This window comes from Tachypleus tridentatus, chromosome 8 (genome assembly GCF_004210375.1).
Source record: "Tachypleus tridentatus isolate NWPU-2018 chromosome 8, ASM421037v1, whole genome shotgun sequence".
Classification (NCBI taxonomy): domain Eukaryota; kingdom Metazoa; phylum Arthropoda; class Merostomata; order Xiphosura; family Limulidae; genus Tachypleus; species Tachypleus tridentatus.
Window position 1 is genome coordinate 89,648,317 of NC_134832.1, and position 144,179 is coordinate 89,792,495.

Here is a 144,179-nt window from a genome sequence, read left to right on the forward strand (position 1 = left end):
GTTTAGAATCATATGTTAGCCCTAAACATTTTGCAGATGTAGCAGTCTGGAGAAACTCTTCGTTCATGTAAAATTGGGGTTGTACTTTTTGATTTCGTTGATTTTGAAAATATCACTAATTGTGTCTTCGCTGTGTTTATTTTAATTCTATATTTTTAGCAGTATTCACTTAATCTGTTTGATTGTGGTTGTAGGTTAATGGCTGCTATTTCTTGTGTAGGGGCACTTTTCCGAATGGCTACATCATCAGCGAACTGTGACGAGTATCCATGATTTGTCTTTAAGTGGCATATAATTTACATACGTGATGAAGAGAATAGGACTAACCACCCCTCCTTGAGGGACGCCAGCTTCTGGAGTGAAGAACTCCGAGCAAGTTCCCTCTACGTTTATTGTACATTTTCTATTTTCCAAAAAGTTATATAACCAGCAAATAATTCCACGCGGTAGTCCCATTTCATACATACGAAACCGAAGACCATTGTGCCACACAGTGTCGAATACTTTCTCGATATCGAGGAAGCAAGCGACAGTGCATTCTTTTTTTTTATTAAAACTATTTATTATCGTTTTAGTTAATTAAATTAAATGATCTGTTGTTTGTCTATATTTTTTAAATCCGTTTTGTTTCTCTGGTAATTTAGAAGTAATCTCCAAAAATGTGGAGAGTCTATTACTTATTAGTCTTTCAAGAATTTTGCCTACACAACTGCTCAGGCTGGTCGGTCGATAACTATTTGGCTTATTAGCTGGTTTTCCTTGTTTGTGGAACATTAATATACTAGTTTGCTTCCAAAAAACTGGGATGTATCCAGAGTATAGAGATAAATTAAATATAGCTAATAGGTGGTCAAATAATTTTGGAGTGCCTTTTTTTTTAGAAGAATTGTTTGCATTCCATCATTTCCCGATGCTTTGTTTTTTGAATTTTTGACTGCTTGTTTCAGTTCAGTTAGTGTGATTTTTTTGGTGAGTAGTAGGGTATTGTAGTCATATGTGTTATTAGTGTTGCTGTTAATAATATTGACTGGAAAATGTGGCTTGTATACTTCTGTGTTATTTGTTACATGATTGTTTACTTTGTTGTAGTAATAGTTGTTCATGTCCAGGTCATTATGTGTTTAAATGTATTTTGTAATTGATGTCTGAAGGCATCTGCTTTTTCTTTGTTGGTTTGTGCTAAGGTGTTGTTATGTTCCAGTGTTGGGTATTTTCTTGTCGTGGGTTCATTTGTGAATCTTTTTAGGTGTAGCCAGAACTTTCTAGGATCGTGTATACATATAGTTGGGAGCAAAAGTTGTCCAATTTTTCTTCTTTTAGCTGTTTAATTTCTGCTCTAATTTTATTTCTAATGTTGTTAATTTGTGTTTTTATTTCTTGTTCTCTTGTTGATATGAATAGTCTTCTTAATTGTCTTCGTTGTTTTATCATTGTTAATAGTTGTTTGGTTGGTTTCCATGCGTTGCTTGTGGTTGTATGTTGTTGTTTTGGTAGAGTGTCCGTAGCTGCTCTGAGAAGGCACTTCGTGATTATGTTGACATCGCTGTGTTTCCCTCGAAAAGTTGAATTACCAGCAGCGCCCTAGGGTGCCGGGGCGCACAGTCTGGAAACCTCTGGTTTAGCGCAATGTTTCAAAATTGGTTATATGTGCTATTTCGCCAAGCATATTAAAATTCGATGTTTTTAGTATATGATTCTTTCAAACTAACCACTCAGCCTCCAGTGTCACGATGTGAACGCCTTTTGTCAAAATGGCAAAGCATGGCATAATTAACTTACTTGTTATCGTATATTACTATTTGGCATATTATATCTTTTAATGCACTTTATTGTTGAGTGAAAGCGTCGTATGCAATAGATATGTCAAAATTAAAGTGGTTTGAATATTATTGTTATACATTATTATAACTGTTGAAAGTTTTCATAGGACTAGATATAGAATATAGTATTATAAATGTAATAGGTTTAATATTTATTTTTGACAGCAAGTACATTAATATTAATCACGCTTTGCCAGCTTGATGCGTAAGTTAATTCTCTCGTCTTTTATGATCGACGTTTATAATCAACAAGAATTTGAATAAATTATCGTTACACGTAAACCATCACATACATTGAGATTAATACAATTTTAACTTCTTGATATTTTCACTGTTGATTATTTTGTACGTTATTATGTGTACGTTTCTCTTATTGGGTTTGTTTTTTAATTTTGCGCAAAACTACACGAAGACTATCTGCGTTAGCCGTTCCTAATTTAGTAGTGTAAGACTAGAGAGAAGACAGCTAGTCATCACCACCCGCCGCCAACTCTTGGGCTACTCTTTTACCAACGAATAGTGGGGTTGACCGCACACTTTAACGCCCAACGGCTGAAAGGGCGAGCATATTTGATGCGACGGAGATTCGAACCCGTGACCCTCGGATTACGAGTCGAGTTTTTTTTTTCTCTTTATTCATCCCACCTCAAATAGAGGGTATAAACAAAAATACATGAAATAAAACACTAGTTAAATAATTAGCATATGGAGAGAAAACATTGCAAGATACCACCTTGTTAAAAAATTACAACAAAAGGTATAAAATGAATTAGAAAATATAAAATAAGTAATGGTTAGCGGTAAGTATCTAAATCAAATTACACGAAAAACGTTAATAAAACAAAGAAAACAATGGAACACTTGTGATAAAAAAGAAAACTTGTAGAAAAGAATACACTTCATCTTAACAAAGCACATAACAGTTATCTTTGTTACCAACCTACCATTTTAGTGATACAATAAATGAAACACTAGTTAAGTAATTAGCATATGGAAAAAAACAAAAAAAAAAACGAAAAACATTGCAAGATACCTTGCTAAAAAATTACAACAGGTGTAAAATGTGTTAAAAATATAAAAGAAGTGATAATTAACTGTAATTTTTAAATCAAAATACACCAAAGCCTTGACACGCTTGGCCATGCCGGGTCGCCCAGATAAAAGAAAATGATGATTAAAAAAAAGTGACCAAAGGGTAGCCTAGTTATGACGCAGACCACACATTAGTGCATTAGTCCCAGATAAAAGAAAATGATGATTAAAAAAAGTGACCAAAGGGTAGCCTAGTTATGACAATTTCCTCCATCCGATCCTTATGGAAAAAAGACGGCCAAAGTCCATCTTGTTTTATCTGAAAATCTTCTTATCATGTTGCTCACTCCAAGTCGACTGGAAACTGGAGCCGAGTCGAGCCTTTAATGAAGGGCTGTAGTCCATGTTTGAAATAGGAACGGCAATGACAGTACCAGAGCAGATAGACTTAGCTGCGATGTTATCGAGCTCGTTTCCGCGAATACCAACATGGCCTGGTATCCAGGACAACTAGAAAGAAGTAAATGATGAAGAAAAATGGGCTAGTCGCTTAATAAAGACAGTTTTCAATTGAGCGTTGCTTGACACAGTCTTGACGGTACGGGATTGTAGTGGGCGTTGCAGTTAGATGTTAGGTTATTAATTAGTATGGGTATAAAGTTGTTCCTTCATATTGGTTTAATTTTGGTTTTAGTTACTCTATAAGTAGGGATTCTTTGATTTTGCAATTGTTTTCCTACTTAATACCTGGGTGATTTCTATGGTTGTACTGTGTTAATTTGATTTGCAGTGTTCAAATACAGTAATGTGAAAAAGTTAGAACACTCTATGAAAACATGTGTATTTTTGTAACATTTTTGGATATATAGATATTTAATCTCAATTTTAGCAATACTGAGAGATTATAGGAATATAACTAAACAATTAAAACTGAAGAAAATACTTTTCAAGATCTTCTGCAAATGTAATTTTACAAAAATGCATATTCTAACTGAGGAAAAAGTTAGGACACCCTACCCCCTAATAGCTAGTGTTACCCCTTTGGCTGAAATAACTGCAGTAAGATGCTTCTTGTAGCCATCTACCAGTCTCTGACATCGGTCTGAAGAAAGTTTGCCCCACTCCTCAATGCAGAATTCTTTCAGCTGTGAGATGTTTGAGGTGTTTTTGCATGTACAGCCCGTTTCAAGTCACCCCACAGCATCTCAATGGGATTAAGATCTGGGCTTTGGCTCGGCCACTCAAGAACTCTCCATTTCTTAGTTTTCAGCCAGTCCTTGGTAGATTTACTGGTATGTTTTGGTAATTGTCGTGTTGTAGGGTCCAGTTACGCTTCAGCTTTAATTTTCGTACACCCTCTGATACACAGTAGAATTAATGGTGGATTCCATGATTGTGAGTTGTCCAGGTTCTGCTGCAGCAAAGCAGCCCCAAACCATAGCACTTCCACCTTCATGCTTCACAGTTGGTATGAGGTTCTTTTCCTGGAATGCTGTATTTGGTTTACGCCAAACATGTCCTCTGTTCTGGTGTCCAAATAATTCAATTTTGGACTCATCTGTCCAAATAACATCATTCCAGAAGTTCTGATCTTTGTTTATATTATCTCTGCCAAACTTCAGTCTGGCCTTGATGTTTCTCTTAGAGAACAAAGGTTTCCTCCTTGCACACCTCCCATGCAAGTTAAACTTGTGCAGTCTCTTTCTGACTGTAGAGGCATGCACTTTCACATCAACAGTAGCCAGAGCCTGCTGTAGGTCCCGTGATGACATGTTAGGGTGTTTGGAGACTTCTTTTGGTATCTTGAAGTCTGCTCTCGGGGTGAACTTGCTTGGACGACCAGACCTGGGCATGTTGGCAGTTGTTTTGAAAGTCGTCCACTTGTTGACTATTTTCCGGACAGTGGAATGGCTGATTTCAAAATCTTTTGGGATCTTTTTAAATCCATTACCAGACTCATAAGCTGCTACAATTTTCTTTCTGAAGACGTTAGACAGCTCTTTTGCTCTTACCATGGTGCTCACTCTCACTTTAACAGTCAGGAGCACACCAAACTAAATGTCTGAGGTTTAAATAAAGCAAGCCTCATTCAAAATGCTAAGTAACGATCTTGTAATCATGTGCACCTGGTGTGATACACCTGTGTGTGAGTTGAGCCATTTTAAGTGGGAATAAATGTGGGGGTGTCCTAACTTTTTCCTCAGTTGGAATATGCATTTTTGTAGAATTACGAGTACATTTACAGAAGATCTTGAAAAGTCTTTTCTTCAGTTTTAATTGTTTAGTTATATTCCTATAATCTCTTAGTATTGTTGAAATTGAGATTAAATATATTTCTATCCAAAAATGTTATAAAAATACACAGGCTTTCATGGGGTGTCCTAACTTTTTCACATGATTGTATGTGAGAAGGTACTTTTCATGTTTTTTGAATCTGGTTTCATTTTTTCTGCTTGTTTCTCCAATATGGAAGTCGTGGGAGTTGTTGCATTGTTTTTATAAATAATGTTGGTGTTGTGTTTGTCAGTGTAGTTTTTACATGGTATGGACTATAGCTTTGTACCTGGTTTTTGAATAAATTTGGTGTTTACTGAAATGTTGTGTTTTGTTGTAAATTTTTCCAAATGTTGGTTGTTTTTTCGCTGATGTTGGGAACGTGGTATGCAGCAGTGTAAGGTTTTGTAGGTTGTTGTATCTTGGGAGTCATTATTGTTTGTGTGTTGTTCATTGTGTTGTAGATCTGGGTGTGTGGGTAAAATTTTTTCAACTGATTTTGGAGAAATTTCGTTGATGTTGATGAAGTGTTGTTTTATTTTGTTGATTTCATCATTAATTTTATCTAGTGAGCAAAGTTTTGTGGCTGTGTTTGTTTGTTTGTTTTAATATGTTTAGTTTTTGTTTTATTTCTGTTTGGAATTGTGGATGGGATTTTGTGATTTTGAGGTTGAGAAATGCAATTTGGTTTGTGTTTTTCCTGTTCACAGGTGAACTTAATGTTGAAGTGTATAGAGTTCAAGTCGTTGAAAAACTAAGTGTGTATTCTGAAGATGTGAAACCAGCAATTATATCGTCAACATACATGTAACAGTAGATTGGTGGGTGTAAGGTTGAATTGATCGCTTGAGATTCAATCTGTGTGACATTATAACTTCCCCATGGCTGAAAGGGCGAGCATGTTTGGTGCGACGGGGATTCGAACCCGCGACCCTCAGATTACGAGTTGAGTGCCATAACCACCTGGCCGTGCTCGATCTAATATTAGAAGAAAATGATTAATTAGATGCAGACGATAACAAAAGAAGTTATGAAATAATACCAGGAACAATTAATCAACGACAAATAAAAAGAAAACTGATATTACAACAGTGTTATTCAAGTAAAAGATAACGTGAGCGGTGAAGTGTTAAGTGACACATCAAAGTACGTGTAAAATAACGAAGTGCGTGTTTTATTACAACGTCTTCAGTTCTTTACGAAAATCCCAGTGACTCGAGAACCGGTCGTGACCCGATATGCTGTTGACGAAAAGATAGTCGAAACTGTGGTAGAGAACACTGTAGGTTGAGTGAAATCACTTTTCCCATGACCAAGTGTTATGCTTAGAGGAAACTTGGAAACGGAAAAGCAAGACAGCTATCATAGAAATTAAAGGATTCCGAGTGGCCGAAACATTAATCATAAAGGAACTATCCATTGTACACTCATGCACTGGATGGATCGTCAATTATAGTTTCATGACGCTGTATCCACAGGAAAGGTTATCTGAAGAAGAAAAGCGACATGTAGAATGGTGCACGATGTATTTGCACGGATTAACATGGGAAGGGGAACAGTGTTAGTTTTCCTACTTAGTAAGGCTAATTCGAGATCTAAATCAAGAATACGAGTATGATAAGCGCTACTGTAAGGGTTTGAAAAAATCAAGCATGGTTAGCTGGATAACCGGGTTACCTTGTGTAAACCTGGAAAACTTTGGTTATCCTACCTATAAACATTTAACCAACAGTTGCGAATCTTTGTTTTGCGAATACAACGTGCAACCATTCGAGCACTGTGCGAAGTGGAAGGCCCGTGTGCGATACGAGTGGATCATCCATAGTGACGATAAGGTGTTTCGACATTTCTGGCATGAGCTTTAAGAGAAGACCGGGTGAGAATTAATAATGGGAAGTAAGAAGAACGAAGACATCACTTGATTAACACAAACAGCCTGCAGTTTGATGTATCAATTGAACTTAATATATACTATACCAGTATTAATCTCTTTTTTATTATGGAATCTCTTTTATTATGAAGTATTATATAGTTAATGTTCAAAAGTATAAGACTGTAATTACGTTGTTTGTAATTTAGTATTATTGAAAGTGTTGATTAACAAATACTATAACTATGAGCTAAATATAATGCATATATGGTGTATATATATATATATATTATTAAGAGAGAGTTATAAATGGTGATCGATGTACAAATGGAAGAATGGAAACAAAGAGTTTTGGCGATGGAATTTTTATTAGAGATAATTTTCTAAAGAGGAGGAGTTAGGAGGCATCGCTGGATATTTTAACGTCTAATATAATTATGTGTAATAAAGAGAAATGCAATACAGTGAAGTATAGGTGTATAGCAACGATGACTCAAGAGAAACATATTAAGAAACTTTCTGCTATATGTTTAGAATGTAACAAGCTGATGCTAGTAAGGTCAGTGAAAGGGTTATGCGAGCTATGAACGCTGCATTAACTAAATGGAACCAGGAAGAATCTTTGACAGCTTGACAATGCTGCAGTATGGGTTGAAGCTGCAAATGATTGATAATTATCGAGCTTAAAACTCCCATAAAAGGAAGTCAGTCGGCACTTTGATATAGTATTGATAACAAGAATGTGAGTATAGATACAAGAGAAGAGGGTTAAGATTCACCGATTCTATTTATGACCAATGAATAATCAGAGTTGTTTTTGTTATTGCACACATAATAAAGTTGACGAATTAAGTATGGGAATTACTTGCAGATAGTTGTGCATACTGTTTGGTAGATTGTGAGGATACTAAGGAAAATTCGATTAAAACCTCATGTAACAGCCAAAACGTTAGCTTCCCACATCAAAAGAAGTTGTTACCAAACTCCACAAGCTCTCCCGCAACAAAGGAAGTTGCCTCTATACTCCACATAAGTTATTTACACTACTCTAACATCTCCACAGCCATACTGTTTCTCTTCTGTATGTATTATTCGAAACTCCAATGGTTAAGGCAAACCAACCACTCGGCCTACCTAACGTTACAAAAACAACACTTTAACCAATCTGGTCATTATATTAATGGTGACTCTCAAGAACATTGAAATCGATTTAAAACCTAAAGCCGATAGAACAGAAGAGATACTTTTGGATTACAATTTTGACTAGCGTTCAACCTTAATGAACAAATTAGTGATTATTAGTTCGTTCTGTGTGAGAATAATAAAGTTTTGAAACCATATATTAATTTCAGTCTTTTCCCCTGATCTTTGTAATAATTATTTTATACTTATGATACTTTTCCGGATTCTTTTAGTCGGTCTTCATACCTCACATTTATTTACTTCATTAACATGCAGTTTATGTTGACCATTTTTCTTTTTTTAAGACAACACATTCTTGTTTCAGGTAGTACTACACTGGAAATGAAAAACATTTGCAACAATAAAGTGAAAGCTACTCTAAACACTTCCAGATTTCTATGGTAGAATGTTTGACATCATTTAGAATTCACTTTATCTCCCATTTTGTTTTTTACACGGCCATTTCTCAAACTGCAATTCTTCAAAACATTTATCTGTGACAGTAAAACGTATACAACACTTTACCCACATTGACGGTTTACTTCAAGTTTTTCACTGAACTGAATCATCGACTTCATCTGTTGCTTAAAACCCAAAGTATCATTTAATTGTATGACAAGATTCGAAGGTATAGTTGAACTTTTCTTTAACTTGAAAGCTACGATGAACTCGCCCTCCTTTGCCTACGATAGAACTCTATTCCACACGTCTCGTACAATTCTTTCAAGAGACAATTCAACCGCATCTATGTTTTAAGTGGTGTAGATCCATCACTCACTCATAAAGACATCCAAAAAACAACAAAACAGAAGCTAATCAGCAGACTATACGGAATGAACCTTATCCACTCAAGGAATACAATAAAGGAAACGAGGCTCATCAAAATAGTTACCACGTTGCAACAACCAGATTACCACATACTCGTACACAGATGCTCCTTTCAGATATTTCGCTATAAAGTGGAAAAGGCATACAGTAAATACCTCTCTCGTCCAGTTCTGTCTTTCCCTGCATCCAAAAACTATAGTCTCATCTCTACTATGCACTATGCCTCTAAATTTAATCTAGGCCCCCAATATCCAGAGACTAGCCCAACTGTATGAAAGTGTACCCAGAACAGAACCCCCGAAAATCATGGCATAGTTTACAACTGTAATCGCTCAAACCATCGTATCAAGCCATACAAGAGAAAATTCACCTAGACCCAACTGTCTCCTGAGCTTACCAACATTTCTACAGACAACATCCTCTGTATCTCACTTTTCAACCAGGGACAATAACTCTCACGCCTATAACTTCTTTCCTCATACCGCTTCAACAAAAGCTAGTTTATTTGGACGCTGGTCAGGTAGGTTACTTGAAGCCAGGCCCTGCATGGCCAAGTGAGTTAAGGCGTTCGAGTCGTAATCTGAGGGTTGCAGATCCGAATCCCAGTCGCACGAAACATGCTTGCTCTTTCAGCCATGGGGCGTTATAATTAACGGTCAATCCCACTATTCGTTGGTAAAAGAGTAGTCCAAGAGTTGGCGGTGATAACTAGCTGTCTTCCTTCTATTCTTACACTGCTAAATTAAGGACAGCTAGCGCAGATAGCCCTTGAGTAGCTTTGCGCGAAGTTAAAAACAAATAAACTTGAAGGCTGATCAGTGAAAGTGAGTTTCCTCAGGGATTTTTATATTCCTTCCTCTGTGAAAGACCGTGAATCCGAAAATGGCAGTTTACTGTAGGTAAAACGACCTCATGTATGACTTATAATTTTTCACGCACCACTTCTCACTTCCATCATGAGCGGGATGAAAACAAACAATGGCTTTTGAGCGCCGTCAGCTGATCTCACCTTGGCAGTAATTTTTTTAATCCTTCAGTCCTCTTCGAGTATCGCGAAAATAATATTTGTTCGTTAAGTTAATCTGGTAAATGCTTAAATTTGCAGTTGAGACGCTAAGTTATTTTATTAGACTTTACTTACAGAGTAGAAAGGTTGTTAGCACGCGGTCTTCTGATTGTTATCAGTTGCTTCCCACGGTTACCCTGGAATAACTTATATCGAAAATCTTGCCACGGAAAAGGAATTACCTAAGTAACATATTTTTCTTACAACATTTTCATCGGAGGTCTAAATGACAAACACAAAAACTTTGTTTGCAAAACGATGAACGGAAATGGAAGAAAACTAATAATTTTGTTTATAATATATTTATTTGTTTAGAATTTCACGCAAAGCTACTCGAGGGCTATCTGCGCTAGCCATCCCTCATTTAGCAGTGTAAGACTAGAGGGAAGGCAACTAGTCATCACCACCCACCGCCAACTCTTGGGCTACTCTTTTACCAACAAATAGTGGAATTGACCGTAACAATATAACGCCCCCACGGCTAAAAGGGGCGAGCATGTTTGTTGCGACCGGGATTCGAACCTGCGGCCTTCGGATTACGAGTCGAACGCCTTAACACGCTTGGCCATTGGCCTGTTTATAATATGAATATAGCCTAACCAAGCAAAGCAACATCAACAAATTAATCGTACGCAAATAATGGTAGCGATATACATGATCTCTGCATAAGATCATACAGAACAAGCCGTGAATTTGTACAGTTCAATGTGTGAAAGGTGTTGATAATGACCAAGGTCTTACCAATTTGGTTTGTCTTCAGTCCCCCACCCCCACCCATAAATATGTATCTAACCAACAGAAAAAAAATTCAGCTACAAAAGAACAAGTTGGAAAGAACGAAAAACATACTGAACAAATTGTTATCAAGCACCTTACATCAAACCGCTGCGAAACAATCTGAAATATATAAGTATTGTCAAACAATCACGGAGTGCCTTACAAAATCCGACAGACAAACAATACCGTTATAAAATACACAACAAAAAAACGCAAACAGGTCGCATCAAACACAACTACTAGATCTCATCAGAAATTGAAAACAATACGTGGAAAACAAACTACGCAACAAAAATGCAATTAAATTCGCTAAGAAATAAAATACGAACATCCAAACTTATAAAACAAGAAAAACAAAGAACTTCTGTTCTCAACTCAATGAAAACCTAGAACCAATACAATTCTGGTCACACTTAAATATATTAACAACTGGATAAAATACAACACGAAAATTCACACTATTTGAAAATAACAACACTATAACTGTCTATTTAAAATTAACCTACCAGTAAAGTAATTAACAAACGTACCAAATTAACAAATCACAAAAAGACTCGCGAAAACTTCACATGAAAGGAACACTTCTCCAGAGTGCTACATCTCTAAAATTCCTAGGATTCATATGCGAGTGAAAATTAACTTGGATCAACCATTTTAATAGCATTTGATATTGAACTATGCTAGGTGTCTAACAGATAAAAACTGTAGAACATCAGATAAAAGCATATTAAAAATATAGAAAACGTATTTATGATCTGTGATGGAATAAACAGCTCTGGCATGGATAAATGTAGCGCCCTAAAAATAGAAACAATATAGAACACATTATTTATAACCGCATACACAGTGCGTAAATCATTTTCCGTCTTCATGCACAAATACTAAGATTTCTGCATATCACGCTAAATTGTTTCTAGAGAAAGTAGAGACAAAATGAGTTTTTACTTGAACTTGATACACGAAGATGATGATATATAAGAAATAAAAATAGGCCACCTAATCACTAGAACTTTACATCGTTTTTAATTTATTACGACAAGATTAAAAGGGTGTGTATAATATATATATATATATATATAAATCGGTGATTTGGAATATATGTGGAATTCCAGAATACACCTTGAACTGTTCGCAAAATGTAGAACTATACACACGCCAATGAAGCAAAAAATGTGTTCCACAAGACAGCTGCTATGGGTAATACAAGTTTCATTAGAAAAAATACAAAACGTTGTTCCGTACCTTATTGTAATAAAAGTTTTATTACTCATACCAACCGTCTTGAGTTTGTTTGTTTGTTTGTTTTGGAATTTCGCACAAAGCTACTCGAGGGCTATCTGTGCTAGCCGTCCCTAATTTAGCAGTGTAAGACTAGAGGGAAGGCAGCTAGTCATCACCACCCACCGCCAACTCTTGGGCTACTCTTTTACCAACGAATAGTGGGATTGACCGTCACATTATACACCCCCACGGCTAGGAGGGCGAGCATATTTAGCGCGACGCGGGCGCGAACTCGCGACCCTCGGATTACGAGTCGCACGCCTTACGCGCTTGGCCATGCCAGGCCCCGTCTTGAGAATACATTTTTATTTCAAGTGGGTTTCTCGTCATCACGAAACGAATGGAATGTAGGCTAGTGTATTTTTTGCATCAATATTACGTAATTACCTTCATGGGCATGATCTTGAAAGAGTTTAGGTTAAGTGTGCAAAATTAGCTATAATAATATTAACATTACTCAATAATCCATAACATACATAGGAAGGAAGAAAGAGGTCAAACACACATGACCTTTCTTGGTCTTAAATGACCAAACCCCGATGCTGATAGAGAGAGGGAGGATAAAATAAAAACCCCTGGTGCGTGGGTTGAGAGAGAGAGAGAGAACCGTAATTCAGACTGTTCCAAAACCAGCACACAGACACTATGATGCAACTGCCAACAGCAAGACACAGAAAGCTATAATGTCCTAAGTACAAGGACTTCAAGATACTCATCTTAAACACATAAACTAATGTAAATCAGACAAACAAATCATACAGTACAGAAAGAGGAACACTCTAATTACCAACGTCATATCAAACAGAAAAGATCTAAACTTATACCTACGTACAAACAGCACGAACACAAGTATGCAATAACGGAATGCATAAACAAACAACGCAAGCAAAAACGAAGGTTACAATCGAATAAACAACCACAAAAACAAAACAGACATCGAACCCAATAACTGAAGCTGACAAAAAACAACAAAGGTTTCATGACTTTATTACACAATATCAAAACGCACGAGAAGACTAAAAGTGAAGATGAAGACGGTTTTATGTTTCATTAACCCCATCATGAATCCACACAAGATTTCATAACATTAATCATAAACATCACTAAACACTATTTCATACCTTTATTTCCGTACATAATACAACAGTTCAGAAGCTCTTACAATACATAACAGATCTAAGAAAATAAGTCAGCACAATAATCACAACAGATATTAGACAATATACATGGGCTTGGTCTTGAGAAGAGTTCAATTGCAATCTGAGCTTCCATGATCTTTGGGATTTTGGTCTTGAAGATCTTGGAAGGTCAGATTGCAGTTGAAGGAAGGTGGAAAAGGTCAAACACACCTCCCCTTTCCAAGTCTATAAGACCTAAACTCCGATACACACTGCAGACAGACAAAATAGTCAATCTCAGTTGGCCCATGAAGAAGAAATATTTCCCTTTGGAAAGTGCTCGGGTTATAAAGTATCATATTTTTGATTTAGTAAATATAAAGTGAGGTTCAGACAAGTTCAAACTAGACTAATGAGGGCATGTTGAGTTCGGGAATATACAGAATTCATTGTTCTCATCTAAATCAGTAAACATCTAAGTGACAAATGACAGCTTTTGACTTTTGAGAACTCAAGTAATCTACTTATCTGTAAAGTTTTACAAAAATATAAACTACTGGCAAAAATTATAATATGTAACATTTATTATCATAAGTTGGAAGCACATTACACCATATAAATTTTATGTACCAAGCCTTATTGAGGCTTTAAAACATTTTCTCAAGCAGTGGCCCAAAAGTAAATTTCAGGGTGCCAAAACTGATTGTATATTTATTTCATTTTTAAAATGTTGTAAGTTTTAACACTTCTCAAAGCACATGAATGGTTATGTAGCTCCAATTTTAAGTTAGATATTAAAAATCAAGTTTTATGAACAATAAACATTTGTAATGTATTTGATAACAAGACTTCAATTATGATTTCATTTTAAAATCTGTTAAAGAACTTTTTGTAACTTCTTAATACAACTCACTCAAATAATCAAGCATACCAGTTTTTAATAATCCTCATGATTGTATAAAATATTTATCAATAAAAATAATACCATATTACAATATTTCAAATTCTATATAAAAGTTCCTTCTTAGTTTTATTCCTAAAAAGCAAGCTATCAAATGACTAAACATTTAAATTAAAAATTTGTCTTATGGTTACAGGTTATTTTATTTATTGTATTGAAACTGTTTGAATTAAAATTAGGTAGTTTTAAATCTTCTAACAAAAGTAACAGTATAAATCTTATAACCTGAAATATTCAAGCATGAATTTTATTACACCAACTAAAGTATGTATAAGATGATACCAAGTAAATAGTGCTAATTTTATGTTACAACCTGTTCTCGTAATTTGCTGTTTATTTTGATAACAAATATCTTTGTTTTCCTTAGTCAATATTTGTTTGAATGATAAATTTTGCAAGATTTTTATAATACATCTTTTGTATTTTATCTATAAATTACTAACAATATGATGCAAAATGCCATAATTCATATCAGTCTTATATCTAATAATTGTAAATATAATCTTTGAAGTAGCAGTACAGTTTTGTAAGTCAATAGTTACTACACACAAGTTACTGTGGTTTAAAATTTTAGAATCTTTAAAACTACATAATTAAATTTTTGTTTAAAAATTGAACCTGTAAAACAATATTATTGATTATTAGATGAAGCTGTATGTAAGCTATGCCAAACAAATCACCACACACTGATGTCCAGGAAACTTAATGTAAGTAATGCTAAAATAAAATACAAAGTGACTATAACTAAAAGTTATATTTCACTCAATAGTCTCTCATTATTCCTGTTATTCATCGATACAAGACATTTAACAGATTGAGCTATTATTTTAAAAAACTGTTCTTGCATGAAGACCATTTTCAAAGTTTAATAATTTTTTCCAGCATAATTTTAAAGCAAATAACTGGATGATGATTTACTTGACAGCTAGAATTATTCTCTGTAAGACAAGAACTAGAATTTTAAACCTGAGCAGCACCGTATATGTAAATGTACTGAATAGCTATGTCAGAGCCCTCTAGTATTCAGATAAGACTTTTCTTAATTTTGATCCACTCAACATAGGTAAATCAGCTAGCAGCACTTGCTACCACAAGGGATTTATCTGGTTCTTGAAACCTAAAGATGGAATCAAAAGAGCAGAGAACAGTTACTTGAATCATGCATCAAACCCTAGACCCTTCAATCCACAACCAACATGCTAATCACTAAGCCATGTTAAACCCTGAAAAACAATAATCAAACAACTATTTTTTTCAAGTGTTCAAATTACAATGTTTTAGTGTGACAGAATGTTCTTGTCTTTTATTACAAAAACAGTTATGTACAATAATTCACAACAAATGAAATTAAAACATGGGTTACATATATACAAAAAATGGATTGTAAAGTAAAGCATTCTATAACAAATGCAGAATTAGGAAACTGGTTACTAATCAAAGCCTTTAAAACATACAGTCAATATGCATATCTCTACCAGAAGTACTATTAATTGAAGTTATGTTCAGTACACAACTATGTATTATATAAATTTTATTGTCTAAATAAGTTTTACATTACAAAAGTTGACCACAATTATCATAACAGTCATAATGAAAAAAACAACTTGAAAATTTGAAGCCCCATCATAAACTGCAAGATATTAACCCTTTTGCTAAACTGTGATAAATAATATATACCTTACACTACTCTTCTTTCCTAATATTCCCACCAAGATACATTTGTCTTGGCTATGCATATAATGTATACCATGGAAATCTAAAAGTTTATTTATGGTCGTTTATTTTATGATTACAACATATCTTTAGCAGAATAACATATTACCACAGAAGTTTCAGATAAATCTTGGAGTTTCTTCTACTTTTACTAACTTACTTCTACAGATTACACTTTTTAATCATAAAAATAAAAAAAAAAAAAACTAAAATTAACTATGCTTTCACTTTTACAAGAGGCTTCCCTCCATATTGTTTTATAGAAATAAAAGCATGATTTATCTCAAGTTTCATATACTGGATATAGTAGCAGAAACATTTGAATTATTGCTGGTGCAGACAGTGGTGTAAATGCAATGACAGTATGGAAATAATACTATAGAGTCTGGAGTGTGATGGTTTAATCTACTTAATGTAAGTAGACATTTTATTTTTTCTACTTCTGTCCTTTAAAGCAAGATAAAGAAATTTAAGGTGCACATATATCAATATGAAGAAATTATGTACTAAAAGCAATAGGTCTAAAAATGTCACACACGTGATTTTTGAGTGTTCCAAAAAGGTGAAGGAATATATGTCACAAAACAAAAGATTCTACTGTCACATCATAAACGTGATAACGGCTTTGAAACTATTTAGCCTAAATGTTAACATTAAAACAAAATAAAAATAGAGAAAATAAGTTCCATGTCAGGAATACATACTGCTGTTAGAGTGAAAGGATTAACCTAATCTAAATAATTTAGGCACTAAAGGTAGTGAAAGTACTGCCAGAGCTATGCACATATATTATAATATGATCAGTACATAATTTTAATATATTTGAAATCTACCTTGACCTCTATAAACAGATGTGTGTTTGATTTGCATTTTTCATGTTTTTCCTAAAAATACTTCAGTTCACATTATCCATAAGTTACAATGTGTAAGATGATCACTTTAGTATTAGATTTACTTGTGTGCATAAAATTTTAATGGTATTTAAGTTTACACATCATACAAATATTTGCTTTCATTAAAATGAACGTCTCCATAACTGTTGCGATATTCTTGAACACATAAATTTGACAATAGGTATTAAATATATTATACTCTTTGCTGATTTAAATATTTTTATTACTTGGTTTAAAATCTGAACAAAAACTAATATTCAACACTATTTCAGAAGACTTTTATTAAATGAAAAAATTTTGAAGTTTTTGGTAACAAGAATTTAGTAGTGTAATTTAAATAATAAAAAAAAATTAAGGACTATTTTTTTCAATCAAACTGTCAGGCAAACAACGAGAACACAGCAATAATTTTATTCATTTATAATAATTTAATCCAAAGGATTCTGTAGGTCATAATAGCTTTACTGTTCATTTGAATCTTAATATATACAGAAATGTTAAATATAAATCATTTTTACAGTAACTTTATGAAAGAAATGCATAATATAGTTCATCTTGTACAATGAATATACAATGACTACTAATTTTATACACTGGAATAAAGTATGGCTTCAGTATGATACAAAGAATACAGAAATACATACAAAACTTTTCTAAAAATAATGTTCATTATCCTAGAATTTGCCTATATTAAGTTTCTTTTGCTATTCTTACATGGTAATCCATGAAGACTTACGAAGATTTTTTACACAAGAGTACAATTTAGGCACAAGTTACAAAATCTAATGCCAAACAAACACCATGAACTACAGGGTGGGCCAAAAGAAAGTATCAGATGAACAGTTTCCATTACACTAATGATCATGGTAGGTGAACACCTGATAACAAGTTTCTTTTACCATAGGCTCCATTCATGGAAACTTTCACAGTCATGTAAAATCCGTGTGAAACTTTAAATGCATCTAGTTTTCATTACTTTATTTTGGCCTGAATTATGAGGAACTACATCACCTATATTATAGTCTCAGTACCACCTATAGAATTGGTGCGAGCTTGATACCAATGGGAATCTGTGCCTGAGGAAGATCCTCTTCTTATCCGGGAGTGAACATCAATGGGCTGGTTCCCACAAGACAAACATGAAACAAGTGTGGACGGCCATTTGGTTTGGGTTTCTTTATCCTGGTAATACACACATTGTTTTTTAAATTTACATGCCATACAAATAAACTGTTTCTTGGCATTTCTTTCCTTGGCCCTCTCTTCTAAAACTTTAGCCATTATTGCTGCTGATACATAATCTGGAGAGCTCTCCGAGATCCCCAATGTACTCTCCTTTTGCTTTACAGTCCCATTATCAGGAATTTTATTTACTGAATACACCATGGCTGTTGGTGGAAAAGTTGGAATAGGTACACGTATTGTCCTAATTTCTGGATTATTATTCTGCGTTTCTCTTTTTGTTCTGAGACTTAAATGAGATTTTACCCGTTCTTGTAGATCTAAAGGAATCTGTAAAGACCATGAATAAATATAAAAGCCAAAAGTTTATCCAGATATATGCAAACACACACGAGATTGACTGAAAATTGTCTCAAATTATTTGTTTCTAAGTAAAATTCAAAGTAAACATCAGTAATATATAATGGAACTAATTAATTGCTATATTCAAGGTACTTTTTGTTTACTTTTTTATGTGACTCATACATTACTAGGGGCTCTGTAACCAATACAGTTATAAATTCACAACTCATTTGCTAAATAACAATTTAAAGATATATGAACCTGACGATGACCGAAGGTCAAAATGTAGTTCACTCCTCTACGTAAAAAAAAAATATTCTCAACCCAAACGAGCCGTTTTTACATATATTTCTCTACAAGTGGGTTTTCTCGACATCACTGATTAAAGATATATGTTAAAAATAAAAGTTTCAATGGTAATTCTACAGTTACAGCTGGGAATTATCCATAGTAACATACTGTAATGTACTAAGCATAAAGATAACAACAATTAAATTTTAAATTTAATTTTTTCTTACACCTTCAACTAATTTTTTTTTTTTAACTGTGAGTAATCTTACTTCATGTTTTATGAGATGAGACTTCACATTTATGTATTGAAGTAACACATGAAAGGACTATTTGAAATAAAAATATGTAATGAAAAAAATAAATTTCTACATTGCATGTTCAAATAAACAGAAATAAAAATAAATGCTGTTCTTTGTGTGGATTAAATACACAATTAATTATTTACATTTAACAAATCAATATGTCAGTAAAAATATACATTAGAAAAATACTTACTACTTAGATCAGTGGTTGCCAACATTTTTATGCCCTGCACCCCTAAAAAAAATTTAATATGTTCTCGTGCCCCTTACAGTAATTATTTATTTAAGAATAAAGGTGAAGGTGGCCAACACAAATATTATCTTGCACCCCCTGGAAGGCTATCTTGCACTCCTGGTTGGGAACCACTGACTTACATGTTATGCTCTTAACATTTGTTTTATATATATACACTCATAAAAGAATAAAGTTTTGGCTAAAAAAAGTTAAACAAGTTTAATGAATCTATCCAGTGTTGCACAAAATGTTTAACCCATGATTTTACCAATTATTAAAAAAAAAGGTTTATAATTGAGATATAGCAAAAAACATCAGCCACTGAACAATTTAAAAATTTACTAACCCAATGGAATACTAAGAAATACTGCAACTATTCCATAGAAAAAGTCAAGTCTAGCTGTTGTAAGTAAAAGACCAGTCATATCCACTGGAATGTGTAATTTCAGTTTCACTAAGGAACTTAAAAAATAAACAGACTACAGTAATAGCTGTACTGAAGTTTTGACATGAAAGTACGAAATTATTTTTGAAATTTGAAATAAATGCAATTAATTGTAATAGGACATTATTACACACAAAGGTAGAGCATGTTACTGAAGAGAAAACACACACACATTACAACAACAACAAAAGAAAAGTTAGCAAGAGATTCAACTAGTGGTAACCAGTGTCAAAATACAATGGATGTCTAATACACAGATGTACATCCTTCTAGGCAGGAATATACATGGTGACAGTTTCCAGAAGAATCTGACAAACCTGATGAAAGGTCTATAAGAAAAATTCAGTAGGTATATAACACAAAAGCTATACAAACAAAGCAACAAAAGAATAACAAGGGAACAAATATATCAGGGGTAGATTAATATACCTGAACTTATTTTAAACTTTACCCTATAGTTACAACAACAAATTCACACATATACATATAAATACAGAATATTTAGGACAGCAAATGTTTGTAAACTCAGCATGGAAATCTCTATACAGTTGCATTACATCAAGCAAATAATTTTTAAAGACTGCTAATATGAGAATTTACCTTTGTGGAAAATCAAAATATTAATATAAAAGGAATGAATATATCTTACTGAGCTGTATTTGTGAGAAACAAAGTTTGAAGGTTTACACTGAAGGAGTTGCACAGCAGTGTTGCAGTCATTTCTATACTGGTCCTGAAAAATAAATGAAGACTATATAATGTTAAAAATAAAGTTTTTAAGTGCTACATATCACAAACAAAAATAAGTACTAATGTGAGCATTGTTTCTAATTCCTGGTTATTTGTAGTGGGAAGTCAGAATTATGTATATGCTATCACTTATTAATAATATTAGCATAAACAGTGTTTCCAGTTCCAAATACAAAACTTTGTAGATACAAATAGGTAGTGATCTGTATTACGCTAATAGTTCCAGTTTGTAATAGTGCAAGTACTAATAAATTATTAACCTCTAATTATTGTGTCCATTATATCTACCTACCTATTTACCTATTTTAACTAGTATATCTAAACATTCACATTCACAGATCAAATGTATGTATATTTTCTATTCAGAGCAAAGCTATCGAAGTTGGCTGCTGTTGTCCATCATTTTGAACTGTTGACCAAAGAGAAAGCAACAAGTCAGCAGCACCCTAACATCTACGCTAATGGATTGACAGTCATTCTTATAATGCACCCACAGTTTGAAGTATGGAGAATATTTTATGGTGTCCATGTATTTGAATTAGCCAAAATCCAGAATTCATCCACAGACCTAATCAACATCTGGTGTCAAGTAATATGTCTTTGATTAAAAGTTAGGATAGAGAATGCCTACTGCAAATGACTAAATAAACTTATTATACAAGGTTATTTTTACTTTTACAAAACTTTTCCGATGATACTAGAGGTCAAAGGAAAGAAATTAAAATTAGATTGTGCCATCAGTTACTAGTATGCATGTAATTTAAGTTTTTTAAACACCTTGACTGTAACACTCTTGTCTTCCATCAGCATTTGGCCTAACAAGTCACCAATTTTTTTTTATCTTTTTTTGTATCAATTGTGTTACAATACCTATGTTTTCCTCATAATTACCAAGATCTATACAGCCATTTTGCATGGTACTCATGAAATGCATTACTATTTCATTCATTTTATGCAGTAAAAAAATATCATGATTGTTTTTTAAATTTACAAAATAGCATTGTAAAAATATGCAACCAAGATTGTGTTGCACATTTCTAGGTTATAAATATCACAAAATTCCTCAAAGTATTACATTATATGCACTGCTGCAGTGTTTAATCATTTTACCATGGTACTTTCGGTTTTTCCTCATAAACAAGATTCTACTCGAAAATTAAAAGAAAAGAAAGATTTTTTTTTCCTCTTATGTTTCCTTAGAAAAATGAAATCCCACATCAAAAATAAAAAAGGATGGAAATGCAAATTGCATATATTTTGTTGGAAATCAAAATTTTGGATTTGGTGGGATCATAAGAGGAAAAATAAAGTACTCCTGGCCTTATGGTTATCATGTTTAAAAACAGTATGTTTAATGAACCTGATTTTTCATCTCGTATAATAAGCCTAAAGAATACTTTTTTATACTCACTGTTAGTTGTTGTTTTGAAATTTATCAAACAAAAACGTAAGTCCAACTTACATTTTCTTCTTCTAGCTCAGTTATGGTGAATCGAGCTTCAACTAGTTTTGTTGTCATGTCAGAAAGATCTCTTGTTAAAGCAGCTTTCTCTGTTTCATATTTGTCCACCTAAAAAAATGAAAGTGAATTGATCAGATACAGTTGAGATGGGAAGAGAAACTGAAACCAAAAGTTTGTTGTACTTTGTACAAACCTGCAGGAGGATTACCTAAAATCCTCATCCCTAATTTTGAAGTGAAAGACTAGAGGGCAACTTGTCATAGTCATTCAAGATAAACATATCTATTATACACACAAAAAGCAATTTTTTACACTGTCTATTAATCTGTTAAACATTTTAAAGAAAATGAATCCCACTATTGTCAGACTAACCAATGAACTTTACCATCACTCTTATGTGGCATACATATCTGTAAACTGGGGAGATTAATTTCTGTGTGTGTGAAATAATGAAATGGAAACCATAACAGCTATTTCTTCTAGCTGATAATAAAATCTTTTGAAAACTGTGACACATACATACATATTTAATGTGTAAGTATTCTCGAGAAGTTGTAGTTTGAAATTTGAACTTGTATTTGATATTTATGGCAAAACTACTAAATCTATGTGTCACTCTCCCTAATAATGAATTACTGACTAGAAGCAAGATAGCAGTCAGTAATGTACCCATAGTTTAAAGTGTGAGGACTATTTTATGGATCTCACAAATTCCAATCAGGTTAACCAGTTACAAATTCCAAAGCTTTACCACAGGGCCAACAAGCACCCAGTGTAGTTCAAATTGTCTATGTGAACTTTCATTAATGTTGTTCAAAAGCCTTCTAACTACAACTACTATTAATAACTAATGTCATTAATAGTTCAGAAAATACCATTGTCTACTTTTCTGATAATATGACTAACAGCCTTATAAAGTGCTTTAGTATCAAATTACTAGTAATATATCACATAATATCCTTCCAGTCTTGTTGCACATAATAGTACAATGTTTCATTATTGTTAATATGGAAAGAATGTTACAAATTTACATATTTGTAATCAATACAGTAAAATCTAGCCAGAGGTAGTAAGTCTATGACCAGTTTCTCCAGAAGCATTCTAAAATACAGGGGTTGATACAACCACATTCCCTGACATCTCCCTATGGATTTATGTTTCACAAGATCAGTCATGGACAAAGAAAAAGTGAACTTATGCTATTTAACAAAAAAAACTTTATGAAGTCTTTTTTTTTCTAAGTTAAATGTATTTTAGCATGCATATACAACAATTGTTGAGGTAGGTAGTAGATATATTTCACCAGAACATTTTCCCATACTATTTGCTTGAAGTATGTTTACAAGAAAAAAAAGGTAGCCACTTCAACAAGATATAACAGAATATTTGTGTTTTTTCAAATCCTATGTTGCTGTACAGTGATGAGTTCCATTGTTTTCCTCATTCAATCCTTTCATCAAGAAACATGCTGAATAAGTTTTAATGAATCTATATAAGTACAGGGTGTTCAGAAAGTCACTGTGCACTTATTTTTTTATTAACAGACATGTTTCAATATAGAATACAGGAGGTAAATATGAATGACAATTATAAACAATGTTGAAAATGATCCCCGTTGGCATCAATACAGGCCTGGATCCTTCTTATTTTGTTTCTAAACACCGCTATCAGTTGCTGGCTTGAAATAGACTGAATAAAATGTGATTACAAAACTGCACAGTGACTTTCCGAACACCCTGTAGAAGACAATTTAAATCCTTTCAAAGGAAAGCAGGAACTGATAATAAAGGAATGTTTACTTATTGACAGACATAAACCTGCATTCAATGAGTAAAACAGTACAGTTTGTTTAAATCTTATTAAACAAATCTTTAAATCTGTAAATGTCAGAGTTGTTGTAACATTATAAAACTGTAATTTATACTCACAATTTTTAAAAGTTTGTCTTCAAGTCCTTGGTTTACTTTCTGAAGTTTCTTATGGCTTTCATGTAACCTGTATCAGAATAAAATTCTACCATATAATTCTGTCAAGGAAAGGAAAATTAAACATACATCTGACATATATTAACACTATCTTACACTGAAAAGGTATTTCTCATAGGTACTTACCTCCTCTTACCCAAAGCTATCTCAATCTTAGTCTATTCTATAAGCATTGCTCAAAACCTTTTTTGTTAACAGTGCACACAATCTTTTATACTCCATCAATTTCACACCAATTCAGAACATCAGTATGTCAGTGGGTAGGAAGGGTGGGAAGTGGGTGAATAGAGGTAAGCCCTTATCATAAATACCTTTTTAGAATAAGGAAATGTTCACTTCTGAGATAATCTCACCCAAAGGTAGAATCCCACACTGCAGAGATGGAGGGGTCAGTGAAGGTTCATCAATATCCAATCACATGGAAAGTGACTACAATGAAAGAATGGGTGTGCAAGAATATGAAAAGAAAGCATGCATGTGGGATATAGCACTAGTACTGGAATAGGTATGCTCTTCATCCAGTAATCAATAGAGTAACACAAAGAGGGTGAAACTGAATTTGCAGGCTCCACTACATTCAAGTAGAAAGGTATATGACACCAAATCAATGGAAAAGTGCTGTATAACTATGACATGAAACACCAATGTATTGACAAACACAGAAATTTTAGTGTATAAGTGACAACGTGAATCAGAATATGTCGACTGTGATCTATCCGGGCAAAACATCCAGTAGAAATGCTTTGTATAAGATATTGTGATTATAGGGTTTTTATAATCAGCCTGTTGTCAACATACATCACACTTTATCCACATGTGTAGCAAGACGTAGTACTGAACATAATGGAAGCACCTTGGGTTACGAGGGATTATGCCAAATGCAGTTCATCCAGGCAAAAAACACCCAATGGAAGCACTCTGCATAATAAAGTTTTGAACAACTGTAGTCTTTCCTGGGAAAAACATCCAAAGCTAGCATCATGAATATTATGTTATTGTATAAATACTGTTAGGTATACCTATGAATACAACATTGATGGCCTTCTCACTGAGTGGGTACACAACATCAATAAAGTTCCATTTTGTTTGTTATATAAAACTCACTCAGGAGGAAATTTGTCTGGAAGAATGATATACTGGAGATAGTACATATGTGATCCCATATCTTTAAAAACAGCAAAATCTCAGTTGTAGAAGTGAGTCAGTAGGGATGGGTAAAAATCCTATCTGCTTTACTACCTTCATATATGAAACAATCAAAATTGATAAAAAAATAAAATTATATATATACACACACACACACACATACCACTAAACAAGATGCTGGTGATCTTAAAGAAACACCCCATCTCAACAGTGAACATTAAAGAGGTATTCATAATTAGTGCTAATATAATATTAAGCACTCCTGACCAGGCAACAGCTGCCCCAAGGTGGAATCCTGAAATATGATGTATTCAACAATAATACATAAAAAGAATGGTATATCAACTTACTCCACTCAGAGGCAAACAGATGTGTGTGTAGAATCTCCACAGGAGGAAGATTATATCCACCCAAGGAAGACACAGCTAGGTCATGCAAATAATGTGAGACAAATGTACTGGAAATTGTCCACATACCAGCCTCAATGATTAACTCAAATGAGGGTAATAGGTGACATATTATGAGAAACAGAGGGATATCATGGAACAAATAGATGGAAAAGAGAATCACAAAAGGAGGCAGTACTAACTACATAACATGACAGGAAATGAACTTGACAAAGAAGCAGATTTGGTGAGAAATATAAGGTACGGAAATAAGAGAAATGGCCAAACAACCTTCCTTGGTAGCCAAACACAGTTTACTTAAGTGTAAATATTGGTTGCATAATACCGACTACAACTATTTTGAAGAGGTGTTACACCCTTTGTCTTTCCTTAGCTGTAGGCATAATTACTAAGCTGAATATACATTTTCTAACTAGCAGAAATTTAATAATTTCACTATCCAATCAGCATTAACATTTTAGTCGGACATTTTGACCTATGGCTACTAAGCCATACTCATTTTTCCTGCTTAACAGTCAATAGATATTTAAATCCTTTAACCTCAAGCTATAAAATAAAGTAATATTGATGTACTAGCCCCATCTGATGATCTTACTCATTACTTAATGACCTTAAATCCTAATCTTAAAACAATAAAAGCAACTTGAATCAGCCATCACAATATTTGTAAGAAACACATTTCTGTAAAACATCTAACTGAAAATGACAAGCTTAAAATGTTTCAATAAAACTTCCAATAAAATCCTTAGATACATACAGTACTTTGAGTTGTTAGAAAAATGCTTAAATTGCAATATTCAGTGAATTAACACTTTAACCACAGTAAATAGAGCACCCATTTGGTGAGCAAGAGGTTTTGGTTTATTTTAAACCAAGAAAATGTGAAAGTTAACATTTTTCTTACCTGTAAATACATTTAAGATAACTACTCACCAATCTGCACAACAAGCTATCAGTTTGTGCCACTGCCTCAAAGATTTTTGCACATATCACAAGCTTGAACAAAACTTCTATGTCTTCACATATTAACATGGACTACACCTGCCTTCAATGAAATTATCATTACAATATCCACCAGTAGGAGGATGATACATCCTACAAATGCATGTATTAATCCCCAGGAGCACTAGCACTTGAACAAAGGCTCATTCTTAATAAGACAAAAGAAATACACTAGAAGTTGGAAGAAAGGGTGGGAGATTCTACAAAGAGATTAATAATTACCTGAAATAAATGTTCAAGTAAGAAAAATGTTAATTTCAGAAATGTTTACTTATTACTCTACAGTCAAGGAAAGTATTCATTTGTTCTTATGCTAGTGGGATTACACTAACCTGAAGAACTCTCCATATTGACCTACAGCAAGGCTTCTGGGGCAGAAGTGAGAGTTCTCCTTATTTCACAGAAGAAAATTAGAGGGTGAAGTTGTATAGTGAAAAAAGAAAGAAGAGGTACTTAGGTTAAACAGAAATCATCATATCTGCACTGAGTGATAGGACAAGCACACATATTTGGTGTTGTCATTTTCTTTTGCTGAAGTAGAGTTTATTTTTTTTTAATTTTTTGCAAAGCTACATGAGGGACAACTAGTGTAGATGTCACTGCAGCTAAAATGGTGAGCATATTTGTTGTGATGAGGATTCAAACTCACGACTCTCAGATTGTGAGTTGAGTGCCCTAACCATCTGACCATGCAGTCATATTGAAGTAGGGCCTGGGAAGTAAAGTATTATATACTGCCAAAGTAATTTTATGAGAAACCTGATCTCAAAAGCAGGCATTGATCAGGACTGGATGAGCTTAACATTTAGTTGTTCTCCATTTGATGAAAATTTCTGGAGAAGGAAGTATTCTTTATAAGGCAACACCAGTCATATGATTAGTTTCATTGTCCCTGTAATATACATATATTGAGAAATAATAAGGTGATTGTGACACTTCCAAGATAATGAAGGAAATAAACAGCAATTCATCTACTTGAGCCCCTATAAGAATTTGAGAGTGGTGAATGAAGGGAAATGAAAACCAATGTAGATGAAACTGCAACATGGTATACATAATGGGATGTAATGATGTCAAGGGTTAGCAACATCTTCACTTGCAAGATCTCATCCAGGGGAAGACGACAGATAAAGGCAAGAGAAGATGCAAGATGGCAATCTTGAATGAAAGGGATATGAACATGATGAAAACTGTCATCACTCATAAATGAACAAATTAGCTGAATGAAGTTTATAACATATATCACATAAAGCAGACAACTGTATTGGAGCAATGAGACAGGAGAGTGGTAATGCATGGTTAATAATAATTTTTTCTGTAAAAAATTATTAATAATTTAATTCTTCAATAAATAAATGATTAGGTGATTAAAAATAAAATATTTTTGAAAAGATAAAAGTAGTTTATTGTTTTACTTACATCATACCATCAGTAAAAATACAACTTGTAAATCATTTTTCATGGATGTGCAAGATTTTCTATCCAGACAAAGGGACTAAAACACCACTATGACCTCTGTTTCTATATAATTTGGAGGTATAAACATCACACTCAAATTCTATGAGGAATATGGACATTCTCTGCACAGTAGACACTCCTCTAATTATTCTTTATTTTGCATAAAATAAGGCCACAGAAAACATATAGTATCATCATTTAAAGATGCATAATTGTGTAGAGTCCAAATGCACTAAAACTTCACATTTCCTCTACACTAGTCAGAAGAACAGTCATCTCAGCATTAAATATTTTTTTAACATATCTGCATGTTCTTGGTGCTCTCCAATACAAACATTTCTCTCTTTATAGATTATTCCTTTGGTGGTTTTGATTCAGTCTCATTGACAGTTTGAGTTTGTTGTTTTGTTTGTCCTCTCCAAACTCATTTATAGTATGGTTTTGGAATAGACAAACATAAATGTCTTTGGCTATTTTGACATTTTCACTCACAGATGGGTGTGAGATAAATGAATCATCTTTCAGGATTAAAAGTATGTATCTGGTTACCTCAAGTGGTATAATAAGTCAGTGATAGTCATCTTTCATCTTTCCATAATCCTATGGTCTACAGCCAGATACAATTTGTTCCATATCATGCTTTTTTGTTCTTTCCACTTCTTCAACATAAACTTAAAGATTTCTCCCTTTAACCTAATGTCAAAGTAGTCACCACTTCCACAACTTCTGAGGCCTCAACAATTTCTGAAATAAGCTTTATTTCACTGGTAGTGGGTAACAAAGGCATTCAGAGCATTTGCAACGTTTTCAATTCCAAGAATCTGTTTAACATTATAAGCATAGAGCATCTGGTATGAATGTCTGTGAGTAAAGTAGTTCTTGTTCCATTTAGAGTCTTGCATAGTTTCAGGAAAGTTAAAAATATATTTTTAATAATGCTTAGCACTGCCATTTCTCTATATCCAGAGTTTTCACTCTTTGCCTGATGCAAATTCTGATTTTGCAAATTTCTTCCCCCAACTACAATGAGCCCTCTATCCAGGTACTGCATATAAGAACCTCATTCCAATAATGTAATCACTTTTTGAGACATAAACCAACTTTTAGTGGGATGGGAGAATGTCAGTGGAAGTAAGTATTTATTGGAACAGTGCTCTGGAAATTGTGCAAAAGGTGAACCAAGCTCCCTACATTTTCAACTGCAAACAGATCCATATTTATTCAACCTGAAGAGCAGTTGGGACAGGCAGAATTCTCTTTAGCTTTATTCATGACTTTCCATTAGTGCAATGTCTATCATAAGGTTATACCATCTGGTAAGCACCTAAATGGTCTTTTAGAGCACCACATTTTAATGAAGCATGTTGCAAGCTGTAGTAATTACAGTGAAAGTGGTTGCTAATGTGGAAGTGAGGAGAGAAAGCATACCTGCCTGAGCAACACTCACCACAGAGTGAGATCCAGTGAAAAATAAAGGGATCCTGAAAATAAAAGAGTATATAATTGAGAAATACACTCACGTATGGTTTAAGTCCAATTAAACCCTTAGTTATGACAATATAACTTTCAAGCATGAAGACTGAGTTTCTGAACATTTAGGTGGAGAATGTCTGATTGAGGTTGTCTGAACAGAGACTGCCTACATAAAAGAGATAGCGATGGACATTTCTGCACGTACTGAAGAAACAGAAACAATGCCTGAGCTGGCCAATGATGTGCAACTAAGAAAACTTGACAGTAAGTAGAACAAACCACATTCAGAATCTAAAGCAACAGCAAAATTGGGGGAAATGTATACAAATGTAAACCTGTTCAGATGAGATGGAACACATCTACTGCCAACGCTCGAGGATGATGTATCGGAGACCATAACAACTGCAGTTGAGAATTCCAATAAGCCACAAAGGCATCAGTAATTAGAGACCTGAACTGAGAGCAAATCCACTGAAAAACCTCATGATGTAAAACTCATTTCATCTGAAGAATCTGCTTGAGTCAAGAAAAGTGATATGTAATTCAATTAATTGCTCTTGGAACATGACATGCTAAAAGACTGGTACAATGGGAATGAGCCCAGTAGAGAAGATTCAAAATATGAATTCAAAACAAGAAATCTGGAATTGTCAAAATGTATCATAAATGTTTTTTCCCTCAAAAAGATGAACCTTGAACCATTGCCCGATGCACTGCAAGAAGTTTAAGAACATTGATATGGAGAGCATACTCATCTTCTGTCCAAGTATCCTGATACTCCTGACATTGGAGATAAGCTCTCCATTCCTGAAGAGATGCTTCTGTGAACAGATGGATCTTAGAACAAGGTGGTGGAATGGGTACCCCAATACTTGTATTGTGCCAATCCAACCATCATTTGAATTGATAACACTGCTCCCGAGTAAGGAGACAGGTTGATCTAAAAATTAGAAAGCAGAATGCATGATCCATTGGTCACACAGTGACCACTAAAGAGACCTCATAAATGCTCATGCCAAAGAAAAGAGAGGCTCAAGAGATGCGCACACCTGCAGAAGAGAGAAAGCCATCTGTGCAGTATGAGAATGAGGCAAAAGTAAAAGCCTGATAGATCTTTCCATGGTTTAAGTCTGATAGGGGTTGGTTGAGTGCAACTTAAGTGAGTACCAAAAAATGCACCCAACTGGACAAGATATTGTATTATTGACAAAATACATTTCTCCAATCTGATAGAGAAGTACATTTTTGTGGCTTCTGAAAGGAGAATCTGCAAGTGATATTCTGCTAAATGATGAGCCACTTTTCTATATAATGATGTGTGCACAGCTCCAATGAATGCAGATGATGAGAAAAAGCTCAAACAACTCTGCAGAAGACACAAGATGCAAGACTAAAAGTTAGAGCCCAGAAATGTAGCATCTGTTTCTTGTGCCAAAACCTCAGAAACATCCAGGGATTCTGCTATGGAAATATGAAGATAATCATTGATTAGCTCATACTTTGTTGTCCTGAGATCTGGTGCAAAGTGTCATTGTATGTTGAGAAAAGATACCATTGTGAAGCAATGAGATCTAAAAATTGGTTGAATCAAGATAAATCAATGATTGGACACCAATCTTCTATTTTCTTGAATACCACAAAGAAATGGGAATAAAATTCTGGAAGAATGGAATCAATCCTCTCTATTGCTTTTATGAACTATTAACTCTCTGATGGCCTGAGAACCCACTGTGAATCTATTGCGGTGAAAAGGCAACAGGCTGAACAGATAATGGTAGAGGTGAAGTAAACTGAAGGACCAAGCCTAAAGCCAGAAAATGAAGTATCTTGGATCACTGGTGAAAGAACTCCAGATGCCCAGAAAGTGATGTTATCATGCTTACACTGCTCCCAAGCCCACAGCTGTCGTTGGTCCACCTGAGCCAAAGATCCTCAAGAATACAGGTAGACTATTAAAGGAACTGAAGGAGGAGGATGGGAAATACTACATACTGATATTTCCAAATTAGAGTCAGAAAGGCAAGAAACTAACAAGGGTAAAGAAAAATGTAAATAGGCTGTATCAATTCAGGATTACAATGTTTCTGGAACTCCAGTAAATGAGATGGGATGGAGAAAAGAAAGTTCCTGTAACTCCCTGATGGAAGAAGATGCTAAACAAACCCTTTCTAACACAATGTTTCTGCCTAATAAATCCTAACAACCATCCAACCAGAAAACAATCTGACTGAGATAGACATCAGCAAAATCTCCAACTTTTGATGAAATGAAACTGGATTCTTTATACATATGCTGAATATCTACAATGTTTACAGAACACTAAAGAAAGCCTTAATAGTAATTAATGAAATACAAAAAAAACAAACAAAAAACATTCTAACCACAATACTGATCAGCAAAATATAACACAGAAAATGATAATTGAAAAACAAACTGAAAGAATGTAATCATGTATCTGATACTTAATAAGTGGAAAATTATTATTCATAGATGGAAAAATTAAACATTTTAATTACAGGAATATCAATCCTCCAAATTAGTACTTTTCTACTAATAAGAAAGGTGAATTTTAAAATGTAAATTAAGTAAATTTAGTAAATTAAGCGTTTCGTTATTAATAGCTATAGTTTTAGTAAATTAAGGGTTTTGTTATTAATAGCTATAGTTCTAGTAAATTAAGTGTTTCGTTATTAATTAATTTTAAAATGTTTAAAACACAAGTTTGACTAATTCAGTTTAAACAAACAGACAACTTGATAAAAAGTTTTAGGGTCACAATGGATTATCAAAATATTTATCAAAAAAAAGCATCACAGGGTTTTCATATTTCAGATTGACTAAATATTTTTTGTGTGCCCTTACAAAGAAATACATTATACTGCATATAAAGCTAACATAGGATACTGAAACAAAAATAATACACCATGATGTAAAGAAACCCACTTGAAGTAAAATGTATTCTAAAAATTGCTGGAATGGTATTAGAATTTTAGTTAAAATAAAGTAGAAAACAATGTTTCAACCTTTTTAGGTAATCTTCAGGTTAACCTGAATAATATAACATTAATGTGATTATGTAATTCAAATGACATGAATGGTAATAGGTCTACCACAAACTTAAGCTATTATTGTATGTCATTATATTTGATTAAGTCCCAAGCATCACTGATGGTCGACTTTCTGCCTGTAATATTATGTTAATATTTAAGTATCTTATGAAGATCGTACAATATCTTTACTTACCCAGTTTAGCCTAGTGAACTATTAATTTACACAACAATTAGGAATAACATGCTCACTGAGCCAACTCCTCACCATGTGAAACACACAATGAGAATAATTACCTGGTCAAGTGACTTGGGTTTCGTTTTTGTAACAAGAGGGATGCTAGGCTTCTTGGTGCCATATAACCTCATTTCACACTATGAAAAACAAAGTTAATTTACAAAGTATACCTGCTTAAGTTTTAATCATTTTTTCAAAATTTGTTTTTATTGATTAATGATTAAATTCTAAACACTGATTAACCAATACCATGGACCAGAGGGTAGGTTGATTTAAAAAGATATCCAACTGCCCTCCATTGGGTATCACAAATTACACAACAAAGTATCTAAAGAATTAAACTCATGTTAATAATATGCATTCTCTTTTTCAGATATCGGGCACAGGACAGGCAAATATTTTGGCACCTGTCCTGTGAAAGTGGGTTTTCTCAGGGCACTCCCGTTTCCCCCCCACAGCAAAAACTTAGGCATTGGATCTTTAGATCCCAGCACAGGCAACTTTATTGCCAGACCCTGAGTCGGGTCATTTGAATTCATGTTTGTATTTACTTTGACTTCTGCCATTTGGGACGGGACCTGGCCGTTTTCTCCGGTGCTGCCTTTGCCTCGGTCTAGGATAACATTAAGAATGACCTCCTTCACCCAAAAAAAAAAAAAAGAGTCAAAATTATTTAATAAATAAATAAATAAAACTAAAACTAATAACCTTTCACGAAAGGGGACAAAGAGGAACCACAACATTCCTGAACACCCCAGTTGGAGAGAGAATTTTTACGATTTCTCTCTCTCTAAACTAAACCCCTGCCACGTTAGTTTGCGTTTGCATTTCCATTGGGTTGCTCATGAGAGTGAGGGTGATTGGATGGATTGTACCTGTAGTAAATTGCAAGAAGCATGCAAGGCACAATTATCAGACAGATGACTCCCCAGTAAAAAGATGGTACATGAATCATGTGACCAAACATTCAAATAGGAGTCTCATGACAATTCTAAGAACTAAACAGAGGTTCAAATCTAGAAAAGAAACTGGAAGAGAATGACTGATAAAAAGGTTCAGAAGAGATCTCAAAAATTACAGAAAAAAGATTGGATAATGGCCAGGAAAGAGATGGAAGGCTGTATATAAAACTGTCCAGTAACTGACAAGATATATAAGAAGGATTAAAAAAGGAGAAAAGATTTTGAAAAAGTTACTGAACCAATCCAGGCTCAGAGCATCATGCCAGAGCTGAAGACCAAAAAGTGAAAACTAGATGTTAAAAAGAATTGAAAAGGCAGTAATGAAAGGACTTCTAAAGTGGAAGCAAACTCACTGAAAATGTCAGAAGGTTAACAGACAACTGTGTGGAAAGAATTTGGTACAGGGAAGACAGGCAATTCAGCATCAAAACAAAGCTCTCAAAATATGACAGAATGACAACTGAATGTAGAGGTTATAGGTTCCAAATAGAATGTCTTGTGTAAGGAAAGCAAATGAAATCCAGACAGCAAGAACCTCCTTGTAAGTGGTTGGAAAAAATGACAAAAGAAGGTGGCAGAATGGAACAGAAGATGATGGAAGGATCATTGAGCTGCCAAAACCTCAAGGACTTTAACAAAGAAACTGCTCATCTGGAAATTAGACTCATGAAATGGAGCAGGTGTTCAGAATTGCACTCCAACTAAACACTGAATGAGTTTTTTTTTTTTTTTTTACTTCTGCAATGCACTGCTGATCCACTCATGGCCTCAAAATAGATGTAAGTTCATGCAAGATGAAGAAGAATGCCTACTAGATGGTGTGTGTACAAGAGATCCACTACAATGGCAGAAGATGAAAAGGAGAAGGTAAAAATCTAAGCAAAAAAAGCAGATATTTGAATATAAAGCATTGATCAACCACAGCCTACTGAAGGGTAACACATGAATACTTTTCTGAGAGGAACAAGAAACTTAAGAAAAGAGAACATTTCCAAAAAGAAATATCCTTTTGCAGAGAAAGATAATGAGACAATGGTTTTTGAAATCATAAGCTCCATGTATTAACAAAATAAAGGAGAAGGCTGAGGGTCACCTTATATATGAGTGGAGATAGTCTCCCAAGATAATAAGTTACTGGGTGAAGGTTAAGATAGAACTGAAGAGTCAAACCAGTCACCATTACAGTAGTGGATCATTTGTGGAAAAACCTCAGGAGATAAAAGAAAACATTGAAACAAACTCATAATCCAGATGATACATAAAAATGTCTTACATACATTTTTTTACATCTAAAAGTTGCCTTACTATGTTGATCATACATAGGCCTAAGTCACTGACATAATAACACTAAAGAATACTTAAGGAAACTTATGACAGACAATGAAACACATATTCTAAAATTACAAATTTAATTAAAAGGAAAAATCAAATTGCAAATAATTTGAATCAAAATTCTAATGAAATTTTTAGAATGCGGTATTTCTTTCTTTCTCATAATTAAGAAAACTACAATAAAGACAACACACTAACAACAGTGACAAAAGTTTAAAGAAGTAGCAAGAAAATTCTATTAATTCTTGAGAAAAAAGATCTGAATAAACAAGAACTGAGGAAAAGAATGAGATTTTGTTCAAATGGTAGCATCATGGGAATTACTATGCAAAGAGGATTTGTCACTATCCTATTGATAATAATTGGATTATAGCCTATACAGTCCATGTTAATAAATGTAGGTACTTGTAACATGTGCAAAAATATTCTTTTTAATAGTGTGAAGTGATAGCTCTTTGTTGAACAGAAAGAGATGAGTAAACACTTCTGAAATGGTATTACTTCACATTAAAAAAAACTGGCTCTTACTCTAAAACTCAAGGTTTGAATTTTAAGGAAAAGTGACTCTGAAATTTGGCAATGAATATAAAGGTATACTAGATGACTCTTCAAAGAAATGCAAAATTGAGTTTGCTTTATGTCTTTCATATGAGACTATGTTCCATAACCTTTACACTTTAAATATATATATATGTATGTATGTATGTATGTATGTATGTATGAAGAACACGGGAAAAAGCAATTTGTAAATTAATTTTAGAACCTTTTTTCACAACGTTTATTTCTTCAATTTTATCTTCCCATTTTCTGTATTAAAGACAAATCATATACCTTTTACCATAACCTTAGTTTTTTCACAAGCTGTAGTATCAAGAAAATTATTAAACATAACAATATATTATTTATTCAAAATAATATTTATTTATAATAATATTTATTGAAGGTATTAATATCTTAAATTAAACAGTTGTACTTGACTGCTATCTATAGCACAAACAATAAAATATTTATATTCAATTCTATAAGTTATTCTAAGCATAAAAGAAAACAATCCTAACTGTTGACTTGATTCTTGACTTTTGTTACCTTTGGTATTTTTCTTGCCACAAAAGAAGTTCTTGCCGAAGGGCTTCCCACTCTCCATTAGGAAATTGCTGAGCATGGTTGATAACACTAGTGTCCATTTGAACAATGTGGTACTCTCTCTCAAGAAGCTGGCGTTTCAACTGTTCTATTTCTTGATGCAGGTGTAGACTGGAATGAAAGATAATTAAAGATTGAGATTTATTTATAGAAAACATTTTCAGCCAACAAGTCTTACTAAAAGAGCCTTAAGAGCAGTAGCCAAAATGAAGTTCAATAATAATAATCTGAAGAAAACAGAAATGAAGAAAAAAAAAACTTACTAGAAGGTATATTGTCTCTACCCACCAGCAAGTATTTTGTCTTTTCAAATATATTGATATCAGTCAAAAAGTAAATTAATTAATGTATCTAACAAAACAATAGTTATCAAACTTGAATATTCTATTACAAGATTCAAAAAAAAAAAAAAAAAAATTACACACTCATCTCTAAATCAATCTATTCAGAATGGTACTTAAAGGTTGAGAAGCAAATTTATCAGTCCTTTTGCAATAATACCCCACTAGGACAGTGATAAGTCTATGGATTTATAACACTAAAATCAGGTGTCCAATTCCCCTCAATAGACACAGAAGACAGCCTGATGTGGCTTTGCTATAAGAAAACATGCATGCCCTTTTGCAATATTCAACAAGAAGCTGAATCTTAGGTGCATATCACTTGAGGTACACAAAAATATATACACATATATAAATATTTACTGAAATAACAGTAATGCAAATCCACAGCCCACTAAGTAAAAACTTACTTGCAGGTAAGTTATTCATTTTATTTATTGTTGAGTGAAATGTCATAATATATTAACTATGGATGATTGAGAACCATAACTTCTAATTTTGAAAACTAATGCTGCAACTTATAACTCAGAGATATTCATGAACAAGAAAAACAGGACAAAAATATAAATATATTACACTCAAGGTATTTGTAGATGTAAAGTCTTAACTTGGAATAACTAATAATGCACTTGTTACAATAACAGATTTATGCAAATTCTTCATCAATATTTCAAAAAAATTTTAATTACTTCCTTCTTGAAATCCATACAAATCAAATTTCCATTTTTCATAGTTATTTTTGCTGTTCCTTAAGTAATATGTACATGAAAAAAATAAGTCATTAATCAACTATTTATATTCAGATGGAAGACTGACATACCAGGACCTACTGACTATTGATTTTTTAAGAGCCAACTAGCACATACAGATTTTATATATATCCAGAAAATTCATATAAAATAAAAAATTCTCAATTAGATAATTATATTAATAATTAGTGAAAATAATTTTTTATACTTTCCATTTTCTAGAAGTTTTTAAAATTTCTTGCACTTTGCATTTAATTGCTAAGTTTGTTTGTTTTTGAATTTCGAGCAAAAACTGCACAAGGGCTATCTGCACTCGGCATCCCTAATTTAGCAAGTGTAAGGCTAGAGGGAAAGCAGCTAGTCATCACTACCAACCACCAACTTTTGGGCTACTCTTTTACCAATGAATAGTGGGACAGACCATCACATTATAATGACCCCATGGCTAAAAGGGCAAACATGTTAATTGCGACAGGGATTCAAACCCATGACCCTTAGATTAAGAGTCAAGTGCCCTAACTACCTGGCCATGCCTTGCCTAATGTTTAAGAGTTATACACATACAACTAAGGTTGTGACTTTTATTTATTTATTGTTAAAATGCCTCTGTCAGTCATGGATAAAGTCCACCAGATTGCCAATTAATTCAAAGTTTTTTAATGAATTAAAAACAGGCTGAAAAATGCTTCAAATGTTTGTTGGTCAAACTATCTGAAACCTCCTATTATTAAAATAAGAAAAAATAGAGAATAAAATATTAACATTCTTACCTGTTGTTATTTACACAACTGTCACAAATACAGCCACACTCCTGAAAGGAAGGAGGGAAAAAAATTACTTGAAATCATAATCACTTTATTAAATACAATAATCTAATTGGTCAATGTTGAATTTAGATCCCAAAAATGTTTGAGAACTACAGGCACAAAATTTATAAGACAATTTTCATAGCTACATAGCAGTAGAACCAAAACTATATAAATGCTTTACTATCTATTCAATATTTAACCACTGATCCCAATTTTAAACATCAGTAATAAACAAACTTAAACTTATGATTCATTAGTACTATAAACATCCCAATGAGCATTGCATTAACATAAAAACAGTAGAAAAATGGATTTAGGAATAAAATACATATTTCATGCAAGCAAATATAATAGTTTTAAAAAACAAATCAGGTATGCAGAATAAACAACACAAAATGAAAAGAAATAGAGAACACACCAAGGCTAAATAGAAAGGTATGTGGATTATGATGATGAATCCCATTGAATAACTTGTGTCTTGCCTCCTGAGATATCTGATATACGAAATACCACAATTACACTGAAGTCAAATGATAAAAGCATGCTCAAATTCATTCACTCTTAATAAAATGAGATTACACTGAATAATCATACAAGATGAAAAAAATTTATATATTTTTAACATGCTTCTTTCTTTCTATCTGTATATATTTCAAAATGAAAACCATTAATTTAGAATTACAGGTTATCCTAAGAATATTAACTTCCAATCAGAGCAAGCTAACTACTTACAGAAAAACTAAAAATCCATTTAGTAATGAGAATAGCTAATTAAATACATTAAAATATGTTATTTCATCAACTGGGTATGTTGCACATATGCTTAGTCAAATAAAAATGATATAAAGAAAATAAATCATGTGAAATATCTTCAGAGTCAAATTTACTGGGTATGAATAATTAAACTTCAAAAAACAATTTTTTAGCTGCTTTTTTCCAAGTTGTACTACATTAATCTTTAAAACACTCTGAAATAAACCAAAGCACTTACTTACCATATAAATATGAAATTCTTAGTTTCATGAATTGGAAAATAGTTGGATATAATAACTTTCACAATTTTAAGTCACTTTAGATCCTTTTTTTGTGTGTTTGAAATGATATTTTTGAATGAATAAATGTAATTTTATTGGATTTTTGGAGTTGAGTATTACTTTTATACAACTTTTTGCCTATTTCTTATCTATAATACACAAGTTTTATCAACAATGTAAGAATATATATGAAGAAAACATGATTGTTTTGTCACTATATTCCCCAGAATATTAAAATGTAACCCTGAATTTAGAAAACTGTTATAATTTGGACATTAGAACAGGTAATCTCAGCATAAAAACTGATATGTTGTTCAAAAGAAGTTTATTTCTCTCATATACATAGTGATAATTAATATTCAAAATATTGTGTGTAGTACTTTGTATGTAGGTATATTATTTTTTTAAAGTTTACTAATATCCTAAAATATTAAATGTATATACAAGGAAAACAATAAAAGTATACTCTATCCTAACCCCAACAGATACTGAATGAGTTATGAAATAATTTTTCTCTGTTTTTTTCATTTATAATTGACCAAATGTACAAAGAAAACAAACTTGTAAAAGTTACTACAGGAATTATAATGATTATTTTATTTTATGAGAAATGAAAGCACAAAATTCTGTTTCAGTTATTCTAAGATTACCTAGGTTAGTTGTTGCACTTTCAGAGTCTCACATGCCTCAACAAAAATAACAGAATACCATGTTCTGTCATGATGACAACTAGGTCTTTTTAAATGCTTACTGGTTTTTTCATATTACATTCAAGTAGAAAATTCTGACAACCAATATAATTCATTTTATATCATAATGATTTGGTGAAATATATGATATGCAATTTAAAGTAATTCATACAAAAATATTTTCAGACCAAGTCCAGAAACCATTGGCACATTTTAGGATTGACCAATACAATGTACCTAACTTAAAACACTATGTATAAATACATGGCTATCAAATTATCATTAACCAACTAAAGAATAAATTTCATATGCTCAGTAATTTTTATTCAATGAATGATTACATTACAAAAGAAAACTAAGTTAATTTAGGAAAATAATGCAACAAAATGCACATAAACACAACATTCTCAGACATTATTTACTTTGGTCACAAATTAGTAATTATGAATACATTTAAATCAAGTTCACCAATACATAGAACCATCAATTAAATTACAATAAAATTTAAGGTAATACAAATTCAAACAATAAAATGACAGATAGGGTGATAGTAGGGGCTTCTGGTTTCTAAAACCATCGATCAACACCTAACTATTTTAAAGTAAAAACTTCTTTGTAAAATCATTAAGCACATATATATTTTTACTATTTTTTTACTTTAATTAATTATTATGGTAACAACCTGTTTTAAATGCATACTTATAACAATAGTTGTTCTCATATATTTGTAGGCATAAATTAGTGAAGTAATATATTAGCATGTGCTTCTTAAGCTTGTGTTTTCATACTTTTTGTTTTTAGTTTTAATACATCTAATATCACATTACATGCAACACACTGCTGGTAAAAGTGAGACAGTTTAAAAATACAGTTGAAAGAAATCAAGCAATCAAATCAAATTACTTTCACAAAGACATTAAGTAGAGTGACATCACTGAAACTTAGTAGTAGTTAGCTGTCAAAAAGTCAGTAGATAATACACACATGATTAGGAACATTCATACTAATTTAAAACAATGATCAAAATTGTGAAACAAAAGCTGGCAGCAACAGTTGCCAATAAAAACACTTAAATAACCAACGACAACCCTTTTGTTGTAGCTCTTGTACAGATCATTCTTATGCATCATTCGATGTAATTATCCAATTTTAAAATAACAAAGACAATGAATTTAAGCATTCTATTTTTTAAATTTTAAATTAGAAAGTTTAATTGTCTTAAATATAGCTGTAAAATGTTGCTGTAGTATATCAAACATTGTGGCACTTCCTAGAAATTCCCACCAGATAACTAGTTTCATTCTCTAAACGCATGCATCTTGTGCATTATTTGTTTCACCAATGCAGCTGACCAAACAATTATTTATAAACCCTACGTCACACCAACAGAAACAGAACTTAATGTAATCCCTACTATAGTTTATATATGTATATGGCACTTAACGTACTGAAGGGAATAACAGTTTGGAATTTACTAGTGTGCATGACAAGTAAAACAGATTATGTTCAATACGTTTATAACTATGATACTATTTATAATAAACAAATTACTATCCTAACACCCAGAAATTCTTATCGGTAATTACAGTAATAAGAAGTTCATTTTACTGTAGATAGATGCTGTTACTTAGTGCAAGCATATAAATTATAGTTTAACTACCACAGCATAAACACAAAGCACATGTCATAGCCAGGTAAAAAGAAATATTTGCGCCTATGCACCACTGCGTAGTACTCCCAATTTTTAATATGAAGAATGAAACTAATTCTTTTCTAATAATTATTACAGAATGAGCTCCAGTTATATTTCCACGTAACACACAACAGATGGAAAACGTACCTCGTTTAAAATTTCTTCACACCATATCAACTGTTTTCAATTTTATACAACAACCTGGCATTAATTTATAAAAAATGTTATCCATCATTTATGTTCGCACACTTTCACAAGATACGTCACGTTACATGTAAAAAGTGATCACTATTTACAAATCTTATTTTACGTTGTTCGACAACGAAATCAAGAATGCACAAACCTTAAAGATAATCTAACTCCAAGTCGTATTCCCCGTGCAATGAAATGTTTGACTAACAAATACTTTTGGCTTTCTTCGCAGCAGCTGCAACTAAAATTTTTTTTAAAAGCAAAAAACAAACTTATTTTCATTTAATTTCTATTGTAAAGTATTTATATTTACTGGATTTAAATTAAATGGGTCGTGTAAACTCATTTATTATGTCTATTTTTAACATGCGTTATACCAGTAGGCAGCTCTACTGCTAATTACTTCTTCAATCTGGGTTATTTCTTACACTTACCTGCCACTGTTTGCACCGTGACTGAGACAGAGGTAGCACAGTCATCACGCTAATATTGCTTCTTCTGTCCATATTCTAAGAAAGTTTATCAGTGACAGAGAGGTAATTCTAGCAAGTAAATGCTCGGTATGTGACGGGTCTAATATATCACGTGAAAAGGGAAGCTCGTTGTCCATTGATTATTGGAAAAATCCGTATTTCTTTTGTGTATTCTAACTATTCGTTGTTGAGTGAAATGTTAAGCGTTAACAAATAAAACTACTTATTCAGATCTGAAAAATCACACTTGAAGTTTGTACATATACGTGTTTATGTAGTCTATGTAACGCAATGTTTGCATATAGATACGTTTACATCGGTCTTCGCCGTTGAACAAAGAAGTCACATATGTATACACTCACAAATGACTGGTTTTGCCATACCAACAGCTACGATCAATAATTTGTTCTGCCAGGATTCACACAGGGCGGGGCGATCAGTCAGAGCACCGGGGTAAGGTAACTTTTCTGTAACACATCGATTGATGGGTGACATAACTACTATTCTAACACATTGTATAGTGTAAACAATGTTAAGCAAAATCTTCAGTAAACAGTGAGGTAATGTGTAAGACCGTATATAAACATGTGTGTGATATAAGGGAAAACATCGCCTCATCATTTATGAATATCGCTGTTAAAAATAGATTTACGTTACCCATTATTATTTATAGCAGTTAATAAGCACTTTTATACTAGAATATTACATACACAAACTCGTATGAAAAGTTTTGAAAATAGTTACTTTTTATTTTTAAATATTTACCTTCATTGACTGACAGTTTGAAAACAGTAATGTCTGACACAGTAACTGTCAACAGTATTAGGGATGAACGTGATTAATATAATATTGGTTTGCATCATGAGAAAGTGTTTCGCAGTAGACGTTTTTGACATAACAGTATTCAGTACTATGTTTATTAGAGTCAGTTTAAAATAATAATTAGTATTCCCTTAGTTACTAGTGTTCAGGGTTACTTTGATTTTTAATCAGTTTGTAAACACAGTAACAAGTATTAACCTTAGAATTTAATATATGGCCTAGTATCCTGTTTTACTTAGGTTGATTGTCAATGAATTTATTATGTAGAAAAACAAAGTTTAGTAATAAAGATAACAGTTGATAAGACAAAAACATTTTTATGTACAAAAGCTTGTGTTTCCCATATTCATGAGTAGAATGCCAATTTTACTTATAGAAGGAAGTTGTTTCCTGTGAGTGTATACTAAGATACTGTAGTGACAGCACAAATACTAACTCTCGCAGGTTAGGCTTCTAGTTAAAGTCTAAGCTCTTCTAAAGTTTATCAGTGATTATTTATTTTATGATATCTGAAATAAAAAATAAATCTAGTTTTATTACTCCTAAATGAAAATACTGTTGCTTCTGAAAAGCAGCTTTAGAAAGTAAGCCCTAGAAGATTACCAAATCAATTAATGCAGGAGTCAAAGGCAATATCTTATAAACTACTAGAGTATTTGAAAATGTGTAATGGTAACATATTTATATAAATAAATGTGTGTGGTCTGCTACATGTATATGAACATAAAGTCATTGATAAGTGTTATGTGGCATGACTGAATTAATCATGTAAAGAATACATTAGTAAACAACAAGGGCATGGAAACAAAGGACTTAACCTCAACATTAAAAACTGATGAGCACAAAGCTTACTGTGATAATTGACCTACAAGATATTAGTGGAAAAATACAGTGCACCTGTTTTACCTTACTAACAGTAAAAAAAATATTTCAATTTGAAATAGAAATATTTTACAGGTAGTGGATTTTCATGGAAGAGGCAAATTTAACAAACTACACATTACATATGAGAGAGGACACATTTCTACCTTGGATTTTTCACTAAGAGCAGTGCAAATGATATTTTAGAGCAAGTTGAAATATTCAGAAGTAAAAGAAATTACCATAGCAGTAAATGAAATACACAGACATAAACTTGGTATACCTAGTGTTTTATTTGATTGTGATATATTTCTTTGTCATGTAAATTGAAATATTTTTAATATGAAGTTTTATAAAAAAAACAATTTCTTAACATTATTTAACAACAAGATGAAGTACTAAATCATGAAAATGTACATTTTGTACTGCACGAAGAGGAGGTAAAATGTAACATCCATCTGGTGGTAGCTTAGTAAATTAAACCAACAAACTAATACTAAACTCATAAATAAAAGAAACATTATTGGTCAAAGGAAATAGTAGGCATTATCTAACCAAAATCAGTTTGAGTATGTAGAAATCTATGTTATACTGCATGCATTAGAGGCTAAGCTAGCTGACATACAGAGAGCACACGCTATGCTAGGGAAAACTTAAATCCCATGATAAAAACACTGGAGAATTTGCTAGCTTTGCCTAAGTGTATACTGTGTACACATCTTGTTACCTTAATTCAAACTGTATATTTTGTTTTTAATTTTGTGCAAAGCTACATAAGGGCTACCTTTGCTAGTTGTTTCTAATTTTGCAGTATAAGACTAAAGGGTTTATTTGCTTTGAATTTTGCACAAAGCTACATGAGGGCCATCTGTGCTAGCCATCCCTAATTTAGCAGCGTAACACTAGAGGGAAGGTAGCTAGTCATCACCACCCCCCACCAACTCTTTGGTTATTCTTTTACCAACAAATAGTAGAATTGACTATCACATTATAATACCCCCATGACTGAAAGGACAAGTATGTTTGGTGTGATAGGGATTCGAACCTGCAACCCTCAGATTACAAGCTGAGGGCTCAAACCACCTGGCCATGCCAGGCAAATTAGATTTATTTTTTAAGGTTCATCCTGAATTGGTTTTGTATATTCATTCCTTTTTTTTTTTCTCCCTTGATATGTCTATATGTATTTTCCATTGAAATATTTAAGTTAACTCTGACTGATCCTCTTATTTTATTACTTAAAACGAATTTTATATTGCATGCTAAATTATTGTTATAAGGTTTTATTTTTTGTACGTCATTGCTTTTTTTATCAAGTAAAACAATTTCATTTTGTTCTGTGAAATTTTGTTGTCAGTTTTTAGTTATTTTTAAATGCTTGCATTTTCATCTTTTTCGATCTATTTTTACATATCATGCTCCTTTTCATAGGAGGCAGATGATTTTTGTTTAAGGATTTATGTTTTGTTATGAAAACTAATAACAATCAGTAAACAGTCAAATATTCCACCTCACATGAAATGAAATGCCACCTATGGACATAATTTAGTACTATGTTTGTCAACCATCAGCATAGGATCAAATTTTGTTATTACCTAGGTTGGTAGCTAATTTGAAAAGTGTTGTTTCTATTATTTTCAATGACCATCAATATCAAATGGTCAATCTAAATCTGTTTTCAACATTTTTTTTACTACAGTACTTGTTCAGCAAATGAGTGCTCATGCCACTCTAATAAATGTTCAGACCATTAAAATATTTTACTAAAATGGAAATAGTAAAACAATAATAGTCAATTTGTGTAGTTTACTTTTAACAAATATAACATGAAACTCAAAACTCTTATGTCTCTTTAAAGTTTGTCTCCCTGAATTTTTTAAATACACATTAGGGGGGTTGGTGTTGCCCAGGTTGTGAAACAATAATTTAAATTATCATTGTAAACAGTCAGTACAAATTCATAGTTTCCAATGTTATGTCAGCTAGAGATCAAGAAGAGACTCGGATAAAAATCATGTTAGATGATGAAGTCTGGTATTATCTTAGCCATAAATCAACTTGAAATCCTTGCATTCATTATCATCTCCACACATACTGATATGCTGGTTGTGAACTAAATCCAAGATCCCTTCTGGCTTTGACATCTTACCAACTGAGCACGTATACGGACTCACTGCAAAGAGGTGGGATTTGAGAGTGTGGGATATCAATGGAAAGTATCCCAGGCCTGTTTTTGAGCTTTCCGTGCCATATGGCAGGCAGGATTCTACCATAGACGAGGATATAGTAGAAAAGTGTCAAGACTTTAGGAATGCACTGAGCAGCTGCTTGTATTAGGTTGAGGAATAATTCATGAGCGTTTTTAAATAATTTCATTCAAGCATTACATGCAAGACTATACAATACTTCAATGCATGAACACATTACACCCAAAACATTTATTATGATACTTGTGATCAGAGAGCATATGCTCTACAGATCGACCTGTCCTATCAATATCAGCACTTCCCCAGCAGGAATGATGTCCATTAAAGTCCCCCAGGATGAAAAAAGACAGTGTGGGCACATGTTGATCAACCAACAGTGTCACCCCTCCATGCACTCATCCATCACACAGCCTGTCATTTCAATGCAAAGAAAACTGCCAAAATGTGACTGTATCAGCAGGTTTCAGAAATGTTTCCTCTAAGGAAAGACATACAGGATGGTAGGAAGCAATCAGTGTTTTGATGTCATCCAGATTAGAATGTAACCCTCAACAGTTCCATTGCATCAAGGTGGAAATTTTTATTTATGTGTAGGCAAATTAGGTGGAGAACCCTTCTGTATATAACCACATCTTGTTTTTCTTTTCCTTACTGTCCTTATTTATTTAAGGGAGGTCTATTGCCTTCTTGGATCCTGCCCTGGGTCGAGTGGGCAGGTCTTTGCTCTTGGTAGGGGATTCCAGTGACTGAGGACATCAATGTATGATTGTTTTGCATCTTCAAGTGGGAGAAGAAGATGTATCTGAGGAAATGCCTGTATCTGGAACCAAAGATGTGAATATTGGGATTTATTGGAATGTACATAAGGGACAGTGGTGGGTGTTGAAGTTGATTCATCAACTTTTTAAACCATGGAGGTCAAAAGGCTTTTCATTTGTTTGGAGAATGATTCTTTTGGAGGCATAGAGAGATCTGTCTGCACTCCCACTGTAGTTGTGGAACAAAGTGCAGCAGCATATGTCAGAGATGAGGTGGTGGACAGCAACTTTTGAGCCTCAGGATAAGTAATGTTATGAATCGTTTTCAAACGCTGCACTTCTTTTTTCTTCTAACCATTTAGGGCAAGAATGAAAGTAGGATGGGTGATAGCCATTGCAATTGATGCAATGAGGGTTCGTTTCACATTCGTAGGCATCATGATCCTTGCCACTGCAACAAACCATGGCATGATGTCTTCGAGTGACCGATCCATTGATACTGGAAACATCGGAGAGGGTTTGAAACGTATGGCCGTACTCTACAATTAAGATAACCCGATTTGATGGTGGTAGGCAGACATGGTGATGTAAATGTGAGAATGAGGGCATTGGTTGGCATCATAATTCTATCCTTGCGAGTGGATATATGCCTCACTGCAGAAACTCCTTGGGTGGAGTAACCAGCAAGAATCTCTGACTCTGGGATGTTCTTCAAATCCCTCTCAACAATAACTCCTCATGATGAATTCAAAGTAGCATGAGGTGTAATAACCTCAATTGATATATACCCAATTGCCTTTGAATGAAAATGCAATATAAGAAAATGAGGTACAACAGGTGGTACAGATGGTGAGGATTGCTGCTCAGAATCTTCAAGACGTGGTTGCTTACCTATAGACTGTTGTTTCTCTCTTTTATTAAGATTTTTAATTGGAGTATCCATATTAAAAAAGGAAATGCCCACTTACCCTACCCACCATGGAGCCCTACAAGGGGATGCACTACAATGTCAAAACAAAGACACTGCAGCAATGCCAGGGTTTCATGAGTACTATACCCAAATATCAGCATCAGATACAATGTCCACAACACCTGTTGAGAACATCCAACACTGGTACTTGGTTGACCCTAGCCCAAGTGGGCCAGCTGACTGACCCAAGGAGTGCCATCCCAAGGCCACCCGTCTACAGGAATTCAAGGCCAAAGTGGTGTGTTATGGTTGGACCCCTTAACTACCAGAATCCTCTCCTCCCCCTTCACAGGTCACCATCCACTGCAAACATGTAAGTAAATGTTTAAATCCCAGAAGAAGTAAACTGAAAGAACAGAACCTTCCCTGGGAGGTCCCCTCACCACTAAAAAGAATCCACCCCATGGGGGGGGATTCCAGGAGTGCAACATCTCAATGGAACATACATGGAAGACTACACCACATCTGAACCTAGTATACTCCTTGTCCAAGATGAACAAACAATGTGGAAAATGAGCAGAAATGAAGCATCTCTAAAAAATGTTAAATTGATGTTGAGAAGCTAGGGTACATCAGACCACAAGTGGAAGGTCAATACCATTTCAAACACAGCAGCATGAGACTGGATCAATTGGCACATTGGAAGAGTATGGTGGTCTAACATTCACCACTGAAGAACCAAAAGGGAAGAAGTAATTCTCTTTCAAAAACTCAAGCCATTGTATATGTGTAACTAATACAATTGAAACCAGTTTCCCCCTTAAAACTGCATTCATGGCATTGGGAGTGTATCATTCAGTCTATGGTATGAGGAGGATCTCAAAAATCAACATTCAAACAGTGGGAGGAGGAAGAGTCTCCAGTTGGAGGGGCAAAATGCATATGGAAATATAATGAAAATATCGAGTCCACACTGTATATCATCTGAAACTGTTCATGAAATCCATGGTAGAAATATGGTCATACACCTTGTACACCAGCAAAACACCACCTCCCTACTCTCATGTAAGTGGATCTGAAAACATTTAGGAGAAAACCTCCATGGTCCACCAGCATGGTTAGGAGCTGGTGAGTGGGAAAGACTCCTATACTCCACTAGAAGAAGAGGGGGAAATGTGTTAGGGAGTCCAGATGAAAGCATCACCAGAGAAAGTGCAATGGGTAACTATAAAGAACTTATTTTGAAAAGCAGACCAAACCCAATTTGTCAAATGAAGATAACAGCAGCATTTCTCTTCTGCATTACTCATATCAGTCCATAAGTGTGGTCTGGAATGAACAAGTTTTAAACAAAACACTACAAGGATGAACAAACAAATGGTCTTGGGGAGCACCCCATCTCAATAGTGAGTAGTAGCAGCAGAATGGTCACACATTGCAAATTTAAGAATTACAATACCTGAACAGATACTACTTGCTGCAGATCAGGTTCCAAAAAGAAGTGTCTACAGGTCCCTGTATTATGAAATAAAGAAGAAAAGTAACACTTACCTACTCTAAGATGAACTGATGAGTGAAGGAAAGTAACATGATAGATAATATCCAGCTGAGAAGGAAACCACCAGATGATGTTAATAATGCAACATGAGTTCAAATGGAGGTAGAGAAAGAACATGAAAGACATTAATATCCTGATCTGGCAAAGAAGTAGGTCAAAGATGACAAGAATAAAACAATGGTTGAAACTGATAAAAATGTCAGAAATGTGAGGAACAGAAGGAGAGGAAGGAGTAAATCCCAACAAATAGACCAACAATGAGATATAAACCATTTATGTTGGTACAGGAACAAGGAAGAGGAACCGAGTAGGAAAGAAAGCATACTACTTGGGTGGAAAACCTGAAAACTCATGCAAAGGACTCTAACTCATTTGCCAATAAGAATAATTCATATTAATAAGTAAAACCAATGCTTTCATTCCTAAAAGAGAACCAGACAAGCAGCTATAACTTAAGCCTAGAGTTCTGTTAACCATACACGAAAAGTTTGTAATTCACTTCAAAACCTCTGTGTTCAACCAGGGAGCTCTGTAAAACAACATAATTTAATGTTTTACTTTTAAAGCAAAGGGGTGTAAATCATGTAGCATGTCCTTATACTAAGGTATTCTAGCTATTTACAGTATTAAATAGGTTTAATATATAACATTAAATTTCTGAAGTAATAAATACATTCACCAAGTATGAGAGGCATGGAAGATCAAACTTTGTGCAACAATTCAGTTTTGCTTTGATGCTTAGTAATTCACTAAGCAAGCTCAACTTTGTCAGGTGTTCTCAAGATAAAGACTGAAAATATCATTTACAGCAAGGATACCCAGCTGAGACACTAAGACAGAGTGGTCATAGGGGCTTTGTATGGTTTGTCTGTACTCATAATTAAAACTAATGATTAGTGTTAATTGAAATTTTTATTCAAGATTTTTTGCAACTCCTTTGGTAGATGTTATTACATAATGCTTCTATCTGGTAGTTTTTATTAAATGTCTCTAATAAATTATAGAGGGAAAAAAGTATATGTTACAACCAAAACTCAAAGTATGACCATTGTGAAAAATGGTCAGACATTTTGACAAATGTCTAAAGTAATTTAAAAATCAAGAATTTTGAGTTTGAGCCACACATTAATGCTATTTACCAGATTCTGTTGAACAAAGTTCAAAATGATTTGATAAAGCTGTGGTAGAAAGTCTGAGGTGGAAAAATAAATGTTATTTTTTATACTGAATATGTTAATTGTATTTTATGTTTAGGAATTATTTTACTGAAACATTTTTCTGTATTCAAAAACTTTGACTGCCTATACATATGGCATTTACTCTTCATGCATAACATATTAAGTTACCAACAAGCATGCACAAACAAATAGCAAGTGTGTAGAGAAAGATACCACATTGTGAAATTAGGTTTGTTCAGTGGAGTGTTGGCATTACTGATAATGGCTTGCCAATGCCTGCCAGTTTATTTTCAATATATATTTTGGGTTTGGGTTGTTCAAACTGGCCATTTTTCTAATGGCTAGCTATTAACAATCCAATTGGCCGTTACTTTTGTGAATAATGTAAAGAACTTGTACCATTCATATAAAGCAGTTATTTATAACTCCACAATATTATTTTTATTGTATACAAGATACAATATGAGAATAAATGTAAATTTAAGCTTGCAGAAACTGTCATTCATCTCTAATACCAAATGCTGAAATTGATTTAAGACTAGTGAAAAACAATTACATAACTCAGGATTAGAATATGGGGTAAGTTTTTGAATAGACTGAAGGTTCTCTGGTGTTGAGGAAGTAAAAACCTGTTATTTGTGTAAACAAAACTCAATGTTAGTCTTAAACTGATTTTTTTCCCCTGTAACTGTTAATTTCTTTTGCTTGTTGCAGGATTAACATCTACTTGAAAAAGGAAAAACATTATATTATTCATCAAGCAACTTAATCTTCTTAAAATGCATCAAATTACTATTATAAAACTCTTAAGTCTGGCTGGCTGTAACTAGAATGTTTTGTATTCACAGAGAGACATGGAATGGTTGGTTAATTGAACAAACACATAGCAGATGGCATTTATTTACAATTCATACAAGTTTATATATGTAAATTACTATAATACAAAGTACACATATAATGCAGGTGGCAATATTCTTGATTATGGAAATACAAATATTGGTTGAAGCAACTTTTAAGTCTTCAAAATTGTATTATATTACAAATGGTGAAATTAACACAATTTTGAGTTGTATCTATGTACTTAGGAATACTAAGTCAAAAGAAGCCATGTTTTATTGTTATAATGGTAATTAATTAGTCTTCCTCTGGTCCCCTTAATTTTTTTCTTTCCCTGGATAGTAAGATTTAACAATTGTCTTGAGCAAAGTTAAGAGAAAGAAATTTTCTGAACACCTCCAGTTATATCTGTTCCTTAGGCATGAGTGATGGACATGTTTAAACCAAAATGTCTGCCACATTCTTCTGATTTGGTCCCCCTTATCTTGGGAAGAACACAGTTATTAAAAAGTTCAAAAAACAGATACTAGACTGATTCTTGTTTGCTATCTCTTGAAAGAGAAGGGTCAGGATGGTCTAGCCAAACTATTCAAAATTAGAAGGGAAAAGATGATATTAATGCATCATATCATTTATGTAGAATAAGAGGTAATACATTTATGGCTTGTAAAGGTTAGACATATCTCCATTTGAGGCAGTTTAATTTCTCCAGCAGGGTCATTAATTCTTAGAACAAGCTTCTCAAATGGTAAAATGTGAAACTTTGCAGGAGCTTAAAAATTGATAAACATTCAGGTGATAAGAAAGAGAGTGGGTGATAGGGCACCATTGACATCCTATAATGTATTATATTTACATATTTGGTACCCTTCTCAATTTTAAATATTTATGACATAACATTGATAAAAAGAAAATTTAATAACTTAATTTTTGCTTTTCTTATGAGCTATGAAATAATACATCAATTAGTAAAAAAAAAAATGCTTTCAAAGAAATTGAAAACTGTTACAACCATTAAAACCATTCTCTTTAATCAAGATATTATGGAAGTAGCTAATACTTTGTGCATAGTAGTTTTATGTCTCCAACCTAACCTTCCATCTCCACCCCACTTTGTATTATTAAGAAAGAATAAAGCAGTAAATAGCTACATTTTTAATAAGTGTAACACATACCTGACACACACATTTCTTGTCTGCCATTGTCTGTAAAGTGCTGTTTCTGCTTACCACCCCCTCAACTAAAGAGTAACAATGTTTAGCATTCTGTAAATATAGAAACATGTGAATCTTTTATACCCTGTCTATTCATTTCAAAAACTTTGCAGTTACATAAACATATATACAATAAATATATCAACACATGAATTATAAACATATTATCCACAATGAAAATCTGAGATGCCCATAAAGAATAACAAGTTGTAAATATACAGTTTTAAGTTGTGTCCTATATGCCACAGAATTAAATATGTACATAGGCAATATATCTACAGAGCACAAGTTTAAAATTTAAAACCTCAGACATTACTAATTAAGTCAGCTTTTTTTTTTTATTATTAAGAGCAGTCAGCTCATGGAATGGACAAATAGTTTAGATTCTGTGTGGTAGATTTTGAAACACTGAAAGTGTTTTAAAAAAGATTCAATTAGGATTTGAAATAAGGGTTAGGTGTAAGATGAGGCACTTCTTTAAGTAGTTTGAATACAGAAAATGGGATAAATTTGAAAAGCCAAAGGGTTCCATGTTATAGCTTTGATACAAAATGAAAGCTATTCCATTTAAATCTACCTCTTAAATGTATTAGTTTTACAACATTCTTAGTTTGGTATATCATTTATTGATATATATAAGCATACCAATTATAATGAAATTATTCAACTTAAATATGCATGACTGTAATGTTTTAAAAATTCTATCATTAACTCAGAGTTCATTACAAAAGATTAAACAGACTGTTAAAAATATCTCTACTACAAAAAAACAGTAAAGCCATGTTCTAGGGCAGATATTTCATGCAAGAGAAATATTTTGAGGCAAAAAAAAAAAACTTAAACTCTCCAACTGTATATTTAGTAATTATGAAAAAAAAAGAGAGCTCATAATGAAATATACGTTTCTAATTTTTAATTTTAAAGGTTATCATTATTTTTTATGAGATTTTCTTTGGAACGAACTTCACTAACTATGTTTAGTTACATTTCAAATTATATTATAAAAATGTGCTAATTATAATACTAGAATGATACAAGGTTTCAGAAATTTGAGTTATAAAACAGATCTATTAATTTAAACTTATTCTCTGAAAAAATTCAAAGAAAAATTGTTACAGGCATATAAGAATGCTAGAGCTTTGGATTAACCCAAAATTTACATTATATTTGTTTTTATTAATTATTTTCATTTAATCAGAATAAAAACAAAATTATGTATTAAATATATTTAGAGTCCAAACTGTAATTGTTCTTTAACAACTATTAATTTCTTATGCTTACTGTGATTAATGCTGGAAAAGGAAAGACACTAGGTTTTGCATTAAGTTGGCCAGTATTATGAGCAGTTTAATTTGTAAAAAATGTTGTATGTAAAAGACTGCATAACTTTGTCTAATCACTAAATAGATTTAACAAAATATGCATAACAACAACAAAAAGTCCTTCAGCACATCTGGAGGTTGCCAAGAAATATTCAAATTACATAACTCTACAGTTCAACTAAAACTTGTCCTGCACATAAACTTATTTAATGAAACATGAATAATCACTTCATCTGTTTAAAGCTGTTTAAAGTGTATGGTGTGTATTTATTAATATTTTTGATAACCTATCATTTTACAACAGGCTTTTTATAGGTATTTCAATCAATCTAACACCTAAATTTTTCAGATGATAGTAATAAATAGGATGATTACTTATAGCCATTATTTTTTTAAATTTATAAAGACACAAGAAAAGTTAAACTAACTTATACTTTGGTGATAGAAAAATCTCAATACCTTGGATAAGTGCAAAGGTTAAAACAATACCTTGTTTAACTCTTAGCTATGAAAGAAAACAAAAAACTTCAGTTTCTTATTTATTCTCTTCAGAGGCAAAAGAGCATAGAATAATAAGAAAAAGTGATTTACTTGTTCATAATGTTAGGGGTTTCAGCAGTCTTGCTATGGATAATTTATTTCATTTGCAATATGATCAAATTGAAAACATATAAACTACTACTACTACAATATCAACTTTTAAGTGTAGCACTTTTCATTTTGGAATCTTAGAATTTTGATTCAGTTTGTTTGATAAAATTATTCTTCAGTTAGTTACTTGTCTGGAGATGTGTATTCATGATTTTCACTTAATTCGCATGGGCTAAATATTCTTTACGCAGCTTGTTAAATATTTGCTCAATAAAAATTTACATAAAAATGAATACAATTACATTGTATACGTAACAATCAAAGATTTATCCGACTCTAGAACTGTCTGAAGTACAAATCGATTATCTTAAAATTTTAATATTCGTACCTAGTGTTTATAGTTTTAACAATCCTACTATAAACTACGCCCAGAGTTTACACTATTCTAAATTTTTTGTGTGCATAATTATGTAAAACTTAGAATCACACGGACCAAATATTTTCAAAATAGCCTTCTGCCACTGTACCCCCTTGTTTTTCGAAGTTGTGGTACACTTCGCAATAATTTTCAAGTTTTACATATATATACACACATGCCAGACGGTCAAACTTAATATACTCACAAACTTAGTGGGATGCTGCGTTAAAAATATCAAAACTTACATTTTAAATAACGAAATAGTTCTTAAAGTACGAAATTATAATAGATTTCATTATTTTAACAACACGTCAGTCGTCAACACGTAAACTGTTGATAACAGCATCTGTAATACTTACAGAGACGTCTGGTGTTACTTGATAGTAATAACTAAGAGTAAACTAAAATTAAGATGTTCTTGATGACGAGACATACGCACACACCTATACCAACAACAAACAAACATAAATAAATCCCAACATACAACAATCTATAAAACCTTACACTGCTGCATAGCATATGGTCCCAATATCAGCGAAAAAATAACCAACATTTGGAAAATTATAACAAAATACAACATTCTTATAAACACCGAATTTATTCAAAAACCAGGTACAAAACTGAAGTCCATACTATATAAACACTACACTGACAAACGCAACACCAACGTAATTTAGAAAACACAATGCAACAACTGCCACAACTTTTATATTGGAGAAACAAACAGATATATGAAAACTAGATTCAAATAACACAGGTTTTTGAACTCTGCAAATAAAAACAACAACAATATAACTACAGAAAACACCCAGATACAAAGTAGGGAAACATATATACTCTTCAAAAAAGAAACGCAAAAGGGATTTTTTTTAATTTTAAAGAGAAATATATGTAATAACGTTACAAGCTTAGAGTATGTGATGTTACACGTGTTAAGGCACTGATTGTCAGACCAAAATGACAATAAAAGTTGTGCACTTTGAAAACGGAGGAAAACATCGGATTTTTCGCCAAAACGCATTCGTGTCCAATAAATTTGTTTGAGAGATCTGCATGTTCTGCAAGTGCAACATGTGCAAAATCCCTATAAAAGTGACGGGTTCTCGGTTTCCATAGCTCAGTGTTAAGCCACCGACACGCAATACAGTTACGCCAAGACTGACTGAAGCACAACGCAACAACGCCATTGGTCGCTTGGAAGCAGGCGAATTTCGATCAGATGTTGCCAAAGCTGTGAATGTCCACCCAAGCACCATCACAAGGCTATGTAATCGTCACCAACAACACGGATCAACTCGTAACCGTCCACGATCTGGCAGACCTCGTGTGACCACGCCTGCACAAGATCGCTACATCCGGTTACGTCACCTTCGGGATTGGACCACCACTGCGACGTCTACTGCCTCAACCATACCAGGGCTGCGTAGGATTTCCGATCAGACCGTACGCAACCGTCTACGAGATTCTTAGGCCCCATGTGAAACCCATCATGGTGAACGTCAACGACGTTTTTCAATATGACAACGCCCGTCCTCACCCAGCCCGACTCACCACTGCCTTCTTGAGACACCACAACATAACGTTCTTTCCTGGCCCTCCAGATCACCAGATTTAAACCCCATCGAACATCTTTGGGACGAGTTGGACCGACGTCTGCGACGGCGACAACCTCAACCGCAGACTCTACCTCAGCTTGCAGCAGCTTTGCAGGCTGAGTGGACAGCCATTCCACAGGATGTGATTCGTCATCTCATCGCTTCCATGGGCAGGAAATGCCAAGCAGTTATTGATGCTCACGGGGGGCATACTCCTTATTGACGTTGAGTGACGTTAAACTTCAACTAGTGAGCGTGGACTTTGCCTTTGCAGACTTTAGATGTTCAGCAGTGAATGTGCAAAAAAATTTCACACATGTCATACAGAACTACCCGGAATAAACTTGTTAACAATATGTCTCAAATTTTGCCTTTCGCGTTTCGTTTTTTGAAGAGTATATAAACAAACGCAAAATCAAAGACGCCCTTCTTATACAACAACTGAAACCAAAATTAAACCAATATAAAGAAACACCTTTATACCTTTACTAATTTATAACCTAACATCTTACTGCACCGCCCCCTACAATCCCCTACCCGTTTACACTCTCATCCCTAAGAGATGCACCCGCCACTGGTCGGTTGCGAACTCTATTTGTTAACCTGAAATTAATCTTGCAAGGTCGAAACGTTGTTCTCTGCTTATGAATAAAAGTGTTAATACCCATACCAGCCGTTCTGAGATACATTAATATTAAGATGCTTGTTGTTACGAGCGAAAATTTTAAATATCAAACTTGAGCGAACGAAAATAAATCTTGTGATTAAACGCAAAGCTACACAATGAGATATCAATGCTGGGCCTTGATTTTTATCTTTATAAGGTCTCTTAACTTGTTGCCGAACCACCGTGGTGGGGAAACTTGGGATTGGAAAATGCGATTTTTCACGGAGTAAGATGAAACAAACGTTCTTGGAAAGGAAACGGCAAAAACTTACAAGTATGAAATATACTTTATTGGAAATGTGTTGTTTTTGTGCTGCACGTGACTTAAATGTCGATACTGTACAGATATTTATGGTTTGGTGACATGATCTTCGTGTCTTCTTCAATTTCTTGTTCAAGGTTTCAAATATATTTCACCATTTTAAGATTCATATTTAATAGTAAAATTACGCTATATGGCTCTAATTTAAAAGTGACAAACTTACATATACGCAACGTTTGAGATTGTAGATCACATCTCATACCAATATTCGTCACTGCAGGAAAGTAAGGTAGCTTTATTAATGATTAAATATGTAGTACAAACATGACATTCTTTTTGTAACGTGTCTTCTATTCTATAGAATATTCTCGTAGTTAGACATTTTCATATGATATATAATTTGTGTAATAAAAAAGTTTGGTATTTTCTGTAAAATATTGATGAAAGTTAATTTAAATACAGTACTAGTTTTGCGGATAGCAATATTAAAATAAATTTATATCAACAAATCTTTAGGAAACATGGTAACTCGAATGAACTGAAAATAAAGTACTTCAGAGTCATATTGGATAGTGTCCATCGCCAGTGACATATTTATTAGGTAGAGGCTAAAGGAGGTTCTGCCCCCCCATGGTCTGGAGACCCATTGATAATTTTATTCTATTTAAAATTACGTGGGATGTAGAGCCTACAAAAATTATTAGCTCCTGGGCCCAGACAACCTTAAATCTACTACTGTCCGTTACACAGAAAATTCGATCAGGATACTGAATTGTTATATAGAACTGAATTTGCACTGGCTGAGTTAATGCTAAGGAATAATCAGAATAAAATCAATGAGTAAAAGACAGTAAAAACAATTTTTTAAAGCCCAAAACACAGTGCAAGTTCTCGCTTGACTACGTGAGGTCGCTTTTTTACTAGGTCAGAAACTTCAAAACTGCAATACCATGTAATTGGTCATTCTCATTTAATATGTGTAAGGCCACATCCTCTATATATTACCTGTACAAACACTGAAGGACACTACTATCGATTTTCTGAAACAAGACAGGAACAGGTATAACTAACTTTAAAAATGACAAAATAACAAAGGTAACTCAAAACAAGATTTGATTTGCTAGAGTAGTTTTATGCCGAAAACTGAACATTTACAAAGAAAACAATAGATTCAGGATAAATATTAGTATACACGAAGAAGAAATTTACGGTATAACCACAATAACTGAGGACAAGACAGGAAAAGTTTTGGAGAGCTAAACTTGAATTTTTTATCTCAATGAGTAAGAGAAAGGAGATCGCACATAATGTAAGAAAGCATAAGAACAAATACTTTATTTATTTGAGTAGCAATATAAGTACACAGTTCTGTGCTTGTGACCATTACATAATATTCTAGAAGGCACAATACTTTAACTTGTGAGATTTCTGACCTAAAAGCAAATTTGAAAGAGATATGGTATAATTAAATGAACTTTGATATAAACTGGGAAAACTGTAACCACTGTATTCATATTACAAAAGGCTTAACTCACCCACAAAGCACTTGCTATCTACATCATTATAACGCAATCAATTAAGATAGCAAACACTTCCAGTTCATGTATTCACAAAATTCCAAACAGAATATACATATTTTCTCTCTTTGAGAAACTTACTTAACTGATTGCTCATCCCAATTCACAGTAAGTGTTAGGTTTTTATTTATGAATGGGTTGCACTTTTTACAGTACGTCTCTGATTTGTTGATAAATTTCCACAATAAACAAACAGCACAGTCCACTTGTTTTTAAAATGATATTTTAGAAACAAGTTAAATGTATAAACAAACGTTCACTTCACTGTTTATTACCACAGTTATATGCAAAACTTTAAATAACTGTCTCTTTTAGTCAAAGTCCACACCGACTGGTTCAGTTACTTTAGAATACACTTGACAGGACGCTTTTTCTTTACTCTCCTGTTACAATACGAACTGCGATAGATTTACTTTAAAAAACACTAGTACATGCTCTTTATGGTTAAACTCATATCGTACAGTCTAGATTGATCTATTTGAATAAGTAACTTATTGAACGTGTATATAAAATATTCCACAGACTACTAGATATTATGATGCAACAATATTCTTTTCAAAGCAACGAGAAAAATTCAGAATGTCAGAGTAACATGATATTAATTCATAACAGTTGAACTATACAACGAATGATTCGTAAACAATTAGGTAAAATAGTATCTACTTTTCCTCTAGTTTGTCATTTCTAAATTAGGGATGGCTCGTGCAGATAACCATTGAGTAACTTTGTATAAAATTCAACAAAACACAAACAAAATACACTTAGTGCTAAAATAAACATTCCAATACTGACACTAAATTGTTACTCTGCTATCTTGGATGCTGTACTCAGTCATAACGGTTATGCAATAAGTTATAGAAACAATGCTTTCTTTAAGTGAAAGTTCATGAAAGAAGCTAATAAATAATATAATGTTTGCATTACTTCTTGGTTAGAAAGTTTCCAGTGATAACTTCCACAGGAATGTTCATTAACGCTGAAAGGAAATGGCTCTTGACAATGTGTACTTGCTCGAAAATAATATTGAAACCTTTCATCGCTAGTTTAACTCGGTATTGAACACAGTACATAACCAAACGCTCATAAATGTGAAAGAAGACGATAGTTCTATGAACAAAATTGTTCATATCTTATTAAGTTAAATGAAAAAAAAACTTTTTCTTCAATAGTACAATCACAGTCTTTACTCACAGAAGATTGCGTACGCGTTTTAGTTTGCAGTGAAATCGCAGTTAGGCTTGAATTAGAGTAAATAAAAATATAATATTGTTACTAAACAATATTTAAAAATTAGTAAAAATAGCCTGTTATATTATTATTATTACAATAAGATAAGTTACTGTAATATAATGTCAATGTCATTTGTTGGGTGTCTGACAAAACATATCACTTGACAAGGTGGTTTCCTCAATTGTCATCATTTTATTGTATAGTTCAATGGATAATATTTTTGCACATAAATCGTTCATTGACATTTTTTCTATACCTAAACCTTTACACTTTTGTCATCACTAAACATTTGTTGAAGAAAGTACCAATAAAAAACAAATATTATCGCATTTTTCTATAGATCATTCTTAACTTCTGATCAAAGCAAACTACTTATGTGGTACTTTCAGGTGTAATGATTTCTCTTAAGAGTTATACGGCAAGTTTAATGGGAGGTTTAACAAAAAATATTGAACAAAATTAAATTGTATTCCCTGTCTTTTGCCTGAGTTTCAAGTAAATAAAAATAAAGAAAATCAAGAGAAACAATTGCTATTTATAATAAAAAAACAATAAAAATAAATGTATTGAAATTGATTGGTTTTTAAAATATCTCTGAAATATATACTAGAAGCTGGTGAAGATCTTTCCAAGAGTAAGAAAACAGTGTTGCATACATGGAACAACAAATATTTTTCTGAGGATGCGTGTGCTACCCATAAAACTGTTTGGTCATTCCTATCGAAAAGCGAAGATTTTTTTCTCTTCAGTACATCACCTCAACCACCACTGGAAAATATCACTGTCCAATTTTACTTAGCAAATTCAACTTTGCAGAAGCTATTCTCATGACAAAATGCAGATGACATCACCCGTGAATGATCCAGGAAAATTGGTAGCTAGGGTGAGAAAACTTGGCTACAATCATGAAGGATGTTTTTTGTAAAAGGCACATACACTTACATGTATTAAAATTTTGATAAAACAAAACTTTATAGATGAATTTGTGATTTACAAGTTTTGATTGTACTTACTTGGTAATAAAAATGCTATTAAATGCAGTCGCAAGTCAATTTCATTCATTCCCCTCCATTTCACGTAAACACTACCACTTTATTCCTCTCCATTTCACGTAAACACTACCACTTTATTCCTCTTTTATCTCATATATTTCCAGCTAAGTTATGAAAAACCTATTTTGGGCGATTTTACAGTACTGGTTCTTCCTAGCCTGGCATGGCCTAGCGCGTTAAGGCGTGCGCTTCGTAATCTGAGGATCGCGGGTTCGCGCCCGAGTCGCGCCAAACATGTTCGCCCTTTCAGCCGTGTGGGCGTTATAATGTGACGATCAATCCCACTATTCATTGGTAAAAGAGTAGCCCAAGAGTTGGCGGTGGGTGGTGATGACTAGGTGCCTTCCCTCTAGTCTTACACTGCTAAATTAGGGACGGCTAGCACAGATAGCCCTCGAGTAGCTTTGTGCGAAATTCCATAAACCAAACCTAGACCCAGATCTTTTTATTTTTAATATTTTAAAAAATAAGATTTATTGTTAGGAAGCTCATTATATATTAGTATAAGCCAGGCATTTTTAAATACATCAGGTTCAGGGGGAAAAAATATGTTAGCATCTCTATAGAGGGATTTCACGATTACTCGCCTGCCAGGAATCATCAATAGTATTTACCATAGAAAGTAGATGATTTTTCAAGAAACAATATATTTAATTTTCAATATTTGTGTTATCTCAATACTTCTCTGATAATTTCTAAGGGCAACAATTCCTAAGGAAAAAAGGAAAATAGCATATTGGTATGAGTTATGTGAAAGACATCATTCGATGATTCATATACTTTCACACACACACACACACACAAAACAAATAAGTAAGCTACAGTAATTAAAATGATTTAACTGCTTTTTGGAATTTTGTCTCAGCTTTTTGATAAATCCTTTTAAGCTGCTTTTTTGTCGAGGTTTATTTTTTGAGTAATATACACTACTGGCTAAAATCGTAAGGCCAATGAACATAAAGAAAAAATGTGCATTTTGCGGTATTAGACTCAACCACGTATTTGAGTAGAGCTTCAAAAGATGAAAATAAGAAAAGGGAAAATAAAAATAAAAAACTTTTTTAGCATTTAACAAGGAAAATGTGAACACCATGAAATTAGCCTAAATACTAGCTGGTCAAAAGTTTAAGACCATACTGAAGAGTTAATCGGTAAACACGTAACGAAATTTAGTCATTTGTGTTCAAGCATTAGCGTTGTCAACATCTCCCAGTGACATCTGTGCTACACTGGATAAAAACATGGCAAAGGCTAAAACGTTGACAGAGTTTGAACGTGGCAGAATTGTCGAGCTGCAAAAGCAAGGTCTCTCTCAACGTGCCATCGTTGGTGAGATTGGGCGTAGTAAAACTGCTGTTGCAAATTTCTTAAAAGACTCTGAGGGATACGGAATGAGATTTTCAAGTGGTTGGCCCAAGAAAATTTCGCCTGCGTTGAGCAGGAGGATTCGAAGGGTTGTCTAACAAGACACCAGCTGATCATCGAACCAGATTAAGGCCCTTACGTACGCAGAATGCAGCTCAAGAACAATAAGACGGCATCTACGAGAGAAAGACTTTAAAAACCGTAAACGTCTTCAAAGGCCACGTCTCCTTCCACACCACGAAATAGCTCGGTTAAACTTTGCTGAGAAGCACCAAACATGGGACGTAGAAAAATAGACGAAGGTTATGTTCTCTGATGAGAAAACATGTAACCTGGATGGTCCAGATGGCTTCCAACGTTACTGGCACGATAAGGATATTCCACTGGAGACATTTTCTACATGACAAAGTGGAGAAAATTCCATCATGATCTGAGGTGCTTTCTCCTTCCATGGAACAATGGAGCTTGAGGTTATACACGGGCGTCAAACAGCAGCTGGCTACATTGGCATGTTGGAGAGAGCATCCTTATTGACTGAAGGCCCTCGCTTGTGTGGAAATGACTGGATCTTTCAGCAGGACAACGCTGCAATCCACAATGTCCGCAGGACAAAGGACCTTTTCATGGCAAATAACGTGATTCGTTTGGACCATCCAGAATGCTCGCCCAAACTGAACCTCATTGAAAATGTTTGAGGGTGGATGGCAAAGGAAGTCTGCAGAAATAGACGTCAATTCCAAACAGTGCATGATCTTCGTGAAGCCATCTTCACCATTTGGAATAACATTCCAGCCAGCCTTCAGCAAACGCTTATACCGACCACGCCAAAACGAATATTTACAGTTATTTGCAATGACGGCCGTGCAACTCACGACTGAAACCTCTTGTTGGGCATTTCCTATCCTGTATAGGAGTTCTTTTTGGTATGGTCTTAAGCTTTTAACGAGCTAGTATTTAGGCTATTTTCACAGTGTTCACATTTTCCCTATTAAATGCTAAAAACGTTTTTATTTTCCCTTTTCTTACTTTCATTTTTTGAAGCTCTACTCAAATAAGTGGTTGAGTCTAACAACGCAAAATGCATATATTTTTATGTTCATTGGCCTTAAGATGTTGACCAACAGTGTATATCTCTCTATACCAGTGCGCACCTTGTGTAGACCATGGCAATAGTGAACTTGTTTAAACTGAATAATGATTTTATCATAGAGCTGGAGAGACTCAATAGCCTTATTTATGGCTGGCCTATCAGGAAACAGTAGACGACGTTGCGTCGTTAACGAATATGTGGCGAAGCACGTGATTTTTTACAACTGCCAAAAGAATGTGTGTGTTTGTGTTTTTCTTATAGCAAAGTCACATCGGGCTATCTGCTCAGCCCACCGAGGGGAATCGAACCCCTGATTTTAGCGTTGTAAATCCGGAGACATACCGCTGAACTAGCGGGGGCATAAATATATGTGTGTTTTCTTACAGCAAAGCCACGTTGGACTATCTGCTGAGCCCACCGAGGGGATCGAACCCCTGATTTTGCGTTGTAAATTCGAAGACATACCGCTGTACTAGCGGGGGGCAACCAAAAGAAAGAGAGACAACTGAATCAAAATAATTGCAGATGGTGTTAACAGCCGATATTTCACTTTCAAATCATAAAACATTTATTTAAAGTAATACGAGAATTAATGTCAATGGTTTACAGTTGTTCAAAATATTATGACAAACTCCCGGCCTCAGAGAATTGTTTCACAAGTAAGGTCTTACAATTAATACTGTAATTGATCAAAATTGTCACAGCGGTACATCTGCGGATTTACACCGCAAGAAACCGGAATTTGACGCACATGGTTGGCAGAGCACAGATTGCTCATTGTTTAGATTTGTGTTTAACTTCAAACAAATAAACTAATGTATCAAGTCATCCCTTAAGTAATGTCTGATCTTAGGTTCAGAAAAAGGATTTCACATGCTTTTAATGTTATTCAACCAATAATGTATGTTTCACGATTATTAATTACTTCCTGCCAACGATTCACAAGCTTCTGAATGCCACTTCTATAAAATTCTTGGGGTTTGGAGGAAAAGATTGTAGAGATGATAGTTTTGACATCTTCATGTGTTCCGTGCTCTTTTCTATCAAGATAGTTCTGCAATCTTCGGAATTGATAATAATCAGAGGAGACTAGGTCTGGAGAATAAGGAGGATGTAGAAGTTTTCCCGGTCTAGCTCTTCAATCTTTGCTGTATGAGCCGTACATTGCCCTGGTGTAACACAACACCTTTAGGATTGATCAAAGCAAGCCTCTTTTCTTTCAATGCAACATTCAAGCGCTCTAACTGTTGACAAGAGAAGACTGATGGAATCGTTACATTGAGTGGCAACAACTCAAAGTGGATCTCACCAATATTATCCCACCAAATGCTTAACAAGACTTTCCTACAGTGGATGTCCATTTTGGGCTGTGTTTTAGCCAGTTTACCTGCATTGAACCATTGTCTACGGCGCTTTACATTCTTATAAAATATCAATTTTTCATCTGCAATCATTAACCTGTCCAAAAAAAGTGAGTTACGTTCACGAGAGTGCAGAGAGGTACAAATGTCCACTCTTACTCTAAGGTTGGCTTCTGCCAAATCATGAGGGACCCTTTTTCCAAGTTTCGACACTTTTCCAAGCTGTTGCAGATGGCAGTGAACTGTTGAATGGGTTGAATTAAGCTTCTGTGCTAGTTCCTCAATTGTTACAGCACAATCTTCATCAAGTGAAGCCAGCAGCAAGTGATCATTAAACTCAACAGGACGACCTGAACGTGGCGAATCACTTCAACTGTAGTCACATGAGCTGAACTTCTGAAACCACCTTCGACATTTGTTTTTATTGACATTGAGAGATTCCGCACCATAAACATCTTGAATGTTTCGTGTAGTTTCTGCTACACTATTGCCTTTTTTAAACTCATAAAGCATTATATTCCTAATGTACTCCTCAGACATATCCATCTTTATAAAGTTTTATTTCATTAATGATCTGAAACAATGGAGTTGGGTTAGTTTTTATATTTGTCTGAACATATTTATACACGTCCTACTACATATTTTAGTCATTAAAGCCTTCTACAAAGACAAAAATGATGATGCACTTTCTGTATTAAATTTTCGGACATTACTTTTGAGATGACCTGATTGTTCGTTTGTTTTTCCTTTTGACACTGTGGTCGTTTGATTCGCTTTAAGAATAAGAATAATAGCTTGTTCATTTAAATGATGATAAAATAAAATTGAATACAATAATAATAAATAGATATAAAAATAAAATAAATAAATAAATATAATAATTTGTCATTAGTCTTTACCCAATAAATCTCATTTGTAAATGACTTCATTAAATTGTATAATATTTACAGTTCGTTTATTTAACTTAGGGGCTAGGTGGTTAGGGCGCTCGTTACGTAATCTGAAGGTCGCGGGTTCGAATCTTCATCACACCAAACATGTTCACCCTTTCAGCCGTTTTCGCTTTATAAAGTGACGGTCAATCTAACTAAAATGCAATCAAGATCTCAATACGTCCGAATCTCTAAGACAAACCCTAGAACACGACCTTAATGGTTGTGGCTATAGCGCACATTCCCTTACTTCATTCGATCAAAAAACTCTTATCCTACCTTCTCCACCATACACATTTTTAATTTGCCTCTTGCACCTCTAATAGTTGTCATTGTTCATGAAAGTTGAAGAAAAATTGGGCCGTTACTATGTCTGTCTTCATGGTGAGGGTTCCATCATCTCCAGGTGATATACTGGTAATGGTAATTATATATTATTAAACTGAAAAGGTGTTGTGAGACCTATTAAAAAAAGAATAAACAATTTACCATTAGGGTGCTACTGTTAGGTGCAGAGAATGGCGATTGGAGAGAGATGAAATCACAGTGATTTGTCAAAGGTATGGGATCATATATGACAATGTTAAGAAGCAAAAGAACCTATGAAATGACAAATATGACTGAAAAGGTGGCTAGAAAAACAAGTAAAAAGTAATCACTCATAGGAGAATAAGCTAGTTGGATGTGAGGGATAACCCAACCAGGCAAAGTAAAAGGAGGAGAAATAATAGATGAAGAAAAGTCTCAAAGTACGAAATGATACAAGTGTCCTGAAGAGGTATATGAAAGTGAGATGACAAGCAGATCATACATAACAAGATGATCTGGATCAGAGCAACTATAAAGGAAAGAAAATGAAAGATGGAATGGAAAAAATCAATAATTTTTCCAAGCCATCCACATTTTGGGGAGAAAAAGTAGTCATGAAAGTTCAATATGTCCCTATGGTGTGTAGTATAGGAGTTGCTCAAGACAAAAGTGTGAACAAGGGTTCCCACAGAAAGAAAAGGGAAGAAATTTTTAAAGCATAGAAGAGGTTGAGCCACTCCAGACACAGAGCTTTTCTACCACAGCTGTAAAACAGCATTGGAGACCAAAGGAATTGAGAAGAGTCAGAATGGAGGAAGTAATAGGATTTCCATACTGGGATCAAATCTACTGAAACCAGAAAATGGAGAGAACACTCTGTGGAAAGGGTCCAGGCTTAGGTAAGTTTATTTATCTGCCAAAGGGCCTTAGATTCCAAGATATGATAGAAACTGAATATGATGGTCATAGACCTAAAAAAGAAATACTAGAACCATGAAAACAGGAATATTGAGAGCAAGTATTGCCATGTTTGGTGATGAAATGAATCAGTAGAAGAGGTATTTAAATGGTTTAAGATAATAAGACCAGAGGGACAAGAAAAAAGATGATAGCAAATCTGTAGTACAGACACAAGTTTGAAGATGTAAAAAAATAAAACCTCTTTTCAAGAGCAGATGCTAGAAAGGGATCAGACAGTCAGAGCTACTCTCCACTTACACAGGGACAGTGGTGGAAAAGGTATTATGTAGTCTTAAGCACAAAGCAACACAATGAGCCACTTATGTTGCACTCAGCATAGATATAAAAACCAACACATGCAAGTAAAATGAGTCTACTAACTTACTTCACAGCCCTGAAGGATTCCCAACAAATGCAGGATCGAGTAAGATGAAGAAAAGTCATGCCCAGGGCTATACGAGATTGAGTGAGACACTACATCTTTGAGAGGGCAAGGAGACTGGATCATTAGAAATATATGCATTGATAGGTCATAAACTATTAAAGAGGACATGCATGGGCACATCCATGTGGAATTAGAAAAGAAAGTACCCAGAAGAGACAAATTGTATCATGTAGAAAATAAATGAGTGAGAAAATGATCCACTGGGTTCTGAGGGAAATCAAAAGGAGGGTCAGGTGAAATAGTGTAATGATTGGCTATCATCTGCTTGTCTTCTTAAAAATGACAAAACAGCAGTATTGAAAACTCAAAGTGGGGTAGAGGAATTGTCCTATAGAAGTTAAAACAACTGAGGTGGAAAGTAGAAGGATGGTGAAAAAACAGAGAATTCACCTGAGAAACTTTTAGCAAAAGAAGTTCACATGTATACAAATAAGAAGAGCAGAGCTCTTACAAGACCACAGGTGAGGAGTTGCACCAGAAAAAAATCATCCCAAACGGTAACAAGAAAACAAGGAATAGGAGAAGAGGTACCCAATAATCATATGTGATAAAATACTGGTTGGGCCATTTGATCCCAAAGGCAAGAAACCATAGTGAACATAGAAAACTGTTGATAAGCTACATAAACATAAGATGCTAAAGGAGAGGAAATACACCCCTTCCCAAAGAAAATATCACAAGGAAAGGGTACAAGACAGAGAGTTTGCAGAGGAGATTGAGGAATATAAATGTCAGAAAGCAAGGCAACCTGATGGAGTGCATTCCAGAAATAAAACTAAGGTACCTCGGACAAAATGGAAAAAAATTGAAGGCAAGGTAGAAAGTAGATATATGGATATTGTAGCAGTAAAGTTCATACAATTATAATGTAAATATTTCTGAAAGGAGGGAATGTGTGAGAATGAATGAAGAAGCTGAATGAGAGAGAAAGATGAACAGATGAAGAGAGAGAAATAAAAAAAGCAGGAAAAATAGAAAATCCCTAAAATAATGAAGTGAATTCAGCAGTAAAGAATGAAGATGGAACTATTCATATGTGATCCTTGATAGGAAGAGGAAACAGGAAGCAAAACCAGTTATAGAAATAATAGTGGTTAAACTTATTACCAGATAAGTTCAGCTAAAATAATAGAATTAGGATCTTGACAATCCTGGATCTGATAATAGAATTGAACCAATCACATGATGCACAATAATAGCAATATCATTAGCTATCAGAATGTCTCCAATTGCCATCACAGTATTGGAAGACACATATGAGGGAGTGTTAAAATTATCAGGAGATGTCAGAAATATGGAAGTGTGAATATGTTATGCACCAGATTAATAAAACTGATTTGTGGTAGTTCTTTTTTCCTTTTATGTATAAATGTGATGAAAGTCAAGAGTTATCTTTTTTTTTTCTTGAGGAATGAAATGAGTCTGGTATGCCAACATCCCATAGGCCTAATAACAACCGTGAAAAGTACAAGATGAAACCTACATTTCAAATTAAACAATGGGAATAGACAATGCCATAATGAGCATTCATACATGAAGGGGTGTGAGCTTTGTTCAAGGCTTGTGACATGTAGGGTTTTTCACAGCATTGTGCACTAGGTAATAGTTCTGTTACACAGTGAGAAGTTTAACATCAGTTATAGTAACCTTTGTTATTGAAGCAGGAAAAGAGAAAACTTAAAATCAGGCTACAAAAACCACAAGAGTAGCTCAAAAGAGAAAGATGTAACTGATAATCAAAACAACAGTTAGAAGGTAAATAATAATTGACAGAAATATATTATTATATTAAAATTAATGCATTCTCTGGTTCCATTTAATTTATAGCTGGTAGGGCTCAATAGTCAACAGGAATACTAGATAGTGTTTTGAGTAGCTTTACACAAAATACAACATACAGATTTACATACTGTTCAGATAGAACATTCACTAGATTGATCCATGGATTAATACCACCTATTAAAGGTGGTATATTTTATTTCTTTCACTGATTTGAAAGAATAAAGTCTGATTTTCACTCTTTTGTAGACAGTGCTCAGTCTCTTGTTGAACTTAATCGAACAGAATTCAGACTTACTTTGCAATGCACATTATGAAAGAACCTGTCATTTGTCTGAAAGATGTTATTTAGAAAGATGTCACTAAACAACATAATAGTGGCATTTGAAAAATCAGAATAGAAATGTTAAACCCACTAATAACAGGAGATTCTGGAACCTCAAGCTTTGAGATGTATTTAATAACACTTTCATAATTTACAATACAAATAAACACTACACTACACAATAACACAACTAACAGCTTGGCAAGTGTGTGTGTGACTGCAAAGAGATAATGAAAATTTTAGTAAGCAAATTAGCTTTATTTCAGTGTGTGCAGTTTCCTTTGTAAATTAACCTGAAGGAAAAAAAATATTAAAAGGAAACACAGAGGTTGAATTAAAACAACAACTGTAATTAATACCTAAAGATATCTCATGTAAACTTCAAGATCCTACTTGAATTTCACCAACTAAGTTTCTAACACTAAATAGTGTAGCAAATGGTACACTGAATGGTTTCACTTCTGACATAAAACAATATTACTCTTATTTACTTAAGATGAACATAATCAAGGGTGAAGTATGCTCAGGAGTGTCATATCTTGGACCATATATTGGCCAGATGACTTACTTTCACATGTTTAACATAATCTTTTTCACAATTATAATTATGACATTGTAACTAGAGTTGTGGAAGTGGGTTCACCATTTCAAAGTAGCTTTGTAACCATTATTAAACATTTAAAAATAATATTCACAATGTACTAAACTGTTACTAAATATGAGATTGAGAAATAGCATTTGATATCTCAGCAAAATGACAGTTTTGTCAATAACATCATGATTATGGATGTAAGGCCTATATCATAACTAGCCAAACACTGCTTTAGCTTTGAAACCCTGGCAACCTAAAAGCTTTAATGGCAATTAAATGCTATCTTTTAACATTTTCTAAGGTTTTAGATAGTTTAGGTCTTGTAGTTGTGATGGTTCCTTGAACAATGTTATTCTTACTCCTTGCCCAAATGTCTGACTAGCCAATTTATTTAGGTCCCCACTAAACTACACAATAAATCCAGTAAACATTCTCAGTGGCACACAGGAGCATATTGTTGTAAGGACTATTGTGACTGTCCAGGTTTAAAAAAGGCCAGTTATAAAAAAAAGATTTGTCTTTATTTTTTAACAAAAATACTCAATAAAAACATTTATCTGAGTGAATTTATATGTGGAAGAGAGAACTAGTTTGTGTGTGACATAGATAAGACTATCATGCAATGTTGAATGCAAAGGTTGGATTGGCTTAACTCCAAAAAGTGTGGCTTAATGTAGCTTCTTTCTGACCTTGTATATTTGCATATGATTTGCAGTGCAATAGGACTAAGTCTCACTTATCAAATGATAGGCTAAAACTAGAATGCTAACAGATTTATGGACTTTATCTTCTAGTGCTGTAACTCAAGCCAAAACAATGGAAACATCAATGTAGACACTAAATCTCTGCATGTTGCTGAACTTTAATCTCATCACATTAAATCAAACCCTTGCTCTCAGCCAGTAAAATGCTAAAAATATAACAGTCAAATAAGATTGTTTAAACAATCAGGTAGAGACTACAATTATCGATGTAGATAATCATCAACTTTATCAAACTGAATCAAGCCCCTACCAATGACAATGAAGACACAGACCCTTCCTTTACATTTGATATAGAGATGTAGGTGAAGTAAGAGATTTTGTTTGTGTTTCAGAAATTACCTCTTTCCAGCACATGGATGCTGATTGCAGTGCATCTACAAAATCGATTTCAGGTGAAAGTATAAAAGCTAATGCTCAAAAATTTTTCTTACAAGCAATTGAATGAAAAAGGGGTTAAATGAGACTGGCTGTGCTACTCATTCGACTGTTTGTGATGAATTCATAATTATGCAGTCTAAATCACACTATATTTTTGATGCGTATTTATACCCTGACAGAAGTCTAGATCATTTCTCACATTACTAGATATTAAACAAACGAGAATAATTAAGAAAGTTCTGATAATCTGATACAATAATAGAACAAACGTCAATTTATAGCTATTTACATACACAATGTGTGATAACCTTACGATAAACTATCCCTTCTAAAACTAAGTAAACTTAACACTCACGCTGCATTAACTATCTAAATCACAACACTCACGCTACGTAAACTATCTAAATCATGACACTCACCTTAACTTAAACTGGAACTGTCATGTATATCTAACATTAAATATGAGGAAAGGGGTAAACAACTGTCAGAATGTGAGACATATAAGGTTAAAAGACCATGGATGAAGAAAATGCTGAGAACAATGATACTTCTCCTTATACGCAATATACAGTTCAGACCTTATTAACAATTAATTGCCATTTGTCACTAAACAACATAATAGTGGCATTTGAAAAATTCAGGTGAAAATTTGAGTTTCTACGAAACTTAGAGCCATGCCTACAGAGGATCTCTGCAATGCCACCATAAACCAGATTAGTGGGTATTTTATAGATTTGAGGAGAGTGATACAAACGCAGAAACCGTTCAATTTTCTGTCGTCTGCAAGACAGCGTTTGTTGAAAAACAATCAAAATTCAACCAACAGAGTATACTGAGAATGACATGCGACCAGTTTCTGATATAAACTTTCTGAAACATACTGATAATCTTAATGATGTACCTGTACTCGATCATGTCAGAAATTGCTTGGGAAAACACAAATTTCACTGCTATAAAGAGTAAAAAAATACACTTTTATCAACAATGTTCCAAAACAGACTAAATGCATTAGCAGTTTTGTAATTTTACTTGTTAGAAAAATCACTTGTTAGAATCGTTTGGTATCAAACAGATAATCATTAAATGCTTTTGTTACAAATATAACCAGGAAGACACTTATTTAATCAAGTAAAATATATATTGAGGTTTAGTTGTTTGTTTGCTTTTATCCTAGTTGTTTGTCGCAATTGTAATTCTAATTTATAATCCTTCCTGGTTGCAGTATACAGTAAACTTCTCAATACATTCGTATTTTCTGTTTAATGACTTTATTGGCGAAGAAATATTTTGAACTACGAAAAGAGACGTCCTTCTCCAACCAACTTGAATAGCCGAACAGACACACCTTTTTTGCCTATCGTTTTTTTTTTTTTTTTTTTTATTGTTAGAGATGATCAATTGCAGGCAGTCTAACAAAAATTTTTGATACTTACCTGTGTCGGTAATAACGAAGTTTTTTCCTTGAATGCCACAGTGGAACGTTACAAGTGCGCTATCTAGTGTTAAAGATACAACTTTACGTTCGACTCAAGGAAAATAAAAAATCGTTGTGCAGCATATCAGCTTTAAGCTTCAAGCTATAGATCACGCTAATGAAACATAAAGAAAGTGATAAAAGAAGATTAAGAGGCTGAAATCTGGGTTATCTATTGCTCCAGGCAGAATTCCAGCTAGAAACGGCCCAAACAGTTGCTACAGCAGGCCTAACCCTGTTTAGCTTGGTATAGCTGTTGCTTGTGAAGTTGTGTATTGCTAACATCAGTGTAAGTTGATAAATAAGTTATATAGGTTACATATATTCGTGCTACAAATTGAATTTACGAGTGAAATACAGTACCATTACAAACCTCACTTGTCTTAGTAGTAGTACAGGTGCTGGAACTGGAAGTTACCAAGTAGAAAATCACGGTAAGTCTGTGTAAAGACACTAAATTAAAATGCAGTTTATCAGAATTCAGAAATATATTAGGTGAGGCAGTTAACAGAAAAATTAAATAATGGAATCACACTATTTCAAATTAATATTTTCATTTTACATATATTTTTTTCTTTTTTAAGTTACTGATATTACCAAATGGGACAGTTGATTTTTCCACTAGAAATTATGTAGTAAGTAACATTGAAATATTAAGTTCTAAACCATTCTATTAACTTTTTGCTTATATGAGTATCATTATGATCTTAGTTATATTTTACTCTGTTGCAACATTCACTTGTTTTTACTGAGCCTTTGCACCTAAAAATCATTTTGTGGATATTCATGGTTTAGACACAATAATGGAAATATTTTGCCTTTTGATTTCAAATTTATTTGTTAAGGTTTAATAGGGTAAAGTATAGCTTTATGGTGGATTTCACTGTGTGTTAAATTATCCTATTTCTATGAATTTGTCTGTATGTAAGAGGCATGTTGTTCATTTTTTAAGGAAAGGTTTTTAAAATGTTAAGCTAAAAAGATAACCATATTTTCAAAGAGGCGTGATTTCATGTGAACATCTTGCTAGACCCTTCATGACGGGAACATTTAAGGTAGTTAATGTAGCCTAAGGAAATGTGTTAAAAGTGATGTTACCATATCAAAAATAAAACCACATCAAGGGAACAGAATAGTGGCCAAGAAAACTAAGTTTACATGTTGTGAAAGGCTTTATCAAGAGTAATGAGATGAAAACAAAGGATTACATAATTACAGTGTGTGCAGAAGTTAACTTTGGTCCACAATAAGTCTTATCAAAAACATTTAGAAGAGGTTGTGCAAATCAGGTTAATGAGGTAAGTCTGCTGTTCAGAAACATGTAATAACACCATAAAATGCAAACCTGAGTTTCAAGAATATAAACATTGGACCAGAAATTAATAAATGTGATTTGATCAAATGAATACCTGCTCATGATTTTTTCTTTAAATGGGTCTTACATTAACAGTTAAGCACGGTGGAGGCTTAGTGATTTTATGGGTAGCTTTTTGCTGAAATAGTATTAGTTCAGTGATTTTGTAAAAAGGTAAGTGACAGTAAACGATTATTTAAACCTGATTGCATACAAGGATCAGCTTAATATGAACACTTTTCTTAAACAGGAAGGTAATGGACCAGTTCATATTGCTGAAATTGTTAATTTAAAGAATAATTCAAAGAGCATGAGGAAGATTGTGGGTACCTAATTCTGAACACTACCATAGCCAAAATATTTAAATGTTATTGAACTTTTATGATCAGTTTCTGAAACAAATCTTGAAGCAAGTGTCCACAACCATCATCATTACACCAATTAGAAAAGGCTTTGATTGGCAGATGGTAAAAAAATAATCATTGTCTGATGTACTACTGCTAATTTGTATAAGGTGATTTAAGTTAATGGGTAATTTTTTCCAAATAATTCTGCTTATGGAACTGAATTATGTATATACACTGCTGGCCAAAATCTTAAGGCCAATGAACATAAAGAAAAAAATATGCGTTTTTGCATTGTTAGACTCAACCACTTGTTTTAGTAGAGCTTCAAAAGATGAAAGAAAGAAAAGGGAAAATAATAATTTTTTTTAGTATTTAATATGGAAAATGTGAACACTATGAAATTAGCCTAAATACTAGCTGGTCAAAAGTTTAAGACCATACCAAAAAGAAGTCCTAAACAGGGTAGGAAATGCTCAACAAGAGGTCTCAGTAGTGAGTTGCACAACTGTTATTACAAAAAGCTGCAAACATTTGCTTTTGTATGTTTGATATAAGAATTTGCAGAAGGATGGCTGGAATGTTATTCCAAGTGGTGAAGATGGCTTCACGAAGATCATGCACTGTTTGGAATTGATGTCCATTTCTATAGACTTCCCTTGCCATCCACCCCCAAACATTTTCAGTGGGATTTAGTTCAGGCGAACATGCTGGATGGTCCAAAAGAATCACATTATTCGCCATGAAAAAGTCCTTTGTCCTGCAGGCATTGTGGATTGCAGTGTTGTCCTGCTGAAAGATCCAGTCATTTCCACACAAGCAAGGGCCTTTAGGCAATAAAGATGCTCTCTCCAACATGCTAATGTACCTAGTTGCTGTTTGATGCCCCTGTATAACCTGAAGCTCCATTGTTCCATGGAAGGAGAAAGCACCCCAGATCATGATGGAACCTCCTCCACTGTGTTGTGTAGCAAATGTCTTTGGTGGGATATCCTTATAGTGCCAGTAATGTTGGAAGCCATCTGGACCATCCAGGTTAAATTTTTTCTTATCAAAGAACATAATCTTCATCCATTTTTCTCTGTCCCATGTTTGGTGCTTCTCAGCAAAGTTTAACCGAGCTGTTTTGTGGTGTGGAAGGAGTCATGGCCTTTGAAGACATTCATGGTTTTTAAAGCCTTTCTCTCGTAGATGCCCTTTTATTGTTCTTAAGCTGCATCCATAAGGGCTTTAATCTGGTTTGACGATCAGCTGGTGTCTTGCCAGATAACCCGTCGATTTCGTCTGCTTAACTTTGGCAAAATTTTCTTGAACCGACCACCTGAAATTCTCATTCTGTATCCCTTAGGGTCTTTTAGGAAATTTGCAACAGCAGTTTTACTATGCCCAATCTCACCAGCAATGGCACGTTGACAGAGACCTTGCTTTTGCAGCATGACAATTATGCCACATCCAAACTCTTTTAACCTTTGCCATGTTTCTACCCAAAGTGACACAGGAGACAACGCTAATGCTTGAACACAAATGACTAACTTTCATTACATATTTACTGATTAATGCTTCATTTCAGTATGGTCTTAAACTTTTGACCAGCTTGTATTTAGGCTAATTTCATGGTGTTCACATTTTCCCTATTAAATGCTAAAAAAGTTTTATTTCCCTTTTCTTATTTTCATCTTTTGAAGCTCTACTCAAATAAGTGGTTGAGTCTAACAATGCAAAATACACATTTTTTCTTTATGTTCATTGGACTTAAGATTTAGGCCAGCAGTGTGTGTGTACAATTTTATTTTGTGTATTGTAAGAAATCTTATCTATTTGTGATAACTTACAGATGATATTTTTATCTGCTTTTATAGATTATCAGATTATTGTAGAGATGTAATGAGGAACTTTGGTAGAGTTAAGATGCAACCATGAGAAAAAGCTGAGGAGTGTGGAACTCTGGAAGGTCTTCAATTGAAAATTTAATTTTTTACTGTAGGCCTTAACTCTGGGTCATTCCATGCCAACTCAACCAGAAAAAGAGAACTTTTCCCAGTTAATGGCATAGATTTTCTTGTTCAAGCAAAATCTTCTTTTTGATTTGTTCAGCTAGCAAAATCCTAAAGCTCTAATTAGTTTTGTAAAGTCTGATTTTGCATTTTTGGCAAACCACTTCTGGAGTGACAAAGATGTGCACTGCTAGACATTCACTAATTTTATATTTTACTGCCTACTGTAGTTTGGTACACTTACATAGCTGACCTTATCCTTCTGAGTTATAGTATTTGGCTTCAGAGGAGAAAATCCAGCAAATGTCAGGCTCTTGTTGAAGCTGTCCACTTTTGACACATATAGTGATGACATAGCTGCTGCTTCATCTATATTAGTTGTTTAAGTTGGTTTATATTCTTCCCAACTGGTCATGTCTACATCATCATCATCATTTTCTGCACTAGTAAAATTTGAGTTCTTCTGAACAAAAGAAGGGCACCACCTCAGTCTTGGTTTCACAGATTTAGCTGTTCATGCTGTAAGTTTCTTGGGCTTTTCATTGTTTATGTTCCTCAGCAAACCACTATGTTTGGTATTGGGATACAGATCAAAGGGATCACAACAGTGTCTTTGTAGAAAGTTTTACTTCACCAAAAATATTTTGTGGTCGTGGCATCATCTGTAAGGTTGGCACACTCACTTCTCTGCTTCAGTAGTTCTTTTTCTTCTGATTCCAATTCTGTTAAACTCAAAAAACCAACTTTTCCAATGATGTAACTTGTCTTGTGACAGTTATCTTCCTCTTGTAGCACTTTTCCAACAGAGCAGGGTTCTGTAATCTGACCTTTGCATAAGAACACTGAGTAATGTGATTAACAGAATCTTGTTCTTGTATACTGCATGGTATTTTGCAATCTCTGGAAACCTGTCAAGACCTGCTGTAGATTTGGATTTACTCAAACTAGCTGAGCATGATGATGTCATCTTTGAGTATGAAGCAGTGGAGACAATGATTGACCATCTTGTCCAGACATGTTCAAAATGATTGCATCACAGTGAACTAGTATGTGATAAACTATCCTAAGATGAGCAGTAAACTAATTAAAGTCATCTAGCAAATGAAGCAAAATTCATCATAATGAACAACAAATAAAGTTAAATTTCCAAAATTATAAAAAAACCTGTCTTTGAATAGTTATTTTTCCAATCCAATTGATTATGTGCTACAGCCAGCAAAGGGTACCAGGATGCTGTATTTGAAAAAAAAAAAATTAAATAATGAAAGAATCCTAGCACATATGTAATTTGTGAATGTATTGGATAAAAGTAAATTTTCTTACTAAGGAAAAAGTTTGTAGCAGATATGGTTTTTCCCTTTCAAGATACTGTAGGGTGAATAACCCCTCGGAAACAGAATTTTTCATTGTGAAGCCAGTTTCAAGTCAGAGTGTAGCTTTGAATATTACATGCAGGATAGTACAGCTTGCAGGTTTGATACAACTATGGTATTACTAAACATATTCGAAATTTCATTTAAAAATATCACAAAGTGACCAAGATATTGAAGTTTAAAAATGAGCGATTTCACACTCAGATAAAAAAAATGGATAGCATCCATCCAGTGAATCAACTTGCAGTATGATTTTATCGGCATGAAGAAAGTTTATTGCAAGTGAAATATTATTTATAGGATTTTATTTATAACCAGTAAAAAGTTCAGGGGATATGGATATGGAGCAAATAACTGACCATATTCTTGGAATACATTACAAAACAACAGTATTCATAGATTTGATGTTACCAGTCATTATTTTACAAAGGCTTGAAATGCACAGATTTGCAATAAAAAAACAAGATCAGATTTTTGCTTAAGAGTGGCAATCTTTAAAAAATCATATTTACAAAATCTATTTGGAGTAAAGCTTTAGGACTTTGCATGGCTGAATAAATCAAAATTCAAGGAAATCTTTCACGTTAAGTTGGAAACCCTATGTGAGTTCACATAGAATGACCCAAATCTATGTTGAGTTGTGGATAAGTCATAAGAATAAGAAAGGCTTCTCACTGGATCTTGATTAGAAACATAAATGCAAGTATTATTTATGAAATAAAACATATATGTTGAGATTTGCTTCATTACACCTCAAGAAATGCAGAAATCTTCTATAAATATTTTGCATGGAATTGCATTTTGTTTTAATTATAATGATAATATATTTCATCAAAAGAATAGTACAGATACAGCACAAACATACAAAAAAACTGTAATGTGTGAAAAATGTATTAATGAATGGTGTAATACTTAAGGCTGTAAACTCTAGTACACATGTATGAGTTAATTCTCCACAGACACCTAAAGTTCTCTAGACATTTATAAGTTGTTCAAACTACTGTATAATTTGAGGCTATTGCATATAGTTCTCTATTTGTGTATACTTGGATTTCGGTGTGATAATTTTACTCTTTCATGATGGTTATTTGTATTGAGATTGACATTGTATTTTATCTGCTATGACTTGAAGTTCTGATTAAAGTACAGTTACTTTTAAATAAAAATTCACAATTTTAGTATGTTTATTACAAAATTGTCATTGGTACTTTGTTATCGTTCTTATTATAACAGTATTTTTCATAGTATACAAAGACATCAAACTAATTCTTGTGTCATTGTAAACTATAACTACTCATTGACAAATAGTACATTTATCTATTAATTAATATAAAAATTATGAAGTTTAATGCTTGACATTTATAAAAAATTGTATACTAATATCTTTTAACATTAATCATGTTTTACTGCAAAATTTTTATAAATATTTGAAAAGTGTCATGCTTTGCCAGGAAGTTTGTTTCCACAATAAATTTTCTGAACAAAATCAAGGAACAGCTTTTGGAAAGATTTATTTAAAAAAAATGCTTGTACAGTACAGTAAAACCTTGTTAATTTAAGTGCACTTATAATGAAATAATTTGTCTATATTATTGAGGATTTGGATAATTTGATCAGTCTGAAAACAGTATACACTATTAATAGCATGAGTTATCAATCAATACATTAAAGCAGGGGTTCCCAACCGGTGGGTCGCGACCCCCCAGGGGGTCGCAAAGCCTTGGCAGGGGAGTCGGGTAGCCTTGTTAGAAGTAGCTTGGGATAACATTAATTTTATTTCATCAATTACATTTTCAAGTCGTGAGTGCCAAAAGGTTGGGAACCCCTGCATTAAAGGGTGTATGCTAGTATGAGTGGGCATGTGCCCTGTAAAGAAAAAGGAACTGTATTTACAATAAAGTTATCAGTTTATTATTCTATATACTGCCAATAATTATACAAGTTGCATAATCAAATTGGTATTTTATTGTTGACATATACAACATTATTTTTAAAATAAACCATTAATTACAGAATAAAAAGATACATAGTGTTGGTCAAATATACAAGAGATCAATTACCAAAGAGAGATTTAATCACAATATGTTTCTGAACTGATTTTGTTTTTGAAGATTCTTGGCAACTTTAAGCAAGTAAAACATTACATCACCATCATCACATAAATCACTGCTTTGATCAAACCAGATGATAAAATCACTGAGAATAGATTGTGCTCTATTCAAACTGATTGTTTCAACTGGTGGATAAGTTTGATGTTAAGTTTATTGTTACCATGCATTTGAAGAGGCATTTTTTCATCTGATAACTTTTGACCAATTTATTCTTTTGTGTCAGTGGTGACACTTGTTTATTATGGATGTTTATTTTAAGTAAAAAAGTTGTTCAGATTTGAAACATGAATATACAGATTGATTAAATTTCATATTGTGAAGATTTGTCTTCATGAAAAACCATCTAACTTTTGAATAATTTATATTGTTGATTCAGTTGGCAATAACTTATATCACAGAATTGCAGTAAATGTGAATTTTGCAAGGAAGGAATGGTTAATTTCTAACAAAATATTGCCATGCAATGGGAGATGGTTCATTCTGGGAGGTGATTTTTTTTTTCTGCTTTGGTTCTTCAAAACCAAAGAGCTATAATTGATAAATTTAAATCCAGTAGTAGACTTATAAAGTCTAAATGCCTCTGTGATTGTACTTGCACAGTTCATTTGAAAAATTAAATGGTTTAGGGTGATCTGTAGCTTTATCCTATATAATGTAAAATATAAGTTGTATGTTGAATCATTAATAATGTATGCTGTACTTCAGTTAGCCTTCATTGATTAAGGTAACTCACATTAATACCAAATGATGTTTGATGTGAATTGTTAAATATTTACAATTATCACATTTTCCAGAAAGCTGAATTTTTTTTACAATTCCTTCTTTGTGGGCTAGAGACTTAAACTTCAAAATTATTTTTTCTGTGCATTTCTTGTAACATTGTAGAACTTGTGACATATAAGTTATTTACAAGCCAAAAAACACCAAAGCTTATAAAACCCATTGTATATTAGTTGTTAAAGAATAAAACATTAAAAATTAAAGAATTACTAGTGGTTACATATATTTTGTTTAAAATTCAAGGTATTGATTTGTCTAGGGGGAAAAAAACAAATCAGTATTTAATGAAAACAATTTTTACAAGACTTTTAAGACTGATAAGAAAAATAGAAAATCAACAAACAAGTCTTGTATTGCAGATGACTGATGTAAAACCAGCATTTGGAAGAGGACCACCTGGAAAACTGGAACAGTTACAGTATTTGCTAGAATGGTTTCAGGAATATAGCAGTCTTCAGAAGGAAGATTTTCTACATATTTTAACAGACAAATATTCACAATGTAACCTTAGTACATTTCCAGAATCTCTGGGTTCTTTACAGGTAGGGGATCGACCCCCAAGTATTTTTCAGTGCCGTATGAAGCTCTTTACTGAGTGGTTTAATAACTGGAGTGATGAAGAAAAAGCAGAGCTGTTGATACGCCTGAAGATGTTGGACAAAAATTTCATGATGAAGTTTGAAGAGATTGTAGCAAACTGTGTTGCTGAGTAACTTTTTGTTTGATTTCGTGACAAGTAAAATTTTGAATTTTCTGAAATTAGTTGCTCAAATAACTACCATTCCAGAAAACAAGTTTTGCTCTTTTAAATATGGCTAGTGCTTTTATTTCATCCATTCTCTACTTTAACTATTTTACAAGTTTGTGAAAAGGCAGTTTTACAAATCTAATAATTTTTTTTATATTTATAATAAAAATTTGACAGTAGGTTTATAAAAAAATTTTTACTTTTGCAACATGAAAGCATTTAAGAGCTATAATTATTTTCTACTTAAAAACAAAAACAGTGAAATAATTAATTACAAATGATTTATTTTAAAGTGTCTAGTGCCGTATTTTAGACTGGTAAAAAATTATTACATAATTTGTTATAAAAGAAAACTCAACTACAAGTTTTCTTGCTAGGTTCTATTATTTTAAGGTAATCTTAAAAAGTTGTTAAAATTATTAGTGGTCATTTATTGTACATTTTTGTGTATAAGAGTTATTATACAAATTGTATGACATTGAACACATTTACTGAAATTGTGAAATACTCATTTTTATTCTTGTTTTTGTTAACTAAATATTGGTAATTATTTTAGCAGGCATGAACTTTGTAATTTTTTTGTATTAAAAGTTCAAAATGAATATTTACAAATGTGAATAAATATATACAATTTGGAATAATATAAGTAGAGTTGTGGTTACAAAACAAGCTTGAATATTTTACATGGAAAATCATATGTTTAGTAACTAGTAGCTAGTACTCAGGGTGGCTTTTATATGTTTTGTTACAGTTGTTTTTAAATAAATTTGGTTTGCACTGAAACATGTTTTTCCAGTTGTTTTTTTTAACTTAAAGAAAACTGATATACTCATGACATTTCCAAAGAAAATACTTTGCTTGCAGTAAAACTGAAATTAAATGTTTTTGTGTCTTATTTAATGGTTAAAAAACATACTTTATAGAACAGAGGTTGCAAACTTGTGGCTTTCTCCAGCACCTGGGGGGTGACATGTTTATTTTATGAAAACAAACAGTCAGCTTTCATATAATCCCAAAAATAATTCCACTTTTCCAAATACTTCAGACACAATAAAATTCCTGTCATTGAAAATATTTTATAAATACAAGTAATCCTGACATTCAGTAGTTGAAATCCTTCTATAGAAGAAAGTGGTGTAAAATATGTACACACATCAATGTACATGTATTATATATAATTTTTATATTAAAAAAAAAAGGTGAGTTCACAATCCTGTATCTACTTGGTTTTGTATGTAAACAAAATCTCTCAAATTTGGTGTTACATGTTTACATTCTTAAATATGTTAGTACTAATTTTGATTAGATAACTTAAGACTTTAGCCAAACAAGTCAAAAAGCAATACAAATCTGAAAGTGATTTTGACAGATTGTACTCGCATCTATAAGAACTTGGGAAGCCCAGGCAAATTTTGTAAAAGATTTCTTAGAACTGAACTTCTTAACTAAGTCGAATGCAGTTTAATATAAACTACAGTTTGAACAATCATAAACACAAGTGATGGGTAGGTAATGTGAAGAATACCAATTTTTTAACATTTATGATAAAACATAATATTTAATACAAAGGGTTTGTTTGGAATTTCTAAAATTGTTGTTACACAGTGACACAGTTATAAAAATGTTTTTTCCAGTTTTTGATTATTATTATTTTTTTATCTTAGCTGGAAAAAACAAGAGCAATTGCCCTCCATCAAATAAGGCACATCCACATTGACTGCATTTGAAATACCTTTCACTTTATTAGTGCAAGTAATAATAGCCATAGGATCATTGATTTTTCTGTCATGTTGTACATTTGTTCTCTGTTTGAAAACAAGAATTAACAGAAAAAAACAATTTATTTTGCACCAGAAAATGGGAAATATTAGTTAAAGGAAGGACAAATAATGTTGAATAAATGGAAAATTAATAACATTTTAGTTGCATACTAGAGATTTATCACTAATATGACCCTGATAAGTTGCAGATTTAGGGTTAAATATATATAGCATCACTAGTATTCCTGGTGTTTTTTTTACCTTCTTTTTATTTAATTGGTAAGTTATGGCCATAATATTTAAATCTTTAAGTCTGTCATGATGGCTTTTTAAAATTAGTTTTGAGATTGCAATGTTTATAAGTTCTATATTTTTATCTATTAATATTTAAAAACAAAAATTTATTATTTTAAATATTCAGTTTCAGAAGTATAACATTTTTTTATACACAAAATAGACAGATTAAAAATTTTCAAAAACATCACACATGGACCACAAACTGTGAACAGTATAACTATTTAGATTGTAACTTTTGCTGAAATAACAAGGCACACTTTGTTTATCCATATACACACCTACAAAAAATATGTGAATTAAGCATACTTGAAACTTAAAAGGTCTAAAAAAATGTATAATAAAATTTTTACCAAAAGTATTAATGTAAAAACTTGTCTGAAGTGGAATTGGCAGTACATAAATTGTATTCAGGATGGTATTCAGAAAATCTCTTAACAATATGAAAACAAATTCAATGGGAGCTTTGAAAACATGAGATTTATAAAAGATATGCTAAACCTCAACTGTCAGATTGATTTCAATGACCAATAAACATATCACTTAAAAGGAACACACAACTATCCTGTACAATCAACACAACTGTATTAGAAAGTAGTTTATTAGGAAACCTTCATATTTAAGATCATTGTATCTTAAAACTAGTTGTATTAAAGAAGCAAAACTAGAACAGAGATACATTAAGTTTGAATTTTGTGCAAACTTACATGAGGGACACTTGTATTAACCATCCCTAATTTAGCAGTAATAGTCAATACCATCCATCGTTAACTCTTTTACCAAAACATAGTAGGATTTATCATCACATTATAATGTCCCATGGCTAAAAGGGTGAGCATGTTTAGTGACGGGGATCAAAACCGAGGCACCTTAATCACTAGACCTGTTGCATTAAGATCAGAGGTATTACTGAAGAAAGTATGGATGTGTTACATGGTTTTGTTTTAAAGCCATATAATACCATATAGTAAAATCACTTTTCTCCCAGACCAGTTCTGATTTCATTTTTTCTTCTGTCTCTCTATTTTTAACAATACCAGTTCAATTATGTACATAAAATACATGTCAATCTGCAGAATACTGCTAAGATAATGTATCCTGTTCAAACTTACACAGATAAAACATTCAGTTCTCATGGTTCCTCTGATAAAATTTAGCTTTCCCTAGATTACGAGTTTTTAAAGATATAATCACATTATGTAATAAAAATTTTGTTCCTGGATAGTATGTGTTATTTCTTAATTGCTTATGTTGTAAAAGTACAAAAAATGACCATTATTCCTTTCAAACTTTACTTTTGTGACCTGGATAATGAAATTTAGAAATTAACTTATTTTCTGTGTAAAAACGGGCAAATTTTCATTTACATAAGGTCTGAATAAAATGACATATGAATTAAGATTTACATGTATTTACACTAAAGTTATACAAAAATGTTTAAAAGTGAGTAGATTTTTGAGATTTGTTAGCAGCGTTCAAAGTCCAGTATATCTTAGTGGAAGCTTTTGTCTTGCTCCTCTGAGTATGTTCCCATGTTCTCCTTGAATTCACCAAGATGAGCATCAAGGATACAGACTTCCAGGTACATCCTGCAGCCCATTTCGCCATAGTTCTTCACCAGAGCCTCAACCAGTTCCACATAATTTTTGGCCTTGTGATTGCCCAAAAAGCCCTGAACCACTGCAACAAAGCTGCCCCATGCTTTTTTTACTTCATATTGAGCTTTTTGGGGAATTCCGTGTACTCCAGGATATTTTTTATTTGTGGTCCATTGAAGAAACCGGCTTTGACCTTTGCTTCTGACAGCTTAGGAAGGAAGAAGTCTTGTAGGTATTTGAAGGCTGCAGGCTCCTTATCAAGAACTGTGACAAATTGTTTCATAAAACCCAATTTTATGTGCAATGGTGGGAACAACACCTTCTGGAAATCCACTAGTGGGTCAGACTTGACATTGTGCCTCCCCACAGAGAACTCTGTCTATTGTGGCCAGTGCTTCCTGTTGTAATGCACTGCTGTGTTCCTGTTTTCTTAAAGGCATAGATAACAGGGAAACTTGGTAAAGCCCCCTTGGAGCGCCACCAGGAATGCCACCATTTTGAAGTCTCCGATAACCTCCCAGCCATACTCATCATACTTCAAGACTTCTACCAAGGTCTTGATGCTCTTATATTCCTCTTTGAGGTGCACCGAATGAACCAGGGGAAGAAACGGATCCTTATTCCCGTTATGGAGCAGCACAGCTTTGAGGCTTCTACAACATTCTAGAAAGTTCAAGAAAATTCTCTATCAGCTACTCAGCACTGAATCTACCTGGAATGTTCCAGAAAATGGGTAAATTTGAAAATTTCATTACCCAGGTCACAAAAGTAAAGTTTAAAGAGAAAAATAGGTCTTTCCCATTTACTTTAGGCATGAGCAATTGGGAAATAACACTTTGTGCCTACGAACAATAAAAAGTAATTTTGTTACATAGTGTAATCACCTTTATAATTATTCTGTGAATTTAATAACTAAAGAAACTTAGACTACATCACGAGTTCTAAATGGAGCAGGTGACATTTTTGTATCTCAGAATGGCTGGTTAAGAAACCTGAAGATGACCTAGGAAGGTCAAAATGTTGTTCTCTCCTTATCAATAAAAATGTTAACACCCATACCAGTCATTCTGAGATACATTTTTATTTCAAGCTGGTTTCTTGTCATCAAGAATTACTTCACCAGGTGATCATCTGTTTTGGGCAAAACTGTTACAAATGAATAAATATTGGAAATAAATCTAATAAAATTCAAGCTCTTTTAAGATTAAAATATAGACCAAAAGATATGGTACTACAAAATGCACTTTCATGTAGTTATTGTATCATTTTCTATGCAAATTATGACCCTGAGTTCTAGAACACTTTGTCAAGGTTCAGTGTTTGTATATTATTTTTGTACTTACCCTCTTTATGAGCTGGAATTCTCCCATCAGTTCCCAGTAGCAGCACTCCAGCCCTTTTGGTCACTCTGTTAAATGTGATATAATAATTTATGTTACATTTCATCCTGTATAATAACTGGAACTTCACTCAATATTTATGAGCTTGTATTTGTATTGCAATAATAATGATGAAACAACCATCAAAAATAATATCATATGTATTTATAAATACATTTATATTTACATAAAAAATATTTATGTTGCTGATGAAAACATTTAAAATTTTCTGTTAAATCAATAAATTGTGTTTGTAGACATCAGATAAAAACCATGATGTTTGAAGCAATGGGTGAAAGAAACACAAGTATTTGTAATCATTCTTTTAAAAAGCCAATAAAAAACAAATAATCAGTTTCAGTTTGGTTGTGTGTTACAGTTAAATTACATTTTACATTGGATTACATTTAACCATGTGGCTCATTTCTGCTTAAAAGTTAAATGCTGTAACCAGTGAATATTAGTACGATACACTCATAGAGATGTGTATGTGTGTTAAAAAAAATGTTTAGTTTACCTGCTAGAAATCCCAGGAACCACTGTTAAGATAATTCCAGAGTTGTCAGTTTCACCAGCTAGAGAGAAAGAGCAGAAGGTTTGTAGATTCAGCAGAAAAATTAGCCAATAAGAAAACAGTTTCAAAAGAGCGTGCTTGCTCAGTTCACTTTTCTTTTTCATAAGGAGTAATAAAGCTTCAGAAATAATCAAATATGGAGTGTAACGTGTACATTAAAGTTGTTTACTGTTTAACATTATTGTGTCAAATTAATATGTTACATGTAACAGCCTATACGTCTATACACTGGTTATATTTCATGACACCAACCAATACAGAAAAGCATTTTTGTGTGTAAACTTTTCTATTGGAATTTTGCTTCCGTCACAGTCTAGTTTACAATTAGTTCATCAAACAAAATAACTTAACGTGTTTCTCAGTTTGCATAGCTGTTGCTATAATGCTTTGAAGTTTACTTTTTTGTCATTCAACATGTGTCTTGTATCAACCGGTCTCAGCTAATCAGTAAATACATTTACTGCAAATTCAGCATAAATAGTTTTATAATAATTGTTAAATACAAACAAAATACACTTACCAATAAACTTGTCCACATTGGCATAATGTACCTGCAATAATAAGTAATTGATTCCTGAGTCTCTTCCTCCCACTTTGAAGCCAACACCTGAAAAACGTACAACAGACATAAGAAGCAGCAACTGGATGGTCAAGATTGGCTAAAACATGTTGTATGCATCACAAATAAACAAATATATTTTCTTTCTTCAATGTGCTCACAAACCTGAACATATTCAATCTGAAATTGGTCTGTATGCTGATTGTATGTTCCATTAAACTCAAATATTGAAGGGACAATTCACACTTCTTGGAATTTAGCCTGAGATTTCCTTTGTTTGACCAATCCAGAAATTTCCTTAGTTTCCCTGTAAGCATTTTCAAATGTCTTCCCACGTGAGGTTCTGTCATTAAGATGATAAGACATTCCAGGCAGTTTTAAACTCCATCAAAATAAAGTTTGGAAACAGCTTGAATGGGAAGTGAAATAAACTTTGTTATAAATATACAATATATGGAGAAGCTTCAGGCATCATCAGCTTCCTGATCATGACACAAACTTGTCAAAACATAATAAATGTTTCTTCCATTCACAATGTTTCCATACATTATCTTCTGAAAATTGGGTTCCTCTTCATCAGATTAGACTTCTGCAGCTTCCCTCAAAAGTAACTACTTCTGATGTTCTTTGATACAGAATACTTCCAGTACATCCTCACATCTTACTCTGTCTTCTCCAGAGTTGACTTGAATTTCATGATTTGTTGTGTTTATTACAATAATGGTGACATCTTTTCTACAGATCAGTGAGAGATCTTTCAGCCAATAATCCTCCGGGACATGCTGAAGTGTTTGGTTCTACTTTACTCTATTGATTAGTCAACAGATGTAAATGTATTTATGAAAATACTGGTATGAACATTTCACTTCTTCATGGTACAACAACTGCCTCTCATTATTACCAAAATTTCAATCTCTGGCATAGTAATTGCCATGTAATGCACAGGGATTTCCTGGTCATAGTCTGCAAAGCCATTTGAAATTAGCTTAGCCTTCAATCCATGTCTCTACAAGAAGTCAGCTCCAAGTATGCACTCATTTGCAAAGTAAATTATCCACATATCATGCAGTGTAGAAAATCATTCTGCAGTGAAGGTAAGTTTCAACTTTTTACTTCTTGGCATTTGTGATTACTTGAATAAGTGCAGCTGTAAAACCAGTGTTAAACAACATATTGTAAGGCTTCCCATCAATAAACCATTGGACTTATAGAGTGGTTTTGTTAAATAATGAATTTCTTACATCATATGGAGCAGATGCAGTGTTCTCAGCTGAACTCTGCCCCACAATTCCAGCTACTTCCGGTTTTTTCAATATGTTAACAGCTTTTTTATGTTGTTTTTTTATCTTGTTAGGATCAAAGATTCATCCTTAGGGTATTTTCTTCTTTAAGTATTAACAGCTACCAATTCTTCACAGCCTCAGCTGTAATGGCCATGTTACCATCATTTATAATAATTATATTTTATTGATATCAACTATTAGAAGTTTTTGCCTGCAGTTCTTTACAGTATGTCCATTCGAGTGACACCTGCTCTGGTTTATTTCCTCTCTTATATGTAACTAATTATCTAATTAGTCCTTTCGGATTTTCTAGACTATTGTAAAAAAAGTTATATTTCAATACCACATGATCTGATGACATTGTACTTTTAAATGAGATCTTTAATTGATTAAGTTCCACCACCAACTGAAAATCTTCTTTTAATAATAAACACCTGCTTTGCTTTAAACTAACTTGCATATCCTTACCTCTTACTGCATATATTAATCAGTCATGTGCGAGTGGATCCACCATTTCATGTAAAGCACCTGGTTAAGATAACTAAGAAAGCCTTTCCACAAGTTCACCTGGGATCTGTTCTCTCCTCTCTATTCTGATCTTTGCTTTTGAATACTTCCCTCAGGCACCTGTTGGATAAGGCAGTTACCAGTACTTGATAGTTGTTGTGACTTTCAGGTGGAAGGTTGTTTAATGTTGCTAAATCTGGTCCTTTCAAAGAGTTGGCAAAAATAATAACTTATTGTTCACCATTTTACCTGTTGACTCTAGATTATTATGGTCTAAGTTTAATCTGCCTCCCATGGTATTTTCACATTATAATTCATTGGTGTTCAAGTGAATGATGTTGTAAAAATGACCGAATAAATTGTGGAACTTATTTTAATATTGTCACGGCAGTTGTATTCCAAGAAGGTTCTTTAGCCAAAGATTACACAGCAATAGCAAAAACAGGAGTACAAAAAGTAGGAGTTTCTATTCTATATGAGATAGTAAATAGTGTTTTATGTTGGAATTCTTATGGAGATGTAAAAAACAAAAGAAAAAGAGGTGTGGCTAGTTTGATTTTTGCATTTATCAACTCATTTTCCACATGTTTCATTCTGTCACTAATGTTCATTTCTACCTCAGTGATCTTCTTATAATTTTTCTACACATTATAGATGGTTTGTACTTTACTTTTGACTTTGTTCATTTACTTTTCTACTTTTTTAATTCTGTCTTTACATCCTTTTAGTATTTCTTTAATCTCCTTATAATCCCACTATACATCTCCAACACCTTCATTGATCAAGTATTCAATAACATTTATTTTTTGCTTCGTATTTACATATTATTTCTTTGCCTTTTAATTCTTCTCTGAAATTTCCATCTCTCACCTCCTGAACTTCTTTTAAATTTCAATAAATATCTTCCTGGTATTCTTTTATTTGTGTATTTTATTTCTTCTTGATCTTGTTTCAAAAGAAGGTTATAATGTGACGATCAATCCCATTACTCTTTGGTAAAAGAGTAGCCCTAGAGTTGGTGGTGGGATGTGATGACGAGTGCAGATAGCCCTCATGTAGCCCTAGAGTTGGTGGTGGGTTGTGATGACTAGCTGCCTTCCTTCTAGTCTAACACTGCTAAACTAGGGATGACTAGAGCAGATAGTCCTCGTGTAGCCCTAGAGTTGGTGGTGGGATGTGATGACTAGCTGCCTTCCTTCTAGTCTTACACTGCTAAACTAGGGATGACTAGTGCAGATAGCCCTCAGGTAGCCCTAGAGTTGGTGGTGGGTTGTGATGACTAGCTCCCTTCCCTCTTGTCTTACACTTCTAAACTAGGGATGACTAGAGCAGATAGTCCTCGTGTAGCCCTAGAGTTGGTGGTGGGTTGTGATGACTAGCTGCCTTCCCTCTTGTCTTACACTGCTAAACTAGGGATGACTAGTGCAGATAGCCCTCAGGTAGCCCTAGAGTTGGTGGTGATGATTAGCTGCCTTCCTTCTAGTCTCACACTGCTAAACTAGGGTTGACTAGGGCAGATAGTTTTCGTGTAGCCCCAGAGTTGGTGGTGGGATGTGATGACTAGCTGCCTTCCTTCTAGTCTTACACTGCTAAACTAGGGATGACTAGTGCAGATAGCCCTCATGTAGCCCTAGAGTTGGTGGTGGGATGTGATGATTAGCTGCCTTCCCTCTTGTCTTACACTGCTAAACTAGGGATGACTAGTGCAGATAGTCCTCGTGTAGCCCTAGAGTTGGTGGTGGATTGTGATGACTAGCTGCCTTCCCTCTTGTCTTACATTGCTAAACTAGGGATGACTAGTGCAGATAGCCCTCGTGTAGCTTTGCACAAAATTCAGAAACAAAACAATCTTGTTTTAATTTGTTTCCTTTTTCAAATTCTGTTTCTCTCTATTTGTTTTTCTTTCAACAGTTATGATCTTGCTTCTTGTTCTTATTGTCATCTTGAAATTTACTCAAACTTCTAGTTTATCTTCACCAAAATAATTCAACTTCTGGCACAAGTGATATAATCAACATCCTATCATTTGATTAATTCTTTCGGATTATTTGATAAAAATTGTGCAAAGTTTAGTCCACATAACACTAGAGAATTAATTTATTTAATCAATAACGCTTGACGTAAACTACGTTCACAGGTGTGCGTAACTTCATAAATAACGTTCTCTCACACTTTACGAAACTAATGTACTCTTAACTCATAAATAATCTCACTTGCAGAATTTCTTTGCTAATCGATCGACAGCTGGCACAACAAATATTCCACCAACTAACTTACTAATTTGACCACTGAGGAATAGCTGCAGCAACTCCTATTATTTAGCTCATTAGCTGAACTATGAAGTTTAATTCTGGAAATCTCGTATCATTACTTCTTTCTTCTACAAAAGCTTTCATTTTCATGAAATTTCTATATGTTATGACAAGCTCTTTCTTGCAAAGAAACATCAAAATTAGAATCTAATTATTAATTAGCTACTTTTTTTTTTTAAACTGTTCTTGCTGGATACTAATTACTAACTAGCTTATATCATCCACTTCAAAAAATCACAGTGTTAGCAGATTCAAGGCTCAATGGATGAGATTTAGATGTATAATTGTAGATATAAATTACTAATTGTCATCTGGAAATATCAAAAACAGAAAATTATTCTAGGATTGAAGTGTTCGATTGTACAAGTTACTAACCATGAGAACAATCGTTAGCTGGTCCCTACAACCTTATCATAAATACAGAATGTACCAAAATCGACTTCTCACCTTCTGGTAACGTTAGTTTTGGAGCATCTCTTGCCCATGTGTAAATGATGTGAGAACCTTCAGAACATACAGGAGCACGGTGATATTGGGATCCACGCCCAACTCCACCCATCTCACCACAGTCCTAAACAGCACGAGGAGTGTCTCGTTCTCGATATCCCACGACGGAGCATCCAAATAGTAGGATATGATGAGCAGTGTGCATGGTGGCATTGGGTTCGAACTCCACTGAAATGGTTAAGAAATTGTGCGTATATCGGAAGACAAACAATTATTAATTTTGTTAACGTGATGCTTTGTTATTACGATATTACCTACTCTTGGTATTACTGAATTATGAATAAAAATGTTTACACATATCACACATGTATTATTGTTATTTAATTTTTCTGAATATTTCAATGTTATATGACACTGCTTTGAAGTATTTCCCCCTCATTGAATACAGTTAACATTAACATAATAATGGAATAGTGCAACTAAGTGCACTAGTAATACTCCAACAAAATTCCGATATGTCATGATTAAATCTTATTAGTATTACAGTTTTTCTTTAGTGTTTGCTACAGCTCATTTACTGATAAAAATATATTACAATGTTTTATGTATCATTTAAAATAAAATGGGTAATTTATATCACTATAATTATCAGGTATTCGGAATTACGTTTGTAACATTTTTTTTATTAAAGAGAACAGCTGCACAACAGCTCATCATTACGACATTCAATGCAGGGATTGAACCCAAAACTTTAGATGTATAAGCATTCAGGATTACTGCTTAACAACCAGTAGTTGTGTTTTTCTTTCTGTTTTTTTTTTTTTTTTAACATAGTTAAAAATAAACTTACCTATGTAGGTGCTGAAACTTCTGGGCATTTGAAATGCCGTACAAAGATAGGAGTCTTTCTAAATGTAAAGGTAAATAAATATATATATTACATTAAAACTAAGAGCCATGTAAATATGTACACTTTTTCAATGTCAAAGACTTGTAATGTTAAACATTTGGTTTCAATATCATTGGTGGGCACAGCACAGATAGCCCACTGCATGACATTGCATTCTTCTTCTTATAATATACTGTGAGAATTATTTCCATTTGTTTAAATGAAATATAATGAGCAAGTAATTCTTTGTGAGATGAATCCAACTCAAATCCTCTGGCAACTTGAATGTTAGTTGAGTAATTTTAAAATAAGACAATTACAGGAAAGCTGACAAAATCAACCTGTATCAGTATTCTAACTCACCACCAAAATAAAATTGAGGTGAATGGTTTTCTTTTCTCTATACTTTGAGTCTGAAAAGAGCAATCACTTCAAATGATAATGGCCCGGCACGACCTGGAGATTAAGGCACTCGATTCGTAATCCAAGGGTCAGGGGCACGAATCCCTGCTGCACCAAACATGCTTGCCCTTTCAGCCATGGAGGCATTATAATGTTACAGTCAATCCCACTATTCGTTGGTAAAAGAGTAGCCCACGAGTTGGCAGTGGGTGGTGATGACTAGCTGCCTTCCCTCTAGTCTTACATTGCAAAATTAAGAGATGGCTAGTGCAGATAGCCCTCGTGTAGCTTTGTGTGAAATTAAAAACAAACCAAAACAATCAAAAGATAAATGATAATTTATTTATTTATTATTAATAATAACAAAATTTTGTTCAACTGCCAAAGAAAGCAATAATTACATTGCTATTTTGTTATAAACAGGATTGTCATGATTAGAAACAAAACTGATCAGTTCCCCAATCGATTTGATAAATGTTTTTATCCGGACATCAAGTGACAGTTTGGTCTTTCACTGCCCACGCACCCATAACAAAAGGAAACTTTTGAAATTTTCTCCTTTGTAAATTTTGTCCTCCAGGTAACTCAGACCATAAGCCAATCATCCGATTAGCAACAAAACCAGTCCTAACTGGAGTCTAGTCTTTTTCAAGTCACGAACTTGTGTCCTCTCCACTTATCTTCAAAAGTGAAGACAAATAAATCAAAGACTTATATCTTGCTGGTCTCTAACATAATCTTGTACACCTCAATACAAATCTTTCTAACCCTTTTTATCTTAAGATAAAACAACTTAGGATATCTTAACCTATCCTAATGCCACGATTCTTCTATTCCCAGAATCGTTGTAGTAACCCACTTCTGAACGCTTTCCTCTCTTATACAGGGAGATTAAAACCAAGTGAGGATTTACATAGAGATAGTGGCCTCTTTGGACATGTAATGAATAACTCCATAAGCACACCCAAAATGTGTTTCTTAAGATAATTGTATCCAATATCCTTTTGTTCAGCTGCATCATCCGATTGGCTCCCCTCTATATCAAACAGACGGTTCCAGCCATGATTGTTCAAACACATTAAATTGCACTTACAATAATTTAGATCAACAACCAGATATTTGACCAACCTGCAACCTGATTCAAGTCATTCTATAGTGCATCAACATCTTCAATACATATATTGACACCTAAGAACTTAATTAACTTACTAACGATGCCCCTGTCAATATCATTACTATTATATTAAAAACAAAGAGAAAAAACAAGTCCAAAAACAATGACCCCTGAGGGACATTACTATATTAATAAAAGTTTAATTATCTGTTGTTAAGCACAAAGCTACACATTACATTTAGCTTACACTGCTAAATTAGGGTTGGCTAGCACAGATAGCCCTCGTGTAGTTTTGCATGAAATTCAAAACAAACAAACTTGTTAGACTATATGAATATAAAATTAGTCACAACCCTTCCCTGTACAAACATTCTCTGGTCAGTCTAGAATTAGTTTCTTCTATATTTATTAACACTCCTATAAATGAAACAGCCTTGCATGACCTTCAAAACTTTTCTTCAATATATACCTTGATTGATGTTTCATCCAACACCCACGTGTTGGAGCCATTATTAAAACACATTTCGTTGTGAAGAGACTGCGCTTGACCTAGTGGCGCTGGAAACACAGAAGGCATCGAATCCAGAATTTCAGCATTAAATGCCTCTCTTCGCCTCCAGCTTATCTTGAAGCCAGCGAAGATCCCGCAGAACTGAGCATTGGAAATTTTTTTTCCGAAATATTTATTAAACATGTTTCTTTACTACCCTTCAAGTGTCGCTGAGTCTATTTTCGTGAAGGACGGGAAATGGGAGTAATTTAGTTTGATTCGTGCTGTGTTACCAAGGGCACCGTACGTCAGCAACAGGTTTCAAAATTCACACACGTAAAGAGGTTTCTTTTCCATTATTACTGCTCTTGTTAGTAGACTGACGATTGTTTTTATTTTGCACAAAGCTACGCAAGGGTTATCTGTTTTAACCCTCCCAAATTTAGCAGCTGGTCATCACCACCCACCGCCAACTATTAGGCCACTCTTTTATCAATGAATCATTGGAATAACCGTCACATTTTTACGCCCCCAAGACTGAATGGGCACGCATGTTTGATAGCGATTCAAACCCGTGGCCCTCAGATTATCAGTCAAGTGTCCTAACCAGTTGGCCATGCCAGTACCTAGACTGAAGAAACAGCTTCATTAAAATTACAATTTATTATATAAACGTATAAGGTATCTTTAGTGTGTGTGTGTGTGTATTAGAAATTTACATATTTTAAATTTAATAAATTATTTCCGGACTTACAACAAAACAGTTTCGTAAACCTTAAATTGTCACTAGCATATTTCAACATGTGACAATGAGTGCAGTAAATATCAACACACAAAGAACAACGACACAAATACAAAATTATCTGGTCACTTCGACTCGTAATCCGAGGGTCGCGGGTTCGATTCCTCGTCACACCAAACATGCTCGTCCTTTCAGCCCTGGGGTGTTGTATGGTGATGGTCAATACCACTATTCGTTGGTAAAAGAGCTGCCCAAGAGTTGGCGGTAGGTGGTGATGACTAGTTGCTTTCCCTCTCGTCTTACTCTGCTAAAATTATGGACAGCTAGCACAGATAGCCTTCGTGTAGCTTTGCACGAAATTAAAAAAACCCCAAAAAAACAAACTTCCAAGTGCAGTGAGCTTACTGCTGGTGCACAACCCACTTAAAAGAGCCCGATCTTCATTTTCACTCTCTAAACCAGTGGTTCTTAACCTGGGGGTCGTTTAAAGTTTTTCTGGGGTCGCAGAAGGTTTGGTAATTATTGAGGAAATCACAGGGCAGTTTATAGTTTTTATGACAAGTGCCTGTAACTGCTCACGAATGAGAAAGACGCTGAAGTGCAGCAGTTGAACCGCGTCGAGATGCTTGTTGCGCAAACATCTGTCTAATTTTGAGTGAAAATTTTCATATATTACAATGTTTTGAATTGCCTAATTTTTTTAACTATATAATATTGATACATCGAACTTAAAATTTAAAGTTTCCATCGTATTTAGTATATTTTCTCATTATATATATATATATATTATATCAACCCTCACACTGAGTGAATGAGTAGGTTTTGAATGATGTTCAGTAATTCCATGGATTTTGCATTTGTTTAGCACTTATAGCATTTCTCAAGGTCATTTATTTGCAACATTTTCAATAAATTAGGATCTTTTTATACTTTTATTTTATTCTACTTTCACGCAAAGTTCACCATTACAAAAATTATTATAGAGGTCACGGTAATACCATGGAGAGTCTCAGGGAGTAAGACGATGAAAAAGGTTAGGAACCACTGAGTCTAAACAATGTTCAAGTGAATTCCGTCCTATTTTCTCATCAAAATACAATAAGGTGAATATATCGTTCGTTGGGTTTACAACGCTAAAATCTGTGGTTCGAATTCCCATTGTGGACACAAGCATGTTGCCATCCCTTCACAAGTTTTCTTGTAACTTCAGAAGTGCCACTCAACTGGCCTTTTCCTCTCTAAAACTCTTTATATTTTAATACTGGGGGGGGAAGCAAAATGTATTTGTGCCCCTTTTAGAAAATATTGGTGGAGCCATCACCACTCATGTTTCTACTGGTTCAAAACAGAAATGGTCGGGAAAATGTTAATGTTCAAAAGAAAGAAAATATTCAAATAATTTGAAGAATTGAGAAACGAAGTATTTTCTAAATAATTACTTCCATTTTTATTATTTATACCACACCTACAAATATTATATCCATCTTTCATTAGCTTGCTTTCGTCGGCAAACATTTTTGTCTTTCTCTCTACAAGATATATTTGTATAATAGGATCTTCTCGCTGTTAAGGCACGGCATGGCCAGGTGTTTAAGGCACTCGACTCGTAATCTGAGGACCGCGGGTTCGAATCCCCGTCACACCAAATATGCTCACCCTTTTAGTCGTAGGGGTTTTTAATGTGCGGTCAATTCAACTATTCGTTGGTAAAAGAGTAGCCCAAGATTTGGTGGTGGGTGCCTTCCCTCTAGTCTTACACTGCTAAATGAAGGACGAGTAGCGCAGATAGCTCTTGTGTAGCTTTGCCCGAAATTCAAAACAAATTTTCTCTGTTTACGTTCTGCCATTATTTATACCTGATAATACACGTTGTATATAATATATTAGAATTATGACCAAAACGTGGCTAACTGTAATGATATCCAACAAATAAATCAATATATATTTTGTTAATTTTTAAGGTTTGTGTATGTAGCTTATTTAGATGAAATATTAATTCTAATTACTGATAACAGGTTCAAATTGGTTTTCAGAAAGAATATTTTCACCATCCATTCTTATGTCTTAGATTTTAGTCATTCTGTTAAGACCAAGAAAAGCAAATATGTTTTAAATACAAAACTTAAGAACAAAACAGATGCTACATTTCTTACATTCATGCTTTCTTCCTTTAATAAAATTTAAAAAGTTCTTTATAAACATGACTACAGTAAATGATTATATAATATGCTGAATGTACCATATTACAGCTTTGTATTATGTCTTACTCGTAAAAGATTTAAAGATATTCAAATGACGTGTTTTTTTATTTTTGTACGGGTAAAACAACTAGAAAAACAGATACTGGAATATAGCAACAGAACTTGGAATCATATACTAGATACTGACTAAATTCGTAATGTAACAGACTTCATCTTTACAAAATACATTCCTACCATATGATAGTATATGTACAAAACTTCAAGTTACGAACTTAAACACAATACTTACCACTTTAGGCTGAACATCAGGCATTAGTAACGGAAGCTTTATTTCAGCGGAAACGGGATGTAACATACACTTTAGGCTTAACCACAAAATCCAAAATATTGTGACTGAATAGAGATTCCTCAGTCGTGATGAGAAAGCCATTTTAACTACTGGTCCTGCACTTCGTCGATATGATATAAGAAATCGCTGCTGAAACGTGGAATGAAATTATATCGATTTTTTTAAAGAGTGTTACGTTTCTAAGTATGTTGCTAGGTTGCCACACACCTCGAGTTCTACGTGTTTGATCCAAAGTGTCCCCCCTGTCCGAAGTGAAGATTTAAAAAAACAAATTACACACGTAATAACATACTGTTTCTGTGATAAAACAGAACAGCGCAAGCTTAAACAACCCGGGCTCACGAACAACTTGTTTGTGACGTAACAAGGTTCCTCAAAGAAAGTTTTCCGGTTAATAAAAATTAAACACTGACCATTGAGCGCTCAGAAATCTCGGTTAATGTAACGTTCAAGATAATTCACACATACAAATAGTATAGCAATATTCTGCTTCTAAAAATAGCATTATGTGATTGAGTCTTGACCTCAGTTCTGCGAAGATGTGTTTCTTCTTTTCCTGTTCCTCTGTTATCAAATTTCCTTTCTTTTCTATATAAAATTCTCTCATTTTACTTATCATATTACATTGTGTACACTTTTGCAGAAGTGTTTGTTTTGGAATTTTGCACAAAGCTACTCGAGGGCTATCTGTGCTAGCCGTCCCTAATTTAGCAGTGTAAGACTAGAGGGAAGGTAACTAGTCATCAAATTACTACCCACTGCCCAAGATCTGGCAGTGGGTGGTGATAATTCTCTATCATTCCACAAACTGTTAAATAGCAAAGAGCCCTCGTGTAGCTTCATGCGAAATTAAAATTAAGACACGAAAAACAAAACAAAAAAAAACTTTAAAACAAACTTGTACATAACGCCAATCAGCAATATATATTTGATATTTACATATTTTGTCTACAACTCGACAACAATCTGAATATTACACCCGAAAATAATATTTCACTTAATACGTTCAACAATATAATTCTCTTAGCAACTAACTACATGTAGAACACTTGACAACAGAATTTTATAAACTATCCTTACTCAACTTTTAAGCTGACTTTCTCTCGCGCAGTGAAGTAAATTAAGATTTGAAAAATATCTATTTAGCTGAATAAAGTATTCGTAAAAAGAAGAAAACAAACTTTTAATACTACTGATAAAGCGTAGCTTATAAATAAGTCCCGAGAAAACAACTCCACCGGTTCGTCAAGCTTACCGGGTTCGTGAGGGACTCGAAGCGAAGGAGACCAGGCGACATTCTCGAGGAGAAATTTTCATTTAGCCTCGAATTTCGAGATAATACAAATACTTGTGTGTAAAGGGAAACATCTATGGAATCCACTAACTTTCCTTCTTCATCCCACACCAGGTAAAATGTTTACATTTTATACTGAGTGGCTGACGTTTGTATAGGCCCGAATTTTGTCTATGTGAATATGATGATAAATGCAAGTAAAGTAGGAAAAGTGAAGGCAAAGGCACGAACGTTGTGTTAACCTGTTGTTACAGTAAAAAGTAAGCTGACAGCACCCAAAACAAAGTACCGATCCAAACCGGCCCATTCAGAGTCGGGAAGGGCAGATGACTCAAGGTGCCCTAGTTGGGATTTACAGATCCAATGCCTCAAATTTTAGGTGGAGAAAGTGCCCCGAAAAAACCTACTTTCACTAGTTAGGACCGAGTGACGCCCCTTCCAGTAATTTCTTTTCCTTCCAATTTAAAGGAGAGTTTGGGTAGTAACACGCAGAATAATCGGGTGATTGACCAATGAAAGTAGGTTTTCAAAAGGCACTCCCCATCACACACACAACCAGTTTCTAGGAATATTTCCCTTCAAGTCAGACCCTTGTTTATTTTAATCTATATGTATATCTATTCAAACTTCTCACTTTTAATTTTAATTCCATTTATTCTACTTTATTTTTATTTTATTATTTAATTATTTTTAACATCTGCCGTAACATTTTTCATCTTGAAATACGATCGTAATAAAATCGATTTTAGGATTCGATTGTGGAAGTCATACAAAACGAATGCACTAATGAAAACAATTTCACAATAAAAGGAGATGTGACAACTTAAATACCGTCTCCCGATGATGCAGCGGTAAGTTGGCAGTGATAATAAACAGTTTTACTTGCAATACATTTGTAAGGTATTGTATCAAATCAAAATATCACACACTCACTTTGATTTCCTCTCATCGTAATTTGTGGATAATATTTTGGATTTCATTTGTTTTTTGAAGGAAAACATTTAATCAACTACGATCAATTGTAAAGTCTTTACATAATTAAATTGTATTTCCTTTGAAGTTCATGATATCAATATTACAGTACTCTTTTGGCCTTCATTGTCAGGGGGGTAATAGCCAGATGAAGCTTTGGATCAAAAGAAATATCATATAGGTTCAAGTATTTCCTCATCTTTCCAGGTTCCAATTCTTTAAAAATTGTCGTCAGTGCTTTTGTTCAACATTTTAATATTATCTGTTATACCGTTTTCAGGTCGTTTACTCCAACCATTTTTGAACTCTTCAATGATACCAGTACTATTAATATTAACAATTGTTGACACGGTATCATATCCTTTGTCATGAAATATTAGTTTACAATCTTCAGTCTGTTTATCAGCATGTTGAATACAGCATAAAAAATTGCATCTTTTCTTTTTTACATCTCGCTCCATTAAACACATGCTGGACTCTCCTTAATTCAGCTGTACATCCTTATTTGTGTAAAAACATTTTTTTTCCTTTTTCTCTATTTCACCCAAAGAAAAAACCAATTACATTCACAGCCACAGTTTGCTAAGTCCTTTGAACATAATGGCTTTCTTTATTATTTGTAATACAAAGAATTATTTTGAATAAGAATCACAATTTTATTGAGAGTCTTTGAAATAGTTGTCAACAATTTCGATCCATTGAATTGGAGCAGCCAAAAATCCACTAAAACTAAATTGTTCTCTTATTGGTCAATGACTTTTCTCAAGAAAGGAAACAAGAAAAGAGAATTTTTTTACTGCAGATACGTGCGTGTGTTTTTTTATCGCAAAGCCACATCGGGCTATCTGCTGAGTCCACTGAGGAGAGTCGAACCCCTTGATTTTAGCGTTATAAATCCATAAACATACCGCTGTACTCGGAGGGCACTACTACAGATAGAGGTAGTGTTAAATAAGGTAAGACAGGAGTCTATTTAGAGCTAACTGGAAGTGTAACGAAGAAAAACAGCAACCCAAGAACCAATAACTCAAAATGATATGCCACTTCTCATTCTTCGACTATATTTAGGTTCTCAGCTTTTCTTCCTTTACAGCAGTAGTTTAAGTGAATCGAGCTAATGAAATAATAAAACAAATATTTTGTTCCATGTGATATTACCAAAACCTTTCTAAACTAAAAGCAAGATGAAGAAGGACTCTTTGATCTTTTATCACTCATGGTTTATTCAAATTTAAAATGTGTTATTAAAGAAAGAAAGTTAAATACCCGAAACGTATACAGCTATGTCACAAATGAAAGAACCTTGGAAGTTAACCACATTTTGATAACGTCACATAGCACTTAAACAGGTGCAAGTGCACCCCCAATACAATAATAATTTGTCTGCATGGCATGAACTACAGTGCCAGAGCAACCAGACAGAATCCACTATTATTTGAAGCAGTATTGCACATCATTGAAATTGGGTTTCAAATTTTCATTTACGCCTTCCTGTAATTTGTTACGACAATTCCATATGTACACATTTCTTGGACACTGTGTAGACAAGGATACGACGATTATCCTTGTAGGAACTTTCACTGAACCATCCTAAGGCTTCGTAAAATATGATGGTACTTGTATAAAGTGTTTGTGCTTTGAATTCCAGGATATGCACTTTGGAGACATAACTACTTTGTAACGAATGACAGTCAAGTTTTATACTTTGATCAGACAAGGGCACGTCAAGAGATAATAGGTATTACTGTTAATTTTTATGATATCAGACTATTTCTATTTTACTTATAATTTTTGGTTGAACCTTCACTCTATCCCATAACATTTCGAAAGTGTGGTGAAGCAACAGTGAGTAACATGACGTCACTTCCAACTGATCCCAATATCAATTGGCACAACTTTCTTGGAAAAAGTTACATCCATCAGGAGACTGAAACCATGACCTTACTTTCACTGTTCATGCTAAACGGTGGCCTGTTATGGGTGCATCTGTCTTGTATGGCGTAATGCCATTTAGTTCTTGTTGGCATCCTACAGTAGAATCTTCTAATGGGCGCAGCCACCTGGATGAACCCATTGGTGGTGACACAAGCATCTTCGATGTTATGTAACAAGTTTCCTTATAAAGGATTACCCTCAAATTCAACCAGATTAAATACACAGCGAATCAAATAACAAACCTATGACAATTATTTTTTATCATCATTTATTGATGATTTGCCTCTACATTCGTAATTAATACTCAACAAACAACCAGCCTTCTTCAAACACAAATGATTAGAAACTAAAGCCACTGTAGGTCAGACTCCAAACTTTTCGGAAACTTCTTGTGGTTGAAATGATGTTTCAGTTGGCTGTTGGAACAGCAGGCTGTTTCAAAGTAACATCCCATCCACGTGATTTTTGCTTCGTTTTGTTTGAATAAGTTATTTACTGTATTCATGGTCCTTCTCTCTTATCTCATTTCATTGATTTGTTTTTTCTTTACACTAGTTTTTATTTTTACACTTCAATTATTTCATGCATTTTACATTTTTGCAAAATTTTATTTCTTTACTTTTGTGATCGTCCAGAACTACCACGACACATTATGTTTGTTTGTTTGATTTTTCCTTTTCTTGTTCCACTCAGTGTTTCGGTTGTTGTTGTTTTTCAAACCATTAGCTGGCAGAGTTAGCATTTTATAGACTTAAAAAAACAAACACCAAATCTCAAGAGATATTTTATTTTTAATAAATATTTTCTAACGATGTTCGAATATTTACAAGAAACGTAATTTCAATAGAAAGATTGTAATAATACAACAGATGTGACAAGTGAAGTCTGGGAAGACACTCTTTGGCTGACGTAGATGTTCATGGTAGACTTTGGTTTCTCAAAATTAAAAGGTTCTTTATTTTTCTTCTATCGGTTTACGGATGGCAAACTTGCAAATGCATATTGTAGGATTCAGATTTGGTTCGCTTTGGTTCCCCGCTCTATTGGACAACTTTTTACACTAGTGTGTGTATATTATCGGCAGCTTATTAAACTCTTGTGAGCCTAACCTTTAGCAACTAATACAGTTTAACTCGAGATTACAGTGTCTATAAACATTATACAAACCATATAGTGAGAAATGTTATCCTATATATCAAGCTCCATCTACAGGAAGTGAAACAGGATTCATAACGCAAAAATGCTCATAAAAACCTCAAGACTCAAACTTTGTATCTATCGCTCATGGACCTAATGAGTTTCCGTAAGAATTTTAGTGAATATCCATTTACATCGTGCGAAGTAATTGCATGGACACACAAGAGACAGTAATATTAAAGCTATATAGATATAGGAAGTATTAAAGTACGTTTTATTAATTGAAACAATTTTTGAGACTCACAACACTGTGATATCTGTCTCATGACGCATTGTTTGATGAGAGCTCGTCTTTACAATTTCCGTGAAATATAATATACAGTACTAAAGGTACACGAGGACAACCTCCCAAGCGCAATTTTCAAAAGTTCGATTACACATATTTTATGGAACAGAGTGGATACCCTTTAATTTTAAAGCATTTGATACATGTAACTATAGAACGGATATGTTGTCGAAACAACTTGTACACACGTGAGTTATAACATTTTACCAAATGGAAACCGTTCTGTAAACGTTGTGTATTGTTCCCTGAGGTATATTCACCCTTGTGCAAATTAATTAAAACAAGACGGAAAATTACAATTTTTTTTCGATTTTTTTTGCGTTTTATTTCTAAGAATCCAAAAATTACTCATAATGTAATACATGATACGACCGCTTTTATTTTTCAAAAGATCATTAATCCGCTTTGGCATCGAATCCACGAGTTGACTGCAATATTTGGATCGCGGTACCACACCTGAATTAGCTTATCTTTCGTAGTACAGTCTTTTCCCCGAAGTCTCTCTTTACAAATCGCCTAAACATTTTCAATAGGATTTAAGCCCGGAGAGTTTCCAGGCCAGTCCAGCACCTTTATTCGCGTTGTAGTCATAAAATTATTCACAAATGTCGATGTGTGGTAGGGAGCCAGGTCTTGCTGAAAAATGCCAGATCCATCTGGAAATCTCTTTTTTCAATTCCAGAACGACTCTTCTCTGCAAAACTTCGATGTACTGTGGTCCTCGCATCATACCTTCTACGATATGTAAGCCTCCGACTCCATAGTAGCTGATAAAGTCCCAAAACATATTCTTCAAGGGATGTTTCACGAACTGGTTGATGTGAGATTCTCGAATTTTCTAACCTGGAGATCTGCGAACATGCAGACATCTTTGACCCTGTACAAAGAAATGAGTCTCGTCACTGAATAACACCTTTCTCCATTGTTCTTGTATTTCAGAACCCATGATACCGGTTTTTCTTCATTGAGTTGGTAAAGTTGTTTTTTGACTGGTCTCATTGCCCTTCTAACGCAATTTCGAAAATTCATATTCCTCAAAATGTCATATATCCCAAAAATAGATCGACCGTACTGCAAAACACAGCTAATGACGCCGTCTGTGTGAAAAAATGACTATTAAAGGAAATCAGCGGGTCCAGCGAGCCTACACTAGCCGCCATGTTGAAAATATTGTAAAATGACCATTTGTTTCAATTAATTTGCACAAGGATGTAATGGCTTTTGTGCTAACCTATGTGTTCGTTAACGTATATTTGTATTGTGTTTGTGTTTTCTTATAGCAAAGCCACATTGGGCTATCTGCTGAGCCCACCGAGGGGAATCGAACCCCTGATTTTAACGTTGTAAATCCGTAGATATACCGCTGTACTCGCGGGGGGCCGTATACTTGTAACTTTACGGTTTGTATATTGAACATCACCTCATGTACTGTGCACAAACTTCTGTATATGTGTGTATTCGCTCCGTAGCAAAATTATGTACATAAAGTATAAACCCTTGTATACGTCCATATTCATTAATAAACGTCGAAAAATGATTTAAGTTCTAAAAGAATAATTCCAAGTTTATGATGGAGTAAAATTATTCTTACTCCCTTGTTACCAGTTTTCAAATCGATAGAGTAGAAGGAAAACAGACAACTCTCATGCTGCTCGGACTGATTAATGGGTTTCGATAGTAATCGAGTGCGTGAAAGGTGTTGTTGATTTGTTACCCCCTCCTGTGATAACCATTTCTAAATTAGGGTTAGATATGCCTGAACTTTGGGGTACCTGACCCAGCTGTTTTGTCACAAAACGTTATTACCTTGTTACGATTCAACTTTTTAGTCAGTATGAATCATCTACATTATTTGTGTTTCTTGCTGTTTTTTAGGGAACATCATACTTCGCACCGTCCGTACATTTTTTAGACTAATAGGACAAGATTCTTCAACAGAAAGCAAATTTAACAACAGAGACGTTCATCAATATTCAGGTAAACACAGCAGAGACAAGTACCGTGTATAATGTCACAATAATTTCTACTAGATAAATAATGGATAATTAAACTTTCTAAGCACAATTACGGTCCCGCATGGCCAGAGGTGTTAAGGCGTGCGATTCGTAATTCGAGGGTCGCGGGTTCGAATCCCGTCGCACCAAACATGCTCCCCGTTTTAGCTAATATTAGCGCAATATTATGTGACGGTCAATTCCCTATTCGTTGGCAAAAGAGCAACCCAAGAGTTGGCGGTGGGTGGTGATAACTAGCTGCCTTTCCTTTAGACTCACACTGCTAAATTAGGAACGGCTAGCGTGGAGAGCCCTCGAGTAACTTTGCGCGAAATTCAAAAAAAAGACAAGAAGGACAATTATTCACATTTTCCTATAAATATTTATTAGTTAAAATTCAAATATTATGCTTAAATTAACATATTTTTTTCGTAAAATACGAAAAATTTGGCACAATAATTGGTTGTTAAAAGTGAATGATACAGTTATACATCACTCAAGTGAGTTCAAGATATTTTCTGTCATCAAATTATTATTATAATAAATCTCAAAACTATCATTTAAACATCTAACGAGAAAAATAATTTATTGTGAGTATTTAATGCGCGAAAAGAAGTTAATAAAACAGTGTTTCTCCAAGTTAACTGTTGTTTACCTCGTGATGTCATCTTTAATTGACTGCAGAAGGTAAATGTAATGTAGGTGTCTGAAACGTTACTGCACTTTGAGCATCGTATCATTTGTTTGAAGTTAATCATAATGCTACAAAGGACCTATTACTGCATTAATTACCACTGGTATCTGAACCCGATTTCTAGCGTTGTAAATCCGCAGTCATGCCACTGGAGCGCTGTGAAGCATCGAAATCTGGTTTATACTGTCCTAAATCTCCATATTATGACTGAACCATCAGTGAGACTGTGTTTCTAGTGACAATCATCAGTGAGACTGTGTTTCTAGTGATAACAATCAGTGAGACTGTGTTTCTAGTGACAACCATCAGTGAGACTGTGTTTCTAGTGACAACCATCAGTGAGACTGTGTTTCTAGTGACAACCATCAGTGAGACTGTGTTTCTAGTGACAACCATCAGTGAGACTGTGTTTCTAGTGACAACCATCAGTGAGACTGTGTTTCTAGTGACAACCATCAGTGAGACTGTGTTTCTATTGACAACCATCAGTGAGACTGTGTTTCTAATGACAACCATTAGTGAGACTGTGTTTCTTGTGATAACCATCAGTGAGATGGTGTTTTTAGTGACAACCATCACAGACACTGTGTTTCTAGTGATAATCATCAGTGAGACAGTGATTCTAGTGATAACCATCAGTGAGACTGTGCTTCTGGTGATAACTATCAGTGAGACCGTGCTTCTGGTGACAACCATCAGTGAGACTGGGCTTCTAGTGATAACCATCAGTGAGACCGTGCTTCTAGTGAGAACCATCAGTGAGACTGTGCTTCTAGTGACAACCATCAGTAAGACTGTGTTTCTAGTGATAACCATCAGTAAGACTGTGCTTCTGGTGACAACCATCAGTAAGACTGTGCTTCTAGTGATAAACATCAGCGAGACTGTATTTCTAGGGATAACTATCAGTGTGACTGTATTTCTAGTGATAACCATCAGTGCGACTGTGTTTTCTTGTGACAACCTTCAGTGAGACTGTGTTTCTAGTGACAACCATCAGTAAGACTGTGTTTCTAGTGATAACCATCAGTAAGACTGTGCTTCTGGTAACAACCATCAGTAAGACTGGGCTTCTAGTGATAAACATCATTGACACTGTGTTTCTAGTGATAACCATCAGCGAGACTGTATTTATAGTGACAACCATTAGTGAAACTGTATTTCTAGTGACAACCATCAGTGAGATTGTGTTTCTAGTGACAACTATCAGTGAGATTGTGTTTCTAGTGACAACCATCAGTGACACTGTGCTTCTAGTGACAACCATTAGTGAGACTGTGTTTCTTGTGATAACCATCAGTGAGACTGTGTTTCTAGTGATTACCATCAGAGAGACTGTGTTTCTAGTGATAACCATCAGTGACACTGTGTTTCTTGTGATAACCATCAGTGAGACTGTGTTTGTAGGAACAACCATCAATGAAACTGTGTTTCTCGTGAGAACCATCAGTGAGACTGTGCTTCTTGTGATAACCATCAGAGAGACGGTGTTTCTAGTGATAATCATCAGTGAAACTGTGTTTCTAGTAACAACCATCAGTGAGACTGTGTTTCTAGTGATAGCCATCAGAGAGACTGTGTTTCTAGTGATAACCATCAGTGAGACTGTGTTTCTGGTGACAACCATCAGTGAGACTGTGTTTGTAGGAACAACCATCAATGAGATTGTGCTTGTAGAAATAACCATCAATGAAACTGTGTTACTCGTGAGAACCGTCATTGGACTGTGTTTCTAGTGATAACCATCAGAGAGACGGTGTTTCTAGTGACAACCATCAGTGAGACTGTGTTTCTAGTAACAATCATCAGTGAGACTGTGTTTCTAGTGACAACCATCAGTGAGAGTGTGTTTCTAGTGATAACCATCAGTGAGACTGTGCTTCTAGTCACAACCATCAGTGAGACTGTGTTTCTAGTGATAACCATCACTGAGACTGTGTTTCTAGTGACAACCATCAGTGAGACTGTATTTCTACTGATAACCATCAGTGAGACTGTGTTTATAGTGATAACCAACAGTGAGACAGTGTTTCTAGTGACATTCATCAGTGCGACTGTGTTTATAGTGATAACTCTCAGTAAGACACTTGTGACTTACGACCAAGTTTACTTGAAAATTTTATACTATAAAGAAATGGAGAACATTTTGCTATTGGCATTTATTACGATTAATTGAAAACTAGAAACTTGAATAAATAATTCAGTATTATTTTTTGCCATTTTAATGAGAAAAACATATAACTACATAATTTTTATTTCATGTGAGACAAATTCAACGGAAATAGATAATTACTACATGTTTTGACTTTTCCAATGTGACTGTTTTATAACACTTTGACTATTTACAAAAACTGTTTTAAAATCTCGAAAAGATAAATAAATTATTCAAGTTAAAATTTGCTCTATTATAATGCATTATTAATTTTTGCTTATGATTTTAATTTCTAGTCTTTACAAGACAAAATGTTCACAAAATTACATTTCCGTCAAGAACCGAGCTGTAAAAAACAACGTAAAACTATTATTTTAGTGTAATTTCTGCTCTACAATCCACATTCTAATAAAACTTGAAACACTGAAATATTTGAGAAATTAAATGACTTCATGGACCTTTAATATGTATTTTTATTGTGGGTCCAGTTGTATTTTCTTTACGCAAATAACACACATGGTACAAGTTCTCAGAGAGAGATATATTTGGCAGACAAGGACTTTGATAAAAACACTCTAAGTAATAGAATCCATTTACTTACTTGAATAACCATACTTGATATATCTCAAATGTTAATTGGAAGTAACAATGTATTTCTTGTTTTAGCTAATATACTGAAGGCATTTATGTAATTTTCTGCGATAACCATAGACGCAGCATCCATGCCATACTACAAATCACATCCTAAAATTTCAATGTAGGACAAAAAAAGTATATCTCAATAAAAATATATATGTATATAGTAATTTGTTTCAACATGTGCCACAAAGTGCAAGCATTATGTGATTTTTTGATCAGTTGTTATTCTGTTTCTTTAACAGGTTGTCCCAAGTTTATCGTGTGAACTACCAATACCTGAAAATATATCATTAATGTATACAAGAGGAATGGGTTATTTAAAATATCTAATCAAAAAAAAACTTCTGGTTGTTACAAAGTGATTTTTCACAAACATTATCACTGAACAATGAACACGAATATAATGAGTAGAATGCATTTTATAAGATCACAGAACACTGAAAAGTTATTATCTTACAAACTTCACGTGAGAACCTTAACTTTCAGATGAATCATAATTATTATTATTTATAAAAATTAAAAACCTAGGAGTACAAATTACATAGATTGTCTGGAGAAAAACGTTTATCAAATTCATAAATGTGTCAGAGGAATGAGTTTCTATCTCATACTGAAACATCAGGGACACAAAACAACAACAAAATTAATCTTCTAATAAAAACATTCACTTTCAGTGATCATAAACTTTGAAAGAACAGTTTGTTTTTTATATATTTGAAAAAAACTTTAATAGATATAAAACACGAAAACATTTTCAAAGAACAAAATTGCTCTTCAAATTTGGAAATCACGAAATCACAGTTTCAAAAACTTTTAACACAATGACATTCAAGTGTATCAAAATACAGTCAAAATTATTTCAGTTCTTGGATACTCAGATAAATATATTTATATCTCATCAGACGAAACAAATATATAATAAAAGTGTAAATAATGTTGTATAACAAGTCTCTAGTCATGGATATTTTATCAAATGATTTCAGCTTATCAGTTTTTTTCTCTCTATTGTAAGCGAAATAATAAATTGATAAATACGTAACTAGCTGTTCTTTTCCCATATTTAGAAGCTGAGACATTTGCTCTGGTCTAAAACTCCGTAATTTTCAATCATTTATTACATTTTCACGTTCATCTTATTCTGTTTCAACATTAAATGACCGGTTTCTGCACAACATTTTCTGTGAAAGTTCTTACTTGGAAGGAGAAGTTACAAACAAACTATTAGAAGTTTCAAACACTAAATAGTTAAACAATCATGATTTAAGAATGTATATACATATATGTTACATTGTTGGACAATGTCATTGTCATATAAATAACCAGAAAAAGAACAAATTTCTACACGACGGTATCCCACTATTAAAGATACCCCTCATAATTACTTGCTTTGAGAGTAATTCCATATATGTTTTTACCTACATTATCTTTTGTTATTATTCTAATAATAAACAGCTACGTTTTTGTTTGTTACTGTTTACAACCTGATAACTATTCTTACTTTCTTCTGATTGATTGAGTCAAACTTATGCAAGTCATTTGGAAACTTTGTGAAATTAAACGTGGATACCTGAGCATCAAGAATATTTTATGTTAAAAATCAAAAATCACCATTCATAGTTGAGACCAAGGATAAAGAAGTATTGTTGTCCCAGAGATAAAAAACCTTATTTTCAAGAGGCTGGTTTTACAATTTAAATAATGTGGTGGTTAGATTACTTTCCAAACAATTTGGGTGCCCAGTGGCTCAGTGGTATGTCTGCAGACATACCTCGCGAAAAGTCGGGTTTCGATACCCGTAGTGGGCAGAGTACAGATAGCCCATTGTGTAGCTTTGTGTTTAATTCAAAACAACAACAACAACTGAACAATTTGCACTACAATCGTTAAAACTCAGTTCTGTATAAATAATTTCTTTCACAGTTAGTTCTTAAGAAGTGCAAGTGTTTTTATTTTATGTTACTAAAGGTAGTTTCTATGCAAGTAAGGAAAACATTTGTACAGAAATGTGATACGCAGGCTCAGAAGTGTATGAAAGTGGTTCCATAATAAGCAAAAGTTTTATATTTATGAAAAAATAAAAACATTCTGGGGTTTTACTACATTAAATAAATTAGTAACTGTTGATTTCTCTGGAAACTAGTTAATTTTATGACATCTATTTGGAACAGTTTTGTGGTTGAACTGCATCTAAAGATATTATGTTCAAATTACTGATCAAGGATTGGATTAATGCACATGTGTGTACAAGAAGGTTATAAAAACAGGTATGATACATATATGTTAATAACTATATTTATATCATTACATAAACTGCTTATTAGTTTTGCCTTAAAGCAATTAAGACTGTGGAAACGTAACAGTAGTAAAATAGCAAAGTTTAACAATAGTAAGACTTATTTTAAAAGCATTGTTGCCTGTTAGACTTTGTACATTTAGTATATTTAATTTGTAGATGTAAGAACTGAAGACTGCTCGTCATGAGCATTTACAAAATAGGAAAATTATTAAACTGTGTAAAGTTACTAACAGCTAAAATTTTCTGTTAATCTTTAACTTTAACGCTTCCTTACGGACTTTAAAAAACAAAACAAAAAACATTACAGACAGTGCGTTCAACTAATGGACCACCATCTCGTATAATGTATGGTCTTCCTAAGGTTCATGGCTCGTTGGTTACGGCATTCGATTTGTAATCTGAGGGTCGCGTGTTTGAATTCATTCACACCAAATATGCTCGCCCTTTCAGACCGTGGGGGCATTATAAAGTGACGGTCAATCCCACTATTCGTTGGTAAAAAGAGTAGCCCAAGAGTTGGCGGTGGGTCCCTAGCTGCCTAGTGTTACACTGCTAAATTATGGACGGCTAGCACAGATAGCGCTCGTGTCGCTTTGCATGAAATTCAAAACAAACCAAACAAAAACCTACGGTTCATAAACAGAGTCATTCATTGTGTCCTATACCTTCTGCAATCAGAACGCACAGTTATAAAACAGCCAAATTCCTTGTACCTGTTCTTAAACCATTAATATTTAATGAATTTACTATCCTGTACTCATTTTCACTTGTTAAAGAGTTAAAAGATCTACATCTTTATTGTGACTGTTTGGTGTTTAGTTTTCATATAAATTATTTATTCACAAACGTTCCACTGGATTAGCTTATTGACATTTGTTTGCAAAAACTCTTTCAAGAGGAGTCCTTTGTTCATGGCTTAATTAAATAACAACTTAGATGATTAATTACTGATTTTGTAAATAACTACCATTTTATATTTATTGCAGAAACTTAAAACGTTTATGGAAAGATGTTTGTTTGTTTTTGAATTTCGCACAAAGCTACTCGAGGGCTATCTGTGCTAGCTGTCCCTAATTTAGTGGTGTAAGACTAGAGGGAAGGCAGCTAGTCATCACCACCCACCGCCAACTCTTGGACTACTCTTTTACCAACGAATAGTGGGATTGATCGTCACATTATAACTCCCCGGCGGCTGAGAGAGAGAGCATGTTTGGTGCGACGGGGATGCGAACCCGTGACCCTCGGATTACGAGTCGCACGCCTTAACACGCTTGGCCATGCTGGGCCTCATGGAAAGATTACGATGTGAAGTTTATATTTATCAACTCAGTTGTTTTGGGTCTTTTTGTCTGAACCAAAGCCAGCACCTATTTACAAAATCTAGGACATATTTTTACCGGATAATTCTTTATAGTGAGTGAATTCTTTAAAACATAAATCAAGTTGTTCTACCTTGTTTTGTTTGTGTTAAATATTCTGGATCAGATGTTTTTTTTTTGTGTTTACTTCCATTTAATTAATATAGATATTTTCTTTTACTAACACTTTTCAAGTTGTATTTCAATCTTTACTTACAGGGTGGCCCAGCAAGTCCCTACCCATCCATATATCATACGTATCCAGTGTATCTGTGTGGTGTCGCTCATTATGCGACGCCATGTTCTATGAGACATTTTCCTCAACATAGCAGGGGTTATTGTTCCAACTGCTGCGGTAACAGCTGCCTTAAACTCATCATTAGTATTATAATGTTGTTTGGACACAATTTCCTTTATGTAGCCCCAAAGATAGTTATCAGATGTTGTCAAGTCCGAACTTCTTGCGGGCCATTTCATGGGTGCTGTGAATGTTACAGAACCACAATCTATCCATTTGTCTGGAAAAGTGTCATTAAGATAATCTCGCACAGTGAGAACATAATGAGCCGGAGCTCCATCTTGTAGAAACCAAACCAGCTCTCTGATTACAAGTTCGTCGAGTTTCGGTATAAGTCATTGTTGTGACATGTTTAGATACAAGGTATGGTTCACTTGCCTGTCAAAGACGTAAGGTCCAATAACAAGATGCGCATTAAGTGCTGCCCACATCATGACATACGGAGTGTTGTATTCAATTTCTTCATAATAATGAGGATTCTCCTTTGCCCAGAAGTAAACACTTCGTGCTCAACTCGAACGGTAAATTGCACACTCGCCCGTAAACATCACCTTTCCTCGAGAAGGGATGGTATTGAAGATCATAGTAACTCATCACACGCCAGTTTCCTGAATGGGTTGGACTTACGGACCACCCTGTACACTAACAAATCGTTGTACAAGTGATCGGGAGGAACAACCCTTTATATTCAACGTACAATTTGTTAACTAGATTTAAAGGATAAATTTTCGTTTCATAACTCAACTTTGAACATCTGTCTTTTCCCAGTGCTACCTCACACTTATCTGTTTTATATATGTCTTTAGTTTCGTTTTCTTTCGCTTACGTCATACCTTTATAACAACTGATTGACAAGTATTACTTCATTTCTAACCAATACAAACAGAGAAAGACAACAATAAAATGAAAGTATATTATTGAATATTTGCAAAGAGTAACTAAGAGGAAAAATCTTAAAGTAAGAATCGAAGTGGGCGAAGAACGAACTAAATTTTATAGTTAAAAGTTTCTCACCTTACAATTCATGGGTACTTCGGTCAGAACAATTTATAGGTATAACGTTTTGTATAAATATTTTAACTGTATCTTCACGTACGTTCTTTGTATGTATCTGAATTAAATTCTTGAAGTTAAAAACAAGTTAGACAACTAGTAACACTTACATTACTTTACAACCCGTGTAAAGGTTGGTAATTAGGGTTAGCAAACATTGGGCTAGTTCACATAGCGTCACACTGAAAACTTTAGTAAAAGTGAATATTTTATAAGAAAAAAATATTATTTTTACAACAAGTACAAAGGCGAAAAGTGTTCGGATTGTGCTGATATAAACTGTATTTTTATCTACTAAATGTGGTATCATTTGTTGAAAAAATAAGTTTTTTTTATAAAACTCTATTCCTTAAAACTATACAAATTACACCATTGAACATATATAACCACATTTTCAGGTTCAGACCCAGTGAAAGGTCGAATATTGGACTAACCGGCTTATGTTTCCTACAACATTTATAAACAAAATTTCCAAGGGAAATAAAATTGTAATTAAAATGTGTGAAAATATGTATTATATAGTTCAAAGTTTCACTGGTTCAGTAAACGCTGTAGGATCTGAGATCGCAGGTGTTTTGAAGCTACTGCTCATCTATTTGTCGTCTGTGGAATTTCACAGCATATGTGTATGATGGTGTTATTTGGGCACTTACTAATAAAATTTACCACCCTCTTGTTTTACGTTTGTTAAGTGTTGAACGTGATGTAATGAGGTGTTAAATTTACCTTAGTTTCGATAATAACACAAATGCAGGAGGCTTAACTACGTATTGGCCTACGAAAGTATACTATTTCGGCTACCGTACGTTACGGTATAATATACACATGCATATTAATATATATTAATTAATGTTTACATTTTAGTTATATTTATTAAAACATAGGAAGTAAATGAGAAATAAATTGATTTCAAGGGCTCCATGAAGCATATTTTGAAAAACCACAAGTATCACACAATCTTACAGTTTGTTTTTTATCACTGTTAGTAAATGTGTATACCTTTCAACTTTAAATGTTCATTTCTCAGTAGCATCTATTTGTGTACTATAATCTAATCATAAAACATTTGTGGTTCTCTCTATTTTTATATTTCATATAATATATATATATAAAAGGTCAATGTCATATGCACAGAATAAATCTACAGACGACAAATAAAACTTGTCACATCTAAAACTTGTTGCTATGAGATCTACACCGACAAGTCGTCGTACACGTGATCGCGAGAAACAACCCTTTATTTATAATCTAGGTACAATTTGTTTGCTAGATGTAAAGGATAAAATTTCGTTTTCATCACTCACCTTTCAATATCTTCTGACTTTTCCCACTGCTACCCCCCTCACATATCAGTTGTATTTTTATACCATTTTTCTTCTCTTTTGCTTACGTCATTTCATTACAACAATTGATTCAAGAGTATCGTTACACTTGAAACCAATACAAACTGTGAAGAAAGAAAACAATAATGTTAAACCACAATATTACTGAAAGTTGCATATAGTAACTATGGAGACCAGACATTAAAATAAAAGCCGAATTTTGAGAAGAAAGAACAAAAGTTTACAGCAAAAAATTATCCACCTTACATTCGACGGCCAATTTGTCGGTATAAAGTTTCGTATAAACATTTTAATTGTATTCACATAAGATCATTCCATAAATCTGAATTAAATTCTTGAAATATGAAACAAAAGTCAGACAAATTGTTACATTCACTTTACTCTGCAACCTGTGAGAGGTTTAGCAGTTAGGGTTAGCAAATACTGGGTTGTTTTAGGCAGCGTCGTACTGAAAAATTAAGAAAAAGGGACCATTTTCTAAAACAAAAAAAAGTATTTTTCACAGTAATTAAATTAGTGAAAAACTGTTCTGATTGTGCTGAGCAAACATTATTTTTGATCTCTTAAGTGTGGTACCGTTTATTGAAAAACTAACAGTGTTTTTAACTCCTTTCCTTAAAACTATATATATAAATTACATCAACAAAGATATAACCAAACCTTCAGATTTAGTCCTAGTGAAAGTCAGGTTCTTGTTACGAGGACAATACTTTTTTTTTTTTTTTCATTGATAGACAAACGTTTGTCGTACGTATCGTAGTTATTTTCATAATTGTCTGAATTTAGGATACCAAAGTGGGAATTTTTAATAGATTTTTTTTGTGGTGCTGTTTAATAGATAGTGACACAGTGTATTTATTATTTCGGTCACATGCATACAAATGTGCACACCATGTCCTTTAGATAACAGTAAGATAAGAAAATATAACGTAATTCTTTGTATTGGATTTACTAAAATATATATTTTCAGCATAATATAATGCTACAATTGTTAATAGATAGCCTATACTATGTTCTCGTGTTATTAATTAACTGTGCTTTTGAGATAATTATATCTATATAACCCACAATAGCAAATTAATATACTGTGATCGTTTACCCGGTGTCGTCTCATCATCAGTCAAATGTCTACGACATGTTTCTTTCTAAGTTTCCTCAGGTATCTTTGGAATGTTTCTTCACCTTGGATGATAATGAAAAGGTGTTAATAAGGATTTTAAATGTGGTAGAGTTATAAAGAATAACCACCATTTTAATTAAATAATTATTTTAGTTAAGAATAATAATGATATTGTCGGACGATGTAACATAAATATTTTATTTAATGATAGTTCTTTTAAAAGATTTATTCAGGGCTTAAACGGTAAGGACGAACATTAAAGATAAAATCATAAGAAGTAGAAAAGGCAGATTTCTTTATTTTCGTCATGCAAAAGTTACTGAGTCGATAAAGAGTTACTTTTTCTTTAACAAGAAGGTCCTTTAGGTACCTGTATTGTGATTTAAAAGTGTAAACTAAGTTAGGTACATAGGATTTACGTGGTGGAAGAGAGAACTGAAGACCTTTAGCTAGCACTGCTTTACACTGATTATTTATGCTATAAATACATTGGTTAACAATCTGGTCGGCAGGATGAAACTGGGAATGAATGCTGTTAGTTAATCAATTCAGCCTCAAATTTTGGACATGTTCACGCTGAACAATTTGTCTTCATTCCATTGGTTCCACTTGTTTAGTACATCTGTGTAACCAACACTGGTTTTTAACGATTCTAAGGTTAGTACAGTACACTTTGAACTTTTTCAGTAAATTTTATGTTATGTTCGAAATACTTGATCCAACTTTTACTCCATCAAACATGCTCATCGTTTATGATATGTGTGGGGGGAGGGAGAATATTGTTAGGGTCAGTCTCACTATTCGTTTGTGAAAGAGTGGTTAGTGGATGGTGATGACTAGGTGCCTCTATTCTTTCACTGCTAAATTACGGACGACTGTTGTAGATAGCTCTAGTGTAGCTTTAAGCCAAATTTAAAACAAACGAATAGCCTCTTTAGACAAATCTGATAATCTAACGATTTTTGAACATTTCGGTTTGGTTCTTTAAAGTGGAGAAACTTTGGATTCACGTTTCCAAGAATACATTCTGAAAGAATGCAAATTTCAGGGTTGACTTTTTTAACTTTAAAGTCCCATTTTTCAGCGACACAGCATACAGGTAACAGTTCATTTACATATGGTCACATCAAAACATTAGCAATCGGTGTACTCGAAGGAAAACGATGTTTGATGATTAATAGTATAACTATATTGAAGATGAAGAAATAGATTCATACAACAGAAGGGAACAGAGATGAAGTTCACAATATTTTACAGATTTCGTCTTCAGTATTTAAAGCAAAAAATATATTGATGACGAGAGACCCACTTCAGATAAAAATGTATATCAGAATGGCTGGTATGGGTACTAACACTTTTATTGAGAAGGAAAGAAAAACGTTTCGATCTTCCTAGGTCATCTTCAGGTTAAGAAAGAGAGAGTTTGCAAGTGGTCTTTGCCGGACACATGTCTTAGGGACGAGAGTAAAACGGATACGGGAGAAACAGATACGGAAAGTTATTCAATCATTGATGAAATAAAACATGGTTATTTTACTGTCAAAACAAGGGCAAACTGCTACCTGCAGTGTCGTGTATGGAAACAACATAAACCACGAGAAGGTATTCCCCCCAATTTTAGCTAACCTATAGCTAGCAGAAAGACCGAATTTACACCCGGGCAGGCAAACCGTAATTTTCACTTGGAGCACTCAACCGTGCGACCCAGCATTACTGGTACATCTGTACAACATACATGCTTGTTTCACTACTTTACTAGCACATTGGTATGACATACATGCCTGGTTGACTAATTTACCTATACATCTGAACAACGTACATTTCTGGTTGACTATTTTAGTTGTTCATCTATACAACATACATGCCTTGTTGACTACTTTACTGGTACATCTGTACAAGAGACATACCTGGTTGACTAATTTTCTGGTATATTTGTACAACACATATACATGTTTGACTACTACTTTTCTCATACATCTCAACAACGTACATGTCTGGTTGACTACTTTACTGATACATCTGTACAAGAGACATACCTGGTTGACTAATTTTCTGGTATATTTGTACAACACATATACATGTTTGACTACTTTTCTCATGCATCTCAACAACGTACATGTCTGGTTGACTACTTTACTGATACATCTGTACAAGAGACATACCTGGTTGACTAATTTTCTGGTATATTTGTACAACACATATACATGTTTGACTACTTTTCTCATACATCTCAACAACGTACATGTCTGGTTGACTACTTTACTGATACATCTGTACAAGAGACATACCTGGTTGACTAATTTTCTGGTATATTTGTACAACACATATACATGTTTGACTACTTTTCTCATACATCTCAACAACGTACATGTCTGGTTGACTACTTTACTGATACATCTGTACAAGAGACATACCTGGTTGACTAATTTTCTGGTATATTTGTACAACACATATACATGTTTGACTACTTTTCTCATACATCTCAACAACGTACATGTCTGGTTGACTGCTTTACTGATACTTCTGAACAACATACAACTTTAAATGAAAATAATAATTATAAATACATGTATGTATGAATAGTTTTACTCATATATACTTTAGATTTTATGATTTTGTAAGATTTATTGAGTGTAAGTCACAAAGATGTGAGAAACCAATCAAGACTTTCATGTTTGTTTATATGTGAACTCTGACGAGATTCCCCAGCATGCAATTTACCTGTAGTTTTTAACCCTTAATCCCACAGCCTATGGACGTATTTTTAAACAATACAAAATTTACCTATTGTTTTGAGCTTCTAATCCCATATCCTGTTATTGTATTTGTTAACTAATTCTCATTTCTTGACATACTAAATACTCCAGCCTTATTTTTTGTACAATTTTCTTAGTGGTTTACTTTTTACGAACTTTTTATCTTACCCTTTTATGATATTACAGAATTCGATCTCAACAACAGTCAATGAAGACCGACTTTGAAAGTAGCTGAAGACAATATTTGAATGTGATTGGACAGAGAACATTATTTACTACTTCTTTTATACATACTGTAAACCGTGGTGTCTGTCCATCAGTTCATCTGTCGCCTGTTTATGACGGCTTCACTTCTCATGTTGAGTGTGAAAAGCTACGGATGAAGTCAAAGTTCAATATTAACTTTTATAAATAACAGTATAACAGGTATGAATAATGCTAATAACAAACAGGATATTCTTCACTAATATGTTATGAATTAATAACGCTGTGTATCATAATTTAAAATGTGACATAATGGGGGCCCGGCATGGCCATTCGTGTTAAGGCGTGCAATTCGTAATCGTCGCGCCAAACATGCTCGCCCTTTCAGCCGTTGGGGCGTTATAATGTCACAATCAATCCCACTATTCGTTGCTAAAAGAGTGGCCCAAGAGTTGGTGGTGGGTGGTGATGACTAGCTGCCTTCCCTCTAGTCTTACACTGCTAAATTAGGGACGGCTAGCACAGATAGCTCTCGAGTAGCTTGGTGCGAAATTCAAAACAAACAGACATAACGGTTTGTTATTGTTAAATTGTTCTTAGCAGAACACTTACTATACAAACATGGAACATCAAACATAGAAAACCAAAACTCATTTAACACACTTACTATAGAGTATCACACAATCTTACAATTTGTCTTCAATCACTGCTACACGATGACTATTTGTGCTCGTCGTCCCTAATGTAGCAGAAAGATCAGATGGAAGGCAAGTCGTCATCGTTACCCACCGCCAAGATTTGGTCGACTATTTTATCAACGAATAGTGGGATTGACTGTCACATTATAATGTCCACATGGCTAAAAGGTCGATCATGTTTGGTTTGGCGTGGAGAAGTACACCGGACTTTTGTACCATTTGTTAGTGTATAACTCATTATATACAAACATGGATTTAGGTTCCTCGACTCAAATCACTACAAGTTGGTGTATATATAAATAATTTACGTAGGTTCTCGTACACTTTCTCGTTCCATTTACTACGATAATTGTATTTATATATACACATATATTCGTATGTGCATAGATGCAGACAGACGGAATTCAAATAGAGATGTTGTTCGTATTGTTTTTTTAGGTAAACACTGTCTTCTCAGTCAACGTTATACGAATGTTGATGACAAAGCAACGTATGGACAATTCCACAGAAACCGCGCATGTCAGGTAGATATTAGTGGTTGTCTGATTTAATAACAAGCTTAGCGATGGTAAAAACTATCTTTAAATTTGAAGGAAAATAAACATATGAGTGTCTAGAAAACTATGGGAAAATATCAGTATATTTAGTGAAGTATTTGTTGTATTTTTTCTTTATAAGCAATTCTATCTTTTTAAGAGTAGTTACATAGAAATTCAAAAATGTTCTGGTGTTTGTCCTGTTTGGAATTAGTTAGATTTTTATTGATTACTTCAATGACCACTCCTCAACATATTTCACACCTGAACATTGATGATAAAACTGTAAACAGTTTCAGGTTTCTTTTGCTTTCTTTTAACCAATGGCTTAACCTTTTAATGTACTCCTATACATCAAAATCCCCAGATGTTGAGATATTTATATATATCTGTGTATTCTTAAAAAAACACATTAACTCATTACAGTAAAATTTATATCAGGCTGTGACTGGTATATAAGATTAAATATTAAAATAAATAGATACAGCTTAAAGGATTCACCGGTGTTTTCAAAACTTATAAAATAAAATCAGCCGTAACCTCAGAATCACTAGAAACAAAAGTCCACGAAACGCATTAGGGATTTTATTGGAAAGAAATGTAAACAGTTTTCCAAAGGAAAATAAATGTCAGAATAGAATAAATAACTGTTTTAACAGGAAAGTCATCAAAGCTACTGCGCTTCTTTTCCGTTTTCTCAGAATCACTTATCTTCTGCATCAGTCCTCATGACGATACTCACCTAGAGAGGGAGTACATGGTCACTAACGCCTTTTCAGTCCTCCAAGTAAGTCTTTCAAGTCTAATTTTATATGAACAGGGAAAGCAAAATATGTGGGTATGGTTCTTACTGGCCATAAATCTGTTATTTTCACATTGCTTCCAAGTCCTTGACAGTGCTGGATATTAAACCTTACGGTCCGTCCAGTTACCATTATTTCTGTATCTTACACGGTTCGTAAGTTTGTGTGTGTGTTTTCTTATAGCAAAGCCACATCGGACTATATGCTGAGCCCGCTGAGGGGAATCGAACCTCTAATTTTAACGTTGTAAATCCTAGGCTTGCCGCTGTACCAGCGGGGGAGGCAGTTCGTAAGTATAAGACAAGTTTTATTCACCTGACGCATCAGGAAGTAAAATAAAATAGCGCATTGGGGTGACAACTTGCGAAAACAACTTCCCGACTCTGCGTGTGTGTGTGTTTTCTTAGAGCAAAGCCACATAGAGCTATTTACTATATCCACCGAGGGGAATCGAACCTCTGATTTTAACGTTGTAAATCCGTAGAGGAACGTTTGACAGAATATTTATTAATCATTTCTCTGGTATGTCAAGGTATGTATAACCACAACTATCTGGCTATAATTCTTAAGCCTCCTGAACTGACTAAAAGAACAACAGTGGGAAGTTATCATTACTTAAACTTAAGTCAAATTATTTACCGACAAACTAACTCAGTGTAAAATCTAAACTAGTCATCACCAACCATCGCCAAATTTTGGGCTACTCCTTTACTAACGAATAGTGATATTGAAGGTCACATAATGACACCTCAAAGGCTGAAAGAGTGGCCACGTTTGGTTTGCTGGAAATTCGAACCCACGACTCTCAGATTGTGAGTTGAATACCTTAAGCACTTGGCCAGGCTCGGCCCAAGACGTACAGAATTGAAACGTTTGAATAGATTGCTTTATGTGTGTGTACTAAAAATATATAAAATAATTATAATCCTTTATCACCTGCAGGTTTCGAGGCTTCTAATGATTAAATTTCCAAGTGTTTTGTTATCTATCAGTTTACAAGACAGATGTAAATTATTATTTACAGTGGGCGTGTGCTCGTGTAATCGTTACCTTCTGAGCTGTAATAACAAATTAGTGGTGGCATAGTTTTTAACCTTACTATTTTATTTTTGAAGTAATTTCAGTTATACTGATAAATCTTAATAAACAATAACAGAAAATGTGACACAACACTGTAAGTTCGTAGTAACCTGGTTTCGACACATGTGGTAGGAAGAACACAGATTATGTATAGCTTTATGCTACAAACAAATAAACACTGCTACCCGAGGCTTACCTCTCATACACATAGGTCTACATCTTTCACAAATAAGGATATATGGGAAAAAAGTAGAAATTGTGTGGAGAGATGAGGAAATAAACCTTAGAAAGGACGTAAAATAGTCGAAATGTTTGAAAAATTAAATTTTCACTGGACTATATAGAAAAAAAACAACTCCAATCCTTTGTCAGTGTGAAGTGACTGAGAAATAAAAGAGTTTACTTTACCTTTTGACAATAGATCTTACATAGAAACTTATAAGAGAAACCGGAAGACCTTTTTACCCTCACATCTCAAAACACATTAGTTCATTATATACGTATGGCTAACACTAGAACACTAAACCATCCCATCAGAACACTTCCTATACAAAAACGGAGCATCAAAAATAGAAAAACAAAACCCACTTAAATTTTCTTAAATATCTTAAAGAGATAAATATATGAAAGTTAAACTCATCAACGAAATAAATACAAAAAATTAACACATACAATGGATGTTACATGTAACTAAACCTACATTTAAAAGCAACACAAAATAACTAAACACTTTAAATTATTACTTTAACACACTTCAGAGTATCACACAATCTTACAATTTGTTTTTATCACTGCCAATAAATTATGTATTCTTTCAACCTTAAATGTTTGTTTCTTTGTAGCGTCTACTTGTGTACTTTAATCATAAAACATTTTGTGGTTCTCTCTATTTTTATATTTCATATAACACAATTACATAATACAGTAAAACCTGTTTAAGCCGGAAACTGCGTATGGTGGAAGCGTGTACAAGCCGGAAATATCAAAATTTCACAGCAATTTCTTAAGATTTCTCTTATAAAACGCCCTCTATATGGCGGAACCTGCGTAACGCGGACGGAAAACTATATTCCGCCTACTTCATCTATCAACAAGTAGAATTAGAACCTGAGTAAGACAGAAAAAATGTTTTTGATTAAATACTAATTTCTTATTTAATTAATAATTCTCGGACATTTTGTTACAGTAAGTATTGGTTAAATATATTCTGTTATTTTTTGTGCCGTCATTATTCCAGAGGTCGCTATTCGAAAGAACGATTGACTGTACTTTTGGTCGCTCTCTATCGGGATTTGGGTAATCACATGTAACCTGGAGGGTCAGGTACTCTTTGACCTCTTCCTCCATCTGCGATGATTTGTTTTTGAATTTCACGCAAATCTACACAAGGGATACCTGCGCTATCCGCGTCTAATTTAGCAATGTAAGATTAGAGGGAAGGCAACTAGTCATCACCACCCACCGCAAACTCATGAGCTACTCTTTTATCAACGAATATTGGGATTGACCGTCATATTATAACACCCCCCACGGGTGAAAGGGCGAGCATGTTTGATGTGACGGGGATTCGAATCCTCGACCTTCGGATTACGAGTCGAGTGCCTTAACCACCTGACCATGCCGGGCCATTTGCTGATGGAAAACTATAGTAATAGGTAAATATGAAAATCATTAATTTTGCAGTTAAATTAGATTCATGATTTGTAGAAATATATTTATCTTTTAAGGGGAAAATTCTACTCTTTACATAATTCTCACGAACAAATAAATTCTTATCTTCCCTAATTTTAAAATATAGGGAATATTTACTTTATACCCTCATTTTTTCTAAAGTTGTTTGTTATAATGATTCTAATTAAATCCAAACTGTGATTGATACAGATGATTCTGTGAATGCTGAAAGTTTTCTGAACGTTGACAAGAATGTTTTAACAGAAACTGATAGTAGCTCATGAATTGATTTAAAATCTACAATAGAATCTCAAGATGGTAACAGTGTGAGAGATTCAGAAGATGAACAAAATGGAAAAGATAGTGAGGAAATAGAAATTCCTACTTCATCGCCAGTGTTAAGTTATATTAACACTGTCAAATTGTATGCAGAAATGAAGTGGAAAATGAACTTCATGAAAAGGTCGTAGAATTGGTGTTCTTTTTAAACCGCATGAGAAAGTCCATTAGGAAACAAAACAGTTATAATTGGATATTTTCTTCAAATAAATTTGATTAAGATTTTGTGGACTTGTATATATAGTTTGAATGCCTGTTTTTGTTCTCATTATAATAAATATAACACAAACAGTATAATAACTTTATTCACCAACGTCTTACTTCACTTGAGTCAAGCAAGTATAATGTTCCGCTCAAAAATTATATATACTTAAGGAAATGGACGTTTACTGTCTAAGCCGATAGCCTTGTTGCTTTGCGTCATAAAATGTAAAACCAACCAATCACCAATTTCTTAACAAAGTTTAAAAGAGTAATTTTACATTTTATAACTTTTAACATCTGAATTTTCCCACAGTTACCCTTCACTTATCAGTTTTGGACGGGTGGGTTAAGGCGTTCGAATGGTAATCTGAGGGTCGCGGGTTCGAATCCCGGTCGCACCAAACATGATCGCCGTTTCAGCCGTGGGGGCATTATGAAGTTTCGGTCAATCCCATTATTCGTTGGTAAAAGAGTAGCCCAAGAGTTGGCGGTGGGTGGTGATGACTAGCTTCCTTCCCTCTAATCTTACACTTTACTCCACAACCAGTGAGAAGTCTAGTAATTAATGTTAACAAATACTAGTCTGTTGTCGATAACGTTGTATTGAAAAATTTAGAAAAATTGAACATTTTCTATAAAAAAAAAAAGAGATTATTTTTACGGCAAGTACTTCATGGGAAGGTTTTTCGGATTGTTCTAATATACACTGTATTTTTTATCTATTAAATGTGGTACCGATTATTGAAAAAATAATTTTTTAAACTCCATTTCTTAAAACTGTATCTATAAATTATATCAATAAAAAAGATATAATCAAATCTTCAGGTTTAGTCCTAGTCGGGCTCTTGTTATACGAAGAGTACTTATTATTCATTTCTATGGAAAACAAACGCTTGTTTTTCGTATCGTAGTTACTTTTAAAATTATTCGAACTTAGAATTCTAAAATGGGATTTTTTTATAAATTTTTCTTTATAGTGACATTTGATCTATAGTGACGCACTGTATTTAGTATTTCGGTCAAATCGACACGGATATTTAAGGCATGTCGTTTATGTAATAGTGAGATTAGAAAATATAACTTAATTAATTGTTTATATTGGATTTACCTAAAATATATATCCTGAATATTATATAATGCTGCAATTGTTAATACGTAGCGTAAAATATCTTACATATTCCACACTCACTAATTAAAGCAAAACAAAAATAATACATTATTTCTAACTAAATAACTAAAATACATTGCTGAAGTAACAATCATTTAATCAAAACTAAAATACATAGAAAGTAAATTACTGGCATTAAAAAAATGCTGTACATATTTTAAATGTTACAATTTCAATGAAGGTTACATGATATTTGGTGTTGGTTAAAGTTGTTTGATGTGGATGGTTTCTTTAAGTACCAATTCCAGATCAGTGTCATCCTTACAAAGAATATTTATATTTTATAGTTCGTGTCCTGTTTCTTCACTATGTTGGCGTATAAACGAAAACCATGAGTCACTGAACATTTCTGTGTGTTTTCATGAACAATCCCATATTTCATTTGTTCTTACTACCAGATGGCGTTCCGCTTTGTCAGTACATCAGGCCATGTAGTTTTCTTGAGTGAAAATATGGGCAAGCCATGAACAAAGATAAATTCGTATGTCTTTAGTCAGAAGAAATCCCATGTGTATGATATGAGGTTAAAACTAATCTGGAACTAAAACATAATTTGTGAGTTATAAAAAGTAATTACCTATCACCATATTGTTCTGTTTTTTAACCCATCTTTTTAACTTACATGTTTTTTTTATCCTACCACAATTTGTGAACACCTTTCACATGTTGAGTGCACACCCACATATCATATTTTAAACTGTAAGTAAAACATAATTCTAAATGTATACTAACAGCTTTATTCAGAAATACTTTAAACTTTATAATTTTGAAACATTCATTCAGTGTATGTCAAGAACTAAAACCAGTCCAGACTTTCATGTTTGTTTATATGTAAACTCTGACGAGTTTCTCCAGTAGACAATCTACCTATTGGTTTTTGACTCCTAATCCCAAATCCTATGATTGTATTTGTTAACTAATTATCATTTCTACACATAATAATTACTCATGTCTTGTTTTTCGTACAATTTTCTAAGTGGTTTACTTAGTACAATCTTTTTATCTTACCTTTTCATGATATTACAGAATTTAATCTGAACAACGACCACGACTTGTGAGTAACTTTCAGATGTTGAGTGCACACCTTTATATTAAATATTAAACTTTAAGCAAGAGATAATTCTAAGTCTGTACGAACGGTTTTACTCAGAAATACTTTGTAATTTATAATTTTGTGGTATCCATTCAGTGTTAAGTCACAAAGAAAAAGGAAATCCAATCCAGATTGGACAGAGAACATTATTTACTACTTGTTTTACATACTGTCAACCGCGGTGTCTGTCCATCCGTGAAAAGGTACGGAAGAAGGCAAAGTTCAATATTAACTATTTAAATAAAGTATAACAGGTATGAATAATGTTGACAACAAACAGGATATTCTACACTAACTTGTTATGAATTAATAACACTGTAATTCACATACCAACATTTGACGTAACGGCATGTTATTGTTGAATGGTTCTTAACATGACTGAAATACTCAATCATTACTTCTTGTAGTTGTTGGTGTAAGGAGGTATAAGGAATATAGGCTCAGAAAGTTTGATTAATGACAGCAAAATATACCAGTCATTCAAATTCACATTGAATTTTGTCTAATGAACAATTAATTTTATGTTTAAGGACATTAAAGTCATTTGTTGAAACACTACACACAAAGAGATAAAGAGAACTTTAAAACGGATTGTTTGAAAGATTCTGTTTGGTATTCTATCTGAGATGTTTACCAACTTTAGGTTCCAGTAACATACAGATAATTTGAACACATTTAATCCTAGCATTTGGTTACCATCGTATAACAAGTACCATCTGCTATATATTTTAATATAATTCATTCCCCATATGGTACATCAGTTATTGTACAGGGTTACAACGTTAAAATCAGGGTTTAAATTATTCTCAGTGAACACAACAGATAGCCAGATATGGCTTTACTACAGAAATAACACACACATAATATCATTTAATTGTATTTGATGTTATACTTACAACAATGTTTATTTCACAATATATTTTTCAACAAATTATTTATTAATATTTTTATTCAGATATTTTGTACTTGATATAAAGTTAGTAGTCCTGATTTTATTTATATATTGATTTTAGATATTATTACATTATTATTTGTCATGTTAAATGTTGAGTTTTGTTTACATAGTTGTATTCATAGTTAATGGTTTGTTTTGATTTACAGAATTCTACCAAAAATACTGCAGCATCATTATCTGAGATAACTTGAAATTACTGGTTTAAGTGTTAATGGAAACTATAAGAGACAAAGGAGAAAAGATATTTCTGTTTGTCTGCCACATTAATTGGATGAATTCAGAGTATTGGAAATGTTTGATTGGCTGATGCAAACTTTATTTTGGAAGGATAATATAATAACAAAATGTTTCGTTTGGCATCGTTTTGAAAAATATTTAAAATTATACACACACAGAAAATTATACCAGATTATTGTACATAGTCTAAAATATTTAGTTTCGTACTATTTTCGATAGAATATCTTTTTGTTTTCACGTAACAGCTATTATTGTTCAGTGAAGCCTTCAATATGCGAAAATATCTTTGGTTCCACTAGCCTTGAAACTCTCATCTACCACACGTTTCAACTTGGTTCATCTGCGTTGTAGCATGTAAATAAGCAAGCACAACGCTTCACTGAAACATACTCTACTGTCAAAGCTGGCAGCTGGCTTCCTATTTACTGCAGAACACAATCTTCAAAGTTGACAGAAAAGAAGCACCAGAAGTGTGAGGAGAGTAAAATATCTATCGGAAATATATTTTCAGTGTAAGGAAACATCAACTTTGATACGATATCTTACCTAAAACACATAATAACGGGAATCTCATTGAGAATCTCACATTGACTTGGTGGAGGAACCTAGACGAGCAATCCTCGGAAAGTGTCCACAAGATGTCGTTGGAGTGTGACTTCTCTTCTTGGAGGAACACACTAGTGAAATAACACATAAACTAGGTACACTCTTTTCCCATCTTGAAAGTGCGGGTCACTACGTTGGGTGTAAAATGACATTTTAACTGTAGATATCCTGGTTGGTCCACCTTCATTCGTATGTTGGGGAGGGACATCTCAGCAACTACAGTACATATTTTACATATTTTGTTTGTGAGAATGAAGAATAAACTGATATCTCTCTCAGTGTTGTACCTGGTTTTGTGTTATGTTGGTTGTCTGGTGAGTTTGTTTAATGGGTCACGAATATTGGTTGAGATTGTTATATTTATGAAAGAAATGTTTATTGTGGGTGTTTTCGTGTATCAAATCATGTTGTCGTAAGTATATATAACAATAAATAGTTGGAAGAGTCGTGTAGTGTTGTTGAAAGTATATACGATAGGTTGTAGCTGGAAGGGTCGAGTTATGTTGTCTAAGTACATATACAACAGTTAGAAGTTCAACAAGTGAAGTCATCTCGTTGTAATTATCTCCACAGTGAGTAGTTAGAAAGCATCTCAACTTTAGTACTGCAATTTTGGACAAGTTTGTTTCTTTGTTTTGAATTTCGCGCAAAACTACTCGAGGGCTATCTGCGCTAGCTGTCTCTAATTTAGCAGTGTAAGAGTAGAGGGAAGGCAACTAGTCATCATCACCCACCTCCTACTCTTGAACTACTTTCTTACAAACGAATAGTGGGATTGACCGACACATTATAACGTCCCCACGGAAGAAAGGGCGAGCATGTTTGATGCGACGGAGATTCGAACCTGCGACCCTCAGATTACGAGTCTAACGCCTTAACTCACCTGGCCATGCTGGGCCTCTTGGATAAGACGATCACTATGTTTTGGTGATATGATGCAAAACTAAGAAAGCCCTGTCTTCTTTCTTAATATCATAGATTGAGACCGGTGTTTTTCCACTACTGTTTTAACAGGATCTATTGAGACTCCACGTCTACATACAACATTATTTCGATATCATAATTTTTTAAGTATGAGGCAAATATATGATCATGCCAAACATGATTGTAAACCTATTATATGAATGTGCATTTTTAAGTTATTGCTTGGGTTTCAAAATAAAGTGTAATCTTATAAAACATTTTACAACTAGAGCTGTCCCTGACATCAGAAGAAATATAAAAAGGGTTAATACTTTATTGAACAAAATGTGTTTATGGTAATAAATACATACGTATCTTTGTTAATATATCCAAAGATGCATAGAAACAATGCAGCTAGTAGTTAAAATATTACTATGGAAACAGATATTTCTTCAAGAAATGACGATGTTGCTAAGTGGCATCTCATGATGACATCATCAACGTCAGAGGACTCGATCTTGGGATTACGTTGGTAAAAGAGGGTTACATTGTATTTTACAAATAACTTCATTACATTTATACTCTTTACAATTACAGTTATTGATTAAGTTTCCTCTGTTCGAAAATTCGATCTGTAATTATTTTAATTTTAATTTATATTTAACAAAGTATTCAGATATATCACATACTTTACACTTTCAAACATTACTCACTTTTTATAAAACTTACATCGTTTTAACCAGCTATTTATAATATGTGTTAGTTAATTCACAAACTTATAAGACACAACTTTTATGTTAACGTGTGTTGTATTGTGTAAAACGCTTTCATACAGACGTGTTAACAGCAATGCAAGGTGTGCTCAGCAGAAAGACCGATGTGGTTTTGGTGTTAAAAAAAAAACACACAAACAGTAATATACTTAAGTAAAAATCATAAACTTTAAACAAGACTCTTGTTTCCCTTACCACAACATATATTCATAAAACTTCAATATTAGATTGAGAATTGTCACATGGGATTATACATTTAGATTTATAGGTTTTTTGAAAACTTGAAAGACCAGAAAATAGATTAATCCTGATGTTCATTGTAAATATTAGAAGTTAGAAACCTTTTTCATCAGTAAATAATATGTGTAATCATTGCCTTGTCTTTACCAGGACGTGGTGGTCTGGTTAATGACCTTTAAACTTTAATTGTCTATTTCTTCAGATTAAGTACTCTTGTCTTCCCCGGACATATGTGAGAAACATGATGATGATTTGATAGTATACCTACAACCCAGTGTAATTATAAATATTGTATATCCAAGTGTTCAAGCATGTCGTGCTCAATCTTAAAGGTACCATCAACAAAACGTAAATCAAATACCCTAAATATATTTGATATAATACAACCACAGAATGTTTCTTCACTTAAATAATAAAACAAAAAATTTACAAACCACATTACGCTCTTGAAGTTCATAAATCACAAAATTATCTTTGTCGTGCTGGAATGTTGGACAATATAACATTTTATCCTGTCATTAACAGCATGCCTCTGTATCAAGTTATTAAGGTAAAGATTTTGACTTTGGCAAATTATAAAGAACAGGTAGAGTTAACAAGTATGTAATCCAGTGAGATAGTTTTGCGCTATAAAATTATAGTATAAGACTTATTTCTAGGCTAAGAATATTTGTTTATTAACTAACTTCATTTTCAAAATGGATATTTTCATCACGTAAATATTGATATTTGGAAGGAATATTACTATGACGTGTACAACAACTTACAATTCTTGCAAACTATTACTATTTATACATTTCAGAATAAAAAGAGGATAAAAAACTTGAAACAAACGAAAGACAAAAAATAAACCAGAACAACCAACCATAAGTACAGGAAAGAAAAGTAATAAATCAAGAAAAACAACCACAAGTACAAGAAAGAAAAGTAATAAATCAAGACAACCAACCACAAGTACAGGAAAGAGAAACTATAAACCAAGACAACCAACCACAAGTACAGGAAAGAAAAGAAATAAATCAATACAACCAACCACAAGTACATAACAGAGAAGATATAAATCAAGACAACCAACCACAAGTACAGGAAAGAAAAGTAATAAATCAAGACAGCCAACGACAAGTAGAGAACAGAGAAGATATAAATCAAGACAACCAACCACAAGTACAGGAAAGAGAAGGTAATAAATCAAGACAACCAACCACAAGTGCAAGGAAGAGAAGGTATAAATCAAAACAACCAACCACAAATACAGGAAAGAAAAGAAATAAATCAAAACAACAAACCACAAGAACAGGAAAGACAAGGTATAAACCAAGACAACCAACCACAAGTAAAGAAAAGAAAAGTAATAAATCAATACAACCAACCACAAGTACAGAACAGAGAAGGAATAAATCAAGACAACCAACCACAAGTACAGGAAAGAAAAGCAATAAATCAAGACAACCAACCAAAAGTACAAGAAAGAAAAGCAATAAATCAAGACAACCAACCACAACTATATGAAAAAAACTAATAAACCAAGGCAAACAACCACAAGTATAGGAAAGAGAAGGTATAAATCAAAACAACCAACCACAAGTACAGACAAAAAAAAGTGATAAATCAAGACAACCAACCACAAGTACAGGAAAGTAATAAATCAAGACAACCAACCACAAGTACAGGAAAGAAAGTAATAAATCAAGACAACCAACCACAAGTACAGGGAAGAGAAGATATAAATAAAGGTAACCAACAACAAGTGCAGGAAAGTAATAAATCAAGACAACCAACCAAAAGTACAGGAAAAAAAAAAGTGATAAATCAAGACAACCAACCACAAGTACAGGGAAGAGAAGATATAAATAAAGACAACCAACAACAAGTGCAGGAAAGTAATAAATCAAGACAACCAACCAAAAGTACAGGAAAAAAAAGTAATAAATCAATACAACCAACCACAAGTACAAGGAAGAGAAGGTATAAATCAAAACAACCAACCACAAGTACAGGAAAGAAAAGTAATAAAGCAAGACAACCAACCACAAGTACAGAAAAGAGAAGGCATAAATCAAGACAACCAACCACAAGTACAGGAAAGAGATGGTATAATTCAAGACAACCAACCACAAGTACACAACAAAGAAGGTATAAATCAAGACAACCAAGCACAAAAACACGAAAGAAAAGTTATAAATCAAGACAACAAACCACAAGTACAGGAAAGAAAAGTAATAATTTAAGACAACCAACCACAAGTGCAGGAAAGAAAAGTAATAAATCAAGACAACCAACCACAAGTACAGGAAAGAAAAGTAATAAATCAAGACAACCAACCACAAGTACAGGAAAGAGAAGGTATAAATCAAGACAACCAACCACAAGTACAGGAAAGAGAAAAGTATAAATCAAGACAACCAACCACAAGTACAGGAAAGAAAAGTAACAAATCAAGACAACCAACCACAATTACAGGAAAGAAAAGTAATAAATCAAGACAACCAACCACAAGTACAGAACAGATAAGATATAAATCAAGACAACCAACCACAAGTACAGAAAAGAGAAGGTATAAACCAAGACAACCATCCACAAGTACAGGAAAAAAGTAATACACCAAGACAACCAACCACAAGTACAGAAAAGAGAAGGTATAAATCAAGACAACCAACCACAAGTACAAAACACAGGAGGTGTAAATCAAGACAACCAACCAAAAGTTCAAGAAAGAAAAGTTGTAAACCAAAGCAAACAACCACAAGTACAGGAAAGAGAAGGTATAAATCAAGACAACCAACCAAAAGTACAGGAAAGAGAAAGTATAAATCAAGACAACCAACAACAAGTGCAGAAAAGTGATAAATCAAGACAACCAACCACAAGAACAGGAAAGAGAAAGAATAAACCAAGACAACCAACCACAAGTACAGGAAAGAGAAGGTATAAACCAAGACAACCAACCACAAGTACAGGAAAGAAAAGTAATAAACCAAGACAAGCAACTACAAGTACAGAAAAAAGAAAATATACACCAAGACAACCAACCACAAGTACAGGAAAGAAAAGTAATAAATCAATACAACCAACCACAAGTACAGAACAGAGAAGGAATAAATCAAGACAACCAACACAAGTACAGGAAAGAGAAGGTAACCAAGACAACCAACTACAAGTACAGAACAGAGAAGTTTTAAAAGAAGACAACCAACCACAAGTACACGAAAAAGAAGGTATAAATTAAAACAACCAACCACAAGTACAGGAAAAAAAAGAAATAAACCAAGACAACCAACCACAAGTACAGGAATTAAAAGTACTAAACCAAGACAACCAACCACAAGCATAAGGAAGAGAAGGTATAAATCAAAACAAACAACCACAAGTACAGGAAGAGAAGGTATAAATCAAGACAACCAACCACAAGTACAGGAAAAAGAAGGTATAAATCAAGACAACCAACCACAAATACAGGAAAGAAAAGTAATACACCAAGACAACCTACCACAAGTACATGAAACAGAAGGTAAAATCAAGAACACCAACGACAAATACAGGAAAGCGAAGGTATAAATAAAAAAATCCAACCACAAATACAGGAAAAGAAGGTATAATTCAAGACAACAAAACACAAGTACAGGAAAGAGAAGGTATAAATCAAGACAACCAACCACAAGTACAGGAAAGAAGTAATAAACCAAGACAACCAACCACAAGTACAGAAAGAAAAAGTATAAACCAAGACAACCAACCACAAGTACAGGAAAGAAAAGTAATAAATCAAGACAACCAACCACAAGTACAGGAAAGAAAAGTAATAAACCAAGACAACCAACCACAAGTACAGGAAAGAGAAGTAATAAATCAAGACAACCAACCACAAGTACAGAACAGAGAAGGTAAGAATTACAGGAAAGAAAAGTAATAAATCAAGACAACCAACCACAAGTACAGGGTATAAATCAAGAAAGAAAAGTAATAAATCAAGACACCCAACCACAAGTACAGGAAAAAAAAGTAATAAACCAAGTCAACCAACCACAATTACAGGAAAGAAAAGTAATAAATCAAGACAAACAAGCACAAGTACAGAAAAGAAAAGTAATAAATCAAGACAACCAACCACAAGTACAGGAAAGAGAAGGTATAAACCAAGACAACCAACCACAAGTACAGGAAAGAAAAGTTATAAATCAAGACAACCAACGACAAATACAGGAAAGAGAAGGTATAAATCAAGACAACCAACCACAAGTACAGGAAAGAAAGGTAATAAATCAAGACAACCAACCACAAGTACAAAAAAAGAAAAGTAATAAATCAAGACAACCAACCACAAGTACAGGAAAGAGAAGCAATAAATCAAGACAACCAACCACAAGTACAGAACAAAGAAAATATAAATCAAGACAACCAACCACAAGTACAGGAAAGAGAAGGTATAAACTAAGACAACCAACCACAAGTACAGGAAAGAGAAGGTATAAATCAAGACGACCAACCACATGTACAGAACAGAGAAAATATAAATCAAGACAACCAACCACAAATACACGAAAGAAGAGAAATAAACCAAGGCAAACAACCACAAGTACAGTTAAGAGAACGTATATATCAAGACAACCAACCACAAGTACAGGAAAATGAAGGTATAAATCAAGACAACCAATCACAAATACAGAACAGAGAAGGTATGAATCAAGACAACCAACCACAAGTACAGGAAAAGAAAGTAATAAATCAAGACAACCAACCACAAGTACAGGAAAGTAATAAATCAAGACAACCAACCAAAAGTACAGGAAAGAAAAGTAATAAATCAAAACAACCAATCACAAGTGCTGGAAAGAAAAGTAATAAATCAATACAATTAACCACAAGTACAGTGAAAAGAAGATATCAACCAATACAACCAACCACATGTACAGAAAAGAGAAGGTATAAATCAAGACAACCAATTACAAGTATAGGAAAGAAAAGTAATTAATCAAGACAACCAACCACAAGTTCTGGAAAGAAAAATAATAAATCAAGACAACCAAGCACAAGTACAGGAAAGAAAAGTAATAAACCAAGACAAGCAACTACAAGTACAGAAAAGAGAAAATATACACCAAGACAACCAACCACAAGTACAGGAAAAAAAAGTAATAAATCAAGAAAACCAACCACAAGTACAGAAAGAGAAGGAATAAATCAAGACAACCAACCACAAGTACAGGAAAGAAAAGTAATAAATCAAAACAACCAACGACAAGTACAGAACAGAGAAGATATAAATCAAAACAACCAACCATACGTACAGGAAAGAAAGGTAATAAATCAAGACAACCAACCACAAGTACAGGAAAGAAAAGCAATAAATCAAGACAACCAACCAAAAGTACAAGAAAGAAAAGCAATAAATCAAGACAACCAACCAAAAGTACAGAGCAGAGAAGGTATAAATCAAGACAACCAACCACAACTATATGAAAAAAAGTAATAAACCAAGGCAAACAACTACAAGCATGGGAAAGAAAAGGTATAAATCAAAACAACCAAACACAAGTACAAAAAAAGTGATAAATCAAGACAACCAACAACAAGTGCAGGAAAGTAATAAATCAAGACAACCAACCAAAAGTACAGAAAAAAAAAGTAATAAATCAAGACAACCAACCACAAGTACAGGGAAGAGAAGATATAAATAAAGAGAACCAACAACAAGTGCAGGAAAGTAATAAATCAAGACAACCAACCAAAAGTACAGGAAAAAAAAGTAATAAATCAAGACAACCAACCACAAGTACAGGAAGAGAAGGTATAAATCAAAACAACCAACCACAAGTACAAGGAAGAGAAGGTATAAATCAAAACAACCAACCACAAGTACACAAAAGACAAGGTATAAATCAAGACAACCAACCACAAGTACAAAAGAGAAGTAATAAATCAAGACAACCAACCACAAGTACAAGAAAGAGAAGGTATAAATCAAGAAAACCAACCACAAGTACAGAAAAGAGAAGGCATAAATCAAGACAACCAACCACAAGTACGAAACAAACAAAGTATAAATGAAGACAACCAACCACAAGTACAGGAAATGGAAGTTATAAACTAACACAACCAACCACAAGTACAGGAAAGAGATGGTTTAATTCAAGACAACCAAGCACAAAAACACGAAAGAAAAGTTATAAATCAAGACAACAAACCACAAGTACAGGAATGAAAAGTAAAAATTTAAGACAACCAACCACAAGTGCAAGAAAGAAAAGTAATAAATCAATTCAATTAACCACAAGTACAGTAAAAAGAAGATATCAACCAATACAACCAACCACATGTACAGAAAAGAGAAGGTATAAATCAAGACAACCAATTACAAGTATAGAAAGAAAAGTAAATAATCAAACAACCAACCACAAGTTCTGGAAAGAAAAGTAATAAACCAAGACAAGCAACTACAAGTACAGAAAAAAGAAAATATACACCAAGACAACCAACCACAAGTACAGGAAAGAAAAGTAATAAATCAAAACAACCAACGACAAGTACAGAACAGAGAAGGTATAAATCAAGACAACCAACCATACGTACAGGAAAGAAAGGTAATAAATCAAGACAACCAACCACAAGTACAGGAAAGAAAAGCAATAAATCAAGACAACCAACCAAAAGTACAAGAAAGAAAAGCAATAAATCAAGACAACCAACCAAAAGTACAGAGAAAGAGAAAAGTATAAATCAAGACAACCAACCACAACTATATGAAAAAAGTAATAAACCAAGGCAAACAACCACAAGTATAGGAACATGAAGGTATAAATCAAAACAACCAACCACAAGTACAAAAAAAGTGATAAATCAAGACAACCAACACAAGTGCAGGAAAGTAAAAAATCAAGACAACCAACCACAAGTACAGAAAAAAAAAGTGATAAATCAAGACAACCAACCACAAGTACAGGGAAGAGAAGATATAAATAAAGATAACCAACAACAAGTGCAGGAAAGTAATAAATCAATACAACCAACCAAAAGTACAGGAAAAAAAGAAATAAATCAATACAACCAACCACAAGTACAAAAAAGAGAAGGCATAAATCAAGACAACCAACCACAAGTACAAAACAAACAAAAGGTATAAATGAAGACAACCAACCACAAGTACAGGAAATGGAAGTTATAAACTAACACAACCAACCACAAGTACAGGAAAGAGATGGTATAAATCAAGACAACCAACCACAAGTACAGGAAAGAAAAGTAATAAATCAAGACAACCAACCACAAGTACAGGAAAGAAAAGTAATAAATCAAGACAACCAACCACAAGAACAGGAAGAGAAAGAATAAACCAAGACAACCAACCACAAGTACAGGAAAGAGAAGGTATAAAACAAGACAACCGTCAAGAAGTACAAAAAAAAAAGTAACAAACCAAGACAACCAACAACAAGTACAGGAAAGAGAAGGTATAAATGAAAACAAAAAACCAAAAATAGAGGAATAACAAGGTATAAATAAAGAAAACCAAACACAAGTACAGGAAAGAAAAGGTATAAACGAAGACAACCAAACACAAGTACAGGAAAGAGAAAGTATAAACGAAGACACCCAACCCCAAGTACAGGGAAGAGAAGGTATAAATCAAAACAACCAACCACAAATACAGGAACGAGAAGGTATAAATCAAGACAAACAACCACAAGTACAGTACAAAGGTATAAATCAAGACAACCAACCACAAGTACAGAAAAGAGAAAGAATAAATCAAGACAACCAACTGCAAGTACAGAACAGAGAAGGTTTAAAAGAAGACAACCAACCACAAGTACACAAAAAAGAAGGTATAAATTAAAACAACCAACCACAAGTACAGGAAAAAAAGTAATAAACCAAGACAACCAACAACAAGTACAGGAATTAAAAGTACTAAATCAAGACAACCAACCACAAGTACAGGAAAGAGAAGGTATAAATCAAGACAACCAACCACAAGTACAGGAAAGAGAAGGTATAAATCAAGACAACCAACCACAAGTACAGGAAAGAGAAAGTATAAATCAAGACAACCAACCACAAGTACAGGAAAGAAAAGGTATAAATCAAGACAACCAATCACAAATACAGAACAGAGAAGGTATGAATCAAGACAACCAACCACAAGTACAGGAAAGTAATAAATCAAGACAACCAACCACAAGTACAGGAAAGAAAAGTAATAAATCAAGACAACCAACCACAAGTACAGGAACAGAGAAAGTATAAATCAAGACAACCAACCACAAGTACAAACAATCCAAACAAGTACACAAGAAAAGTATAAAAAGACAAGTATAAGTATAAATCAAGACAACCAACCACAAGTACAGAAAAGAGAAGGTATAAATCAAGACAACCAACCACAAGTACAGGAAAGAGAAGGTATAAACCAAGACAACCAACCACAAGTACAGGAAAGAGAAGGTATAAATCAAGACAACCAACCACAAGTACAGGAAAGAGAAGGTATAAATAAACAAGTACAGGAAAAGAGAAGGTATAAATCAAGACAACCAACCACAAGTACAGGAAAGAAAAGTATAAATCAAGACAACCAACCACAAGTACAGGAAAGAAGAAGGTATAAATCAAGACAACCAACCACAAGTACAAGGAAGAGAAGGTATAAATCAAGACAACCAACCACAAAGTACAGGAAAGAGAAGGTATAAATCAAGACAACCAACCACAAGTACAGAAAGGAAGGTATAAAAAGAAGAAAAGTATAAATCAAGACAACCAACCACAAGTACAGGAAAGAGAAGGTATAAATCAAGACAACCAACCACAAGTACAGGAAAGAGAAGGTATAAATCAAAAAAACCAACCACAAGTACAGTAAAAAGAAGGTATAAATCAAGACAACCAACCACAAGTACAGGAAAGAGAAGGTATAAATCAAGACAACCAATCACAAGTACAGGAAAGAAAAGTAATAAATCAAGACAACCAACCACAAGTTCTGGAAAGAAAAATAATAAATCAAGACAACCAACCACAAGTACAGGAAAGAAAAGTAATAAACCAAGACAACCAACACACAAGTACAATCAAGAAAACCAACCAAAAAAGAAAATATAAACCAAGACAACCAACCACAAGTACAGAAAAAAAAGTAATAAACCAAGACAACCAACCACAAGTACAGGAAAGAGAAGATATAAATCAAGACAACCAACCACAAGTACAGGAAAGAAAGGTAATAAATCAAGACAACCAACCACAAGTACAGGAAAGAAAAGCAATAAATCAAGACAACCAACCAAAAGTACAAGAAAGAAAAGCAATAAATCAAGACAACCAACCAAAAGTACAGAGCAGAGAAGGTATAAATCAAGACAACCAACCACAACTATAGGAAAAAAAGTAATAAACCAAGGCAAACAACCACAAGTATAGGAACATGAAGGTATAAATCAAAACAACCAACCACAAGTACAAAAAAAGTGATAAATCAAGACAACCAACACAAGTGCAGGAAAGTAAAAAATCAAGACAACCAACCAAAAGTACAGAAAAAAAAGTGATAAATCAAGACAACCAACCACAAGTACAGGGAAGAGAAGATATAAATAAAGACAACCAACAACAAGTGCAGGAAAGTAATAAATCAATACAACCAACCAAAAGTACAGGAAAAAAAAGTAATAAATCAATACAACCAACCACAAGTACAAAAAAGAGAAGGCATAAATCAAGACAACCAACCACAAGTACAAAACAAACAAGGTATAAATGAAGACAACCAACCACAAGTACAGGAAATGGAAGTTATAAACTAACACAACAACCACAAGTACAGAAGAAAGTAATAAATCAAGACAACCAACCACAAGTAAGAAAAAAAGTAATAAATCAAGACAACCAACCACAAGTACAGAAAGAGAAGGTATAAATCAAGACAACCAACCACAAGTACAGGAAAGAAAAGTAATAAATCAAGACAACCAACCACAAGTACAGAAAAGAGAAGGTATAAATCAAGACAACCAACCACAAGTACAGAAAAGAGAAGGTATAAATCAAGACAACCAACCACCAGTACAGAACAGAGAAAGTTTAAATCACGACAACCAACCACAAGTACAGCAAACATCCACAAGAGTAGAACAGAGAAGGTATAAATCAAGACAACCAACCACAAGTACAGAACAGAGAAGGTTTAAATCATGACAACCAACCACAAGTACAGGAAAAAAAGTATAAACCAAGACAACCAACCACAAGTACAGGAAAGAGAAGGTATAAATCAAAACAAAAAACACAAGGAGAGGAAAGAGAAGGTATCAATCAAGACAACCAAACACAAGTACAGAAAAGAAAAAGTATAAACGAAGACATCCAACCACAAGTACAGGAAAGAGAAGGTATAAATCAAGACAACCAACCACAAGTACAGGAAAAGAAGGTATAAATCAAGACAACCAACCACAAGTACAGGAAAGAGAAGGTATAAATCAAGACAACCAACCACAAGTACAGGAAAAAGAAGGTATAAATCAAGACAACCAACCACAAGTACAGGAAAGAGAAGGTAAAATCAAGAACACCAACGACAAATACAGGAAAGCGAAGGTATAAATCAAGACAACCAACCACAAGTACAGAACAGGAAAAAGAAGGTAATAAATCAAGACAACCAACCACAAGTACAGAAAAGAGAAGGTATAAATCAAGACAACCAACCACAAGTACAGGAAAGAAAAGTAATAAATCAAGACAACCAACCACAAGTACAGGAAAGAAAAATAATAAATCAAGACAACCAAGCACAAGTACAGGAAAGAAAAGTAATAAACCAAGACAAGCAACTACAAGTACAGAAAAAAGAAAATATAAACCAAGACAACCAACCACAAGTACAGGAAAAAAAAGTAATAAATCAAGACAACCAACCACAAGTACAGGAAAGAGAAGGTATAAATCAAGACAACCAACCACAAGTACAGGAAAGAAAAGTAATAAATCAAGACAACCAACCACAAGTACAGGAAAGAAAAGCAATAAATCAAGACAACCAAACAAAAGTACAAGAAAAAAAAGCAATAAATCAAGACAACCAACCAAAAGTACAGAAAGAGAAGGTATAAATCAAGACAACCAACCACAACTATATGAAAAAAAAGTAATAAACCAAGGCAAACAACCACAAGTATAGGAACAGAAGGTATAAATCAAAACAACCAACCACAAGTACAGGAAAAGAAGGTATAAATCAAGACAACCAACACAAGTACAGAAAAGAAAGAAGGTATAAATCAAGACAACCAACCACAAGTACAGAAAAAGAAAAGGTATAAATCAAGACAACCAACCACAAGTACAGAAAAAAGAGAAGGTATAAATCAAGACAACCAACCACAAGTACAGAAAAAAAAGTAATAAATCAAGACAACCAACCACAAGTACAGGAAAAAAAAAGTAATAAATCAAGACAACCAACCACAAGTACAGGAAAAGAGAAGGTATAAATCAAGACAACCAACCACAAGTACAAAAAGAGAAGGTATAAATCAAGACAACCAACCACAAGTACAGGAAATGGAAGTTATAAACTAACACAACAACCACAAGTACAGAACAAAGAAGGCGTAATAAAAAAGTAATAAACCAAAACAACCAACAACAAGTACAGAACAGAGAAATTTTAAATCACGACAACCAACCACAAGTACAGCAAACAACCACAAGAGTAGAAAAGAGAAGGTATAAATCAAGAAAACAAACCACAAGTACAGAACAGAGAAGGTATAAATCAAGACAACCAACCACCAGTACAGAAAGAGAAGGTATAAATCAAGACAACCAACCACACAGGAAAGAAAAGTATAAATCAAGACAACAACCACAAGTACACAAGAGGAAAGAGAAGGTATAAATCAAGACAACCAACCACAAGTACAGGAAAGAGAAGGTATAAATCAAGACAACCAACCACAAGTACAGGAAAGAAAATTAATAAACCAAGACAACCTACCACAAGTACATGAAACAGAAGGTAAAATCAAGAACACCAACGACAAATACAGGAAAGCGAAGGTATAAATAAAAAAAAACAACCACAAATAGAGGAAAAAGAAGGTGTAATTCAAGACAACAAAACACAATTACAGGAAAGAGAAGGTATAAATCAAAACAACCAACCACAAGTATAGGAAAGAAAAGTAATAAACCAAGGCAAACAACCACAAGTACGGGAAAGAGAAGGTATAAATCAAGACAACTAACCACAAGTACAGAACAGAGAAAACATAAATCAAGACAACCAACTACAAGTACATAAATAAGAAAGTATAACCCGAGACAACCAAACAGAAATACAGGAAAGAAAAGTACTCAACCGACACAACCAACCACAAGTTCAGGAAAGAAAAGTTATAAATCAAGAAAACCAACCACAAGAATAGGAAACAAAAGTTTAAAACCAAGGCAAACAACCACAAGTACAGAAAAGACAAGTTATAAATCAAGAAAACCAACCACAAGTTCAGGAAAGAAAAGTACTAAACCAACACAACCAACCACTAGTACAGGAAAAAAAAAGAAATAAATCAAGACAACCAACAACAAGTACAGGAAAGAGAAAGTATACACCAAGACAACCAACCACAAGTATAAAAAAAATGTTATAAATCAAAATAACCAACCACAAGTACAGAAAAGAGAAGGTATAAATCAAGACAACCAAACAGAAGTACAGAACAGAGAAGGTGTAAATCACAACAACCAACCAAAAGTAGAGGAAACAAAAGTTATAAACCAAGGCAAACAACCACAAGTACAGGGAAGAGAAGGTATAAATCAAGAAAATCAACCACAAGTACAGAAAAGAG

General features: G+C 33.7%; 3 protein-coding genes across 15 annotated transcripts; 1 reads left to right on the plus strand and 2 right to left on the minus strand.

The window, feature by feature from the left end:
* Positions 1-13,238: 13,238 nt before the first annotated feature.
* LOC143222897 (uncharacterized) lies at positions 13,239-55,029 on the minus strand. 7 transcript variants are annotated; one of them, XM_076450049.1, is made up of 8 exons: positions 54,919-55,029; positions 52,304-52,393; positions 37,878-37,918; positions 35,961-36,128; positions 23,753-23,819; positions 21,825-21,932; positions 20,262-20,345; positions 13,239-18,327 (listed from the first exon to the last, which is right to left on the minus strand). In XM_076450049.1, exons 2-8 carry the CDS (start codon positions 52,328-52,330, stop codon positions 17,827-17,829), a joined length of 996 nt encoding a protein of 331 aa, XP_076306164.1. In that variant the 5' UTR covers positions 52,331-52,393; positions 54,919-55,029; the 3' UTR covers positions 13,239-17,826. The 7 variants fall into 7 exon arrangements, with proteins under 7 accessions (XP_076306164.1, XP_076306166.1, XP_076306167.1 ...); XM_076450051.1 differs by having other exon boundaries at positions 54,879-55,020; XM_076450052.1 differs by having other exon boundaries at positions 52,304-52,368; positions 54,879-54,979.
* A 17,666-nt stretch (positions 55,030-72,695) lies between these two features.
* LOC143222899 (uncharacterized protein C14orf119-like) lies at positions 72,696-82,319 on the plus strand. Of its 2 annotated transcripts, none has more exons than XM_076450061.1 (2): positions 72,696-73,119; positions 81,146-82,319. In XM_076450061.1, exon 2 carries the CDS (start codon positions 81,146-81,148, stop codon positions 81,497-81,499), a length of 354 nt encoding a protein of 117 aa, XP_076306176.1. In that variant the 5' UTR covers positions 72,696-73,119; the 3' UTR covers positions 81,500-82,319. The 2 variants fall into 2 exon arrangements, with proteins under 2 accessions (XP_076306176.1, XP_076306175.1); XM_076450060.1 differs by having other exon boundaries at positions 72,707-73,264.
* Positions 82,320-83,252: 933 nt separating this feature from the next.
* On the minus strand, positions 83,253-99,235 carry LOC143222898 (peptidylglycine alpha-hydroxylating monooxygenase-like). 6 transcript variants are annotated; one of them, XM_076450054.1, is made up of 7 exons: positions 98,375-99,235; positions 93,098-93,155; positions 92,248-92,475; positions 87,660-87,746; positions 87,083-87,140; positions 86,530-86,594; positions 83,253-85,849 (listed from the first exon to the last, which is right to left on the minus strand). In XM_076450054.1, the coding sequence occupies exons 3-7, from the start codon at positions 92,357-92,359 to the stop codon at positions 85,617-85,619; spliced, it is 555 nt and encodes a 184-aa protein (XP_076306169.1). In that variant the 5' UTR covers positions 92,360-92,475; positions 93,098-93,155; positions 98,375-99,235; the 3' UTR covers positions 83,253-85,616. The 6 variants fall into 6 exon arrangements, with proteins under 6 accessions (XP_076306169.1, XP_076306174.1, XP_076306170.1 ...); XM_076450059.1 differs by having other exon boundaries at positions 83,253-86,332; positions 98,375-99,234; XM_076450055.1 differs by lacking the exon at positions 98,375-99,235 and adding an exon at positions 95,122-95,209.
* Between the last annotated feature and the right edge of the window lie 44,944 nt (positions 99,236-144,179).

Coding starts and splice junctions, on each gene's coding strand:
- LOC143222897 (XM_076450046.1), bottom strand. CDS start 41,806: ATGAAAATAAGTTTGTTTTTTGCTTTTAAAAAAAATTTTAGTTGCAGC. Junction 37,919..38,334: donor TACCTTTCTATTTAGCCTTG/GTGTGTTCTCTA, acceptor CCTTCCTTTCAG/GAGTGTGGCTGTATTTGTGA. Junction 23,820..35,960: donor TGGCAAGAAAAATACCAAAG/GTAACAAAAGTC, acceptor ATTCTGATACAG/GTTACATGAAAGCCATAAGA.
- LOC143222899 (XM_076450061.1), top strand. CDS start 81,146: ATGACTGATGTAAAACCAGCATTTGGAAGAGGACCACCTGGAAAACTG.
- LOC143222898 (XM_076450054.1), bottom strand. CDS start 92,359: ATGGGTGGAGTTGGGCGTGGATCCCAATATCACCGTGCTCCTGTATGT. Junction 87,141..87,659: donor CAATGTGGACAAGTTTATTG/GTAAGTGTATTT, acceptor CTTTCTCTCTAG/CTGGTGAAACTGACAACTCT. Junction 85,850..86,529: donor AATTCCAGCTCATAAAGAGG/GTAAGTACAAAA, acceptor TGAACTTTCTAG/AATGTTGTAGAAGCCTCAAA.